At 43.6% G+C, this 144,179-nt stretch overlaps 1 long non-coding RNA gene across 1 annotated transcript; it reads left to right on the top strand.

Moving 5' to 3' along the window:
* The first annotated feature begins 94,722 nt into the window (after positions 1-94,722).
* Positions 94,723-142,831, top strand: LOC310758803. Its single transcript, XR_014545930.1, has 5 exons — positions 94,723-94,879; positions 96,695-96,765; positions 98,451-98,941; positions 138,079-138,219; positions 142,693-142,831. It is a non-coding gene; the product is annotated as an uncharacterized lncRNA (long non-coding RNA).
* The last annotated feature ends 1,348 nt before the right edge of the window (positions 142,832-144,179 follow it).

Genomic DNA, 144,179 nt, shown 5'->3' with positions numbered 1-144,179 from the left:
GGAGTGTCTCTACCCCCATTGTTCAACCCAGACACTGAGGTCCAGCACCGAGGGCCTTCTGGCGGTTCCCTCGCTGTGAGAAGCCAAGTTACAGGGAACCAGGCAGAGGGCCTTCTCGGTAGTGGCACCCGCGCTGTGGAATGCCCTCCCACCAGATGTCAAAGAGAAGAACAACTACCAGACTTTTAGAAGACATCTGAAGGGAGCCCTGTTTAGGGAAGCTTTTAATGTTTGATGCATTATTGCTGGAAGCTGCCCAGAGTGGCTGGAGAAGCCCAGCCAGATGGGCAGGGTATAAATAAATTATTATTATTATTATTATTATTATTATTATTATTATTATTACTATTATTACTACTACTACTATTATTATTATTTTATTTTACATCTGTCAGCTTCAGGCAGGCTTAGCCACCAGTAGCCTCACTCCTGAAAGGAGTAATGTTCCATGGTGCAAAATATGCTGGCTCCCTATAGTTTGGATGGCTTTGCCCATCAAATCAGGACAGCGGTTGTTCTTCAGCTGTTGGACTTTCATTAGCCCCAGGCAAGCCCTCTCAGAGATCCAAATAGGTCCAGGCCGCATTTGAGCCCTATTCTTTTTGATGGCACTCAAAAACAAAATAAAGCACAAGAAAAGAAAGAAGGAGACATAATGTGAATATCTGATTAATATCCATGAACATTTGAGCCCTTCAATAAGACTAGTAGCCACCGATAGCCTTCTCCTCCATAAATTTGTCTAATCTTCTTTTAATGCCATTCAAGTTGGTGGCCGTCACTGTCTGCTATGGGAATGAGTTCCATGGTTTAATTATGCTCTGCATGAAAAAGTACCTAAAGATGTAACCTGAGTCTCCTGTCTCTCCTGGAATCCAAGTGCACAAACCACAGGCATCGTTCCAGTAGGTTTGATGCCAGGAGCGAAGGCTGATGCTTAAATCATTTCCAGTAAAGTAGTTTCTGAAATTGTCTCCTGGGACATGAAGGCTTCACCACTGATGACTGACAAGATCATACGACTTGGAAGGAGGATGTAATACATAACAAGGGAAGCAGCGGTAGCATTCATGTCTCATATGGCAACTGATCCCTGACATGTGCTGCAGCGGTACTCAGCATTGCTAATGAACATATCCCCATTTTCCTTCCATGCGCTTTTATGAAAGGTACCAGTCTGGTTAAGTTTGATTAGGGGGAAAGATAAAGATCTGTGATTTTAATCTCAGAAAATGCTGAGCAGTTGAAATGGTCATCAACGTAGGCTGTTGTTTTTTTAATATGAAAATGAAAGAATTTGATTAACTGAAATGTGGTGTAATTGATCAATGTACAATCCAACTTAGATATATTCTAAGGCAGGGGTGGGCAATGGTCAACCTACAGTCTGGATGTGACATACAATATATATTATTATTATTATTATTATTATTATTATTATTATTATTAATAATAATAATACTTTTCTTTGTACCCTGCCCATCTGACTGGGTTGCCCCGGCTACTCTGGGCAGCTTTCAACATATACAAAAAGATAATAAAACATCAAACATTTGATGACTTTTGGGGTCTCTTCCAATCTATAATTCTATGAAAAACTTCCCTATACAGGGCTGCCTTCTAGTGTTGCCTTACCGAATTTCAAAATGTGGCAAACAGTTTGCCCACAGTTTCTTTTCATAAGTAAAAGAAGAATTTTTTTCTGGTTGCAGATGCTCTTTGACAATATATGCTGGCGCTTAGATGCAACAGGTAAAAAAAAAAAAAAAAAAGTAAAGGGACCCCTGACAATTAAGTCCAGTCGCGAACGACTCTGGGGTTGCTGCGCTCATCTTGCTTTACCGGCTGAGAGAGCTGGCATTTGTCCGCAGACAGCTTCCGGGTCATGTAGCCGGCATGACTAAGCCGCTTTTGGCAAAACCAGAGCAGCGCATGGAAACGTCGTTTACCTTCCCGCTGGAGAAGGTAAACCTATTTATCTACTTGCACTTTGACGTGCTTTCGAACTGTTAGGTTGGCAGGAGCTGGGACCGAACAACGGGAGCTCACTCCATTGTGGGGATTCGAACTGCCAACCTTCTGATCAGCAAGCCCTAGGCTCTGTGGTTTAGACCACAGAGCCACCCGCATCCTGCTGCAACATGTACTTGTTATTTATTGTGTATTTTAAGGATTTAACAAGAGCCCTGCTGGATCAGGCCAAAGGCCTGTTCAAAAACCAACATCCAGCAGTCAACTCACTTAGAGAGCCTTTTCAGTTGTGGTATCCCATTTGTGAAATGCTCTTCCCAGTGAGATCTGCCTAACACCTTACGCTGATTTAATTTTGGCACCAGGTAAAACCTCCTCTCTCCCACAGGTTTCAATGGACTCTGACAGAGATGGGAATCCTTTGACCCTCCGTCCATTATTGGACTCCAACTCCCATCAGCCCCAGGCAGCATGGCCAATGGTCAGGGATGATGGGAGTTGAAGACCAACAACATCTGGGGGGCCACAGGGTTGCCAACCCTGGACTACAGTGATGCTGTTGGCTGTTAGTAGTTGCTGCTGTAGCTTTCTGCTGCTGTTAGGGAGGGCTGCTGTGTGTGTGTTCTCTATTAATTGAATGTGTCTTTGTGCAAATATTTTTCATATAGATGTGTTTATATTATCATGTATTCTTAAAGGTAAAGGTAAAGAGACCCCTGACCATTAGGTCCAGTCGTGGCCGACTCTGGGGTTGCGGCGCTCATCTGGCTTTACTGGCCGAGGGAGCCGACGTACAGCTTCCGGGTCATGTGGCCAGCAGGACTAAGCTGCTTCTGGCGAACCAGAGCAGTGCATGGAAATGCCGTTTACCTTCCCGCTAGAGTGGTACCTATTTATCTACTTGCACTTTGATGTGCTTTCGAACTGCTAGGTTGGCAGGAGCAGGGACCGAGCAACGGGAGCTCACCCCGTCATGGGGATTCGAACCCATGTATTCTTACTTATGCTTAATATTTTAAAAACTGTTGTAAGTCACTTGGAGACCTTTTGTGTAACAAGTGACTAACTACTTCTCCTCCTCCTCCTCCTCCTTTAAATGTCCAGAACTGGACAACAACAACAAAACAGGGAAATCAATTATATCAGAATAAATGACTACTCCAATTTTAAAAGATACATCCATATATATAAGTAAATATGTGCTACTGAGGGGGGGCACATATTATCTCTATCTACAAGGACATACATTGATTTTTTACCCAGTGTCAAAGTAGCAATGGTATTTCCTGATAAATAATGCATCTTTAATTAAGAAATTTATTACCCAAAATCTAATTGAGTCTAGGACTATTTATTTCCTCATAAAACCTTCAGCCTCTTTCCTGTTTGTGCAGCCCCAGCTTCGTATCAGTCCTTTTACTTTGATAGCAAATCAAGGCCCCATTTAATACAGTCAGCAGTTTCAGACATCTCTGAGGATGGTATATCCTTCCACATCCATTAGAGAACAAAGACCTCGGGACGGTGGTGGATTGTTGGAAGTTGAGTATGTGTGGCCTGGAAAAGAGGAGACTGAGAGGAGTTATGATGGCCATCTGCAGATATCTGAAGAGCTGTCACAAGGAAGAAGAAACAAGCTTGTTTTCTCCTGCTCTGGAGGGTAGGACTCAAACCAATGGTTTCAAGTTGCAAGAAAGGAGATTCTGACTAAACATTGGGAAGAACTTTCTGACTGTAAGAGTTATTTGACAGTGGAAAGGACTCCCTTGGAAGGTGATGGACTCTCCTTCCTTGGAGGTTTTTAAGTAGAGGTTGGATGGCCATCTGTCATGTTTGATCTAGTTGAGCTTCCTGCAGAGTCCCTTTCAGCTGTACAATTCCAGACCCTGCAAGTGTCCCTATTTTCCATGGATGTCCTTGATTTAGAGGAGCCATCCCAGTTTCTGATTTGAACCTAGAATGTCCCAATTTTCCCTATTTTAATTAGAGAAATGTTGGAGGGGATGGAGTTATCCGACCCTTGAGCCGTCTGAAGGCAGTCCTGTATAGGGAAGGTTTTCTTTTCAAATGTTTTATTATGTTTTTATATATATTGGAAGCTGTCCAGAGTGGCTGGGGCAACCCAGTCGGATGTGTGGGGTATAAATAGTAAAATTATCATTATGGAATGGGACCTCCCTATTTTCCTAGGAGAAATGATGAAGGGTATGCAGTTCTATGATTCTATGTGTATAGAATAGAGAAGAATGGAATGGAATGGAATAAGTTCACTTCAAACCATTCAAATCATTCCAATTATTGGGGGCACGGGCTGTATAACAAAATGGCAGAAGGATATCTCTAAGTTTATTTTCCAGGGATGCAAACCGAGGATAAGACATACTCTACTTATTGATATCAAGAAATGGGGGGGGGGGGGGATTCGGCCTTCCTGATTTAAAATTATATTATGAAACCACATGCCTCTCTTGGATAAAAGATTGGTGTCAACTCAAGAATACAGATGTACTGGATCTCGAGGGCCATGATCTCCATTTCAGTTGGCATGCCTATTTAAATTAAGGCAAGTCAAAAGTACCTAAGAGCTTTACCAACCACATAATAAGAAATTTGTTGTTTAAAGTATGGACAAAATATAAAGCCCTGTTGGAACCAATACCCCCACGTTGTATTTCTCCCTTAGAGGCTAAGGCAGTTAAAAAGAAAAAATGAAAGGAAATTGGCTGACTTATAACTCGTTATTAATACAAGATGGTAATCAAATAAAATTAAAGAGATATGAAGAAATAAAAGGTCAATTATCAGGATGGCTAGAATACTACCAGCTCTTTGAGACATTTAAGCAAGACAAAAGAAAAAATGGATTTAACGAGCCCTCAAAATTAGAAAAAAAAGTTAAATAACAATACCAAAATTATTTCCAGAATGTACCGACTCCTCCTTGACAATGTCAAGGAGTCCTAGTCAAAGGTGACTATGGGGTTGTGGCGCTCATCTCGCTTTCAGCCCGAGGGAGCCAGCGTTTGTCCACAGGCAGCTTTCCGGGTCATGTGTCCAACATGACTAAACCGCTTCTGGCGCAACAGAACACCGTGACAGAAACCAGAGCACAAGGAAACGCAGTTTACCTTCCTGCCACAGTGGTACCTATTTATCCACTTGCACTAGTGTGCTTTCGAACTGCTGGAGCTGGGACAAAACAACGGGAGCTCACCCCGTTGTAGGGATTTGAACCACCAACCTTCTGATTGGCAAGCCCAAGAGGCTCAGTGGTTTAGACCACAGCGCCACCCGCATCCCTTTACCTTACCTTGTGAAAATTATACCATGTCGTGCACCTCTGTCATGTTGTTATCATTAAAAACCTGCTCTTCATCCTTTCCCCCCTAAATGATATAAGTCCCATTTTCTCATAGGAGAGTTGCTTAGCCCCTTGATCATTTTGCTTCCCCTTTTCTGAACCCTTTCCAGCTCTCTGAGTAAACAATAGGATGGGGAGGAGTCACTGGTGGAAGCCTGGCATAGACAAGGCTCTGGTTTGTAGATGTGATGCATAGATTTAGCAGAGCATCTTTTTCATGGACAATGTAAATATTGCCACTAATACCCTCCTAAATTTGCAATACATGATGGGCTATCTTACAATCAAATCGATTTGCCTCCCGGAGGTCTGGGAACGGAGTGGGTAATAAGGCAAATTCTTAATAGATGTACGGTGTAATGTAGACTCACGTCCTAATTGAGGCGCATAAAATGGATTCCCAGCGAAAGCACATGAGTGTCAACATACATTTAATCTCCCTGCTTTACTGGAAATTATAAAAGCCATTCGCCATCTGAAACAAGGCGCGCCAGACATCATTCACTTCTCCAGAGCACACTGAACAATCCATAAACTTCGAAGCACATATTGTAATCGCTCTCAGAAGAATGATAGGGAGAGCTCAGTCAGTGAGGATCGGAATTAGGTAAAGAATCAATTAAGTTGTTTGTTTTTATCTTCCCTGCACATTATGATATAGCGAAGGCGCAATAATGTAAAACATTCGCTTTTATTAATTTCAACCTGGAGACAGCGGCAGACACCAGGACCAGAGCTTCCTCTTTCTCCCTGTCTCTCTCTAGCAGCTGTTAAAATTAAGTATTTCAAAATGGTTTTTAAAGCACTGCTGTACGCTTGGCATCTTTCATTAGCAATTGTATTTCCCTGAGACCTTGACACACTGACAAGAACATTTCACCACACAAATAACCATTAAAATAAAAAAGACACCCCAAAACTTTGTTTTGGTTTTGTCCATATCTTTTCAGTCCAAGAGTCCTTGTTCCTTTCATGGCAACCTTTCTGAGATTCACATAGAATCATGTGATTGTAGAGCTGGAAGGGACCAGAGGGTCATCTAGTCCAACCCCCCTGCAATGAAGAAATATCAGCTAACGCATCCATCGCATGCCCAGTGGTGGGTGTGGCCAGAGGCAAAAGTGGGTGGGGCAAATTTTTACCTTTGTAAAGGTAAAGGGACCCCTGACCATTAGGTCCAGTAATGACCGACTCTGGGGTTGCGCCGTTCATCTCGCTTTATTGGCCGAGGGAGCCGGCGTACAGCTTCCGGGTCATGTGGCCAACATGACTAAGCCGCTTCTGGCAAACCAGAGCAGTGCACGAAAACGCCGTTTACCTTCCCGCCGGAGCGGTACCTATTTATCTACTTGCACTTTGATGTGCTTTCGAACTGCTAGGTTGGCAGGAGCAGGGACCGAGCAATGGGAGCTCACCCCGTCGCAGGGATTCGAACCGCCGATCTTCTGATTGGCAAGTCCTAGGCTCTGTGGTTTAACCCACAGTGCCACCCGTGTCCCTTTTACCTTTGTACAGCAGAGCAATTTCTACACACACTCCTACGCCCCTCTCTCGCTTCCATCCAGGCAGGCAAGAGGGGAAATCAGAGTTCAAGGGCTCTCAGCACACTAAATAATAATAATAATAATAATAATAATAATAATAATAATAAAATAAAAATAAATTATTTATACCCCACCCATCTGACTGGGCTTCCAACCAAATATTAAAAACAATACAGCATCAGACATTAAAAACTTCCCTAAACAGGGCCGCCCTCAGTTGTCTTTTAAAAGTAAAATACAGTGGTACCTAGGGTTAAGTACTTAATTCGTTCTGGAGGTCCGTACTTAACCTGAAACTGTTCTTAACCTGAAGCACCACTTTAGCTAATGGGGCCTCCTGCTGCTGCCACACCGCCGGAGCACAATTTCTGTTCTCATCCTGAAGCAAAGTTCTTAACCTGAAGCACTATTACTGGGTTAACAGAGTCTGTAACCTGAAGCGTATGTAATCTGAAGCGTATGTAACCTGAAGCATATGTAACCTGAGGTACCACTGTAGTTGTTTATGGCCTTGACATCTGCTGGGAGGGCGTTCCACAGGGTGGGTGCCACTACCAAGAAAGCCCTCTGCCTGGTTCCCTGTAACCTCACTTTTCGCAGCGAGGGAACCACCAGAAGGGCCTCGGCGCTGGACCTCAGTATCCGGGCTGGATATATGATTTGTATACCGCCCTATACCCTCAGGTCTCAGGGGGGTTCCCAAGATAAAAAATGCATAATCATGTTTTTAAAAAATGGAATAACTCCGCCCAGACACATTTTTAAAGGGCATTGGATGTCAGCCAGCCAAAGAACTGGTTAAAGAGGAATGTTTTTGCCTGGTGCCTAAAGGCGTACATCAAAGGCACTAGGTGAACTTCCCTGGGGAGAGCACTCCACAGATGGGGAGCCACTGCAGAAAAGGCCCTGTTCTCATGTTTCCACCCTCAGGACCTCTCAAGGAGGAGGCACACAAAGAAGGGCCTCAGAGGATGATTTCAGGGTCTGGGTGGGTTCATATGGAAAGACGTGGTCCTTGAGGTATTGCGGTCCTGAGCCAATTAAGGCTTTATAGGTCAAAACCAGCACTTTACTTCCCAGGATTCTTTGGGGGGAGGAGCCATGAGTGTTTGAAGCAATATGATACTGCTTTAAATGAACAGTGCAGACTGGGCCCTCAGTTAGTGTAATAATAATAATAATGATGATAATTTATTATTTATACCCCGCCCATCTGGCTGGGCTTCCAGTGTGGTGTAGTGGTTAAGAGCGGTAGACTCCTAATCTGGGGAACCGGGTTCGCGTCTCCGCTCCTCCACATGCAGCTGCTGGGTGACCTTGGGCCAGTCACACTTCTCTGAAGTCTCTCAGCCCCACTCACCTCACAGAGTGTTTGTTGTGGGGGAGGAAGGGAAAGGAGAATGTTAGCCGCTTTGAGACTCCTTAAAGGGAGTGAAAGGCGGGATATCAAATCCAAACTCTTCTTCTTCTTCTTCTTCTTCCCCAGCCACTCTGGGCGGCTTCAAAAAAAAAAATATTAAAATACTGTACTACATCAAACATTAAAAGCCTCCCTAAACAGGGCCGCCTTCAGATGTCTTCTAAAAGTCTGGTAGTTGTTGTTCTCTTTGACATCTGGTGGGAGGGCATTCCACAGGGAGGGCGCCACTACCGAGAAGGCCCTCTGCCTGGTTCCCTGTAACTTGGCTTCTCGCAGTGAGGGAACCGCCAGAAGGCCCTCGGCGCTGAACCTCAGTGTCCGGGCAGAACGATAGGGGTGGAGACACTCCTTCATATATACTGGACCAAGGCCATTTAGGGCTTTAAAGGTCAGCACCGACACTTTGAATTGTGCTCGGAAATGTGTAAGGCCGGTTCCTATGTTCCCCATATGTAATTGAAAACAGCGGGGTCAGATGTTGACAGTGCCCTCTTCCATTGCTGCTTGTGGTGTCTTTCACACAGTTGCTAACCAATTCCGCCAGGCTTGCCAAGTATTATTGGGTCCAAAAGGGCAAATCAATGAGTGGTGCGAGAACAACCGTTATTTGAAAGAAAAGACCTTGGCATTAGCAACCTTTATTAAGGCCTCGTTCTGTTCTCAGCAGGGAGAGACATTTGGTCAGACAATGGAAATGCAAGGAGGCTGGCTGGGCTTTGGAAGGAGCCAAAATAAGAACAGGTGTATGGCATGCGACCAACACCTGCCCTGAGTAAGCAATGAATTATCCACAGCAACCTTCAAGCCAGGGTGACAGAGTTGCCTCTGGGTATAGCGAGGGCAGGCGTGGAGGCAATGATGAAAAAGGAAGGGTTAGAAACCATGCATAAGCAGGAAAAGAAAAGAAAGACGAAGAAGAAGTGTGCTTACAAAACCAGATTCACCATAAAAAACCAAGGAAATTTCCTCCAGTGAAATCAGAGGATGCAGATATCTGGCTGGTGGCCCATCTAATCCAGCTTCCTGTTCTCACAATGTCCAGTGAGATGATGATGATGATAATAATAATAATAATAATAATAATAATAATAATAATAATAATTTATTTATTTAAACCCTGCCCATCTGGCTGAGTTTCCCCAGCCACTCTGGGCTGAGAGAAGTTTGAAAGCAGGACCTGAGCACAAAAGCATTCTGCCCACTATGATGCCTGGCATTCAGAAGCATACTGCCCCAGTAAAGCTGTGTGTTTAAACACCCCCTCTACACTCACAATTGTTGGGGTGCAGATCCCAGTTGCATGAGCAATCAGGAGCACCTCTGCAAAGTCAGCCATAGATGCTTCCAGGCAGATGATGATGATGATGATGATGATGATGATGATAATAATAATAATAATAATAATAATAATAATAATTATTTATTATTTATACTCCGCCCTTCCCGCTTCAGAAAACCGGGCTCAGGGCGGCTAACAACAAATTGAAAACACTTAATTGATGCAACAAAAAACAGCATAAAATACAGTACAAAACATGAATAACAATAAATTCAGAATTCAAAAATCAATTTAGGGGGAAAAGCCATCCAATAAACATTAGATGATCACCAGGGCTAGTTGGCTAAATTAGTCCTATTTGGGCAGTGAGGAGACCAGGGGAGAATTAGCTGTGGGATCCCAGAGTGGGTAATCTTCATAAAAAGGGGAGGGGGAGGGAAGGAAGGGGAATAAAAGATCAGGCTAAGTTCAAATTGAAAGCCAGGTGGAATAGCTCTGTCTTACAGGCCCTGCGGAAGGAAGTTAAATCCCACAGGGCCCTGGTCTCATGGGACAGAGCATTCCACCAGGTCGGCGCCATCACTGAGAAGGCCCCGGCCCTGGTAGAGGATAATCTGACTTCCTTAGGGCCCGGGACCTCTAAACTATGATTATTCACAGACCTTAAGGTCCTCTGCGGGGTATACCAGGAGAGGTGGTCCCGTAAATGTGAGGGCCTTAAGCCACAAAGGTAGATATAGCAGGGAATCTTGTGAGAAAGGGCAACTGATGGTCAGATGTGTAGAAGACAGCCCAAGGATGACCCACTCACCTATCTTATCCGGGATCAATCTTCCTTAAAAAAAAATAAAAATGTTAGTGTAGGAGTTTAATGATAACTATAGCTGGCGGGTAGTTAACTTCTAGTGAATGCCAAAGAATGTAGAACACGATGTCCTGTTACTTTCTGAAAAGAATTATCTTCCTCTGAAGCTCCAGAATGTAATGCAAAATCGAAAACCTGCTATGATTGTAAAAATAGGTCCATAGAGAAGAGTTTATTCTAGATGATTTAATCCAGATTTCCTTAAATAAGAAAGGAGGGAAGCTTTTCTCTGTATCTGCTAGGGATGGAATTACTACAATTTTCAATAAAACACTTTCTTTTGACATCTCTGTGGCTTTTCTCATGTTTTTGGGTGCTTCTGGTTTCTAAAGACTCCCCCCCTTTCCCCCCAGCTTTCTCTACATTTTTGGAAGAATAAATGCAAAAGATTCTTAGGGAAGAAAGCTAAGTAGAAATGCTGATGTCTCGGAGTCATTCCTGGTTTTAAAAGAGTGGAGATTAGTTTTATCTGTGCCTTCAGATATTTTACTTCACCTGCATACCAATGGGCAGTCAAATCGTGTTAGTGGCTGACTGCTTCAGAGCTATTTAACTGGCAGGAATTCTTGTTTTAATTTAATACTTCTTACTGCCGATGTTTATCTTCAGTCTGGTTGGAAATAAAAGGTTTTTCTTTGGCGAAGGGGGAAAAAAAGCCCTCCTTTCATCCTGTCTAATTTAGAGCAATGTGCAGTGACAAAAACTCAACACATCCAAGAGATCACATGTTCCTTTATGTCTTGCTAGACTCTGGTGTGCGGCCAGTGTGGTGGTGGCGCAGAGCTGCAGGGTCGCCCTCCTGGTAACCAGCATCAGTGTAGCTTATTGGGCAGGGCTGGGCACAGGGGCATCTAGCCCCAACTTCACTCTTGCTCTGCCTCACGTCAGCCCCATCCAGGTAAACTGCTGTGATGCTGGCATCAGGCAGGTAGCCCCATCAAGCCCCACATCCCCACCATAGCTGTCAAGTTACAGATTTGAAAATAAGGGATCAGTAGCCTCGAAAATAAGGGATCAGCAGCCAAAATAAGGGATTTTCAGAGCACAGCTATGTTCAACTTCTGAGCCCCTCCCAGCCAAAGGCAGAAAGCCCAGCCAGCAGCCAAACAAAGCCTCAAGCGGTGGTTCCCACAGCGCAGCAACCCGGCAAAGGGGATGCAGCAAGGAAAACCACCGTCATCTCTCCGCTGGGAAGCGCTGAGCAAAGGCGAGTCCCCAGGCAATGCGGCCGATTTGATTGGCACAAGGCATGCAAGCTCCACCCCCTGTTGTTCTTAGACTCCTTATTGAGTGAGCAACGCAGCCAAGCAACACAGTTGGAGCCTCCCTCCTCCCTGGCTGGCAGGGAGGGAGGGAGAGGAGCTGCTTCCTTTGAAACCCAGGAAATTTAAGGGACATCATCAATAAGGGACAGCAGCGGGACACGGCGCTGGGATAAGGGACTTTCCCGCCAAATAAGGGACGGTTGACAGCTATGATCCCCACCTGTGAGTCATTATTATTTCTTTATTTCATAAAATTTATATGCCACTTGATTGCAAAAACCAACCAACCAACCAACCTCAAAGCAGTTTACAAATATATATATTTGGTGGTGTACTGAACTGAAGATTGGAAGAGTTAGGAAATGGAGAAACCCCCCAACTGAGAGATTTGTCCATCCATAAGGCCACTCTGGATCTCTTCTGGGAGGAATCATGGTCCATCAGACGTCTCCTGTCAACACTCCCCTCGACAGAGATACGGTGATGAATGAGAGACAAACCGTAAAACTACTCAGTTATTGAATGATCTCTGAAGAACCGAGATAAACTTCCAATGCACTGAAAGGACTGCTATGGATTATTGCCTCAGTATATGACCCTAGTGAAGAGACTCCTGGGGGAATAAAGATCAAGGATTTATTGTTTCTTAATATTGGGGGTATAGTTGCTATGCTGGACTGGAGGATAGACGATTGCTGACTTATTGATAATAGAATTTGGAAAACCTCTTTTAGACTTGTGTGGAAGGAAAAATGAATGAACTTGAGATGCCTGGACCTGGAGACTTGAAAAGACATCTCCTAGCAGAAGGGGAATCAGCTAGAGACCATCTTAGAGTGTACATTTGAATATTCTTGTATATACAACTGACAGACAGAAAGTTGGAGGTCCTTTTTACTTATTTCTTTTTCCTTATCTCTCTTTCTTTATTTTTATTCATTTATACTTTTCTCATTCCTTTATTCCTTTTATCTTCTGTTACTTTCCCTTTTTTGTTTTTTCCCTTTTGCTCTTGCTTCTGGTTTTTTTTGTTTGTTTTTGTTTTGCTCTCTACTGTGGGTTAATGAGGGGACGGCATGCAGATGAAAGTGATAGATGGTTGACGAAGGACCCTTTGTGAGAGACCAGGAAGGGAAGATCTCCCAGGGTGGGAAGCTGGGAAGAGAAAGGGAAGCTCCCAGGTGAGAGCTGGGAGGGTTCCCTTCTTTCTGTGTTAAGATCTACCCATGGGAGAGGACTTTTTAATGCATAGTCATCATGACTAGCAGCCATCATGGATGGCCTCCATGAATTTGTTTACCCTCTTTTCAAGCCACTCACAATGGTGTCCATCACTACATGTTGTGGAAGCAGTACTTTAACCATACAGTGTGTAAGAATGTACTTTCTGTTGCCTACCTTGAATTTTCCAACATTTAGCATTTCTGGGTGGCCCTGAGCTGCAGGATTGCGAAACAAAAGCTACTCCTGATCCACTTGCTCTATGTGCACACCCCCTCTTGTCTCTGCTCATTCACCATTTCTCTAAACAAAATAGCTCCAAACCTTGTACAGTGGTACCTCTGGATCCGTTCCGGAGCCCCGTTCGCATCCTTAAGCGAACGCAACCCACGTCTGTGCGTCTGCGTGTGCGCGGGTTGTGATTTGCCACTTCTGTGCATACGCGTGACATCATTTTGAGCCTCTGCGCATGCGTGAGCGGTGAAACCTGGAAGTAACGCATTCCGTTACTTCCGGGTCGCCATGGAGTGCTACCCCAAAACGCTCAACCCGAAGCTACTTTAACCCGAGGTATGGCTGTAATCTTCCCTCACAGGGGAGTTGCTCCATAAATTTTGTTGTCTTTTCTGCACTTTCCCCCACTCTACAATATCCTGTTTCAACATGGTGACCCAAACTGTATTTTCTACTCCTTTTATAGACCACCCTTTATGGCAGAATTCACAGGGTGTGTGGTTTCCTGTGAATTTGGGAAGCATGCCCTGAGGGGTGAGAAAACCTTGCAGTGGGTCTGCCCTGAAACCAGGAAGCAGCAGAAGTCAGGAGAACTTCAGTGACTGTAGTTATTGAAAAACAGTCGATCAACGGCTCAGCGTAACTGCTAGGATTTGCTAGACCAGCAGGAGTACATTTCCAACTACTCCCCACTAAACGATGGAGGTAATCTCCCAGGGAGAGGAGAGGAGTTTCCATGACAGACTAGGCATGTTGATAAAAGTCACCAGCCTCACTCACTACAGGGTGGCTCAGAATACACTAAAGAAAACAGAACTTGACACAAATTCAGCAATAAAATACAGCAATACATTAAAACCATTTCCCAAACCATCATAACCAATAAATCTGGCATATTTAGGGTTGCCATATGTCCAGGAATTCCCAGACATGTTGTCAGGGACTGGACAGAGGAGGAATGGCCGAGACTGCCTCCCCATCCTAACTCTTCCAGGGAGGACGAAGAGGAAGACACTACAGATTTACAATAGCGGTTTGAGGGCGGTCACAGCTCAGAGGCAGATGAGGGGGAAAGTTGGGAAGTCATGGGAGAACCAGAGCAACACTCGGCTGACACGTTGTCATTAGAAAGCATTCCAGACCTTCCATCTCCCAAACCTGGCGGGCCTTAAAAGTAGAAGAGCAAAGAGCTCAAAGACAGGGCACTTAGTGGCACCTGTAGAGGAGGTGATGGTGATAACGAATGAGGAAGTGGGAGAGAAGGGGAGTGGAGATTCACTCAGGACAATGCCATTATCCAAGAGGCTGGGTTCTGTAGCCTCTCTCTGTAAAGTTTGAAATAAAAAAGGGTTATAAGAAACTTTTCATTGTCTTTATACTTTCCTGGGCAACCAGCCAGGAGCTGCTGACACATGTCCTCTTTTGGGGGTCCTACATGCCCATTCAAGGGGAATTTTACATTTTAAAGCAAATGTCCTGGATTTTGGGTTGTTGTTTTTTTTTAAAGTGTGTGGGTGGCTCTGTTTCAGGCTCTGGCGTGGACAACCCTGGGCTCTGGTACAGGCTCGGCGGCAGCGGAGGGGCTATTGAGAGATTGCCCTTAAAAACCTGCACAACTTTTTGTGTCTGGATTTTTACCTCTTGAAATATGGCAGCCCTATCATTGTTGTTGTTTAGTCGTTTAGTCGTGTCCGACTCTTCGTGACCCCATGGACCAGGACACGCCAGGCACTTCTGTCTTCCACTGCCTCCCGCAGTTTGGTCAGACTCATGTTTGTAGCTTCAAAAACACTGTCCAACCATCTCGTCCTCTGTTGTCCCCTTCTCCTTGTGCCCTCAATCTTTCCCAACATCAGGGTCTTTTCCAGGGAGTCTTCTCTTCTCATGAGGTGGCCAAAGTATTGGAGTCTCAGCTTCAGGATCTGTCCTTCCAGTGAGCACTCAGGGCTAATTTCCTTAAGAATGGATAGGTTTGATCTTCTTGCAGCCCATGGGACTCTCAAGAGTCCCCTCCAGCACCATAATTCAAAAGCATCAATTCTTTGGCAATCATCCCTATCATATTTTACTGCAAATGTAAACATATTTTATTGCACACTACCCTGATTGTTCTCAGTGAGCTGGTGATTTAGAAATTTAAAGGAATAAATAACGTATGGCTATAAGCACAAGGCAATTAAGGTGGCCGGAATATCTGCATGAGGAAATGTGGTGTGACATTGTGGACCTCCTTTGCTTTCTCACATATACACTGTATCACTTTTCACAGATCATGTAGGGCATCTTTGTGATAGATGGCACTTCCCTTGACACTTGTGGGAGATGCACTTTGTTGATAATTCTTTTTTTAAAAAACAAACCAAAACACCCAGACATTTGCATTCGGTCTTGTATATTTTAGCAAACAATTATCCAAAGTGACAATCCACAATTTGCTGCGGCTGTAACGTGCGGAAATACCTCCCAGGGTGCAATTCAGAACTAGGAATTATCTGTGATAAGATAATCATGACTGAACCAGAGAGAAGACGTTGTGGCAGTAACCATAAGTGGCAGGCGTCAGGCAAATCTGCTTAAGTGAATTTTAATTGAGAAGGTTGATCTTCCATAACCACGGCAGGGTAGACTGCCAAATTGTAAACTCAGCCCCTAATAAAGCCATCACTGTGATCTCATACATGCATGAGATTGGTGTGTAGCCAGAGAGACGTAAGCAGATGGGACAGTAATAGTTTTCTCCCTTTGTCTTTTGATATGGGTAGTTAAAAGGGCGTAGAAGTCAGAAAACGGAATGGAATCAAACAGGATGAGCAACTGATTTCAAAACCATGAGATCGTCTAGAGATGCTTCTGAAGATGTCAGATCCTATTTTTAGAATGTGTGGGAGAAAACTAAAGTGGTTACTTTTGTAACGTGCTTAGAGGGGCTTTGCCGCTACAGCAGGGGTCAGCAAACTTTTTCAGCAGGGGGTCGGTCCAACTGTCCCTCAGACCTTGTGGGGGTGGGACTGGACTATATTTTGAAAAAATAATAATGAATGAATTCCTATGCCCCACAAGTAACCCAGAGATGCATTTTAAATAAAAGCACACATTCTACTCATGTAAAAACACGCTGATTCCCGGACCGTCCATGGGCTGAATTAGAAGGCGATTGGGCCGGATCCAGCCGCCGGGCCTTAGTTTGTCTACCCATGCTCTACAGCCACAGCAGATGCTATAACTCTCCAACTGTTTTACTTCACCCCGAAAGACACACACTTCCATTATCCCCTGAGACAGAAAGGTGCCAACAAGTGGTAAATTTTGTAAAATAATTTAAATGAATACATAAGAGCAATATATTACCAAAACACCCTCTCTCCGGCTTCTCTTCCTTACTTCCCTTTTCTTTTCCGGATACCCATTTTGAAAAAGGCTACAAAATCATAAGATGCTAGCTTTTGTAGGGTAGGTTGAACATTGGTCAAGGAATATGGTTGGCAAGATTCCCAGCAATTAGTACTGAGAGGCAATTGTCTTATCCTCCATGGATCTGTCTCAAAACGTAGCACTGGCTACCAACTTTGGACTTAAAAGTGGGTTAGACAAATTCATGGGACAGAAGGCTATCACTGACTACTGGTCACAATTTCCAGAATGCACTGTTGCATTCTGGACCTCCTTGCAGCCTTTCTTAGGCATCTGATGCCCCAATGAGATTTAGAAAAGGGCACAAGAGCAGTCTGCTCCCTGTAATTTGTCACCTGGGAGTCACGTATATGCACTGAAGTGCTGAACTTGAGGGTTCAGACATCTTGAACTATTATTATCTATTAAATTTGCAAGCCACCTGTTATGTACTGAGTTGAATAGGATCCAAAATGCAGCAGTCTGATTGGTCCTAGAACAATAGGATTCAGAATGCAGCAGTCTGATTGGTCCTAGAAGAATAGGATCCAGAATGCAGCAGTCTGATTAGTCCACAGGAGCCACCCAATCAAGCTCCAGGTGGAAGTGAATCTGCAACCTGATTGGCCTACAGGTGAATCCCGGAATTAGCCAATCACGTGGGGCCCACATGGGGCAGACATTCTGGGGGAACTTCCATTCCTCCTCACCACTATGAGCTGAATAAAGAGCATGAAATCCACTCTCGACTCCAAGTATATTTCACCACCCTTCATCCTAAGGCTGCAGGGCGGTTCACAACATGGCGAACCCTTCCCCCAAATATTAATTAAATATATATGCATCCATCCATTCGATCTTCAAAAATATCTTAAGGTGCCATCAGAGTAAAGGTAAAGGGTATCCTGTGCCAATTAGTTCCATCAGTTGACTGTGCATACAAATTGAAACGAATGCTCCTGAGAGCTGTGCCTTTATTGCTGATTTATTCTATAGCAGTTTACGTTATTGCATGGCTCTTGTATAACATCTCCTTATCTTAAACTTAACACATTCCACCCTCTTTACCGTTTTTTCCTGTTTAATCTCTTAGTACAGTATTATGCTTTCCTTCTTTAAAACGTTATTTGTCTTAAATCCTGTGTCTGCCTGCTTTGCCACTCTTATTGCAGAGCCCCAAGCCGTTTAGGCACGTTAATACGTAATAAATATTATTTCATTGTTTCTACAAACCTTATCTCTGACATCTGTAGCATCTTTGGAAGCAGCTCCACTTTCTGAAAAAGTCCCCTCTTTGATGGGCGGGGTGCCTGCGTGCAGAAACACCCATGAAATTGACACCATGGTTTGTCTTTTTAAAAACACACTCCTTTCACCTAAGCCAGGGCAACCGCTGCTAGGATTACAATAGAATTCATATGCAGAGAAATTCCTTTCTGATATTGCAACTCCTCATCTTGAACAGGCATTATACACAGTTCTCACGGCTGGCGGTTCGACATTATATATCAGCACCGGGAGCAGCTGCAGTATTTTCTGGATGAAGAATCTCCAGGCTTGCCTTTTAATAAGAGAGCCAGCTTGGTGACATCCCCGGCACTTGGAGCTGCTCATGTGTTGGTAACAATAAAACAGCTGCTGATGAAAATGCATGATGAATAAATGAGGGAGGGTGGGAAGGTTCAGTGTAGGAGCATCGGGAAAACTTCAGTAGGCCCACACTCAGGGTTCACCCACACTTCTGCTGCTTTCCCCCTGGGAAACCTGATCTTTACCTCTGAATCGGAACAAACGTCAGTTGGGTTTTCTCTATACTGACGCAGGGCTGTCTTAAGCATATGTGGCGCCGGGGTGCAAAGATCTGCCCGGCACCCTCGCCCCCAGTTGCCCAGTCCCAGGCGCGCAAGAGGGCGGAGCCAGCTGGCCGCCTCAGCATCTCGCTGGCTCAGTCACCCCTGAACTCGTGGCACAGAGCTGCCCGCAGCAGAAGAGTCCACCGTGGCACTCCAACCAATGGGTGGGCTCTTCCTCGGACTCAACTCTCGGGCCCCGGACTCTTGACCTAGCACCCCTGAGAGCCATAGCTGTCAACTTTTCCCTTTTCTTGCGAGGAATCCTATTTGGAATAAGAAAATTTCCCTTTACTTTGTGAAGAAACCAGAGGCCTTTCTCTTGGGCATGGTCGGCCATTTGGTGTTAAAAAAGGATAGAACTTTCTTTATGTATGCTACAACAGCAGCAAGAATACTCATCGCAAAGTATTGGAAGACGCAAGATCTACCCACTCTGGAAGAATGGCAGACGAAGTTGATTGACTTTATGGGACTGGCAGAATTGACTGGCAGAATCCGTGACCAGGGAGAAGAATCGGCAGAAGAAGAATGGAAGAAATTGAAAGACTATTTGCAAAAATATTGTAATATTAAGGAATATTGAGTGATGTTGGATTGAAATTAAGGGGTTATCAGCTGTAATGGTACAAAAGAATATGGAAAAATAGTTCTTTTTTTTGTATATAAGTAAAAGTATATGTTACAATAATTTAAGAAGATGGATAGAAAATAAGGTTTTTAGCTGTAATGCTATGAGATAAGGATTTGCTGGATGAACAATTTGAACTGGAATACAAGAAGGGGAGGCATGAGGAGGTCAGGGAAATATGTTATTGAAAAATAAGTTATGAAATTTATGTGTTTTTAATATTTTTTCTTTTCAACTTTCTTCTTTTTTTCTTTGTTTGTATAAAATGGAAAACCCTAATAAATATTTTTTTTTAAAGAAAATTTCCCGGGTGCCCTGAACCCCTAGCACCTATTGGTAAGACGGCCCTGTATTGACGTTTGTTCCGATTTAGCACCAAAGAGCAGGTGTTCTGGGGGAAAGCTAAAACCGGTCAGACCCATGAGTACACGATGAGCAGAAAACCACTCAGACCTGTGCTTTCTGGACATGGGACAAGCAGAAGTATGGACAAGCCCTTCAAAGATAAGCAAGTAAATAATTGTATTAGGGGTCGAAGGAACCAACATAATATTAAGATGACAGATTGAGATATTAAGATATTATTATAATATTAAGATGACAGACTGTGGAAGAATGGGATGAAATTTACAGCCTGTACCTTACTTAAAGAGAATTATAGGGAAATGATGTACAGGTGGTATTTAACTCTGGAATAATAATAATAATAATAATAATAATAATAATAATAATAATAATAATTTATTACTTATTCCCCGCCCATCTGGCTGGGTTTCCCAAGCCACTCTGGGGAATCTCCAACAGGAGATTAAATTGGCAAAAATGTGTAAAACAAGAGAAAATAAGTGTTGGAAATGTAAAGAAGTAGAAGGTACGTTTTATCATATGTGGTAGCAATGTAGGGTTATTAAAAAATTCTGGGAAATAATATATAATGAATTGCAAAAAAAATTACAAATGTTAAAAATAACCTTTGCTAAAAAAAACCAGAAGCCTTTATATTAAGTATTACAGGAATGGATCTACCTAGAGAATATAAGAATTTGTTTATGTATGCAACAACAGCTGCCCGGATATTGCTAGCCCAACATTGGAAAGAAGAAAAAGTCCCCACCCAGGAAGACTTGCAAATTAAGTTAACGGAGTGTGCTAAAATGGCTAAATTAACTGGGAAACTTAGAAATCAAGATGACAACAAATATAAAAAAGAATAGGAAATGTTTATTGCATATTTACAAAAGCAATGTACACAAGTTAATAAATTAGCAGGATTTTTTTTTTAAAAAAACCCAATTATAATGTTATAGACAATGTTTAAAATTGGAGATAATCAGAGATAAAGACTTTAATCCTATAATGTAGATTCAACACTGTGTATATAGTTGTTTTAAATGTTTTATTTTATGCTTCTTTCTTTAATGCAAGGTTTTTGTGAAAATTAATAAAAATATTATAAAAGAGGCCATCAAGAAATTTCTCCTTTCAAAAGAATGCCATCTATCCAAACGTCCCACCTAGATATTTCTCTGCAGTACAGTGTTCCATATATACCGCTGTTACATTCAGGTTCTATATATGGGCTCCCCATGGATATCTGTTGGCTGCTGTGAGAACAGAGTGCTGGACCAGATATGCCTTTGACCAGGGGAAGAGTCAGAGCTCAATGGTAGTTCCATAGAGTCACACCAACCACCTTGAATGCAACTCTTTATTCCCATGATTCTGGTCCATGGGAGTTTTAATTGCTTTAATTCATACTGAATGGGAATGGTCGAATGTGTATTGGTGAAAAGGTTTAATATGGAGAGATTCCACTGAAGCTAAAGAACAAGCTTTAACTAGTTGATAATTAACTACTGTTGTTTCCAGCTAGCTAACATGTGAGTAATCTTAGATCAGATGACAAAGGTATTTGGTTGCAAATCTCCATTTTGAAAGGAGTTGCCTTTGAGTTTTTTTGTCCCAAGCATCTGTGGCATGAAAATGTAAAGGAAGCTCTCAGGGAAAGCAGCTCCTCGAGAAATGGGTGATGCTAAAGAGAGAGATATACATTTGCTTATAGGTCTGTTTGGATTATCTTATATTTCTAAGATACTTAATAGCAAAAAATATTGCAGGAATATATTTTTTTTGTACATTTGATGTTTTAATTCAGTTATGAAGAAAGTTCTGCAAGTAAAAGTTTGAATAACATTTTCATGGGTCTGGACAATGATTTCTTCCCAAAAGGAGTCAGTTCTTATGCTTCCAGTTGCTTTAAACTGCACAATCTTAATATTTGCAATAAAGAGAACCACTAATTGTGCTCCCCTAGACGATATCATCACTGGCATACAAAGGGGGGGCGGTGGAGTGTACCGCACTGGGTACCATTTGGGGAAAGGGTCCATTGCCGCCCCCCCAGGATGCACGCTGTGCACCGCTTCCTCCCTGGACATGCACCACACCACCGCAAGTGACGCGCCATGCCCCCAGGATGTGCGCCACGCCCCCGCGGGTGACGTGCCCTGCCCAGGCATGTGCGCCAGCCACAACCCTGCCTGTTCTCTGCTCTGGGGGCTGCGGCATGTTGCTCTGCCACTGGATATCATGGATTGACTTGGGAAATAGGGATCAGTCAGTTCTTTAGGTATCCTGGACCCAAATTGTTTGTACATCAGAACAACTTTGAACCAGACAGGAAGCCAGTGCGGGTTTTCTAACACTGATGTCATGTTAGACTGATGTCACTCGACCTGGCCACAGTGATCCATGCGACGGTCACCTCCAGGCTTGACTACTGTAATTCGCTCTACGCGGGGCTGCCCTTGAGGCTGTCCCAGAAACTCCAGCGGATGCAGAATGCAGCAGCGAGGCTCCTCACGGGGTCTCTGCCATGGGAGCATATTCACCCAGTGCTTTTCCAGCTGCACTGGCTCCCGGTGGAGTACAGGGTCAGATTTAAGGTGCTGCTCTTGACCTTTGAAGCCCTTCACGGCCTAGGACCCTTGTACCTACGGGACCGCCTCTCCTGGTATGCCCCACGGAGAGCCTCAAGGTCCATAAATAGCAACACCCTAGTGGTCCCGGGCCCAAAGGAAGTTAGATTGGCTTCAACCAGAGCCAGGGCCTTTTCAACACTGGCTCCGGCCTGGTGGAACGCTCTGTCTCATGAGACCAGGGCCCTGCAGGATCTGATTTCTTTCTGTAGGGCCTGTAAGACAGAGTTGTTCCGCCTGGCCTTTGGCTTGAAGCCAATTTGATTCCCTCCCTCTCTTTCTTTTTTCTTTCCTTACTCCTCCTGCAATGAGGCTACATTTTAATATTTTAATGTTTCAATATTTTAATGTTGTATTTTAATTTTGTTTTTAAGTTGTAATCATTCAACTTGTTTTTATTAGCTTGTTAGCCGCCCTGAGCCCGGCCTTGGCTGGGGAGGGCAGGGTATAAATAAAAATTATTATTATTATTATTATTATTATTATTATTATTATTATGTGTTGGCAAACAACTAGTTACTGGACAAAAGGATTTCGCTGTGAGGATGAAACTAAATGTCTATGCTATTTGGTGGGTTCAGTTATGAGGAGTCGTAATTTGAGAACCGAACACATTGCAGAGCCCAGCTAGGGGGAGGGCATAAAGTAGGATGGGTTAAAAGATCAGTTGTATGAGATTAGAGGATGATCTTGGTAAGGCAGAGAATGGTGTCTGCTGGATTCTAATGCCTATGATAAATTGCTAGTCTCTGGGTCCAGCCGGAAGCCCATAGCAATGCAGCAATACAGGACATATTGTGTCATTTATAATACTTAACCCCATAAGCCAGATATTGTTTTCCTCTATGGTTGTTTTGGGAACATAAAAAGAGCACATAGGGATTGTGATGATTCAGCTTTAAGTGATTATAAGCGTAAATTTAGAGCAGCTAGCACTTTACATTATAGGGCAGTTTCAAAAAGAGACACTAATTAAAAATATAAGAAAATTAAATACTTCATTGAAAACAAATCCAATTTTTAATTTAAAACATTACAGGTTTTTGTCCACCCTGTTTTAGTTAAGCTGGCCATGGCTCTTCCTGCAAAAGAAACTTTGGAACCATACTTTGGTGGGATGGTATCATATCCATCCTGGGCCTGATCTATACATGTTGGCATTGCCTGTGATTCATAACCCTGATCATGCATGGTTCTAACCATGGGGGAATTTGATATAGACAGTGGTACCTCGGGTTACATACACTTCAGGTTACAGACGCTTCAGGTTACAGACTCCGCTAACCCAGAAGTAGTACCTCAGGTTAAGAACTTTGCTTCAAGATGAGAACAGAAATCGTGCTCCGGAGGCATGGCGGCAGGGGGAGGCCCCATTAGTTAAGTGGTGCTTCAGGTTAAGAACAGTTTCAGGTTAAGTACAGACCTCCGGAATGAATTAAGTACTTAACCCGAGGTACCACTGTATACAGAACTGGCTACTCTATCCAAACCCTGTCCCCCCCCAAAATAAATAAATAAATAAATGTGAGGATGTTGTGGGATGCCAGGAGAGACACAATAATAGCGGCAAGGCCAGCATGCAAAATCCTGGTTATGATTACACAGAGGAGAATACCTGAAGCAAGGCAAAGAGGAAGACAGAACATGGTATTATACAGTTGCGGGGGGCCGGATGATCATGCTTCCACATCACAAAGCCATTATTCAGCTCCTTTTCAGGAATAATGTACTGAAAAACACCTGCTTTTTCTTTCAACATTTTTGAAATATCCTGGATGGATCCTCAATATATTTTCCTTTGTGTGGGATATATTAGAGAGTTATTTCGCTTTTTTAAATAGAGGGGGTGGGCACATTTTGGGAAACATCCGTTTCACACCACTTCCCTCTGACTAGTGTGTGCCGGCCACTTTTATAAAAAGACCATGGCAGATAACAATGGGAGTTGCTCAGGGACGAGGCATAGCTCAGATAGACACATGTGGTTCCTCTCTTCCAACCCCTTCTTCTCATCTCCTATACTTCCACAAGCTTAGAATTCCAGAATACTTGCCATTATATACAAGACGACAAGGCAGAAACAAATCTGCGCAAGGGCTATCCCTGTGCACAAGCTCCTAATGCCTTATATTTCCTGGCTGAAGGAACACAAGGGTTTGTAGGTGTGGTGTAATGGTTAGAGGGTTGGACTATGACTTGGGAGACCAGGGTTTGACTCACCACTCATCCATGAAGCTCACTGGGTGACCTTGGGCCAGCCGCAATCTCTCAGCCTAACCTACCTCACATGGTAGGTTAGGTCATGTACACCACCTGTCAGGGACTGGGAAGAGGAGGAATGGTGGAGACCACATCCTCAACCTGACCCTTCCAGAGAAGAAGGCAGTTTAGAATTACAACAGGGGTTTGAGGGAGGTCATAGCTCAGAGGCAGATGAGGGGGAAAGTTAGGAAATCAAGGGAGAGGAGGAGGAGAAGGTAGCACCAGGAGGGCAACAGCTGATGGACACAGTGTCTTTAGAAAGAATTCCAGACCCCACATCTCCCAGAACCCTGCAACTGTTGAAAGTAGGAGAGCAAAGAGCTCAAAGACAGAGAGCACTTCTCAGGATCCTTAGGAGAGACGTTGTCATGGTCCTGTCTATGGGCAATTGAAGTCCCGGCTGAAGACATCGGGACCGGGGGCAAGATGGCGGGGTGGGAGCAGGGACGAGAGTCCAGAAGCCAGGGGTCCGAGGGTCAGGAAGCAAGAAGCCAAACGCAGCAAGGCAGGAAACATGTTGCTGTGGCAAAGAGGCAAAGGGAAATGCTGACCTTATATCCCTTCCCGGCTCTTGCCACCAGGTACAGTGAGTTACCAAGTGGCCTCACCTGTGCCTCTCCAGAACTAACTTAGGAAGGCCCCAGTCCTGCAAAGCCCTACTGGTCACAGGGCCTGGCTCCTGCATGCACTCCTGACAGATGTTGAGGTTGACGAATGAGGAAGTGGAAGTGGAAGATATGGTGGGTGGGTGTGTTTGTGTGGAGATTCACTCGAGACAATGCTGTTATCCAAGAGGCTGGGTTCTTTAGCCTCTCTCTGTAAATACTGAATAAAAAGCAGACAGTAAGAACATTCCTTGTCTTTGTAAGTTCCTGGGCAACCGGCCGCGGGAATTGCTAGCAGCAGACTGACACCACCTTGTGCTCATTGGAGGAAAAATGGCATTTAAATGTAATAAATGTAATGTAAGGATTCTGACTACAGCCATGAACTTTTCTCAGTTTGAGCACAGTGTGACATTAGTGTGGAAAGGGGGGAAAAATGCATTGACTCTCCAATGACAGTGACATGTGGCCAAAGATGCAGCCAGCCAGCTCCAAAATCCCTCTTTAAAACATCCAATGAAACAGCAACTAAGCCATTCTAAAAGTTAAGCTCACCAGAAAGGGAATTCCTTCCTAAAAAGTCACTTTCCCATGACCTTGAATGGGCCACTGTTAGGAATTTCAACACCATTGCTTTTCAGGGAGTTGAACTAGACGACCCTTGCAGTTCCTTCCAATTCTACAATTCAATGCTTCTATGGTTCTTTATCTACATCACAAGTATAATTGCCATGAAAAGCTGAAGTGTTCTCAACTGCCTGATTTGTGTTTTATTCCTAGGCTGTTTTATGGCACATGCAAAATTATCTGCTCCTGCCATGAACTATGAATTATTCTGCTAACATATGCACTAAAGGGAGGCTGTTTCTCATAAGTGGCATGCACATGGATCATTCTCCAGAGACATTTATCTGCCAAAAGTAAGAGGTTCGATGATCAGGGCACCTGGAAGCAGGCACCAGTTTGCTTCTCCCATTGCATATTTCACCTGGTGACATGATCTCTTTACTGATGTTAAATACAACATCACTACGCAAGTGAATGAAAGTAAGATATAAAACTTTGGTGCCATTCACCGGGAGGGTTTTGATGGTCTGATTTAATTCCTCCAAACATTTTCCTCCTTTGGAGATCGTTCAGGGGGGAAAATAGCAAATGTTCAATTTTGGCACCAGAAAAGTTGCTAAAATTGTTTATGTGTGATGAATGTGCACTGAGAGGTAATAGGAAGCTTGATAGCCTCTGATATACCATACAGAAGAAGTCAGGTTTTACATTTTGTAGCCTTGTGCAAAGATTACCATCGGCTCTAAACTAAAGGTCGCTCTGCTGGGCATTTTCTGATCCATTAGTGTACTAACAAGTTGGTTTTCGAAGTTTGTACCTTCAGAGAATGCTTTCCACATCAGCTTGTCTGGAGAAATGCCCTTGTATAAGTTTCTAAGTTAAGATTCAGAGAACCATACAACAAATTCTGTTTATGGAAGGAGTGATGATATTACTGAAATCTGTAATTACTTGGCTGAGCAAATGAATTTGCCCGACTCAAACTTTAGAGCCATAGGGACCAAATGTTATTGCTCTCTAAGTCCTCCCATACTTTGGAAGAGGAGATGAGATTCTGCTCATGGGCAAATTACTTCAGAAGAGCCATGCTGGATAAGCCCAAAGGTCTAACTCAGGGTTGGGAAACCACCAACCAGTGGGCCAACTGAGGCCTCCCAGTCTTCCCCATTTAGCTAAGTCACACCCACCTGTCCTAGACCTGACATCATAGATGAAGTCAAGTGTAGGGATAATATGTGTACATATTATGGCAACAATGTACACAAAGCAGTGTGAATACTCTGGTACAATGCTGATAGCAACAGTACCAGACCCTCTAAGTGTCCTTATTTTTCAGGGACAGTCCCATCTCGGTTTCTGATTTGATCCTGGAATGTCCTGCTTTTCTTTAGGACATCCCTGCTTTCATTATAGAAATGTTGGAGGGTATGGCTAGGTAAAGGTAAAGGAAAAGGGATCCCTGACCGTTAGGTCCAGCCGCAGACAACTCTGGGGTTGCGGTGCTCATCTTGCTTTACTGGCCGAGGGAGCCGGCGTACAGCTTCCGGGTCACGTGGCCAGCATGACTAAGCCACTTCTGGCGAACCAGAGCAGTGCATGGAAATGCCATTTACCTTCCCGCTGGAGCGGTACCTATTTATCTACTTGCACTACATGCTTTCGAACTGCTAGGTGGGCAGGAGGACGGTATGGCTAGGATGATGCCCCTATTTTCATCGGAGAAATGTTGGAGAGTATAGAGTTATATGACCCCTGAGCCAAGGTGATACATAACTATACAACCTCTAGAAGACATCTGAAGGCAGCCTTGTATACGGAAGTTTTTAAAATGCTTAATTATGTTTTTATGTATGTTGGAAACCATCCAGAGTGGCTGGGCAACCCAGTCCAATGGATGGAGAATGATGATGATGATGATAATGATGATGATGGAAGGGCCATCCCTATTTTCATCGGAGAAATGTTGGAGGGTATGCAATACTAATTCATTTCTATTTGAATTGATTTTTCCAGCAATACTGCAGAAACATGAGGTTGGGCCGAGTACATTGTCTAACATGCCATTTTAAGTTTTGAGAGCATCAGTTTGAGTTTCCAGACACTGCTGACTATAGAGAAGCCAGGCTTGTGGCTTTGAAAAGCTGTGATCCCAAGAGTGCTTATTTGTGGGAGAAGAGGCTTCATGGCTTCAGCCTGCGTACACAGGCCTTGATCCATCCATTCCTTGTTCGCATTTATGATAGTGCTGCCACTCCACTGCATAACAGAAGAGCCCTTGAAGGAAATTTTCGGAAGGAAGGATGCAATGCCAATCTCTTCTCAGAAACAAAAAAGTGTGTGTGTGTGTGTGTGTGTGTGTGTGTGTGAATGTGTAGGCTCATGGAGAATTGGCCTCCACAGTCACTTACAAACTGACTGTTAAAACCGTGTTTATGGAAGACAATCTTACTCAGCTACGAGTGATTGCCAAAGAAGAAGAAGATGGAAAGAGAATTGTCAAAGAAGCAGACCAAGGTCTGTTCTGCAATTCTCTCCCCCTTTTGGTGGGAGAGGGAAAACATTCTAAGAAATATTAGAGTGGTATTGTTGTTGTTTAGTCGTTTAGTCATGTCCGACTCTTCATGACCCCATGGACCAGAGCACGCCAGGCACTCCTGTCTTCCACTGCCTCCCGCAGTTTGGTCAGACTCATGTTTGTAGCTTCGAGAACACTGTCCAACCATCTCATCCTCTGTCGTCCCCTTCTCCTTGTGCCCTCAATCTTTCCCAGCATGAGGGTCTTTTCCAGGGAGTCTTCTCTTCTCATGAGGTGGCCAAAGTATTGGAGCCTCAGCTTCATGATATGTCCTTCCAGTGAGCACTCAGGGCTAATTTCCTTAAGAATGGATGCATTTGATCTTCTTGCAGTCCATTGGACTCTCAAGAGTCTCCTCCAGCACCATAATTCAAAAGCACCAATTCTTCGGCGATCAGCCTTCTTTACGGTCCAGCTCTCACTTCCATACATCACTACTGGGAAAACCATGGCTTTAACTATACGGACCTTTGTTGGCAAGGTGATGTCTCTGCTTTTTAAGACGCTGTCTAGGTTTGCCATCACCTTTCTCCCAAAGTGGTATTGACTTACCTTAATTTTAGGAAACTTCCAAACAACCTGATCATTGAGCATGCACCCACAGCTTTTTAAACACATACTTATTTTGTATACAAGAACTTTTTTATCAGATGAATGAAGCAAAAACAAAAGGGTGTTGGTTATTACCTACGCACGCATTCAGTACAGAGGGGTTTGCATGTGTCTGTGTGCGGAATGTGTTTTACAAGATAATATTAAAAGAGAAAGGTGCGCTGCTTGAAAACAGAGATACTATATTTGAATCAATCATCTAGGAATGATCTCCTGCTGTTTCCACTTGAAGGTGATTTTTTTCTCTCTGCTTAAATATTTTGTGCAGTTGTCAGTTTTAAAGGCACTGTATCAAATAATAAGCAGGGTAATTAAATTGCAATGTTTGACTGTGTCTCAGGATAGCCTGCTCTTGAAATCCAAAATTGGGATACCTAGGCAGGGCCTGTTTGGGAATTCCTTGGGGGGTCAGGGGGGTGAAGCTGTGAGCTAGTCCACAGTTGCACCCAGAAGTGGGGCAACAATTTGGGATGGGTCTGGAATAAAGTTGGATAGGTTTGGGCAAATCTGGAGTAGAGTCCAGTGTCAATGTTTTCTATTTATATCAGCTGTATAGCCTAGCACTAGGGGCATGGATAGATCTTAGGATTCACCTTGTATCTGTATCTGTGTGTCTTACAACATTCTGATCTGTTTCTGAGGCACTCTGGGCACTCTCCCATCTGAAATTTGACTCCGGAGCTGCTCTGCATATAATGAAGACCTGTGTTTTCCCCATTCACTATAATGGCTGGAGAGTGGGCTCTAACTTTCCCCACTTTGGGCCAAACTTGGTGAAAGCTTAATACACAATATGGTGTTGAGTCTTCAGGTATTGCAATCAATACCTACAAATCCCTACAAATTGAGATGTGCAAAATATTCCCAGTATTTGCCTTGCTTGAAAAGCAACATTGATGGCTCAGGCTATCTATCTGTTTATCATCTATCTATCATCTATCTATCTATCTATCTATCTATCTATCTATCTATCTATCTATCTCTATCTATCTATCTATCTATCTATCTATCTATCAATCATCTATCTATCATCTATCTATCTATCTATCTATCTATCTATCTATCTATCTATCATCTATCTATCTATCATCTATCTATCATCTATCTATCATCTATCTATCTATCTATCTATCTATCTATCTATCTATCTAGATCAGCCTTCAGCAACTTGGTGCTCTCCAGAGGTTTTAGACTACAACTTTCATCTGCCCTCCCATCCCAGTGTGGATGACTGGACTATTGAGCATTCTGTAAAATGGGATCAACACATCTTGTTTAAGAAGCATTTTCTTTCTTGGAATCCAAATGGTGCTTTTGTACTCATGGTGGGGTTTTTGATTCCGCAGAGGTGTTTGGTAATTGAAGAGGAGGGGAGGCATTTTTTTTTTTGCTGATTCTCTTTGCCCCCTGAAGCCCCAGGTGGCCCTTCAAATAAACTCTGGAAAACTGGAGGATCTTTCAGAACATTGTGGGAAAGTATGAGATTGTGGTACGCAGGGGATGTCTCCTTTGCTGGATCAAAAGCCATTTGGCGAGTACAAAGAACATCCATTAGATTCTATCCTTTATTTATTTCCTTCCCTCTCTCTCATAGAGCTACAATAACTGTTCAGAAAGCTGTTGGTGCATAAGCATCTACACTTGGGTTTTCATTTCTTTCTGCAGCAAAGCTCCTTTTACAGAAAAGTTTTCCTTCTTTACAGCAGCAGCATTCCAGCTATCTCTTAGTGAAATTCCCACAACAGGAATAAACACCATTTGGTTCTGTACCTCAGGTTACAGACGCTTCAGGATACATACGCTTCAGGTTACAGACTCCGCGAACCCAGAAATAGTACCTCGGGTTAAGAACTTTGCTTCAGGATGAGAACAGAAATCACGTGGCAGCGGCACGGCGGCAGCGGGAAGCCCCATTAGCTAAAGTGGTGCTTCAGTTTAAGAACAGTTTTAGGTTAAGAACGGACCTCCGGAACGAATTAAGTACTTAACCCGAGGTACCACTGTATTTACAAAACTTTACACTGGCCATTGCAAAGTAAAGTAAAGTAACATCACTTTTTTCTCTTTTAGCCATCCGGCCAGAGACCTAATGCTGACTCATTCACATAAGCATTTACACTGACCCAGACATGGTTGAACACATGCCCTAATAAGGACACCTGTTGCTGGGGAAATTTTCCATTGCCTAGCAACTTGTTCAAGACTATTTTCAAGTTTCTTGTACAATATTCCAAAGGGGTGTATGTGTGAGGGGAATTACCCATGTTTGAAAAAAAACCCTTTTGCTTGCAAATGCATTGCAAATGATCATCATCATGAATATTAGTTATGTTTCTTGCTGCTGCTACAAGCTAAGAAGGCTGCCATTCTGGAATTTGTTCTTCTAGCACCCCACAACAATGAGTTCCAAAGGCAAAGTCTTTAGTTTTCTTTCAAAAATCGGGCAGGGGGAATTCTCTGAAAAGCACTTAAATAACCAGCTGTGTAATTCTCAATCTAACCCACCAGTTATGAAGAGTCTGTTAACGTTCTCTACGTACAATTCATGACTTTAGAGATCTCTCTCATATCTCTTATCCCCAGCACACACAGAAACACATACACACTTTAAAATCCAACACCAGACTGATGGTACTACTGGGATCTTTTGTTTCCATGTTGCATCGTATTTTCCAGTGGTGTGTTCTCTAGCTCAGCTGCTAATGTAAATGCATGCAAAGCAATCAGATATTGATTCTAAGTGAATGATCTGGTAGCATTATGGAGAGCAAAGCCTTCACGACCCATGCTTCAATATGACAGAAAACCTTTTCAGCCTTCCTCCCCCCTTACAGTAGAAGGATTGTTTCTACTTGATGATATGAGAAATCCAGATCAAGCCTAACAAAAGACAGCGATATTTAGGTATTGCTTAGTATTAGTGCTGTACTTTAAGATAATCTTGGACTAACGCAGTGACTTTCATTCCGTACGTTTCCAAATCACCTTATGGCCAAATTTCGTTTCACTGCACACACGGTCAAGGGAATGCAAGGATCAAACTTAAGACTTCAGTCCTAATCACACTTACTAAGGAGCAAGTCCCACTGAATTTATTGAGATGCATTCCTGGAAAAATATGCTGAGCTTGCACAGCTCTGTTCATCCTTTCAGGCAATCACTGGGGAGCTTGGGTTAGGCTGAAGAAATGGAGCAGTAAACTGCTAACTATAATTTATTATTATGTTATTTGCACTTAAGCATTTTTACCCTGATTTTCTATGAAATTGAGAGAGGTGGATATTCTCCATAGGAGAATGGCATCATTTTCTGTTCTGCTCTGCGTTCATTGCATGCAGCTCTGTTTCTCTTCTGCTGCAGTTCACTTTCTGGCAAAAGCTACTTCATTCATCTCACTAACCACATGTGAGAAATTTATATAGATGATTACATAATTCATTACATATATTACAGTACGTTTCCAAGCACAATTCAAAGTGTTGGTGCTGACCTTTGAAGCCCTAAATGGCCTCGGTCCTGTATACCTGAAGGAGCTTCTCCACCCCATCATCCACTGAGATCCAGTGCCGAGGGCCTTCTGGCGGTTCCCTCACTGTGAGAAGTGAAGCTACAGGGAACCAGGCAGAGGGCCTTCTTGGTAGTGGCACCTGCCCTGTGGAACGCCCTCCCATCAGATGTCAAGGCAATAAACAACTATTTGACTTTAAAAGACAACTGAAGGCGGCCCTGTTTGGGAAATTTTTTTATGTCTGATACTGTATTGTTTTTAATATTTGGTTGGAAGCCGCTCAGAGTGGCTGGGGAAACCCAGGCAGATGGGCGGGGTTTAAATTAATAATAATAATAATAATAATAATAATAATAATAATAATAATGTTATTCTATTGTCATTCCGTCATTCCATTCCATTCATTTGAATGCAAAGGGGAGGGAGAACACAATCTATTATTACATATTGTTTGCAGGCAAAGCAACAGCAATACCCATCATATTCACTGCATTGATTTCTGTTCTGGATAGGGAACAAGTAAGTCAACATGGGCAATTTCTGATCCTATTCTTTGGCCTCCCTGGATGTAGCTTAGTGGTAGAATACTTGCCCTGTATCCAAAGGAGTCACCGACATCTCTAGACAGGGCGCTAGGAAAGATTCCTGCCTGGAGAGTCAGCTGAAATAAACAACTATCTGACTTTTAGAAGACTTCTGAAGGCAGCCATGTTTTAGGGAAGTTTTTAATGGTTGATGTTCTGCTGTGTTTTTAATATTTTGTTGGGAGCTGCCCAGAGTGGCTGGGGAAACTCAGCCAGATGGGCGGGGTATAAATAAATAAATAAATAAATTATTATTATTATTATTATTATTATTATTATTATTATTAGTCAGTTATACAAGCAATACCAAGCTAGATAGCCACAGACCCACAGTTTATTGGCAAGTTCCTGTGTTCCTAAAATACAGGTAGTCAACATGGTGCTTTTGGGATGTTGTACTACAAATATTGTTGTTGTACCACCCGTGTTGGGACGCGGGTGGTGCTGTGAGCTCCCGTTGCTCAGTCCCTGCTCCTGCCAACCTAGCAGTTTGAAAGCCCATCAAAGTGCAAGTAGATAAATAGGTATCGCTCCGGCGGGAAGGTAAACGGCGTTTCCGTGCGCTGCTCTGGTTTGCCAGAAGCGGCTTAGTCATGCTGGCCACATGACCCGGAAGCTGTATGCCGGCTCCCTCGGCCAATAAAGCGAGATGAGTGCCGCAACCCCAGAATCGCTCACGACTGGACCTAATGGTCAGGGGTCCCTTTACCTTTACCTTACTACAAATATCACCAACCCCAGCCTGCATGATCAATGCTGGGGGGATGAGGATATTTGTAGCGCAACAGGATCTGGAGGGTACCGCATTGTCTACCCCTGCCCTAAAATATGAAAACACACAATGAAAAACATACAACCACTAAACAGAGTTTAGAGCAACACCACCATTTAAAGAAGCAACATCCAGTGAGCATGAAAATTCACCACCCCATTCATTGGTGGCAAATATGGGAGTCCATTTCTGTGATTTAAAAACATTCTTTTGCAGGGTGTTAAATCCTCCATGGTTGAGCCAAGCAGTGTTTCCACTTTGTTTCCTTGCTTGGTTTTTACATTTGGAGTATAAATCTGGGCTGCACAGCCTTCAGAACCAATGTGATGTAGTGGTTAAAGTCTTGGATAGAGACCTGGGAGACCCAAGTTCAAATCAACAGCCATGTTGTGGGTGACCTTGGGCTTCTCAACAGCCTGGGTGACCTTGGGTTTCTCACTCTGTCTCAGCCTAACCTACACCACAAGGTTGTTGTGGGGATTATATAGGGCATGGAAAACCATGTGGGCTGGTGTGGAAGAGTCCCAACTGTGAGATAGAGAGGTCTGGAGAGCCACATTTCACCTCTGGGCCTGAATTTCCTTGCCCTAATCAAATGCATTCCGAAGCTATGGGGCCACCACTGTAAAAGCCCTTCCTCTTATCATAACACTCCCCGGTTATGATTCTGTGTCTGAATATATAGTCATCCCAGTATAATGCTGCCTCTCTTATTACGGGAAAAAGTAAGGCCAGCTCTGGTCAGCCCAGAGGAAACTATTACACTAAATAATATACATTTTGGGGCATCAACTAAGCAACTGAATGCAGAAAGAAGGGAAAATAGAAATCCTGGAGATAATGTTTTATTGAATAGAGTCTCGAGTGCTGAAAAATAGCCTTGACACTTCCCAAGTCTTGCTAAAATCCCAATCTTGAGAAACTTGGAAAATAAGAGGTTGCCTTGAGCAAGGGCTATTGTTCAGAATATAAGGTTAACCAAGACAAAATAGAGGTCAGAGTAATGGCCTCACACTTAATGACAGAAGCTTTCAATCCCACCAAAAACCTTTCAGACAAGAAATTAATAGCTGGAGGGACAATGCATTGGGAGGAATGTTAAAATTTTTGGGTCCAAGCAAATACGTTCTTTTAAAATGCCTGCTTTTGACCTGCAGCTAAGAAAGTGAGGATTTCTGAGCAGAGATTGCAGTGTAATTATTTGTGAAAGGCTTCAATGAGGGAGAGTGGGTGGCTATCTGAGATTAATAAGGTGGCCAACCAATCAATACTTTTCTGATAAGACCACTAAAAATCATGGTCTGCTGCATAAGCCCCACCTAGTTCAGCACTCTCCTCTCACGATCCTCAAACAGATGCCCATTGGAAACTCCCCTTCACCTTCTGACCTATTCTTCATGCTAGGGACGACCATCTTGGCTGTCACTCCTGGAAGACCTGCTCTGTGCGTTAAAGGCCTTTTTTCTAACTTGCCTGGGAAGGTGGGGCCCTGACTGACTCCAGCTACAAAAGCTGAGACTCTTTGGGTTGGGGTATTGTTTTGGGTTTTTGTTGCTATTCTTGATATTAATATTATGCATCTTTATTATAATTTATGTGGATATTGTTCAGTTTGGTAGTGTCCTTTTTGATGTGTTTATGATTGCTTTTGTTACATTTGTAATTATGTATTTTTTAGGTTGTAAGCTGCCTTGAGAGAGAGCCAGTGTGGTGTAGTGGTTAAGAGCGGTAGTCTCGTAATCTGGGGAACCGGGTTCGTGTCTCCGCTCCTCCACATGCAGCTGCTGGGTGACCTTGGGCCAGTCACACTTCTCTGAAGTCTCTCAGCCCCACTCACCTCACAAAGTGTTTGTTGTGGGGGAGGAAGGGAAAGGAGAATGTTAGCCGCTTTGAGACTCCTTAAAGGGAGTGAAAGGCGGGATATCAAATCCAAACTCTTCTTCTTCTTGAGCATGGCTTTAACTATGGAAAAGTGGCATACAAATAATTGTTATCATTATTATTTATTTAATGAATATATCGCCTTATACCCGCAGGTCTCATGATGTACCGTATGTATCCATGACGTAGCATCCAGCCAGGTAAGGTAGGAAAAGACACACCCATTTGTCTCTATGGCAACAGAGTTCATTCTTCAGACATGTAAATGGAAGTACAGTGGTACCTCGGGTTACATACTCTTCAGGTTACATACGCTTCAGGTTACAGACTCTGCTAACCCAGAAATATTACCTCGGGTTAAGAACTTTGCTTCAGGATGAGAACAGAAATTGTGCTCCGGTGGCGCGGCTGCAGCAGGAGGCCCCATTAGCTAAAGTGGTGCTTCAGGTTAAGAACAGTTTCAGGTTAAGAACAGACCTCTGGAATGAATTAAGTACTTAACCCGAGGTACCACTGTGTTTAACTGGCTAGCTAAGCCCATTGCCTTAACAAAGGAACTGGTTTGGCTGGTTCAGCCAATTTCCTCTTATAGATTCTAACCTAACAGAGACAGGATTACAGGTTTGGGAGGGACCCACAAATATAGGAGTATGATCTTGGCTTGATGCAGAGTAGAAAACTCAACATTAAACTCTATATCTATGTTCTGGTGGGTGCTCAGTGCTGAGGCCAGTGTGCCACATGCTGTGCTGACCCTGGAGAGATCCCAGTCCTATACTGGGCTGGTGAGTCCAGTTCACCATCTAGCTGTGCTGTAGACCTCTGCCTTGATGTCCCCAAGGCACCAGCAAGGTTGATACCCTGTGAGTTCCTCCTGCCTTCACCACCCATCAGCCATTGGGCCTCTGTCGATCTCTGGCCTCCATGGTCCTCTTCCCCACAACTCTCACATCAAGCAAGCATCCACTCTGGGAAGTTGTGGCAACCAGGAATGCCTCAGCTCCCCTTCTTACAAAGCCCTTGGCTGCTGCAAGGAGACTCACCAGCTGGATCTTAGCTTTATTGGTCACAGGTGGTGAGTCAGGTGCTCTTAGCCTTGCACTCACCCACACAGGCCTGCCCAGCTGTTCTGCTCTCTTAATCATCCTCCTGGCCCTCAGAGACAGCAGGGGTCCTGTTCCTTCAGGGTCCTAGCTCCCACTGTGTTGAAGGGCTGTGCGACCTCCAGGTATTGTATGATGACTTGTGGCTCTCCTGCTGGCCTTTTGTCCACCAGCTCCTCCCGGTGTTCCATGGGATTGCTGAGGTATCCTGAGGTCTCCTTTTTTAAAAAAAGATATTTATTGAAGTTTTACAAAAACGTAAGTTTACAAAATGAAAAAAGGTCATATAAAAAGAAAAAGATACAAAAAAAAGAACATAGAAAAATACATGAAAAAGAAAAAAAGGAATAAAAATACAAAATACAAAAGACAAATAGCTAAAAAAGAATTAAAAACAAATCCGTTTTTTGTAACTTTGAACTCATTAACTTATTTCCTTGGCCTCCTCACACCTCCCCTTTTTGTATTCCCATTTAAATAATCGAATCAGCAAATCCTTACCCTCTTTCGTTTAACTTAACTCTGTATCTTAACATATTATAACTCTATATTTTCATCCATTATCAATTCATTTTTGCATATTCTTATTAACTTTGTTGTTAATGCCACTTATTTTCAATCCAACATCATTTTAACATTCATTAATTTTACAGTATTTCTGAAGATAGTCTTTAAATTTCTTCCAGTCTTCTTCCACCAACTCTTCTCCCAGGTCTCGGATTCTGCCAGTCATTTCCGCCAATTCCATATAGTCCATCACCTTCATCTGCCACTCTTCCAGGGTGGGTAGCTCTTGTGTCTTCCAATACTTTGCAATAAGTATTCTTGCTGCTGTTGTTGCATACATAAAGAAAGTAGGTATCCTGAGGTCTCCTGACTCCCAGTAGCCACTGGTGTCCTCTACCAGGGCATTCTCCTCCTGCCACTCTTGATGCCCCTGCTACCCTGTGACCCTCTATCAACCTTATTCTGCATTCTGGAGCTTATTCCAAAGGATTCTAGGCTCTTTGACTACAACACAGACCTACTGAAATATTTGAATGGGTGTTCAGAAATAGTCTGAAATGTCTGGATTATTTCCAGGTCGCCTTTGTTAAACCTCGGCCAGTGCCTTTGATTTATTTGTTTGAAATCTGGTATACACCCCTACCCAAAGTCTTCATCTAAATCTCCAGCAACGAATCCAGTTATTCTGGAGTGCCAGCAACAGTGATAGGATAGAGGGGCTTTTTTATATATTAAAAAAACCCATTCGTTTCATATTTACCCGTTTGCAAAGCTGAGAGCAACTGAACTGACCCCAGCTTTAACATTCAATCTTGGCTGTTTAAAAGTGGTTTTGGAAACCTTTTGTTACATTGCATATGAAGACTGTTATGACTCCTGTACAAAGCATTTCATGGGGTGTATATTCTAAGAGGCTATTGATCTAGAGCTGTGGCTAAGGAGAGGGAAATATTATGGTGATTTAAAATATAGGATTTTTAATAATAAGGTTTTCATGGCTGTCTTCAAAGCTATTATTATCCCAGCCAGTCTTTTACGTCACAACCCAATTTCTGCCCTTAGATTGCTCTTTTGCTCTATTCATGGGAGCTACTATGTGAGTGAGTAAACCAATATTATAGCTTTTTCACGAATGTTTTCAGAAGTGCCTCTCCTTTTTGAAAGTCTGTTGACTCATCTGTTCTGTCCTACTTGCCCTTGCTCTCCATCTCACTTGCCCTCACTGGTTCTGACATAATGTGGAATGATAGATCCCATGAACTTCGCTGTTGCCTGTGTGACATTGCTGATGAAAGCACAGACCTGTTATTTCTGAATTCCTCTTTTTTATCATGATGTTTTTACTGTTTTATTATCTTTAACGTTGTCTCTGTGGACCGCATAGAAAATTCTAAGGTGAGGATGGTGGGGGTGGGGAGAGAAAAAGGGGAGCTGGCAAAATCACCTCCTTTCCATTTCCAGTAGCAGATACCTGCACTAGATCAAAAACTCTTCTGTGTATCTAATATAGCTGTCCGCTTAGAAGTTGGACAACTACCCGTTAACGCGCGGTTGTGGATTCTAAAGATACACTACTGGTTAAAACTTATTTTTTCCCCGACCGGTTTGGCTCCTTTAACACTCTTAGGCACCTTTCATTCTACCTGGAAAGCTTCCCTGTTTGAAAAGATAAGAAGCTTGGGATTCTCCCCGCAGATCTTGATAGCGGCAGGATATGAGAAAGCCAGAAGTCAAGTGCTTCAACGCATTAGGGACATAGAGCTGCAATGTCATATGGGCAAAATGGATAAACATGCCACAATTAGAGACTTTGGGAGAGGGTTCTCACCCGCAAATTATCTGGCTGATTTACAAATACCTAAGTACAGACACTCCTTTACCCTGGCCAGATTTAACGTTCTGCCCTCTGCCCTGCTGCTAGGCAGATACGAGGGCAAACCATATGAGTCACGTGTTTGCCCATGTGGCTCATCGGAAGTGGAAACAAGTCTGCATGTTTTGCTGCACTGTAGTTACTACGAGGATCTACGCCTGACCTTTATTGCCCCAGTTCTACAAAAGCTTAAAAATGAACCAGAACTCCAACGTATGAGAGCCTTGGTAGAAGATAGGGTTCCTGAAATTACGATCAATGTTGCCAAATTCTGTGTAGCCGCTATTAGGCGCCAGGAAACAAGAGCTTTCCAATGCCAATATGCAGGCGAAGGTAAATACTTAATTTTATTTATGCTGTCTAATTTTAAATTGCTGTTATGGCCTAATCTGTATTGAAATTGTCCTTTGTTTTTTTCCGGTGTTATGCTTTGCTGACTAGCTGTACGAGTTAATCTGGTCTGTGACTGTTTAATAAAATTTGATTTGATTTGACTTCTGTAAGTACAATTGCATCAGTTGGATCCCACCCTCTGTGATGGAATGAAGGTGTGGTGAGAATTTACTTCTGCTCCACTTTGTTCATTACCCAGGTGAGGGAACACCTTTTAAATATACCACAGAACTACAAAAATTCCCATATACAGGAGGAACCCAGCATTTATTGTAGCTGTTGCAATAGGAAGGAGCTCAGCCTAACGTGGTTGGGTTCTAGCTGAGAAGAAATCTGCCACAAGGAGAATTGGAACAAGGGTATTATAGGCAACACAAAGAGTCGTAAAACATCTAACCATTCTTAAAACATAAACATCCCTCTACATACAGTGGTACCTCAGGTTAAGTACATAATTTGTTCCAGAGGTCCATTCTTAACCTGAAACTGTTCTGAACCTGAAGCACCACTTTAGCTAATGGGGCCTCCTGCTGCCGCCGCACCGCCGGAGCACGTTTTCTGTTCTCATCCTGAAGCAAAGTTCTTAACCTGAGATACTATTTCTGGGTTAGCGGAGTCTGTAACCTGAAGCATATGTAACCTGAAGCGTATGTAACCCAAGGTACCACTGTACATCAAGAAAGATCATGGGGTGTTAAATACGCATGGCTTCATACTGATATCAGCTTCCTTGCAGTGTCCCAGAACAACTGGTCTGAAATGTCGCAATTGTATCACCATTCCCCTGGCATCCAGGCCTTCAGTCAGGCTGTTGACATTCGTTCCTCTATCTTACTTCCCTTGCGTCTCCCATCTCCCAGGAATCTTCAGGAATAGCTGACTTTACCCTCTGGTGCTAACTCAAAATAACATCCTAGAGGGCCATTTGTGGCATTTTCAAGTTTAGATAGGATCTCTTGTTTACGGCCCACAGGAACCTCACACAGAAATCAAACCTTTCCCACTCTGTCTAAAAAGTTAAAGGCTATTAAAAGTGAAATACTGAAACATTGTTAAAATAAAAAAAATATACGGCTTGGGTCTCTAATTCGCATATCAAAGGGATGCCCACAATGCTCTTTCATCATTCAAAGCCCATTGCTGGCCCAGGCCTGTATGAATGAAGCCAGTTGTCTGAAATCTGTTCTCTGGCAGTTATCGCTTTGCTCAGTTCTTTGTTTGTTTCAAACAGGGATACTGAATGGATTCCGGGTCTTCTCTGGATGCACCCCAAGGATGGAACTGTTTCTAAGCTAAACCCAAGCCTATGTACATGTCACCATAATCTTTCCTATGGAATGTGGACATCCATCATAATTTCTAATCACCCATGCAAATTGCCTTCCCAGCTAAGTAAGTGAAAATTATATTCACCTCATGTTTTCAGCACAACAACAACCTACTCCACTGTTCCAAGCTATGACAAGCAATTTAATCATGGTAGTTATAAATGGACTTAACTCCACTTCGGCGGAAAGAGGCTATTAATGCAAGTTATTACTGCCCCAAAGCATTAGAGTGCGAAGGTTAGTCAAAACAAGTGTCAAATCAAGCTTTTCACCCAGAGACAAAATAATGACCTATATTCAGATTTCTTCCTTTTCTTTTTTAAAATGACTTCGGTGGAAAGAGTAAAACCCTAGGTTCGAATGACATCTAATCATGATAGACTGGAGAAGAGACAGTGAATTAACCAAAGAGACATGTTGTTTCAGCCATGATCGAATTAGATAATAGACCAACTAGTGTACAAATTCCTAATGAAATATTTTCTCCCCAGCAAATTGGTAAGCAACTGATTTTGTTCAAAGGGAAGTTTAAAGGAAAAAGTTGGCATTTTTTGGATGGGATTCTATCGCATCCCAGCAGATGCAGGTTGCAGAATGATAGCTGGTTGGAAGGCGTTGCACAACAGAACGGCTTCCCTGAGAGAAGGAAAGCGCTATGGAAATGCATTGGAAAGTGTGGGATAACTTTTTAGCTTAGAGAAAAGGTCAGTGACACGGCAGAAGTTTATACAATTATTGTTATGTACTGAGTTGAATAGGATCCAAAATGCAGCAGTCTGATTGGTCCTAGAACAATAGGATTCAGAATACAGCAGTCTGATTGGTCCTAGAACAATAGGATCCAGAATGCAGCAGTCTGATTGGTCCACAGGAGCCACCCAATCCAGCTCCAGGTGGAAGTGAATCTACAACCTGATTGGCCTACAGGAGAATCCTGGAAATAGCCAATCACATGAGGCCCATTGTGTAAATAATGTATATAAAGCAGACATTCTGGGGGAACTTCCACTCCTCCTCACCACTATGAGCTGAATAAAGAGCATGAAATCCACTCTCGACTCTGAGTATATTTCAATTATAAAGGACCAGGTGCGCAGTCTGGGAGTTATTTTGGACTCACATCTGTCCATGGAGGCTCGGAAATTCAAAGTGTTGGTCAGTTCTTTGTCCAGGGCAGCTGTCTATCAGCTCCATCTGGATCACCAGCTGAGACCCTACCTGCCTGCACATTATCTCACCAGGGTGGCACATGCTCTGGTTATCTCCTGCTTGGACCACTGCAATGCACTCTGTGTGGGACTACAGTTTCCGGTGACTGAGGACGGAAACTGCAACCAATCCAGAATGCAGCAGCTAGACTGGCGAGTGGAAGCAGCCACCAGGACCATATGACACCGGTCCTAAAGGATCTACACTGGCTCCCAGTCCATTTCCGAACACAATTCAAAGTGTTGGTGTTGACATTTAAAGCCCTCAATGGCCTGGGCCCTGTATACCTGAAGGAGCATCTCCACCAGGCAGAGGCCTTCTCGGGAGTGGCGCCCGCCCTGTGGAACACCCTCCCATCAGATGTCAAATGGATAGAGAGCTTTGTGAATTTTAAAAGACATCTGAAGGCCGCTCTGTTCAGGGAAGTTATTAGTGTGTGATGTTGTGTTGTATTTTTATTATTTTTTGTTGGGAGCTGCCCAGAGTGGCTAGGGCAACCCAGTCAGATGGGTGGCATATAAACAACAACAACAACAACAACAACAACAAACAACAACCTAATTATTTGTATTATTCATGGCATGGAGAAAGGGGACAGAGAATAGTTTTCCTCCTTCTCTCCTCACACGTGAATTTGTGAACATTCAATGTAGCTGAATGTTGGAAGATTCAGGACTATTGAAATAAAATACTTCTTTGCTCAGCCCATAGTTAAACTATGGAACTATGACTTCCAACTTTTATTGCTTTAAGGAATATTGGAGAAATCCATGGAGGATAAAGCTAACACAAAGCAATAAATGGTAAAAGCAACACCCCCTCTCCACTGCCAATCATGGTTTGTTTTTCTCAATGGTGAAATTTCCTCCAAACAACTGGGCCAGGATGATGATGATGATGTCAGATGAAAATTCTGGAGATTGTATATAGATGAGGATGCATATTCATGAAATGTTTAATTAATAAAAAAATTATCAAGCTGCTCTCAATATATTTATGTTATTTTATTTTATTTTAAAATCTGAACATCGTAAACAGAAGTAAGGCTCAGCTGGAATTCCGACCAGCAGTCAAGGAGGAAATGTGTTGTGTTTGCCTCCAACAACCTTAATTCAATAATATTCCGAGAGCTTGAAATTCCCAAAGGGGGCCTGCTGCATGAAAAATAATAATAATTCATTAATTTTGCAGCTCAAAAATCAATACAGGAAACCCAACTGAACTAGAAAGCATATACCATAAGTCAAATTATCATCATTATGGATTACTCATTTTCATTTATTTTATTTTATGAGAATTCAAATAAGCCACTTTGAGGCAAATGCCTTTTGTTTTGTGTGAGGCTGAAATACGATTGGAAAGGATATCAGAAACAAAATGATTTTTATTATTATTATTATTATTATTATTATTATTATTATTTCAGGGGTTGAGAACTGGGGTTGATTTCTCCTCCTTTTTCCCTTCACTTGAATATTTTTGGGGCCTTGATAAATAAGAGGCAGTTGAAGCCATAACTGGGCATGATTGATAAGCAGGGATGGCAGCAACAGGCTAGGGAGAAGACATGGAGGACGATGGGTCCCGCCTTGTTATTTCCCAATGGAGGCTTTATGTAGAAAAGGCCACATTCAGACTACAGTGGTACCTCAGGTTACATACACTTCAGGTTAAAGGTGCTTCAGTTTACAGACTTCGCTAACCCAGAAATAGTACCTCGGGTTAAGAACTTTGCTTCAGGATGAGAACAGAAATTGCACAGCGGTGGTGTGGCGGCAGCGGGAGGCCCCATTAGCTAAAGTGGTGCTTCGGGTTAAGAACAGTTTCAGGTTAAGAACGGACCTCCGGAACGAATTAAGTACTTAACCCGAGGTACCACTGTATAGGTTTTAAGCATCATCATGCCACTTTAAACCACCATGGCTTCCTCCACAGAATCCTGGGAGCTGAAGTTTGTTAAGAGTGCTGGGAGCTGTTAGGAGGCCCCTGTTTGCCTCGTAGAGTTCCCTGGGAAGAGGGGTCGATTGTTACACCACTCTGGGAACTGTAGTTCTGTGAGGGAGGTTTGAGTCTCCTGACAACTCTCAGCACCCTTAACAAACTACAGCTCCCAGAAGCTGTTAGCAACTGCAGAGCGCTCTCCTCGCTCAGCCTGTTAACCTCAGGGTTTGAGAAAGGTTACATGTCCACCTTGGGAAGATGTGTCTCTATTGCAGCGATGGCAAACAATGAAATTTGCAAAAAAAAAAGCTTGCTTTTCCTTCGCATATCAAAAGATAATTGGACAGTGCATTATCAAGCTTTATATCTCTGCTCTGTGTTCCTGTACTTATTACGCAGGGCCCACTTCACAGCCTTTATGAAGAGATTGCCTGTTTTAACAATACGGAAGGCTTTGGATCAACAATTTAAAAATGTTTCCAGACCCTTGTTGTCCTGCTCTGCACTCATTCCAGATGGCAACATCCTTCTTAAATTGTGGTGCCCAGAACTGGGCACAGTATTCCAGGTGTGGTCTCCTAGAACTGTAGAGTTGGAAGGGATCCTGGGGGGAATCCAGTCCAGCCCCCTGCAATGCAGGAATCTCAACTTGATCATACATGACAGATGGCTACCCAACCTCTGCTTAACAGACTCTGCTTAACCTCTGCTTAGTTTAGTCCTGTGACTAAAGCTTACTGTTATGATCTTCAATCATTAGCATGCTGTTGTCAGAGGCAGTATGCTTTTGAATTCCAGTTGCGTGTCGAGGTCCCCAAACCACCCCTCAAATAAATCACAACTCACACATAATTTTTGTTTAAGGTTTTTGGCATAATTTTGGCCACAACTTTATTAAAATACATAGCTCTGAGTGGTTGCTTAGGCATTGGTTAAGACTATCTGTCTCCCGCCCCCCTCACCTGGGGACAGAACTGACATCTGAACTCCATCGAATGCCAGTAAGAGAAAACAAATATTGGGGAGCAAAGGAGCTGAGTCACAGGCCCTCAGCGCTCACCCGCATGCTTCCTGGGGCTTGTCCAGGGATTCGGACGAAATCGTGGCAAGCCCCTGGATTCCTTTAACGGAATTCCCTTCTGCAGCAGCATTGGAGGGGCAGGCACAGCCAATCCTTACTCCTCCTCCAACCAATTGATAACCAATGCCTAACTGCCAACCTTTCAAGTTGCGACGATTTACTACGCAGTAGGCAAAAACCAAATGGCCCAGCCAATCGGCCAGATGGACAAAATTCCTACCAGGCCCCTGCCCCAACGGCAGACGACCCCATGACAGGCATAGCAAGGTCAAGCAAACTGAGGGCGGGTGGGCGGGTGATCCGGCTCATGCAGCGAAAGAGAAAGCACCAAGCTGCGTTCTGAGAATTTAAACCATTCGGTCCCTCCCACCAAATTTGCAGCAAGTATATTCCCCCAGCAACACATCCAACCAATTAAATGCCAGGGTGATATTTTATCACCCTACCAAGCAACAGAGGGGTGACTCAGCAGACCCCACCGCAACACGTGCTCTCATTTAAGGAGAACACGCTTTGCTCAAAACTACAAGGGGGGGGGTTACTGTTGCATCCAGGTGTTGGTGTCTAGGGAGCCAAAGAAAAATGCTTGAGGTTCCAGACCTGGCCTATGGGCCAGTGATTCGCCAATTTTTCCTCTAAAACATCGGGTTGTGTCCTTAAATTCTAAGACACAAGATTCTAAGACACAAGTTTTATTTACATAGCTTGCTGCTGATACAGTGCAATGGAACCTCACTGTTACATGTTGCTGTACCTTGTCTGAAGAGGAAAAAAAGCTCCTGTGGTCTTTTTATTGCTTGTAATTAAAGCAGACACACAAACACACACATACACCCGGCAGCAAACATCTCCTTATCTAGTTTTTGAAATTAACTTCTATACACTTGTCAAGTCCATATGGTGATAAAAAGAAGCATTTTGTATAATTAGAACTAGGGATGAGTTGAAACAGTTTTTCAGGAATGTTTTTTTGACAGTGTCAAAAACCACCTGCTTTTAAAAACAGCTTTGTGACATTCCTTGAGAAATCTTTGCCTATTTGTTTGTATTATTCCGGCTTCCTTTCTGTCTCAGTTTGGTAGCACATGCCTTCAGTGATGCTCTCATATTTGTAGCACTGTGAGTTCATCATGTTCAGTTTGCGATTCCTGATTGGCCAGGATCGCACAGAAACTTGAGATTCCAATATGTTCACTCTGTGATTCTTTATTGGCTGGGTCCCAGGGATCGGCAAACTTTTTCAGCAGGGGGCCAGTCCACTGTCCCTCAGACCTTGTGGGGGGCTGGGCTATACTTTGGAAAGAAAGAAAAAAGGAATGAATTCCTATGCCCCACAAATAACCCAGAGATGCATTTTAAATAAAAGGACACATTCTACTCATAACAAAATAAAAAAATCCTTCCAGTAGCACCTTAGAGACCAACTAAGCTTCCAACATATATATATATATATATATATATATATATATATATATATATATATATATATATAAAATAACACATAATAAAACTTTTTTATTTTTTTTAACTTCCCTATACTGAAGGATTGCCTTCAGATGGCTCAAGGGTCGGATAACTCCACACCCTCCAACATTTCTCCAATGAAAATAGGAACATCCTAAAGAAAAGCTGGACATTCCAGAATCAAATCAGAAACCAGGACAGCTTCTCTTAATCAGGGTTGTCCCTGGAAAATAGGGACACTTGGAGGGTCTGCCCTTAAAGATTACCCAGACCAGACTCTGAAGCCATGGATATACAGTGGTACCTCGGGTTACATTCGCTTCAAGTTACACAGGCTTCAGGTTACAGACTCCACTAACCCAGAGATAGTACCTCAGGTTAAGAACTTTGCTTCAGGATGACAGAAATCGTGCTCCGGCGGCCCGGTAGCAGCAGAAGACCCCATTAGCTAAAGTGGTGCTTCACTTTAAGAACAGTTTCAGCTTAAGAACGGACCTCCGGAACAAATTAAGTACTTAACCAGAGGTACCACTGTATAGAGAGTTTCTCTGATAGGAGCCAGAGACTTTGCTTAGTGTGCCAAAATGCAACGTTATAGAGAAGACGGGAAATGTTAGAAACTGTGATGGTGGCAGGTGATCGCTTAATGCCCTCTTTGTCTCCTTTTCAGCAGCTTGTTGTGCATTTAACATTGCACAAGCGATGCAACCTTTGATCTCTACCAGCCAGCCTGAGCTTAAGGCAATATGCACAAAATGAGCCTTATGCTTTGCCAATGCGAATCTGCATGAAGAAACTGCAGCAGGAAGAACCCGCCACCCAGGGATTGATGGACAGGAAGCTTGTTTTCCTATGGAGCAGCGCCAGTTGCGTCTGTGTACAACAAACAAGACTGTCGATCAGAAGCGGTCCGGGCTGGATGACATGACAAATAGTTAAGGCAAAGCTTTCATTATTCATAACGCGATGGTGAATTATTAATTGTGTCTCGGCGAGTGGACCGCGGAGAGGACTGGAAATCGTGCCGTAAAAGGTTTCAGAGAAGGACAAAAAAAAGAGAGGAGAAATAACTATTGTTATCTTTTGGACGCGTGTATTTTAAGATGGCTTGCTGCTTGCTGCGAGTTGATCCAAGGCCACTTTGCAACATATATTTAAAGCGCTTTAAAAAGTCATGGCTCTCCACCGCAAGAATTGTGGGAGCTGTAGTGTGTTGACGGTCTATTCTCTTTTCTCCACCCCAAGCCAAAATTCTCAGACTAGTTTAACTATTACTCCCTCTTTGCAAGTAACTCTGGGAATTGTAGCTCTGTGAAAGGGGCCAGGGGTCTCCTTTGACCTTCCAGATATTGTTCTTTTTCTTTTTCAACACTTTTTATTTGTGTTTTTAAAATGTTTTTGTTTCAACGTGGTATAATTTTAATTCATTTACAAATGAGGAAGCACATGGTCAGGCAGCTCCACAGTCTGTGAAAATATACTCAGCCAGGTGTATGATATATATATATATATAATCACACACCTGACTGAATATATCTTCACATTTATTAAGACAAACTGGGAAAAGTAATGGAAAGTAATGTTATTATCTTTCTTTCTATTCCTCTGTGAAGCCTGCACATGGACATGGACATTTAAGTTTGACGGTTTAATTGTTTGCACAAGGAAGTATTGTAATAATTTTCTTTTCCTGCCTGCAATGATGCTGCATATTATTGATGTTTCTTCTTTTTCCCTCTTTATATGTTATCCCTTTTCTTTATACAGTGGTACCTTAGGTTACATACACTTCAGGTTACATACACTTCAGGTCACATACGCTTCAGGTTACAGACTCCGCTAACCCAGAAATAGTGCTTCAGGTTAAGAACTTTGCTTCAGGATAAGAACAGAAATTGGGCTCCCGCGGCGCGGCGGCAGCAGGAGGCCCCATTAGCTAAAGTGGTGCTTCAGGTTAAGAACAGTTTCAGGTTACGTACGGACCTCCGGAATGAATTAAATACTTAACCTGAGGTACCACTGTGATGTGAAAACTTAATAAAAATAATTTGTAAAGAAGACAAACACATACATTAAACGGTAACATGTCAACAAGGGTCTTTGGGGTATTGGGAAGCTACAAGTCTCATCATCCCTGACATTTGGTCATGCTTTCTGGGGCCGATGGGAGTTATAGTTCAGCAGTGTCTGGAGGGTCAAAGGTACCTGGCACCTGACATACAAGAAACATGCCAATTTCTAGTGTGTGTTAGGAGGGCAATGGCAGATTTGTGATGGGGGAAGCCCCCTATTCAACAAATGCTGTGGTGGGTTTGCTGTCCAGTACAGGAGGGGTTAAAAGGGACGTGGGTGGCGCTGTGGGTTAAACCACAGAGCCTAGGACTTGCCAATCAGAAGGTCGGCGGTTCGAATCCCCATGACGGGGTGAGCTCCCATTGCTCAGTCCCTGCTCCTGCCAACCTAGCAGTTCGAAAGCACATCAAGTGCAAGAAGATAAATAGGTACCGCTCCGGTGGGAAGGTAAACAATGTTTCCGTGCACTGCTCTGCTTCACCAGAAGCGGCTTATTCATGCTGGCCACATGACCCGGAAGCTGTACGCCGGCTCCCTCGGCCAATAAAGCGAGATGAGCGTGCAACCCCAGAGTCGGTCATGACTGGACCTAATGGTCAGGGGTCCCTTTACCTTTACCTTACAGGAGGGGTTTAGCAAACACCATTCATGGGAATCAGGGAAAGAGAGCTGCGAACTAAGGAGGACCTCCCTGCCTTTCTTTTCAGCCTGAGCTAACACATCCTCAGGTGTATTCAGCAAAACCTGCGGCCTCTACCTGCATTGTCTGCTTTGCTCTCGTGGATGGAGAGTCTTTAGGAGGTACAATGTCCTTAAAGAGACAGAGAGTCGGGTCTTTGTTCTGTCGTCAGAGATGCTGGCAGGAGATGAAAGACCCAGTTGGTCTGAGAGATGAGTGGATTGCATTAAATAGCTGGGCAGGTAGTGAGTGGGCAGGGATCAATTTCCAGAGCCAGCTGGAAACATGAAAAGAGGCTCCATCGGTGGAGGATGTCTGGAGTGTGAAATGCTTTGTGACTAATTCCATATATGGATACTGACAGGAGAAGAAAGACTCTGCGGGTCTGAGGGATGAGCAAACCTCCCCCTGTCCGTTCCTTTACTATTCTGAGCCTTCGCTCTCTGCTCGGCTCCTCCTAAACGCCAGTTGAACCAGGAGCAATTTCTCAAATTGATTGTGGGATTGGAGCATGCTCAGTTTGCCACAGCTTTCCTTCATCAACATCTTTGCTCCCTCCTCCTGAGGCTCCATATGCTTTTTAAAAGAAGAAGCAATATTTATGCTTAAATGACTGCATGAATGATTCTCTCTCTCTCTCTCTCTCTCTCTGTGTGTGTGTGTTTGTGTATGAATCTAAGAATTTCAGTTTTCATCAGTTTCTCCTTTCCCCAGTCAAGTTGAGTTTGCCACACATCCACATGACTTTGAGACTTTAAAAAGACAAACAAAGCTCCCCTTAAATTCCTAATTTTTAATTTTTTAATTGGAATTTTATTTACAACATAACATAAACCCTCACCCCAATACACAAATCCACCCTCATTAAACGTGAACATAACATACAATGAGCATAACATACAATACAACCAAATAAGAGACTTCCTTTATCCTGTCTCTAGCCTCCTTATTTACTTCTTATAAACTGTTTCCTTTATGAATAATTATTAAGATTTTTCTAATTATAACTTAAATATCCACAAAGTCTCCTGAAATTCCATCCGTCTCTTAGCACACCTTTCTCCTGATTGCAAATATTTTTGCAAGCAATTTCTCCTGACCGAATGCATTTCTGAATGTTATTTTCACCAACATATTTATACACAACTCCTAGTACTTGCATCGTTCTACACATTCTTTTTGTCAAAGAATTAAATACAGAATTTGGAGAAGTGCAAATTCCCAAGGGCAGCTGTGCTTCAGTTCAGGCACTGTTTCAAGTATTGAGTTACTTAAGTCCGTTGGTTTCAATTGGGTCTGCTCTATGAACAATATTGGATATCCCCCATTATAGCTATGTGTCAATTTAAATGATCATTAAAATCAGTGTGTAGCACAACTTCAAAAGGTGTTTTTTTTTTTAAGGAATCAGAGCATCAGAAACATGCATGCATATGCCTGAACATTTCTTTGCTGAAATGAGAATGAATATATATATATATATTACAATGTCTGTGAAGCCTATGAGTTTAAAAAGCAGAGCTCCAGAGAGAAGTACACCGTTCTGAATTCTTTCCATTGCAGTACCAGTATATTGAAAAAAAATGATTATGAAAGGTTTTCCATGACAGAAAGCTTTGTATGTAGAATTTGCTAGCCCATTGCACGTTATCGGGGATTCAAGATATAAGTGAAAATCACGGGTCTATTTCCTTCTGAAATAGTAAATCCTTCAAAAACTATACTTTTGCCGCAGAAAAATATCTTATTAAACTGCACATATATTGCTGACATTAACAGTATCTGCTCCCAGTTAAAGTGATACTCAAAGCCACTTTTTTTGCATTTATATGATACATAATGTCAGGCAGAATGAATGTTTTCCATCCATGAACTGCCAATTTCCCCCTATCAGTGGGGAAAATCCTAATGGAAAATTTCCCTTTCTCTCTCTTGAAATGCAGGTGGGATGGATGGATGGATGGATGGATAAATAAATAAATAAATAAATAATAAACAAATAAACAAACCCATCCCTTTCTGATCAACTCAAATTATTTCTCTCCTTTCCATAACTCTTTGTACACGATGCTAGAGGACTTTCTATTGAAATGGCTGTCGATTTCACTTGTGAATTACAACTAGTCTCATACACTATGTTATATACTATTGTGTGTGTGTGTGTACATGAGTAGAATCAAGACTATGTATAAAACTTGACCATTGTATCCTTTCACCAGACATAATGGAGAGTGTGCACAGATGAACATCATCATCGGACAACTTTATATACTGTGTGGTCCATGTGTAGAGCTTCCAAACGATGCAAGTGAACATGCAGAATAGCTGCTTGTTGATAGGCATTAAAGGAATTGCACGGTCAGTATGCATATATATTAGAGCTGAGCACTGGCTACATGGTTCAACCTGTATCTATAGCTTTGGAAACATCTCAGTCTGTTTCAGAGCTGTGTGCTTTTCCTGTTCATCTTGTTATTTGGTGCTGAATTAGATATGTTAAGAAGGTGTTCCCTTCCCCCATTTCCTATAACAAAGGATAAAAAACGATTATATAGATTTTCCCTTTTCACAGAAGTGGATGGAATTTGCAGGCACAGAAGACCTTCCAGAATGGATTAAGCTGACCAAATTGAATGAAGTGGTTTTCATGCAGGACAACCTTTCAATTTAGATTTTCTTACATTTTGGTTTTAAAGAAAACGTCTCTTTTATTTTCTACCAGACTTGTGTCGCTTCTGAGGGGACAAAGCCACCCAATTCCAGAATGCTACTTTCAGTTGAAACTTTGCTATTTTGGGGTGGGTACAATAAGAGTCACGCAGTGGTGATGGGAAAAGGATCAAGGATTCCCAGGAAAGACTGGGGTTTGGAAAAGGTCACATGTACCCTCAGAAAGGACTCTGCTACTGTCAATGTGGGTGGGCGGGGTCCTTAATAGAAAACACATACTGTCTTGAAAAAGACCCCCCCCCAATATGGCAGACATACTTCCAGGGCTGGCCCAGATATTTGTTACCTTTTCATTTCACATGTGCAAATTGATCAGACTTGCTGTTGAAGATATTTTTCAGCACTGGTGATGGGGCAGCATCATTTTGAGCACAGTAGTCTAGTTTAGAAGGACAAGGATAGACTGCATAGCCTGTCCAGTTTTGTCATCCAACACGTCACTGACACTTCCAGCTTACCAGCATTTGCCTCCTGAGGCACCTGCTTCACTCTGTCCAATTATAGGGCCGGCCCTACATGGGCCCAGCATTCTTGGAAACTCAGCCAACTCCCCAATCAGGAGCCTAACTCATGACAATGCCCAAATGCCATGTGACATGGATGGAGCCAATCCATTTAGCAGCCGTGCTCTGGGGGGTTTCAGTGAATTACATTTGGGTAGTGGCATCTGTCTATCTCAAGAGTCAATGGAGTGCGCCTCTGGGGCACACGTCTGGGCAGTGAATATGGAGATCCTGGGCTGCCCAGATAACAAGACCCCTCCCTTGGCCTGCCTAATGTGGTCCAGCTGGGATCTTCTTCTGTTATTAAGGACAACTTGCTCAAGGACCCCTCTCCTCCTTCCAAAAGAGATGGCGCCAACACAGCAGGACAAGGGGGTGCTTGCATTTGGCTACCTAATGCACCTGGGCATTTTGTTTTGAGACAGCTTCTCTGCTCAAAGCATTGACCATTGCTATGCTGTCCATCCCAGCTTTGCAGAAGACTGCAGCCCTAAATCAAACGTGGAGCTTTCCATTTTAAGTATCCTTCCCTGCCGAAAAGAAAAAGAAGGGGAAAAGGACAATTGCTCCTCCACCCCCTCGGTCTTACAATCCTCCTGGACATCTGTGCGAGATGCATCCACCCCCATGTCAGAGGAATGAGTGCCATCTGGACAACAGAGTCCAAGGCAATCTGTGAGTAATGAGGTCATGCCTCAGGAGTGAAATGTGGCACGCAAAGCATGCCATTTTTATAATTTACTTATTTACTGTTTGGTCTAGTTCTCACCGAGGTGTGTAGGCCGGCCTGAACCACATCACCCAGCTGAAAGCCCTTTCACACAGGAAGAAAAAAGCCCCTCCAAATAGAAAACGAGATGTCAGCGAGACCTCTGGTTTCTGCTTCAAAAGGCCAAATAAGAGTCTAAGCACCTGACAGGCAGGGACGGGGGTCTAAAGAATATTCCCTCGCTGGAGGAAAACGTCACTAAATAAGGCAAAGAGTGTAAGATGAACGTTCTATTTAAGCAGTTCATTGCATAGTCAGGCTCATTGCACCATCGGGCAGGTGCTGATTCCACAGTAGAGACCACTGCTGCAAACTCCACGGGGCCAGCCTGACTGTGTGACATACTGAGCCATGTGCCTCAAGAGGAGGATGAGGGAGAGGTGCATATCCACTCCACTAATTGCCTACAGGGCTGCCCACTGCCATGCCTGTGCCTGGCTGACTCACTGATGGGATGGTCACCACTATACCTGATTGAGAAGCAGGGACCACTGCCTAACCCAGGCATAGGCAAACTCAGCCCTCCAGATGCTTTGGGACTACAACCCCCATCATCCCTAGCTAACAGGACCAGTGGTCAGGGATGATGGGAATTGTAGTCTCAAAACGTCTGGAGGGCCGAGTTTGCCTATGCATGGCCTAACCTGCTGCCAGCTGCACTCACCCATCCATTGCCTACAGGGTGACCAATTGCAACCATGGAACTATGGAACTCTCTCTTCCAGGAGGCAGTGATGTCCACCGACGTGGATGGCTTTTGAAGAGGATTGGACAGATTCATGGAGGAGAACGCCATCGATAGCTACTTGCCATTGTGGATGTGCTCTGTCTCCACAGTTGGAGGCAGTCATGGTTCCAAATGTCAGTTGCTGGAAACCACAGAGGGGTTCTCTTATGCTCACATTCTGCTCCTTGGTTTCCCACAGGCGTCTGCTTGGCCCCTTTAAGAATGCTGGACTAGAGGAGTCATTGGCCTGATCTACAACGCCTTCAGATCTACATCTGAAGACATCTGAAGGCAGCCCTGTTTAGGGAAGTTTTTAATGTTTGATGTTTTATTCTGCTTTTAATGCTCTGTTGAAAGCCACTCAGAGTGGCTGGGGAAACCCAGAAAGATGGGTGGGGTATAAATAAATTATTATTATTATTATTATTATTATTATTATTATTATTATTATTAGGCAATTCTAATGTTCTTATATGGCCTGACAGGCTTCCCTCCTACAAAGGAATGGAACAGGGGGCCACTAGGTGGCGCATCGGAAGATGGCTGACAATAACATCTCTCAGACCCACACGAGGTAATTTGGAGGCTATGATGGGGGTAATTAGCCTCCTTAACCCCCCCAGGATTGTGGGGGGGACAGCCCTTGCCTGCTGTGCCCTATACCACCCCCGAATTTGTGGGGGTGGGGGCACTAGGCACAAAGCCCTCCTGTGGGATTCCGGCACTCCTGGACGCCGTCCCTGATTCACACCGCTAGTTGCAAGCATCTTCAAAAGAAACAATTTGGATGAGATAAATTGCACATGCTTCAAGGAAAAAGGGGAGTAAAGACTGCTGACAGAAGAGATCTCTGATAACAAGACAAGAATAAAATATGAGAAGATACGTCAAGATACGGTATGACTGAGGGGGGAGGGGGGAAAAAACCTGCCTTCCTTTTTCTTATGTGATTTAACAAGAATCCCCTCCCCTAATGAGTCAGAAACTAAGGACTTAAGCTGTGGATTTAAGGCTGTGTGGAGATAAACTTTCGAACCAAAGCAATGTTTCAAGATGAAGCTGGAAAGCTAAGAGTTTTGGAATGACGCAGTTAAAAATGCCGTCACCATTTCGGGAGGCATTGTTGGAGCTCTTGGGTCTGGGAGGAGAAAGAGAGAAATAGAGTTGTTTACATATCGTGGATCAACTTCTCGGTGGGACTTAAGAGCGACAAATGCCAAATTTATGATGGAAAGAGCGATGTTATCTACGAAGGAGATATATGGAAACCATCTGGACTTAGTGGAGGAACGGGAAATCCACACAGGATTATTATTTTGCTTATCGGCTTAAGGAGACTAACTGAAGAGATCGTAAAGGAAAAATAGAAATTATATGAACAAGATATGATGTGGAAACACCAAGATAAGACTGGATAGAATTATGAATTTTGTTTGGACTGATTGGGACTGATTTGGACATTAACGCAGTAATAAGAAGATGATCTGAATCCCCCTTTGGATCTTGAAGTATGGGTTCCCCCAACAAAATTTAAAAATTTGGCTTTGTAATTTGGAATTTATGTGATGTGATTTAATTTGATGTGATTGGCCAGTTAATAAAAATTATTTAAAAAAAAATATACAAAGGAATGGAACAAGCACTCCACGCCTGATTCTGAGACAGGGTTCCTTGCTTAAAGAAGGGGCTATGGGCGAGGGTCACCCAGAGAGTGCCTGCCCTAAATTTGTTTTACAATTTAAAATACTCATTTTACATCCTTAAGATATCAATGACTTCCCTTTTCTCTTTCCATGGTTCATTTTACATATCGTAAATCCCTGCATATTTTACAAAAACTGTACCATTCAGTATTCTATTGTTTGCATCCCTCAAAACTTGTTTACACTGTTGAATTTATCTTAATGCTGCCAGCATTTTCAGCTGCAAACAATTATTTCCCATCTATTCAATAAACATTTTCCAATCTTCTTTAAACATATGTTCTTCTTGTTCTCTTATTCTGTATGTTAGGTCTGCAAGCTGCGCATATTCTGTCAACTTAAGTTGCCATTCTTCTTTAGTCGGGACCTCGCTCGTTTTCCATTTTGGGGCTAACAAAACACGGGCCACAAAACACATAAACAACCTTTTTTTTTTGAAACCTGGGAATTTCACTCTGAATTATCCCCAACAGAAAGGACTCTGATTTTTTTTTGGAAAGTACTTTGAAACATTATTTTCAATTCATTATGGATCATTTCCCAGAGAGCAGCAAATTTCTGTTTAATATCACTTGAACAAATAAGGGAAAGTTAGCCTAAAATATGGGAGTCACTTGCCTTATTCATTTAAACGGCTTTTAAACTTTTGCTCTCGCAGCCATTGGTGACAGCACAGGCCCTATCTGGGTGAACTGTTCCTAGGTGCTTAACTTTGGTGGTTTCATCAGGCAGCAGTTGTTGATGGTGTAGACATTTAACACAAGTCCCAGAAGACCAATCAGTACAGTCGTACCTTGGATCCCAAACGCCCTGGTTCTTGGACATTTTGGCCCCTGAACACCGCAAACCCGGAAGTGAGTGTTCTGGTTTGCAAATGTTCTTTGGAACCCGAATGTCTGACAGGGATTCTGTGCTTCCGATTGGCTGCAGGAGCTTCCTGCAGCCAATCAGAAGCCATGCTTTGGTTTCTGAACATTTAGAAAGTCAAACAGAGTTCTGGAACAGATTCCGTTCAACTTCCAAGGTATGACTGTAGTCCCTCAGACCACCTTCTGGGTAGGAACTGAGACCAAACCACTAGAGTGTTCTGCCCCCAATTCTCAGCCTGGATTGTCTATACAGAGCGATTCTGTGGCTGATATACTCTCAAAACTTACTGGAAGATCCAGGAAGTGTAACAGTCCCTGTCTCCATCACCCAGGATCATCCATCAGAGATTCCAGTGCAGTTTCTGTTACAAAATCAGACCTGATAGCATATTTAGATGGCTCCAGATACACAAAATATGCATTATTTTTTTCATATCAGTCCTGTCTGGCATGCTTCACACCTGCAGAGAGGGTTGTACAACAACTTCTATTTCTTCTTGCACCAATTGCATTTTTCTTCATTCATAAAATTGACCCAGGATTCTAAAAATATGGCTGGAGGCAATTCCTCCTCCATCCAGAATGAGTAGTTAGTCCTTTGTGCTGCCTGAAGTGAAGGCACTGGTGGGGTGGGGCTTGGATGTTTTTAATAATGTGCTATCTGATGGGACGTGGGTGGCGCTGTGGGTTAAACCACAGAGCCTAGGACTTGCCGATCAGAAGGTGGGCGGTTTGAATCCCCGCGACGGGGTGAGCTCCCGTTGCTCGGTCCCTGCTCCTGCCGACCTAGCAGTTCAAAAGCACGTCAAAGTGCAAGTAGATAAATAGGTATCTATTTACCTTCCGGCGGGAAGGTAAACAGCATTTCTGTGCGCTGCTCTGGTTCACCAGAAGCGGCTTAATCATGCTGGCCACGTGACCCGGAAGCTGTACGTCGGCTCCCTCAGCCAGTAAAGCGAGATGAGTGCCGCAACCCCAGAGTCGGCCATGACTGGACCTAATGGTCAGGGGTCCCTTTACCTTTTTATGTGGTGGAACCTGCCCGTTTTTCTAAAAGAAAAAAAAACAAACCATGGGAAAAGGTTTGCTCAATAAAATATCCAACCAACTATCAATATGATTGCAAGGGGAATTGATTCATGACTCAGGCATGTCTTCAGCGGCACAAGAATCATGTCATTCACCAAGGATAATCATGCCGTCAACACATCCTACCTTACAGTAGTTCCATAAAATAATAAGAATGGGAAAAACCCTCTTTGCATTAAAAACAGATACAGGTTTTATTTATTTTTGTCCTGATGCAAAATGAATCAATTTCAACGTATCAAAATTCTTGAGGAATAGATAGACAGACAGATAGAAGCTTGGAGTTTTGGTTCATCGTGCCTCCATTTAAGCAAGATTTGTAGTTTACACTTATTTCAAGCACAGCAAGACTGACATTTTTTTGTGGGGAAGTTTTTAAAGGACTCTGAGATTCAAGGTTAGGTGGAGAGAAACCATTTATCATGTTTTATCACAAACAGAAAAGAGCACCCAGGAGACAGGAAGGGTGTGTATATTATATACTCCCAGCATAAAAGCAGAGGGGAAATTCTAGTCCGTCATGATTAGAAAAGAAGGAGATGGCACAAAATAAAAATAGACATTCGCACCACCATCTTTTCTGCAGCTTCCACACCCCTTGCATGTTTATATCAGCAAACACTGTAACCCTTTAGATCAGCGACAACCAATGTTGTGCCTGCCAGATGCTGCTGAACTACAAATCCCATCATTCCTGATCACTGTTCATGCTGGCTAGGGATGATGGGAACTGTAGCCTAAAGACACCTGTAAGGGCATCTGTATGTTGGCTAACTCTGCTTTAGACCATAGGGAGAAACCAATGATAGAACCCTGATTTGGTGTTACACAGTGGCTTGGCTTTACCCACGTCCAAGATTGTGTTGTTGTTGTTTAGTCGTTTAGTCGTGTCAGACTCTTTGTGAAGGCACAAGGATAGACTGCATATCCCGTCCAGTTTTGTCATCCAACACTTCACTGACACTTCCAGCTTAACAGCATTTGCCTCCTGAGGCACCTGCTTCAATCTGGCCAATTATAGGGCCGGCCCTACATGGGCGCAGCATCCTTGGAAACTCAGCCAACTCCCCAACCAGGAACCTAACTCATGACAATGCCCAAATCCCATGTGACATGGATGGAGCCAATCCATTTAGCAGTACAGCAGTGCTCTGGGGGGTTTCAGTGACTTACATTTGGGTGGTGGCATCTGTCTATCTCAAGAGTCAATGGAGTGTGCCTCTGGGGCACATGTCTGGACAGTGAATATGGAGATCCTGGGCTGCCTAACAAGACCCCTCTCTTGGCCTGCCTGATGTGGTCCAGCTGGGATGTTGTTGTTGTTTAGTCATTTAGTCGTGTCCGACTCTTCATGACCCCATGGACCAGAGCACGCCAGGCACTTCTGTCTTCCACTGCCTCCCGCAGTTTGGTCAAACTCATGTTAGTAGCTTCAAGAACACCATCCAACCATCTCGTCCTCTGTCACCCCCTTCTCCTTGTGCCCTCCATCTTTCCCAACATCAGGGTCTTTTCCAGGGAGTCTTCTCTTCTCATGAGGTGGCCAAAGTATTGGAGCCTCAGCTTCACGATCTGTCCTTCAAGTGAGCACTCAGGGCTGATTTCCTTAAGAATGGAATGTCCAAGATTGTTTCCATCTTTTTTGTCCCACTGTGATCTGCTGGATCATTATGTCATGCAGAAGTCAGTGGCAGAGTTGAAGCTTCATATAAGGTGTCTCTAGAATCGAAGGGGAAGGGTCATTTAGCAACAAAATAAACCTTTGAGGTCCATGGCCCAAAGAGCTGCATATACAGGTATTTGCTGGTCCCATCACATTTTTTGTAGGTGTACAAAGAGTATCACTTCCTGGTATCAATGTCAGCCCATCTGAAGCTGTACATCCTGGGTGCCAAGCTATGGTGAGGGCCTGCCCTTTCTCCTTTGTTGGTCTAGGTTTCTCACATAGCCATGCCCCAAGATGGGGTTACCAACCCTTTTGGATCAGTGGGCAAGTATAATTCAATTTAATGTAATTATTTATTACATTTATATCTCACCTCTCCTCCAAGGAGCTCAAGGTGGTGTAGACACTTCTCCTTCTCTGCAGCATTTTATCCTTACAACAAACCTGTGAGGTAGATAAGGCTGGTCCTGTAGCCTTCTTAGACTTTACCGACTGGTGGGGTCTGCGTTGCTCCCAGGAGGGAGAAAGGAAGTCAAATGACACCGAGGTTGACTCAGAGAAAGAGTTTATTCTGCTCTCCAGATAGCAGAAGGCACTTGTGTGATCAGTTCACAGCAAGTCCAAAGAAATGAGAGATTCCATGCAGTATATATACCCTCCAGGCACCCTCTCCCCCCTTCCCCAGGAATCCAGCCACGTAAGCTTATACATGTAAGTTGACATCACAGATGTTCCTGCTCCTGTACTCTTAACCATAAAAGGGTGTTCCTGTTCCTGTACTCTTGACCATAAAAGGGTGTTCCTGTTCCTGTATTCCTTATCTTGGGGTAAGAAGGTCACCAACTCTAAGAGTACTCCTGGCGCCGTTCCCGAGGGGCTGACAAGGTCTGTGCCTCATTGTGGTCAGGATGTAAGATAAGACCCAGATGTCTCATCCCTTCTTCACTTTGGAACTGGCAAGGCCATTCATTAGGCGTCATGGACTGATAAAGGAGAGAGCTTTGTTTATACAGCTGTGTTCTTGTTATGCATTTGCTCAAGTGCTCAAGTTAATGGTTTTTAGCTAATGCACCCTTGCAGAAGGAAAAAATATGGATTTTGGGGCCTGTTTCAGACTGCCTGCACAGTCAGATTTTAGATTGTGGAAACCCATTCCTTCAGTCCAAGGTCACATCCATAGCTCAGGGGGGACTTGAACACTGGTCTCCTGGGTCCCTAGCCTGACGGTCTAACCCTAACACCATCCTGTGGTGTAATTTGAAATCTGAAAGGGTGTTGTGGGCTCCAGTCACAAAGCGGCTGCCTTGGGCCCATGGCATAGCATGAAATGGCTGCCGTAGGGTTGGGTGGGGCACAACACAAACTTAGAGAGAGTCCTAATGGTGCCATCTCCCTGCTGAAAGGGTTGGGCTCTGAGAGTCTTTGCTGCTTCTCTCCCATAGAATTTCTCATGCTTACCATGGAAAATCAGCTCTGTCCTGCCGGTCCTGATTGTGGAAATAGAACAGTTAAAAGATCCCCAAACCCTGTGTTATGTACTGAGTTGAACTGGATCCAGAATGCAGCAGTCTGATTGGTCCTAGAACAATAAGATTGAGAATGCAGCAGTCTGATTGGTCCTAGAACAATAGGATCCAGAATGCAGCAGTCTGATTGGTCCACAGGAGCCACCCAATCCAGCTCCAGGTGGAAGGGAATCTGCAACCTGATTGGCCTATAGGAGAATCCCGGAATTAGCCAATCACGTGGGGCCCATTGTGTAAATAATGTATATAAGGCAGACATTCTGGGGGAAAATTCCATTCCTCCTCACCACTATGAGCTGAATAAAGAGCATGAAATCCACTCTCGACTCCGAGTATATTTCACCCTGTTTTTTCCTGATGCCACCGCAACTGGTTCTCTTTTGGTTTCCTGATGAACCTGATGGGATTCTACAGCAGTCACCTCTCTCTGCTGATCCCTCCCAGGCTCAATATTGCTAACCTTTGTTGAGTTGTCTCCAGGCCATCTAAGCTGGTGAAATCGAACTGGACCAAAAAACAGACTTACCAGAATCTAGTTGGTTCCACTCAAGTTTGGAAGGTTTGCGTTCTCATTTTAGATCATGCCAGGTCAGCCTTGATTTATGTGCCACAATTGGGATGAAAATTATTTGAAGTTGACTGCAAGATGATCCTAGAATCTGGACATCTAGGCTCTTCTCAGGAGTCCAGTGGCCATTTGGACCAATGGCAAGGTCCTCCTCATCACCTGCCTCTGAAGAGCATGTTTGGGACTTCTAAAAGATTAATTTCACACCAATGAAGCAAAAGCGCTGGAGACTGATACCCACAACCTTGTGTTTTCCGAAGACATTCCCACCAAATGCAATTGATTTTTCCTGACAGTGAGGCTAGATGTTCACTTGCCCTTAAATATCTGTGCTTTTGGAAGAAATAAATATGTGACTTTGCCCAGAATGCTGAATGAAATGCGAGCCTCATTTCTCACCTAAATGGTAATAACAGTGTCTGCTCCCTTCTGCGAGGGCTGGGGCTCTGACAGAGGTGGATTGACAATGTTCTCTCAGCGGAAGCAATAAACAGATCAATAAGGAAATGTCGCCTAGGGTGATGGAGGTGTGACAAGTCAACCATGTTTGCAGAGTCTTGCTGGGACCCTTATTAAATTCATTTATCGGAGTGAAAACAATGGACACTTCATTGCGTTGAGTTAGAGGGAACTTGCCAACTTTCCAAGAGAAAGTAAGGGAGCAGGGTACCATGTGAAGCAACTTGATTTGGTTTTGTGATGGAAACAATAGCAGGTACGGAACGCAGGCTAAAATGCTACGGCTAGGTGTGTGTGTGTGTGTGTGTGTGTGTGTGTGTGTAGGAAAAGGTCCCTATTATTTATTTATTATTAATTATTAATTTATTAATTTATTAATTTATTTATTAAATTTGTATAGTGCCCTATACCCATAGATCTCAGGGCAGTTCACAACATAAAAAGCACTCCAAAAGCATCCCAAAACAATTTGCAATATTAAAATATGTCAAACAATTGTACATATGAAAACAAAACAGTTACAACATTTGCATACACACAGACACAGTGGCGGAACTTCATGCTCTGGCAAGGGCGGGGCGGAGAGCAGGCAGGGGCGTGGCGTGCGTCCTGGAGGTGTGACACACACACACACGTTATATAAAGAGAGAAAAACAAAAAAAATCAGCATCAAGAACAGCACATTTAAAATTAATTCTAGCAGATACATGCTGCAGGTCAGTAAAGGTAAAAGTAAAGGGACCCCTGACCATTAGGTCCAGTCGTAGCCAACTCTGGAGTTGCGGCGCTCATCTCGCTTTATTGGCTGAGGGAGCCGGCGTACAGCTTCCGGGTCATGTGGCCAGCATGACTAAGCGGCTTCTGGGGAACCAGAGCAGCGCACGGAAACGCCGTTTACCTTCCCGCCGGAGCAGGACCTATTTATCTACTTGCACTTTGATGTGCTTTCAAACTGCTAGGTTGGCAGGAGCAGGGGCCGAGCAACGGGAGCTCACCCTGTCGCGGGGATTTGAAAAGCCAACCTTCTGATCAGCAAGTCTAGGCTCTGTGGTTTAACCCACAGGCACCACCCGTGTCTGTATACTGACAATATACTGTGTGTTGTGAGACGTTAGTGTGTTGGCTGCAGTGTGTAGGTGTGTCTCACAAATGCTCCCAGTGTTCATCCCAGGGCTGGAAAGGGGTTAGTTTAACCTCTGGCTTGCTAGTAAAACTGAATTATTGTGTCACGAAATGATGCACATCTAAAAAGTGTGTCACCAACATGAAAAGTTTGGAAAGCTCTGTTGAAGGTACTGACGGTTACACTAAACACCCTGCTTCTCATAGATATCATATTACATTGAGAAATACAGAACCTGGACTGGGGTATAAGAAGCCAGGTCATCCCTTAAGAAATCTCCCCAACATTTGCCTTTTGTGGTTCCCAGCCTCCTCTGGAATAAGGATATGGGAGTCAGCTGTATATTATCTAGCCTGGTAAGAGAACTCCTTGTATCTGAACTGTACTTAAGCCAGATTACTTTGAATTTATGTACTTAAACACACACACACAAACTCAATTCAATTCATTCTGTGTATGTTAAATTGTTGAGATTATTTCTGAATTCACTGACATGCTCTGTGATTCATATATTTATATTTTGATGTTTTCAATGTTTCCTGTAAGCCGCTTTGGGCACAACTCATTGTGGGAAAGCAGCATATAAGTAAAAGTGTTCATTCATTCATTCATTCCTAGCCGTCTTGTTCCTCTGGCTTTTCAGCGACCTGCTTCTGTTCTCTTTGAGCTGCAAAGCAGCTGAATCCAGCATATACAGTTCAGTGCTGAAATGAAAGATTGTGGTGAACAGTGATGAGTTATATTCATTGATCCCTTCTCCTTCCCCAAAGAATTAGGCAATCAGTCCAATGGCTTTTATTAAGCTAAGGGCTGTCTTCCTCCTGGTAGTTTATCACTAGGCTTTTCTTTCTTTCTTTCTTTCTTTCTTTCTTTCTTTCTTTCTTTCTTTCTTTCTCTCTCTCTCTCTCTCTCTCTCTTTCTTTCTCTCTTTCCTTCTTTCTTAATGCTGTGATGTCATTTTTCAAAGTTGTCTTCAGCAATTAGATAGTTGTTCCTCTGGTAGTTTAATGACCCCATGCAGGAGGAGGGGCAAATATTACCTTTGTTTTGGGTACGAAGAACATATGGTGGGAAGAGAGGTTAATTTGCTGCTCAGGTTGATGCCTCCTTATTACTTATGGTTCACAACAGTAATTAGCTTTCAAAATAACGTCAACATGATGGATATGCTAACAAGGAGGAACAATTTGCCCCAAGCCTTTTCCCGTATTTGGTTGATTTGTATCTTATCGCCGAATATAATGTTGTGTTAGATGAAGCATAACTTAAGTGGCACAGAAACATGATGGAGCAAAACTGAAGATCATTCCTCTCCCCCCCCACCTTTGTTGCAAATTACAACGATAAAGCTGTAATAAAAATATCCTGGGTTTTGTTTTGTTGCATTTTGAAGAGGCAAAATGGCTGTGATCCAAAATCAAATAAGATTTAAGGTAGTGTGGTATCATTGCTTCAAAGTGTTATAGTTCCACTGATGGGTTTGAAGTGGTTCAGTTCCATTGTTGGGTTTGAGGTGATGTTGTTCCACCGACTGCAGTCAGGAGAAGAAAATGGCAACATTGTGAATTCATGCGGACTCAGTCTGTGATGGGCTTTCATTTTCAGAATGAAACCAGTTTCTCAAGTAGCATTTTTCAGTGGCAAATATGTGCCATGGATCCCTATTGTGTGTCGACTTTGTAGAAAAATCAAATACAGTGGTACCTCGGGTTAAGTACTTAATTTGTTCCGGAGGTCCGTTCTTAACCTGAAACTGTTCTTAACCTGAAGCGCCACTTTACTAATGGGGCCTCCTGCTGCCGCTGTGCTGCCGGAGCACGATTTCTGTTCTCATCCTGAAGCAAAGTTCTTAACCCAAGGTACTATTTCTGGGTTAGCGGAGTCTGTAACCTGAAGCGTCTGTAACCTGAAGCGCATGTAACCCAAGGTACCACTGTATTTGGTCTCCCTTGATACTGGAATAAAATGCTGCATGTACACAGCCTTAGTTCCTCCAGATAACTGAATCTCTAACCAGAGGTGTCATGAGAATGTACAGAGGAAAGGGAAAGCCCATGTTAATTCTGCTCCCAACATCTTTACCCCCTGTTAGACATAGCCTTGGGACTTTGCATGCTGAGCAGGAAGCTCTGAAGGGGAAATCTTTGTGCATTCAGTTGAATGTGCTGTGTATCTTCCATAAGATCTGGAATTTTGCCTAGATGGCATTCCAAACTACACATGCAGAGTTCTAAACATGCTCTCACACATTTGAAGATTCTGCCTTTGGACCCTTCTGTTCAATGTGTGAAGCTTAGGAAAGGAGCCAGTGTTGAAAATGGGGCTCTCCTCCCTCCATGAATTCTGAGAATACATGAGGAAAGGGCTTCAGCATATGTCAAAACCAGCCATGATTTCTTCTCTGTTTTCTCTTTGCACAGCCAAGCTAAAGACACAACAATACCCATGCTCCACATTAAATAATAATCAAGGTACTAATAATAAAATCAATGCAGAGTGTCAAACTCAATGCAAGGTGCTCTGACCTTGTGGTGTCCTGGCCTGTCTCTCCGTCCCCATAAATATTTGATGTGTGAGCATGAGATCAATAAGACATAAAAGGTTCATATATGAAAGCTACGCTAATGGGAATAAATGCTGGGGAACAGAGATTACGAGAGGTTACAAGTGTCACCTGCTCCAACCAAGTGTTGTAATGTGAGTGCTCCTGTTTACGGTTTCAGCCAGCCATGCCCTGCTTCTGAATACTCTGATCATTGCCTTGCCATGACCAAGGGGCTTGAATAACTCAGAGAAGCTATGAGCTATGCCGTGCAGGGCCACCCAAGATGGACAGGTCATAGTGGAGAGTTTCGACCAAACGTGATCCACCTGGAGCAGGAACCGGCAAGCCACTCCAGTATCCCTGCGAAGAAAACTCCATGGACAAATTTTGAACTATGGTGCTGGAGGAGACTCTTGAGAGTCCCATGGACTGCAAGAAGATCAAACCTCTCCATTCTTAAGGAAATCAGCCCTGAGTGCTTACTGGAAGGACAGATCCTGAAGCTGAGGCTCCAATACTTTGGCCACCTCGTGAGAAGAGAAGACTCCCTGGAAAAGACCCTGATGTTGGGAAAGATGGAGGGCACAAGGAGAAGGGGACGACAGAGGGCGTGATGGTTGGACAGTGTTCTCGAAGCTACCAGCATGAGTTTGACCAAACTGCAGGAGGCAGTGGAAGACAGGAGTGCCTGGCGTGCTCTGATCTATGGGGTCACGAAGAGTCGGACAAGACTAAACGACTAAACAACAACACGACACCAAAAAGTCACCCAGAAATCCACATTTTTTGGGTTTCTTCCAGGCTCCCCCCCAAAGTACTTTTTTCCTGGGTTTATGCAAACCTTAACTGAGTTCGCTATTATTTTAGTAGAACTGTTCCAAAATTTCTCAGATGGTGATGGAGTTCTACAAAATCCTCTGGTCTCTGAAATGCCCTCCTACGGGTTTGCACCCTAAATGTGCTAAAATAAAAATAAAATCTTAATTGAAAAGCCTGGGGTGATAACACTGCTTCGCTTGGAATGGAAAAGGTAGCAAAATGCGCACCTGATAAGTCTCTCTGGGGAGGACCTTCTACAACAGAGGAGCCACCACTGAAAAGGTCCTCTCTCCTGTGAACCCCACACAAAGAAAAAGGATGATCAAAGGCGAAGGATGGATAGCATCAGTAGTGTTGGGGGAGGACAGTTTAGTCTCCAGTCAGAGGTCCAAAGGCATAAAGGGTGTTCTCCCTGAAATGAGAGCACATGTTGCGGTGGGGTCTGCCAAGCCAACCCTCTGTTGCCAGGCAGGTAAAAGTGAGTTGGCCTGGGGCAACAATTGGATGGCCGGGTTGCTGGGGCAAATTGCATGTTGCAATGTGGTGGGTGGGACCAAAGGCTTTAAATATTGGGGCACTCAGCTTTTGCTTTCTCTTTTGCTGAGTGCATCGGATCACCCGCCCGACCGCCCTGTGTTCCGGTTGACCTTGCTATGCCTGTCATGGGGTCATCTGCCGTTGGGGCAGGGGCCTAGTAGGAATTTTGTCCATTTGGCTGATTGGCTGGTGCCATTTGGTTTTTGCCTACTACTTAGCAATTCGTCACAACTTGTAAGGTTGCGGTTAGGCATTGGATATAAAAATTGGTGGAGGAGGGGTTAGGATAGGCTGGGCCTGCCCCTCCAATGGTGGTGTGGAAGGGAATTCCGTTAAAGGAATCCAGGGGCTTGCCAAGATTTCATCCAATCCCTGAAATGGGACCAGGGCCGGCAAGCCTTGGGGAGCAGGTTGGGTGAGCTGTGAGGGGCTGTCACTCAGCTCAACTGATCCCCAATATTGTTTTCCCTTCACTGGCTTCCGAGGGAGTTCAGAAAGTCAGTTCTGTCCCAGGCGGGGGGACAGATAGTCTTAACCAATGCCTAGGCAACCACTCACAGATTTTGTATTTTAATAAAGTTGTGGCCAAAATTATGCCAAAAACCTTAAACAAAATTATGTGTGAATTGTGAATTTATTTTGAGGGGTGGCTTGGGGACCTTGACATGCAAAGTCTATATTGCTATCCAATCCATCTCTGCAGCTGGCCAAAAAATTATATACAAGACTGAAATGGCAATACACAGCTTCTACCTGTCATGAATTTAGAAAACTTTCCCCCTGCTCTTGAGAGTGAAACTGTGGGCACATTTCCACACCTTGATTAAAATTTAGTAGGGCAACAAGGGGGGGTGGGTAGATAAACTGCTTCAGGAACCACACATCTGAGGCAGCAAAAAGTTGCTGTTAACTCTGGGGTTCTGTACACTTCACAGATGAGACTACATACTCTGTTTCCATTTTCACTTCCTTTGCCATTTTAACAGCTATTGGCCATAAATAGTTTCACTCGTCTGCAGCTATCTCACCCCTTCAATTCTTTTGCCACCTGTTAGACAGCTCATCTATATTTGATTTACGACTATCATAACCTTAAAAATGGGCGGAAAGAAGTGCAAATCTACCTGAAGAAAACAGATACTGAGTGTGTGTGTGTGAAAGAGAGAGAATCTAGGAGGAAAATACAAGAGTTGAGTGAACACAGGGAGAGAACGACAGGCAGGATTACGGCAGGAAAGGTCACGTGATCCAAGTACTTATTAACAAAATGGCCTCCTGACAAAAGCTGTGAACTTCTCTCCCAAAAGAAATTATCTTTGTCTGCCAAAGAAATTCCACTTGTCCTTAGACGCTCTCTTAACTCCTGACAGATTTCAAATGGGTGAGTGGGTGGGGTTCCAACTGAACAAATTTTCAGAGAGGTCCCCTCTCTACTGAATACTTATTTTATTCCAGCAGCTGTTTTAACTGATATTAGATTTTATAGTTTTAACTGATTTTTTGGGGGTATCTTTGTAATCTGCTTAGAGACTATTGTAGTCAAGCAGTATATAAATTGCTTATATAAATAAACAACCGATTTTCGTTGGCTTTCCTTTTTTTTGCAATTTTAATCAGCAGCTTTTTATTCTGCCAATTGTATTTCGTGCTTTTATTGCATCTTAAAATGTTTGTAATGTCATCCACCTTGGGGATCTTTTATGAAAGGCGGGGGGGGGGGGGAGAGAGACTTTGTCTCTGGCCCCACTCAGCGCTGGCATGTGGCCAGCCAGAAAGTTGCCCAGGTGGGAATGTAGTGCTTGGCTTGAAAAATTTCCTCACCCCATAACATTTATTTGCAAAATGAAAAAAATGAAAAAATAAATAAAAAATGAGGGAAGCAATCAGCGTCAGCATGCAGTGGTTAATGACACACAATGTCCCTAGGAAAATGCATTGCATGTTGCTGTTGTGTTAAACTCATCTTGGAAGGTTCCTGAAATTATATCTGCATCGAGCTATCCAAATGAGTAATATGGAGAACGGCTGGTTTGATTAAACACCATGGTGTCTTATGGCTGTAAAGTTCCAACTTGGAGTACAGCACAGAGGAGCTAGACTGGAATTAATCTCTCATATTTCTTCCCCCAAGATATTCTGGGGGCTGGGAGGGAAAAAAAGTATAAATCATCAATGCTGCTTGAAATTTCTGGCATTTGGAGCTCCCCCCCTCGAAAACAGTGAGAGGAAAAGTGTCTTACCTGGAAGTGGGAGAAAGAAGAGCGCGAGGCTGAAATCCTGCGCTCTGAAGACTGAAATTAGAGGAGACAAAGATGCCCTTTAGATATCATAGGAGTGGAGTGGAAATCCTGTTTCTCATCTCAGAGTGCTACTCTTTTAAGGTTTAGCAGCAAGAATGGCGGGACTAGTTGCACAGCCACCTCCTGGGCAATTGGTGCTACACTGGGTTTGGGGGCAATGATTTGGTTGGAAGGACCCACACACATTAGCATGCACACCCAGGAAATGTGACCTTTGTAGAAGAGGGGGCAGGAGCGGTCAGAGGGAAATGACCTACGCTGTGCCCTTGAGGCCAAACATGACTTTAACCTTAAAGAACCACCTCTTGGAGGGGCCTGTGGTGAGCTGACAGCGCAGGACCACCACATGCACGTGCCATATAAGCAGCCCTTTAACCCCAATGATCTTTCTCCACAAAAGGTGGCGTGTGCTAAGCTCACTCCAACCCTTTTTTGGATGTATGCACCAAAGATGCCCATGGCTTGGGCAGAGGTGGGCACCTTCTGTGTCTGGAACTCCTACTTCAGTCTTATATATCAGGGGTTGCTAACCTTTTTTGGACCAGTGGGCACATTTAGAATTTTGAGAAGGGTGCTGGTGGCACCCGTCACAAAATAGCCGCTATGGGAATGTGGCTAACACAAAATGAGAAAGAGCCAGCCAGTCCCAACAACCTTGTGTTTACCATGGGACACCAGGTTTGTCCTGATGGTCCTGATTGTGGAGATCACAAATAGGCATAAACAAAGGTTTGGTTGGTTTCTGTACAAGACTTGCAGCCTCTTGCTCGGCAGTGTTCATTTGGCTTGCTTCATAGCCTGAAGCTTCCCAGAAGACCACTTGAGCTCCACAGTGCCAGACAGGACACTTGGCAGTGATTGTGTCAACTGCCACCTTCATCTTGCCATTCCATAATGAGACCAGGACTTCGAAAGGATCATCAGCTTTCTTGTGGGAAATCCCCCAGAGCATTCAGGAACACATCAGTTCCCATCAGTCTCTGTGCAAGGACCATCTAAATGGGTTCACCACCTTCGAGGTGTGAATTGCTACTACCAGGTCAAATTCCACCAGGTAATGGTGTGACCATCACAAAAAATACATTTCACCTTCCCTACCTTTGGTCAGCCCTGAGTGCTCACTGGAAGGAAGGATCCTGAAGCTGAGACTCCAATACTTTGGCCACCTCATGAGAAGAGAAGACTCCCTGGAAAAGACCCTGGAGTTGGGAAAGATGGAGGGCACAAGGAGAAGGGGACGACAGAGGATGAGATGGTTGGATAGTGTTCTCGAAGCTACCAGCATGAGTTTGACCAAACTGCGGAAGGCAGTGGAAGACAGAAGTGCCTGGCGTGCTCTGGTCCATGGGGTCACGAAGAGTTGGACATGACTAAACGACTAAACAACAACAACCTTTGATCAATCCCTCCTATCAAGCCCTCACCCAACCTTGTTCTTGTAGTGCAGCACATCTGTGTGGTAAAAGCTAAACTAGAGCTTAACTTTATGTTGAAACTGGAGCTTGATGTAACAAAGCAGAATGACTTTATACCACTATATTTTAAGTTGGGGAAATAACATATTGGTGAAATAACATAACACATATTGACTTGAGTATAATCAAGTTTAAACACTATATGCTTCACTTTTAATTATCGGCACTCTAATTAAACAATTCTCTGAGGCCATCTACAGATGTTACTTTACATTTCTGTGGTTACTGTTGGGTAAGAAATTACTTAGTTTTAATCAACTCCTTATCTACTGGCCCATTCACAACCATGGGGGTTATTCAATATGCAGTCCCATTTAAATCAATGGACCTAAGCGGGAAATTTATGATGTCACTGAGTATCACCCTACAAGAAGTAGGAGCACAAGACAGAACAACATTATGCTGACCAATGGCCTTCATGGTGTTGTTGAACTTCAGCTCCCATCAGCTCTAACAAACATGGTCCATGGTCAGGAATGATTGGAGCAGTAGTCCAGCAACATCTGAAGCCCCACAGATTTCCTATCCTTGATATAGAGGAGTGTTGGAGAAGAGCTGTAATGCAGCAATAGAACATAGCCTCCCAGGTATAGCTGGGAGTGACCCTGGTCTGCACTCTGCAGAGACACTGCCAGCCACCATAGACGATATTGAGGTAGATGAGCCCATGGTCTGACTCAATATGAAGCCACTGTCTGTGTTTCTTATATCTTTTGGATACTGAGAGTGTGACATGGAGCTGTGCTTGCTGGCTAATTATCTGGAGGTTGCTGCTCTGCAGTTACTTTTCCTGAGATAGGGATGCATGATTCCCATTTTGCTCCCTTCCAAAATTAATTGGACTTTTCAAGTGCTCCTGTCAAATGCAAGGGCTTTTATTTTTAAGCATTAAAAAAACCCCACCATGCTTGAAAACCCAATTATTATTTTTTTCCTGTTGCTTTCTCCTTCCCTGCCAGACTTTCCCAAACCAACCAACTCCATTGCTTTTATTTTTGTGCACAGTACCCTTTAAACCCAAGGGATTGTGGGGGTTGTGGCTTGCTAACTACAAGCGCATGATCTCTCAGGAAAGAAATGTTGTTCTGAACATCATTTGTGGCTCAGGATATGTATGCCAGGAAAGGTATCTCTACCACATATTATCCTTTCAAACGCTGAATTTAAGAGTGGGTTTTTGGGGAGTGTAGTGAAAATAATGAGGCCATCCAGCCACATTCTGTTCCAGGATTCTTCATCCTGTTCATTTATATGCTGCTTTCCCAATAATTCTCCAAGTGGCTGATGAGAAGAGTAAGCAGATTAGAACATAGGTATACAAGGGAGCGTGTGGCGCTGTGGTCTAAACCACTGAGCCTCTTGGGCTTGCCGATAGGAAGGTTGGCGGTTCAAATCCATGTGACGGTGAACTCTCGTTGCTCTGTCCCAGCTTCTGCCAACCTAGCAGTTCGAAAGCGCACCAGTGCAAGTAGATAAATAGGTACCACTGCGTCAGGAAGGTAAATGGCATTTATGAGCTCTCTGGCACTCATCACGGTGTCCCATTGCACCAGAAGCAGTTTAGTCATGCTGGCCACATAACCCAGAAAGCTGTCTGTGGACAAACGCCGGCTCTCTCGGCCTGAAAAGCGAGATGAGCGCCACAACGTCATAGTCGCCTTTGACTGGACTTAACCATCCAGGGGTCGTTTATCTTACCTTTTGCACAGGTACAACAAAAGCACAGTCAAATACAAAAGCAGGTCTCTTAGTGGGTTGGAGCAACCGTGCTAGCATCAGAGCAGCTGGGTCACTCTTGCTTACCAGTAGGGAGACAGAAAGGAGCAGAAGATAATGGAAATGTAGCTGAAATTAATAAGATTAAGAAACACAGTGACATAAGATCAGAAATGCATCTAATACATCATGTGGGGGAAAATAATTTATTAATTTATTAATTAATAAATTAATACTAAAATGTATTAACTGGAAGGTGACTGGCATTTGAATAACTGTATAACTGTACTTTTGACCAAACTGCGGGAGGCAGTGGAAGACAGGAGTGCCTGGCGTGCTCTGGTCCATGGGGTCACGAAGAGTCGGACACGACTAAACGACTAAACAACAACAACATAACTGTACTAATTGGGGACTAATTGGTATTGTTATATTCTGGTTATTATTGGGGGAATATTGGAAAACCAATAAAAAATTATTTACCAAAAAGAATAAAAGAGCAGCCGAGTCACTGCAGTGGTAAAAAACGCAGCAATAGGAATGCATCTCTGCTGCCTCATCCGTCTCCCTCTTGATAAACAGCAGCAACTCACTTGTCTAGCAGGTGAAGCTAGCAAAATGATTCGATTCCACCTGGTGAGCAGCTTCTGCTCAAACATATCAAACACGTTTCATAATGTAACATTGAAATCCACATTAGCAAGCTAACAAAAAAAGGAGCGCTTTTTATTTACCGTATTTTTTGCTCTATAAGACTCACTTTTTCCCTCCTAAAAAGTAAGGGGAAATGTGTGTGCGTCTTATGGAGTGAATGCAGGCTGCGCAGCTATCCCTCTTGCTGTTCTGGCTTCTAGGATTCAGAATTTTTTCTCTCTTGTTTTCCTTCTCCAAAAACTAGGTGCGTCTTATGGTCTGGTGCGTCTTATAGAGCGAAAAATACGATATTTTGTTTATTAAATTTCTATACTTCCCTTCATCCAAGGATACAGAGCAGTTTGCAATATATATTTTTAAAAAAACATAAAATAGTAAAACAAATAGTGGACTTCTTTTTTAGCCAGAGTGAGACGGAGAGCAGCTCCAGCACCTCTAAGATGGGTGTCATTGTAGGCCAACGCTTCTCCTTTTTGCTTCTTGCTTTTATGTACACCTGGGAAGCCCCAAATGAACATTTCAAGTCAAAATGGAAACTGGCCAGTGTGTGCGAGCCTACACTTTTTTAGAACCATGATTCTACCTAGCTCCCAGCCACTCCTGGCTGCAATCGGTCAAGCTATGGGGCAGGGCCAATTTGTATTTCCTTTTCTTCAATCCATCTCCCATGTAGCAGCAACAGACTTTTAGCTTTCCAGTCAGGCATCTACCATTTCACACACACATGTCTGCCCAAGGGCCCTTCCAAGCTGCCCTAGCCATTTGCCTGAATCTCAGAGCAAAGATTTGGAGCTGTATTGTGAAAGCCATATATCTGCTTTACCACATCGCTGGCCAGAACTTGTGATTTCTGTGTGGGGAAGGTGGAAATAACTGGAGAAATGAAGAGATGGATTTCACATCTCTCTTCTGTGTAGCCATCTCATGAGACGGTGTGGCGACTGTATCTGCTCCATCCTTGGTTTCTTTAGCAACTGAAAGGTGCCTTTGATCCCGCAGCCATGCCTTTGTTTCTGCATTTTGATGATTTTATCATGAGTTAATGTTTAATTCATGTCAAATTGATGTGCTAAATGGCAACACTCAAAGATAGATACACTTTCCCCCCTGCAAAATCAAACCACATTCATTTTGAACTCCATATGAACCACTTCATCCCTTTGTAGCTGAAAAATATTAATGAGAATATTAATACTAAGAAAATGACACTCTTAGTCACATTCATTATCTCATGTGAAGCTTTAATAGGGGTAGGCAACCCTAATGAAACACTGATTGTCTTGTCAGGAAATGTTGCCTTGATATCAGACCTTGCCTAATTGTTTTGGTGTTTTCGATAGGGAAGCAAATGACTAATTGTTGTCTTGGGTTCAGATTTTCAATATTTGGTCTTTGCCTCCATCCTTTATTCACATTTTTCCTCTCTGGAAACAGACAGCTTTGATGCACACTAATGCATGCATAACTAATTTTGTAATTAGACCAACGTAGGCAAAGAGAGAAGGGAAAAGAATCAGTAAATATGTTGGCTATTAGCCATGATAACTAAATGGAAGCCATTTAAATGGGGTTTATAGAGCAGGGGTTGATAGCAAGCAACCCAGTAAGGTAAAAGGTAAAGGTAAAGTACCCCTGGACAGTTACGTCCAGCCAAAGGCGACTATAGGGTTGTGGCGCTCATCTCGCTTTCAGGCCAAGGGAGCCCACATTTGTCCACAGACAGCTTTCCAGGTCATGTGGCCAGCATGGCTAAACCGCTTTTGGTGCAACGGGACACTGCGACAGAAATCAGAGCGCATGGAAATGCTGTTTACCTTCCTGCCACACTGATACCTATTTATCTACTTGCACTGGCGTGCTTTCGAACTACTAGGTTGGTAAGAGCTGGGACAGAGACACGGGAGCTCACCCCATCGCGGGGATTCGAACCACCAACCTTCCGATCGGCAAGCCCAAGAAGATTCGAACCACCAACCTTCCGATCGGCAAGCCCAAGAGGCTCAGTGGTTTAGGCCACAGCGCCACCTGTGTCCCTGCATCCCAATGCATTGGAATGATGAAGGGAGGCTGACCCAAGCCTAGTTCTCACAGCATATTGGTCCAAGGGAACCCAGGTATTGATGACCTCATTGACAATGAGGTTCACCCACTGGTGGGTGACCATACTGTCAAGAGCCTCGTTGGAACAGCTTTTAATGTGCATTTTATTTTATTTTATTTTATTATAATCTTGTTTTATTCAGTTTTACACTACACTACACTACAAATTTAAATGCAAACATTAAATGCAAATCATCAACATTTAGGATTCCCTGAACCCCAAGACTTCCCTCCACCCTTTCCATGGTTTCCATTTTCAAACTTTTTCAACTGTATCATATATTTTCTCTATTTTTCTTCAAATAATCCATTTTCACCTTAGCTTTTAGAACATTACAAGCATTACTCAAATCCTGCCAATATTTTTAGCTGTTTACAGTGTTCTCTTAGGTCAATTGTAAAAAAAACAAAAAAAACAAACCCATTCCTTATTAAAGTCTCTCTCTTCCTGGTTTCTGATTTTCCCGGTCATTTTCGCCATAGTCCATCATCTTCATCAGCCATTCGTCTCTGGTTGGGATTTTATCTTCTTTCCATCTTTGGGCCAGTAGTATCCTTGCTGCTGCCATCGCATACATAAATAATGGTTTCTGTCCCTTCGGTATCTCTGCACCTGGTAAAAACGCTTCTGGTTTTTCCACAAATGTCATTTTAAACATTTTTTCCAACTCATTATATATCATTTCCCATAATATTTTTGTTATCTTGCACATCCACCACAGCTTTTAATGTGCATTTGATACAAGAAGCAAGTAGAAACCTTTTTTTTAAAAAAATGAAAGCTAACAATCCACCCCTCTTGCTGGCCTTAGACAGCACCAAAACCCAATCCCTTCTACCTGGTGCCCATTGGCAGGCCTACCAATGGGCACCAGCTACCACTGGGTGGGGAACCTGTGTCTTTCGGGATGTTTTTGAACTACTTCTCCCATCATCCCTGACCATTGAGCATAGTGACTGAGACTCTGGGAGTTGTAGTCCAACAGTACTGAAGGATGTCAGGAACCCCCTTCTTCTTCTTTGGCAATCACTCGTAGCCGAGTAAGATTGTCTTTCATAAACACAGTTTTAACAATGAGTCCGTAAGTGCCTGTGGAGGCCAATTCTGGATCCACACATCCTTCCACAGTGGGGACATAGGTTTCCAGGCGGGGGTTGATCACGGTGTGGATTTGCCAAGTGTGCCTTCCTCTTAGCAAGTTTCTCCCTTGTGTCCTGAGTTTCAGTGTCTTCAAAGCCCATGACACCTTTGGTAAAGGATATTCTCCAATTGGAGTGCTCAGAATCAAGTGTTTCCCAGTTGTTGGTGTTTATACTACATTTTTTTAGATTTGCCTTGAGACAGTCTTTAAACCTCTTTTGTTGACCACCAGCTTTACGCTTTCCATTTTTAAGTTCAGAATAGAGTGTTGCTTTGGAGGACGATAATCAGGCGTCCGCACAACATGACCAGTCCAACAAAGTTGATGTTGAAGAATCATTGCTTCAACACTGGTGATCTTTGCTTCTTCCAGTACACTGGTATTAGTTCGCCTGTCTTCCCACCCATGTCTAGACCATCTGCCTTATTTTGTAGGAAGTCAGTAGATAATAGAGGATCCTTAAGTATTCCCAATCGAAAAGTAGTTGTTTCTTGTAGACTGTTGCAATCTCCTCCTTCTCATTGAGAGGTCAGAGCTGGGTAAATGCTGCATGGCAGGTTTCCAATGACAAAGAAGGATGGTGTTAAATGCCTCACAATGCAGCTATTTTTAAAAGCAAATTAAAAGGGGGTCCATCACACAGCAATTACAACTTAAAGAGAAGAAAATAATTGCGAGTATATAATAGCTAAATTGGATTATATTTAAATATATGTAAATTTGATTGAACTTGAAATTTAATCTCCAGGACTGCATTTTAATTTAGTCACATACAGCCAGTTCTCCTTTTCAGTCAAAAACAAATTAGTTATTTGGAGATTGCAGGTGATTGATCTTGTTTGAAATTTCAGGAGTGGGCTATAGAGTTTCGGGATTTCTTTTTTTAGCTCTCAAGAAAGAAAAAGGGTTGTGAGAAAGCTCTAGGCTGATCTTGTTGGCATAAATGCACAATTATTGCCTAGGAATAGCCTGGGCTGAAAACCACATTCCAGGCGGGTCCCAGTTTCATTTGGGACCGGGTTCAAGCTTCTCCTGTTCCAGCTCCATGCATTTCATTTGGTGGGGATATCTACACAAATCATTCGTGTGTGTGTGTGTTAAATGCAATGATTTTTTTAAAATATAAAAATAATCTAGATGATAATGATGATGATAATGATGGTGATGATGATGATGATGATGATGATAATAATAATAATTGCCTTCATTCATTCATTCATTCATTCATTCTCTGCCCATCTGGCTGGGTTTCCCCAGCCACTCTGGGCGGCTCCCAACAGAATATTAAAAATGAAACATCAGACTTTAAAAAACCTCCCAGTACAGGGCTGCCTTCAGATGTCTTCTAAAAGTCAGATAGTTGCTTATTTCCTTGACATCTGATGGGAGGGCGTTCCACAGGGCGGGGCGGCACTACCACTAATCTAACTGAAGCACTAAATCAGACCACCCCACCAAGCTCCTTGTGAAAAGTATCATCTCAGGTTGGGCACATTTTCTTGTTAGTATTTTGTAAACCTTTTAATATGGTGGTTCTCCCCCATCATCATACGTATACTAGCCATGGACCAATATCTAACCGCATGTAGCAGTCACACCATCCATATAAAATGCTATGGTACCACTGTAAGCAGTCCTGGCTTCCCCCAAATAATTCTGGGAGCTGCAGTTTTTTAAGGGTGCTGGGAGTTGCTAGGAGAACCCTATTCCCCTCACAGAACTACCATTTGCAGAATTACCCAGGAATTGATTGGCAACCCACTCTGGAAATGGTAGCCAACAACAGCAGCAACATCATGTTTTGGGAATTAGTTTTTATGAATGGTCTGCAATGTGGAAATTCTCATAGCTAAGCTGCAAGTTTAGAGGAGTGGAAAACAAACGAGAGCAAACCAGAAGGACAATAAAGAGGCAGAATGGGAGAAACCATTGGATACCTTCCTTAATAAACAGTCTACATATCTAGGCTTCCAGTTCCCCCCACTAAATCAGTGCAACTTGTATCTATGTAGATGTGTTTGTGACTGGAGTGCAAGATGTAACCTGTTGGATCTGGAGCCTTTCATCTTAACTGGTATGCAGATTGTTAATCTATGCAAAATTGACTTTAAAAGATATTCCAGTTATTTTTCTGCATGCAAAGGCATGTTTCCGTAGTCCAAAGTACATTACTAATTGGCTGCTGTCAGGGAACTGCCATCGGAGCTAGAGGAGGAGGCAAGGCTCCACAGTGATGCTGGAGAAGGGCCCAGCAGGGAGAGAGGCAGCTCTTCGGCTGGGGAAGGAAATCAGCGTAACACTAGGGATAAAGGGGGGCCGATGGGGGAAGCGGAGAGGGGGCTCCAGGACTCCTCGCAGGAGACCAGCGAGGAGAGCACGGGTCCTCCGCTGCCCACACCCACCCTGCGCAGAAGACTTCCGCGCAGTGAGAGTAGGCGGCGACTTGGCGTCAAAGAACTTCTTTGCTGGAAGTTCAAGAAACGCCCACTGACGGATTCTGCTAGCGACTGAACAGCCACAAAGTGAATGGCTGTCCAGACAGAAAAGGTTTAACCAGGCAACCTAGCCTAGAGTGGCGGTAACTTACGCACGAGCAACCCCTAAAACCATCACAGCTGCCTGAGCTTGTTAAAATATAGTGTTCCTTTTTAAAAAATAACTTAAAAAATCAAATATTCTAGTTGCAGTTCCAGCCAAGCCCTCCCAATTAGATCAAACTGAACTGTTGATCGCTTGACCTAAGAATTACATCCACTCTCTAGATAGCTATCCTAGTTTAGGGCTTTTCAGTGCAACAGGCTGATCAGTGAACCATCCTCTAAACAGTCTGGAATCCCTCTTCCTTGCCCTCTGACCTCCTTTTCCTTGTAATTGTTAGGATATTTCCGTTCCACCTTAAAAGGGAGCAGGATGTTTGTATAACAGCCTGCGTAAGTTCCTGTCTCACAGGATGTTTATGCTATATGTTCCTTTCGTTTTCTTTCTGTTGTGCCTGAGCAGTCGGAGCAGACGGTCATGTTTTCTTTGTTCTGACCAACGCCAAATAAACTGTAAATATGCTCTCATGCTTGTGCAACTTTTGCTGTGTGAATTCTGCTGCTAAGAGTGTGCACTAAGCCTGAGGCTTAGTGTCGCTAAATTGCTGGTACTGCGTGACTACGGGAGGTCGATGGATCGTCCGGCACCGAGCTTCGGGCCTCAGATGGACCTTATCTCCCTGGCAGTATCCCAACAACAGGTTATGGGCCCAGATTCACGGCACTTGCAGGAGAGTAAGACTGCGACAGACTGCTGAGGTATGTGTTGGAAAAGCGAAAGCAGAGGCTTTTCTGTTTGCCGCGGCAAGAGCTTTTGATGTCCGGCTGGCCTAATTGGCCTGGGAGCCGAGCCAAGCAGGCTTCGTGATTTATGGGTGCCAAGATAAGGAGTCTCTGAAGTGAAGAAGACTCACGGCTGATGTTAAGAGCTGGAATGGAGTTTTTCCAAGCCTCTGAAGCTGCTGAGTGCCCAAAATTAAATCAGGACAATTATGAGACCTGGGCAAAATGGTGTGAGAGTTTGCTGCGTCAGTTTGGAGTCTGGCAAACTGTCAGTGAAGCCCCTCCAGTTCCTCTGACAGGGAGATGGGAGGCTCAGAATTCGAGAGCCATAGACGTAATAGTCTTGTCCGTCTCTCTGGAGGAAATTGCTACGCTAGCTGGCAACACGACTGCACGTCAGATGTGGAATGCTTTGAAGATAGCCCATCTGCCAGTCATCCCAGCCCAGAGTTTGATTGCATCGGAGGTCCTGGCTGTTTCCCAGAATGCGAGTGAATGCAAGGATGCCGAGGGCACCGGTTGCAAGCTGCAGGGGGAGCTGACTGTGATGTCATCCCAGGCAGCATTCCAGCCTCCAGGGGGAGCCAAGGAGTCGGCAGCTGAGAGCTCTGTTTCCCATGGGAGCCAAGGTCAACTTTGCAGAGGCCGGAAGGCCAGAAGTAAACAAAGGAAAAAGCCTGCAGATGGCCCGAAGCAGAAGGGGGGTGAAAGGCCCACGCCAGTGGAAAACAAGGCTTTGTTTGCTGGCACAGCTTCACCAAAGGCTAAAGGCACGTCTGATGGCCAGGAGCAGGGGGGCAAGCAGCAAAAGCCCACGCCAGTGGAAAACAAGGTTTTGTTTGCTGGCACAGCTCCACCAAAGGCTAAAGGCACGTCTGATGGCCAGGAGCAGGGGGGCAAGCAGCAAAAGCCCACGCCAGTGGAAAACAAGGTTTTGTTTGCTGGCACTGCTTCACCGAAGGCCAAGGCGAGGTTTATTGTGGATTCAGGATGCACGCGCCATATCGCCAAAGACCGCCATCTGTTCATCTCCTTCACACCTCAAGATGGAGAGATCCACCTGGCTGATGGAAGGACTTTGCAAGCTGCAGGAGTTGGGACTGTGAAACTTGCAAGTCTGCATACTACCATCAGAGATGTACTTTTTGTTCCAGGAGCTGCGGACAATTTGCTTAGTGTCCCACAGCTCAATGGGCGTGGTTTTGAAATTACATTCAAGAGGACTGTCTGTGTCATCAGAAAAGGCAAAGAGGACTTTTTGCATGCAAAGTTGTTGGATGGTTTGTTCTGTCTAACTTATGATGACAATGCTGTTGTATCTAATGCTGATTCTTGTTGTGTTGCACAAACTAACAAGGTTCTTCATGCAGGATGCATTCACGATGCACATAGAAGATTTTGTCACCTCTCTTGGCAAGCGCTAGCCAAGATGCCTGAGTTGGTTGAAGGTTTGGACATCAAACCTTGTAAATTTCACATGAAATGTGTATCTTGTGCAGAGAACAAGGTGAAGGTTGCTCCAAAAGGCAAGGAGTCTAGCAGGCAGGCTTCCAAACCCTACCAGCTAGTTCACGCAGACCTGGTTGGGCCTCTAGCGCCCTCTTTGGGAGGAGCAAGGTACTTCATGGTTCTAATTGATTCTTTTTCCAGGTACATTCATGTGTCTGTGCTCGAGCAGAAGTCGCAAGCATTTCCTAGGTTCAAGGCATTCTGTGCTTGGTTGGAGAATGCTCATGGTAAACATATTGGCTGTCTGTTTACTGATCGGGGCGGGGAGTTCACTTCTCAGCAGTTTGAAGCTTTCCTGACTGAGAAGGGAATCCAGCATGACTTGTCAATGCCTGGATCGCCATGGATGAATGGGCTTGCGGAGAGAGCAAATCAAACGTTGCTGCAAGGAATAAAAACCTTGTTGCATGATGCCAACCTCCCTGAGAAGTTTTGGGGGGAGGCTCTCTCGAATTTTGTTTACACTTTTAATCGCAGACTGTCATCACCTATTGGCTGCACTCCCTATGAGAAAATGTTTGGTAAGAAACCTAACACCAAGCACTTGAGAATCTTTGGTTCTGACATGTGGGTACACACCCCACAAAGCATCAAGCTTGGGAAGCGTGGGGCACATGGTTTGTTCATGGGGTACGATAAAGGTGCATACAGAGTATGGATGACTAACTCTAAATCCATAAAGTTCACAAGGAGTATTGAGTACAATCCTAAGTGGGGGGGAAATGTGGGAATTTTCCAGAGTTACCCAGAGGAGGATGAAGGTGATGTGAAGAAAGCAGATCATGCTGAGAAAGCTGAGGAAACTGAGGATGATGATGATGATCAGAGTTCGGATTCCAGTTCAGTGGGCGGCGCTGCTGCTGCTGTCAGTGACAGTGATGACACAGCAGACTACAAGAGCGCAAAGGCCTCAGTCAGACCATCTGATGCGTCTGACAATGAACTGGAAGAACCACTGTTCACCATTGGTCACTTTTCTCCTAAGAAGGAGGAGATGAGTCCAGAAGACTTGCGTCTAGTTCGCAGGTCTGAAAGGGCGACCAAAGGCAGACCTCCAAAGAGATTTGCTGATGAGTTTGCTAAGACGGCAACTGCTGTTCTTAGTAGCTCAGAGAAGGTGTGGGAACCTTCAAGCTTCAAAGAGGTCCAGGAGTTAACCTCTAAAGATGCTGAGCCTTGGCTTAATGCCATGAAGGCTGAAGTTGATTCCTTGAACAGGAACCAGACTTGGGAGCTGGTACCGGTAGTCCCAGGGATGAGACTGGTTGGCAGCAAATGGGTCTTCAAGGCCAAGACAGACCAGAATGGCAAGGTTGTCAGACACAAAGCCAGATTGGTTGCCAGAGGTTTTTCACAGGTACCAGGGCAGGATTACCACGAGACCTACTCACCCACGGTCAAATATGAGAGTATTCGGCTGATGCTCAAGATCGCTGCGGAGGAGAAACTGCATGTTTCCCATCATGACATAAATACAGCTTTTTTGTACGGGATTTTGGGGGAGGAGCTGTACATGCTTCCACCTGACGGGATGCAGATACAGAAGGGAATGGTCTGTAAACTGCGGAAATCCTTATATGGTCTCAAGCAGAGTGCCAGGTGTTGGAACACAAAACTCACTGAAACGTTGCTTTCTCTAGGTTTTCACCAGGGCAAAGCTGATCCGTGTGTGTTTGTCAAGGAGGAGGGGCAAAACAAACTGTATTGTTTATGTTTTGTTGATGATCTTCTGATGTTTTGGAAGAATCAGGCTTTCTACCAAAGCACCCTAGCTCAGCTGAAGGAGCACTTTGACATGAAGGATCTTGGTGAGGTATCCAACTATCTTTCTCTGCAGGTGGAGAGGGACCAAGCAGGTAATTTTCTGGTACACCAAACACAGAAAATTGCTGATGTATTAACCAGGTTGAATTTGGTTGATGCAAACCCAGCAGACACACCGATGGTGACAGGTTACCAGGTAGACAGTACTGTTGAAGCGTTTTCTGACACAACGCTGTACAGATGCATTCTAGGCAAGTTGAATTTCATTGCTAGATGTTCAAGACCTGACATTGCTGTAAGCACTAACCTGCTTAGCAGACATGCTAACAATCCTACTGTTCAGGATTGGAAAGCTCTGAAGCGCATAGCCCGGTATTTGAAAGGGACTATGCACTACAGGCTGAGGTTCACCAGTCAGAAGACTGGAGGTCTTGAAATCTTTGCAGATGCAAGTTTTGGAAGTGACACCACGGATGGTACAAGCACTTCTGGAGTATGCTACATGTACAACCACTGCCTGTTTGACTGGTTGTGCAAAAAGCAGACGACAGTTAGCCTAAGTTCCTGTGAAGCAGAACTCAATGCTCTGTCATTTTCACTCATGGATTGTGAATGGTTGATGCAACTGTTTAAGGACATTGGGGTTTCTGTGAAATGTCCTATACAAGTGTATCAAGACAATAGATCTTGTTTGGCTTTGCTGAACTCGGAGAGTTGCAAGCAAAGGACCAAGTACTTGCAGATTAAGCTACATCGTGCAAGAGAGTGTATTCAGAAAGGACTCATTCAGGTGTCCTACATGCCAGGAAATGAAATTCCTGCTGATCTGTTGTCTAAGGTTGTTAACAGAGAACAACTTAAGGTTTACATACAAAGGTTGCAATTGGGTTGAACCACAGGTACTACAGGTTACACGGAAAGGGGGAGGATGTTAGGATATTTCCGTTCCACCTTAAAAGGGAGCAGGATGTTTGTATAACAGCCTGCGTAAGTTCCTGTCTCACAGGATGTTTATGCTATATGTTCCTTTCGTTTTCTTTCTGTTGTGCCTGAGCAGTCGGAGCAGACGGTCATGTTTTCTTTGTTCTGACCAACGCCAAATAAACTGTAAATATGCTCTCATGCTTGTGCAACTTTTGCTGTGTGAATTCTGCTGCTAAGAGTGTGCACTAAGCCTGAGGCTTAGTGTCGCTAAATTGCTGGTACTGCGTGACTACGGGAGGTCGATGGATCGTCCGGCACCGAGCTTCGGGCCTCAGATGGACCTTATCTCCCTGGCAGTATCCCAACAGTAATATCTATGTGGGGCTCTGATCTCTCAGTGCTTCTGGGTATCAGATGTCATTGGTCCTCTTCTCTTGTTGCCTTGTCTTTTTTTTTTTGTTAAAATAATTCAGCTTTAATACACACATATTGCAAATATACAAGCATACAAACATACATTTTATACAATCCTTAAAAATGTTCAAACATACCTACACTCAATCCCACAGATACTGTAATTCCTTTCCCCATCACCATCCACCACCCCTCACCCTTTGTGTTAGACTTCCAATCTACTCAATTGCAATTTCTTTCCACTTCTATTACTTTCTTTCACACACCTTTAACCTACTTTCATGCTTCTTTTTCTATTATACATTGTTATCCATCTTATTTAGCATTTCAGTATTTAAAACGGAACTTGTTTATGCTAATAGGAGTTCTAATAGGAGTTCTGATTTTTCGATATGGTTTTGCAAGTATCCTTTAAACACCTTCCAGTCCCTGTCTATCTTCTCTTTTGAGATCCTTCCAATTTCTCCCATTGTTTTGGATATATTGTAGTACTCCAATAATTTGGCAAGCCACTCTATTTTTTTTGGTATAATACCACTTTTCCAATTTTTCGCAATCAATAGCCTTGCGGCTACTGTTGCATATAAATATAATGTCTTGTCTTCTTCCTTTAGACTTCCTTTAGAATAGTACCAGGAAGTTCTCTGGTTGCCTTGCTTGTGATGCAACTTGACGTGTCATACCGCCTTTTGCTGCCTTGGATTCAACAGCCATGATGTCACAGACAGGCTTGCTAGTCTAGAGGCAAGCACAACTGATCACATAGGGAAACCTGGGAAGCATCAAGATGTTCTTTTGCTAAAGCAAACAGCATCACTTGGCATGTCTAAGATTTCACCTTAAATGGTGGATGGGGGCAGGAGTGCACCCCTGCCATCAAGAATCTGAGGCATGTGGGCTCCTGTTTGCACCTTTGTGCACCAGTGCCAAGGTCTGAAGGTGGTTTCTGTTGAATGCTTACTGTAGCTATCTTTCCATGATCAGGGACCTTGATAAGGCTCCTGATCCCAGAGAGGATTCAACATGTTGAAGTAAACGGCCTAAACGGCCTCAGCCCAGTATACCTGAAGGAGCATCTCCACCCCCATCGTTCTGCCCGGATGCTGAGGTCCAGTGCCGAGGGCCTTCTGGCGGTTCCCTCATTGCAAGAAGCAAAGCTACAGGGAACCAGGCAGAGGGCCTTCTCGGTAGTGGCGCCCGCCCTGTGGAATACCATCCCATCAGATGTCAAAGAGATAAACAACTACCTGACATTCAGAAGACATCTTAAGGCAGCCCTGTTCAGGGAAGTTTTTAATGTATGATGTATTAGTGTATTTTTGGTCTTTGTGGAAGTCACCCAGAGTGGCTGGGGAAACCCAGCCAGATGGACGGGGTACAAATAATAAATAATTATTATATATTATATAAACACACTAAAAAAACCCTTCATGCTTAGGACTCATCCCTGTGGATATTGCAGGTGGCAATTGCATGGGAATTCCTGCCCTGTCCATGACTTGAACATTCCTGCTATTGTATATACATCATGAGCTGTACATATGTACGGTTCTGTTAGTCTTGTAATCACTAAGTAAACTTGAGCATCAAATTAAGGAGGTCTTGGAATACTTGTTCATATGAAAGACTCATAAGATCAGAACTTTTAAACGAGAATTGGGGAGCCTTATGGGGGACGACAATGACAACGACCAAACAGGGAAGAAGAGGAGTTATGGAAGAGGACACCTAATAGGAGGAAGAGCCCGCTGGAAATGAGGAAGAGGACTTTGAGCCAGAGTCCATCCATCTGTGGATTCAGCAGTTGCGTTTCCACATTGTGCCTTGGCCATTTCCAAACCCATGGCTGCCATTTTGCAATCCCCACTCCTTTTAAATGAGTGAGGTGGCTTACAGATAAAACAGAAACAGCTAAAAAAAACCACAGGAAAAAACCCACCATTAAAATTCAATTAAACATTAATAGAATTTAAACTCACTCTCTCCTTTCCATCCCCAGTCTAATTTTCTAGGAAGGGAATTCCAAAGTCTTGGAGCAACCTCCACGAAGACCCTCTTCCCTTTCATGTCATTATAAAGCATGTCTGTGAGAGTGGCAAGATCAAGAGATGGGTCTCCTCCAAAGATATTATACCCCAGGCAGGTTCATATGAATCGCCTTTGAGATATCCTGCATCTAAGCTGTATGGGGCATTTTGAACAATGCCCAGAAACAAACTGGTAGCCAGTGCAGTTTTTGTTATCAAGGGAATTGTATGCTCCATATAACCAGCCCCAGTCAACAATCTGCAGCTCCCTGAGTCAGCTGAAGTTTCTGAGTACTTTTCAAAGGCAGCCCCATATAGAGCATGTTACAATAATTCAAATGGAGATGTAGATAAGGCATGTGCCACTGTGGCCACACAAAACAAGGAGTACATTGTGGAATTTTAAGAAAGTGATGTTTTATGTGTGTTAGGTGAGTGCTTTACCCAAAGGCCCCCAAATTCTGGAGCTGTCACTGATCCCCAGCTTTATCATCCTATCTGTACATAGGCAGACCAAGCCTTGATTAAAATCATTGAAATGTTCCAATGATGCCGTAAGGTGGCTTCATACAGAATAGATCTATTTCTGGATGGTTGTCACCCAATTCTCCTCTAGTTCTATAAGCTACACATATATCACTGGTGAGGTGCCCTAATCCCCTCTCTGTCTGGAGGTAACCTATTTGATTTTCTGTCTCAATCCCATGCCTTATTTTTCTCCCATTTCCCATTATGCCTTGCATTATGTTTTTCAAAGCCATGAAAGAAATGCAGTTCAATGACAGCCTCTGGTGATTTTGCTGATATACAAAATCCACATCTTTCTAAAACAGGTGTGTGTTGGTGTGTGTGTGTGCACAGATTTATGCATCTAGCTATCTTGTTTGTTTGTTTGGCCCCACATTGATTCAGAGAAATAATTATCAAGGTGACCAAGGATCAATTTAATTTTTTTCCCACTGCTTCCTGACATTTGATTCATTTTCTCCCAACTTCATGATGTCAACAGTGTGCTGGTTTAACAGGATAACTGAGAAGGAAAACCTGCTGTTTGTTGACATCATTATCCTGCCTGGATAATCGAGATGTGGTTTGTAGCCCTAGTATAGCTAAGGGCAAAAGACTGGAGAGCATCTCTTGTTGCTCTTGATGGTTCTGCCTTGCTGGTGAATATGAGATCTGGTGTCTAGAGGAAACACTCAAACCATAAACATGATCAGGTTTTGCAGATGCAATAGTTAACTTCAGCCCTAACTGTTGCCTACGTTGATCATAGCACTTCAGCCCCAACTATTCTGAGTGAAGGCCTCTGAAGCAGTGGGGCTAGCCAGGTACCTTGGACAGCTCCACGAATGACAGGCTGGAAACTCCATCAAACAGAAGTACCCAAACCTTTTGGACCTGGGACATATTTGGAAATCCAGAGAGCTGTCAGACACAGCAAAATATTTATTTCACAAGAGGAAACTGACAATGTTCAACCTCTCCTCTAAAAAAGCAACAACAAAAAAATCTCAGGTAGAACATTGACACAGTTGCCCCCCCCCCCCCAGCAAATAAAATGAGGAGAAAATTGCAGGCAACATCATGTAAAGCAACCCACTTAAAATCAAGAAAAAGGAAGGGAGGAAAGGGAAAGGGAAAAAAGAGCCTCAAAAATTATTTTATTAAAAATCAGGAGGGGCCAGAGACCTTGGCTGATACCTTATCAGCCTTAGAGAGCCAGTGTGGTATAGTGGTTAAGAGCTGCAGACTCGTAATCTGGGGAACCGGGTTTGCGTCTCCGCTCCTCCACATGCAGCTGCTGGGTGACCTTGGGGTAGTCACACTTCTTTGAAGTCTCTCAGTCCCACTCACCTCACAGAGTGTTTGTTGTGGGGGAGGAAGGGAAAGGAGAATGTTAGCCGCTTTGGGACTCCTTCGGGTAGTGATAAAGCAGGATATCAAATCCAAACTACTACTACTACTACTACTACTATTCTTATTCTTCTTCTTCTTCTTCTTCTTCTTCTTCTTCTTCTTCTTCTTCTTCTTCTTCTATAATGCATAGCTAAACTATGGAATTTGCAATTTGCTTCCATAAGAGGTAAAGATAAAGATAAGGGACCCCCAGTCGTGGACGACTCTGGGGTTGCGGCACTCATCTTGCTCTACTGGCCAAGGGAGCTGGCATTTGTCCGCAGACAGTTTTTTCGGGTCATGTGGCCAGCATGACTAAGCCACTTCTGGTGAAACCAGAGCAGTGCATGGAAACGCCGTTTACCTTCCCGCCAGAGCGGTACCTATTTATCTACTTGCACTTTGACGTGCTTTCGAACTGCTAGGTTGGCAGGAGCTGGGACCAAGCAATGGGAGCTCACCTCATCTCAGGGATTCGAACCACGACCTTCCAATCAGCAAGCCCAAGGCTCAGTGGTTTAGACCACAGCGCCACCCGTGTCCCTATCCATAAGAGGTAGTGATGGTCATTAACTTGGATGGCTTGAAAAGAGGATTACACAAATTTGTGGAGGGGAGAAGGCTACCCAAGGCTACTAGCCACAATGGCTGTGTTCCACCTCTGCCTTCTGAGGCTATATGCCTCTGGATATCAGTTGATGGGAATCACAAGTGGGGAGGGTGCTGGTCACCTGTGTCTCCACCTGTGCTTCCCAGCAGGTGGTATTCAGAGGCATCCTAATCTGGTTACGCTGAGATTAGCTTGCTATTTGGAACACTGGCAGTGATGGGGATTTGAGACTCTCTCTATCATTTCCTGCCACAGATGAATTCCGTGAAAGAGTTTTCAGGGTGGCCGGGAATGAGTTTAATGATCCCTGACATGGGAGTCGTTTTCTCATAAGTAGATGTCATCAGCAATATACAGGTTCTCCAGTGTTACATTTCTTTCTTTATTTTTGTTTAAGAAATGTTTCTATCCTTCCCTTCCATACCGAAAAAAAATCACAAGGCATCTATCAATAAGATAAAACCATCACTAGGAAATTGGCAAATGGAAGCAGTCAGTGAATCCAATTCCACAGCACGTATCATATCCAGCAAAATGGCTAAATTAAAAAGTGGGGTGCAGGGTACCATTGTGTTGCATCCTGTCTCTTAGCCCTTCCCCAATATTCTCTGACCTTTGATTCAAATTTCCATTGTAAGTAGTTCCCATTCCCTTGTCATGTATGGCATATCCAATAAAGTGTGTGTGTGTGTGTGTGTGTATTTAATCTGGTAGTTAAGGAAATTATATGGAAATCCACAATATTCCTCTGCTTTTCACAGAACTCCTGGACAGTCAGGACAGCTCAAAAAAGAGCTGGGCAAAACCTCACAAAGGCTGGTTTTTAAGGGCTCAGTGAAGTATGAAATCCTTGAGCACTTGGGTGCACAAAGCATGGCAAGGAGCTCTGTGATTCTTGAGTTTTTCTGACCACGCTTAGGGAGTTCCTCCACACAGATAAGCAAAGGCAGAGGCAGAGTGATAAACAAATGAATGGAAATAAACACATCAGTCTGTACTTCATTTGCAACGATGGTCCACTCGTTTTTCATAACCATGAGGGATATGAAGGGGGGGGGGGGAGCCGAACAGGAAAGCTTTGTTCCAAAGTAAGTGTTCAGATAAAGTATTTTGGGGAAAATAAATTTTGAGGAAGCACATTGAGGCCTGAAGCCTTATTTCCAATTTCTGTTACAGTTCTACTTTGAATTTTGAAAGTGTCTGCCCCCCGCCCCACCAACCCAGGAATCATGTGTGCTCAGCGATGTGAGAGTCATGATCTTTAACAAAATGGTAGAGCATCTCCTTTACATGCAGAAGGTCGTAGCTTCAATCCGTGGTCTCTCTAGGTAGGGCTGGGAAAACTAGGTCTGAAACCATGGGCAGCTGCTGCCATTTTGTGTAGGTAATACTGAGCGAAATGGATCAGTGGTCTGACTCAGTATAAAGCAGCATGCTATGCTCCTGTGGACAGGGAGGTGCTTGCCAATGAAGGGGTTGATTGCAACCAACTATTCATATCTAGAAGGATTAGCCAAAAAGGATGCAGAAAAAGTTATAAGATATGGCACCATAAAAGGGATGAGAAGGAAAAAGGAAATTAAGCTACCTCAGACACCCATTCTTAAAGTTGCAGCCACTATGGAACAGTTCTGGGAGATGACAAGCCAGATAGAGCTTGCCTGCTAGCAAAGACAATAAAATGACTGTTTTTCATCTCTCCCTCTACTATGGCCGCATGCCAGTTAATGGGAGGAGGAGCCTGATGGAACTGATCTTCCAGCAGAGCTGATAGAAAGGCCCTGATCTCTCCCACGGCTTCAGCCTGATGGATATGTAATTCATTCAAATGAGTATTCACAGAGTATTCACCCATTCACAGAAGTGTCAGGTGACCCAGTCAACTGACCTTACTCATGGTAGGTGCAGAACTATATGAAGGTTATATCTATATATCTATATATACATTTCCCAAAGCAGACCCATTGGAATCAACGGACTTAGCTCACAGGTACCAGAACATGGTCTGAAGAAACACTCAGCCACCAGCTTGTGGAGTTAAACAGATCTGGGTCTGGTCCACATTTGGATGGGTAACTACCGGCAACTACGTACACTATAACCTGCCTTGGGTTCCATGATGGATGGGAGGTTAAATAGAAATGTAATCAGATTAAATAAAGATCAGGCTGTTTATATAATTTCAGTTGATCTGTGACAGACACAGCCCAATTCTTCAAGTGAGAGATAACATCTGGGAAAGGTTTTCCAGTGGCAAAGCATCCTAAAATTTTCTAGAAGTGTGGCAATGTGCTATTTAACCGTGAACTGGAAACAGAGGCTGATTGGGCTGTAATTACCTTCAAGAAGTGAATTATACATCCCTGCATTTTGCCCGGTGTTTATCAAGATTTGGAGCTGGCTGTTTCCACCGATTGCCTCTATGATTGCGCTATCTCCCGCAACCCCCAAGCCACCCACCCCACTTCTGCTGCCCCAATGAAAGACTCTCCAGTTCTCCTAGGAATATTCTCAGCTGTCTCCCCTTCACAAAGGCTGTGATTTGGGATCTATAAAATGAATTATTTCTTTTGTTAGCTATAGCACAGGCAATGGGGGTGGGGGTTGGGAGTTTGCCTTCCTTGGAAACCAGAGAAGTCTCCAAATAAGGTCAAGCACAGCTGTAGTGCCTCTAAGAAATGAAAGCAATCCAAGTACTTTACTAGCCCTACTGAGTATGATATATGAAAGCATAACCCTCTGTAGCATGGCAATCAATTGAGCCACTGGTATAATAGATGATTGCCCCAGCCAACATAATTGGCATCTATATAATAAAATAGCGAACACCGAGGGAACTGTTTCTTATTGTTATGAATCATTGCTATGCTTATTATAAAAGATTGGCATATGCCGGTAGAAAGGCAATTAGACGATTGAGTCCCCTGAGCTACTCTTACAGTGGCTTTGTTTAATCACCTCTTAAGTTATGTTAACCATTAACTAACACAAAAGAACTCCAGCTATCCACACCCCAATTATCCGAATCGCTCCGTTCACTCTGTGCTGAATTCCTATGCAGCATCCTCACATCTTTGTAACGAAATGAAGATTAGCACATTCTAGTGAGCTGGGAAGCAGCAATAATCATCCGCGTGTAGAAAATGGCTGGATGAATCGCATTCTGTAGTTTTGTGTCTTCTCTTATATAATCTTTCCATGATTTAGTAGGCTCTGTGCGGTGACCAAAAGGCAAGGCAAATTTTGGGTGATTCAGGGCCTCAGCACCCCTCCCAAGTTGTAGCATAATGTTAATAACCCTCCCTCGAGTCAGAACACAGCCCCCACATGCAAACACAGAGGGTTCTGTTACTCTGTTCTTCTGCACAGAATAGCTGGATGTTTGTGTACAGCCTGGTGTTTCCCTAGTCCACAGGCTTTGTCCAAAGTGAAGCTGTCTAAAATGTTGCCCGTGGAGAACTGAAGGGATCTGGATTGGTTGCTGCTGCTGTAGTTGGTAAACACAGCAGTGGATGATTTTTTTAAAAAAATAAATAAATAAGGAAGCTGAAAGCTGAAGAAGCAAAAACACAATCCTACATTGCTCTCCATTAACAAAAACAAATAAAAACAGAGCTCTTCAGGATGCCACAGGCGGTGTTCTAGAATTATTTATTGAAGGCTTGTGTGGTCTATCAGAGGGCACAGGAAATTAAGGCCAGGGTGAAGTGGCAAAGTTTGTAAACATATACAAGCTAGGTTGCACGCTAGCTCAGTAAGAAAGAGCAAGAGGCAAACCCCACTTCACCCCCCCCAAAAATGAAAAAGGCAACCACACCCCAAACTTCCTGCCCAGTAGGGGATTATGGAGGAAAGTGAACCCCGTTTACTTCCCCCATAAAAAGGTCCCTGGCCTTCCTTTCATTTGCAATTTGGTGGGCTTAATCCACTCTAGAGGGACTCCCATTCCTGTGAATTTCATCCTCTTGGGCCAAAATGGGGAAAAGGTTTTAGCCATTTTAAGATTCCCCATTATAGTGAATGGGGAGCACACAGAGACACTTTCATTTTATATAAAGCAGGTCAGGTGCTAAATTACATATTTTTAATAGTGATGATGATGATGATGATGATGATAGTGTTTAGTCCATTCGGTCCCATTTCCTTAATGTTGTTGTTGTTGTTGTTGTGTGCAGGTTGTGTTTAATGAGTGTGCATTAAAAATGCTTTGCAAAAATAGCATTTAAATACAGTGGTACCTCAAGTTAAAGACGCTTCAGGTTACAGACGCTTCAGGTTACAGACTCCGCTAACCCAGAAATAGTACCTTGAGTTAAGAACTTTGCTTCAGGATGAGAACAGAAATTGCGCCGCAGTGGTGCGGAGGCAGCAGGAGGTGGTGCTTCAGGTTAAGAACAGTTTCAGGTTAAGAATGGACCTCCAGAACGAATTAAGTTCTTAGCCAGAGGCTCTTTGATTCTATGTTCAAAATGCACATTTCTTGGGGGTACTGAAACTTTTCTTTTTTAAAGGCACACCTCAACTCTTGCCGCCTGACCCATGAATTGCAAAGACTGGTTCCATCTTTAACGGTGGGACATAAATGAAGGATATGATCGTTTACATATGTTCCAAAGTCAGAGTAGATCTCATGGTCCCCTCCAGAGCTTGAGATCTACAAACACCCATCATCTCTGACCATTAGTCATGCTGGCCGAGGTTGATACGTTTTGTAGTCTGCAACATCTGAAGGGGTCTATGCTCATCACCTTTGTTCTAAGCATGGTCAAAGACACATCTAAGTGATACCTGTACAATATGTGTGACTTAGCAGAATTGCTCTTGCTGTCTTATCTTAACCATGCAAGATTATTCCCTTTCCATTGCTGAGTCTATACTAAGCTGAAAATGCCCTGTGGCTTGTGTTCCCCATCCCCGGGGACAGTCCAAATATAACTCCCAGTTTTATTACTGTTTCATCTTTATCTTCAATTTCTCTTACTTTTTTCATGTGAAGGGTCAGCCTAAGTCAAAGTTTTATGAGGTATCTATTTCACTATAAAAATTACCCCTCTGTGACTGACACCTGCTATCAATCACATTCATTTCCATGATGTTGTAGCTCTGCCTAGCAATTCAGTATTATGGGATAGTGCTTTGGTACGGATATAAGATTTCTTTCTCGCTTCCTGCTTGGGAGAATTTGAATCCTACAAGTTTGGCTTCATTTACCATCTCTTCCCTCCCACCCCACTCCACCCCACCCCCCGGATGTTAGTGGTGTCAGATGAGTTCTCCACACTGAAAATTGAGATATAAAGGGATAGTTCAGTTATGTCAAGAACGGTGCTAAACAAAATGACAAGTGCATATGCATATATTGTGTGTGTCAATGTGCATATATATCTCAATTAGAATTGTTGGCGGACTGCCAGATTTGAGTAGGGAAATGGTCCATGGGAGCTGGTTTGCCTCAAAGAAGATATGGACATCGTCCCTAATGCTTTACCCCAACTGAGACAAAAATCTGAGCCAGAGGGGAGTGCCTGCCCCCCAAATGCCCATTCCTAGCATCATCACCAGTGATTTCTACAAGCTCTTTGTTTAGTCGTTTAGTCGTGTCCGACTCTTTGTGACCCCATGGACCAAAGCACGCCAGGCACTCCTGTCTTCCACTGCCTCCCACAGTTTGGTCAAACTCATGCTGGTAGCTTCGAGAACACTGTCCAACCATCTCGTCCTCTGTTGTCCCCTTCTCCTTGTGTCCTCCATCTTTTCCAACATCAGGGTCTTTTCCAGGGAGTCTTCTCTTCTCATGAGGTGGCCAAAGTATTAGAGCCTCACCTTCAGGATCTGTTCTTCCAGTGAGCACTCAGGGCTGATTTCCTTAAGAATGGATAGAGCTGATCTTCTTGCAGTCCATGGGACTCTCAAGAGTCTCCTCCAGCACCAGAATTCAAAAGCATCAATTCTTCGGCGATCAGCCTTCTTTAGCTTTCACTTCTATACATCACTACTGGGAAAACCATAGCTTTTACTATACGGACCTTTGTTGGCAAGGTGATGTTCTACAAGCTCACCCTCCCCCCAAACAGCATTCTCCTCCTTTTCATTTATTTCCCAAGTAGGGAAGCAATAGGAGCATCACTGCCTCCCACAACCTGGTGCGTTATCATGTTGGCTTGGTGTTCTGCCAACGGTTCTGGAAGCCTAAAGCGATTGTTCTTAGAATTCAGCTAGACTATGGAAACCACCAAAGTTTTAACAGGTTTTATTTAAAGGATGCGGGCAATAAAGAAAGAAGAAATGGACAACATCTTATCGCCCATATGTTGCCAGAGAATCGCCTTCCCTTCCTGGGCAGGCAATGGGTCAAACTTCTGACAGGTGAGAGGTACAGTACAGGTGTCAACAGCAAGGTCTGCACTGAGATTCCTGCTTGTCATAGGTGGGCTTGATCTTTGATCTGGGAGTGCTGGTGACACTTGACCACTGGGGCTTAGGGTCACCTTCCCATGACCTTGTCTATGTCTGGCAAGGTCAGGGGAGCAGTCATAACAAGTGGTGGATTGCAAAGGGTGTGGTGGCTGAGATCTTCCCATGCTGAGCCAGTGTCTTGTGGCTAACATGGGGACCCAGTTGTCCTTATCTCTAATGGGCACATGACCCCTCATACCAACTGCACTGGCTCCCAGTGGAGTACAGGGTCAAGTTTAAGGTGCTGGTTTTGACCTTTAAAGCCCTATGCGGCCTAGGACCCATGTACCCACGGGACCGCCTCTCCTGGTATGCCCCGTGGAGGACCTTAAGGTCCACAAATGACAACATTTTGGAGGTCCCAAGTCGCAAGGTGGTTAGATTGGTCTCAACTAGGGCCAGGGCCTTTTCAGTACTGGCCACGACTTGGTGGAATGCTCTGTCACAAGAGACTAGGGCCCTGCAGGATTTGACATCTTTCCACAGGGCCTGCAAGACAGTCCTGTTCCACCTGGCCTTTGGTTTGGACTTGATCTGACCCTTATGTTTCCCTCCCCTTATGGTTTTGATCTATGGGCTACTATTAAAATGAGGCTGCATTTTAAATTGTATTTTAACCCTTATTTTAATAAATAGGTTCCCCCCCCCCCATCATGTTTTTATTGTAATTTTCCTGGTGTTAGCCACCCTGAGCCCGGCTGTGGCCGGGGAGGGCGGGGTATAAATAATAATAATAATAATAATAATAATAATAATAATAATAATAAATCTCATTTCTCCATTCAGCTGGTCTTTCTGTAACAAGTGCTGATTCTAGCAAGCTGTCATGAACTCCTATGAAGCTCTGCTCTCTAAGCTGACTGACTGCACCTCTCCAGGATTTCAGACAGATTTCAAATGTCATTGAGATGGCCTTACCATGTCATGGATAAATACAAGCGAATGGACTCAAAAACCAGCTTCAGGAAAAAAAAGTGTATGATTTATTATCTTGGATTTTAAAGATCAGATGCTAATTTCCAAAGATGATTACTATACACACATATTAAAATGTGTTTTTTTAAAGTTGCACTTCAGCAGTTTAGGCAACTGACAGCAATCAAACAGCACATTAATTTGTACTGTTGGCTCTAGGGTGAGACGATGCCATTTGTTTGGGGCTTTTGGGCGCAACACAACAGTCATTATTACTCTATGAGCTAAGCTACTCAACACTTCTACATAGGGAGAAGAAGCGGCTTCCTTATCCTATCAAAGCAGCAGGGGATTCTAGGTACATTAAGCAGAATGCAATTACCCAACTTGGACTGAGGCCAGGGCACAGGAGATAATATCTTGCTTCTTTGGGAGAACCACACGGGACCCATAATGATGATGTTTTATCAAGATCATGGATTTGTGCTTTTTGTGCATGCAAAAGTCAGGACTTCACAGCTAAGGAAGTTTTCTCTCTCCAGATAAGAGGATCACTGTGCATAAGAAAAGGCACGTATTTCTTTTAATAAAGGAGAAATTAATTTGTTTGCATTGTGTTTCTGGTTGCATCGATGCCACCTATATGCTACAAAACCAGGCTTGCAAATGAGGCAGATGTTGAAGACACCCCGTGTTCTTCAGAGATGAATAAATTGTTTCCCTAGCAACAGAAACTTATGCAAACTCTGGAAATATCTTTCCTCTGCTTCAGGTTCCCGTTTTTCATTTAATGCTTCATGTGCTTATTAGCCTCTTAGGTGGAACAGCCACAGAGCAAGATTCGAAAACGGAAGCTCAACAGAACGGAATAAACAAAGCAGGTGTGTTTCTGGAACTTCAGTCTATCAACATCAATTATGTATTGAAAAAATTAACTCACTGAAAAGTATCTTTTCCCTTTCAAGAATTCTTCACAGTTCTGTCAAAACAGTGAAGCCGATGATTTAGCAAAGTGGCTTTGTATGTTTATAAGCAAATGCATTTCATAGAATCATTGAATTGCAGAGGGCCATCTTCCTGGTGTTTGGTCGGAATCTCCTTTCTTATAACTTGAAGACATTGCTTTAGATCCTACCCTCTGGAGAAAAAGAAAACAAGCTTGCTCCATCCTCCATGTGACAGCCCTTAAGATATTTGAAGATGGCTGTCATAACGCCTCTCAGTTTCCTCTTTACCAGACTAAACATACCCAACTCCTTTAACCATTCCTCATAAGGCTTGGTTTCCAGACCCTTAATCATCTTGGTTGCACTCCTCTTCACACATTTCTGTTTATCAATATCCTTGATAAATTGTGTTGCCCAGAACTGGACACAGTATTCCAGGTGTAGTCTGGCCAAGGCAGAATAGAGAGGTGCTATGACTTCCCTTGAACAGGACAGTAGACTTGCTAAGACCCCTAGATCCTTTTCACATGTACTACTGGCAATCTGGATGTCTCCCATCTTATATTTCTGCAGCTATTCTTCCTGCCAAAGTGCAGAACCTTACATTTGTCCCCAATGAAATCTGTTTTGTTAGTTTTGGGCCAATTCTCCAATCTGTTAAGGTAATCTTGAATCCTGATTCTGTCTTCAGCCACGTTAGCTAACCCTCCTAAATTTGGTGTTATCTGCAAATTTGATACCCCCTCAATACTTTTATCCAAGTCATTTATAAAGACATTAGCAAAAACAGAACCCTGTGACACCCTACTTGTCACTTTTCCTCAGGATGATGAGTAATCATTAGTGAGCACTTTTGCGCCTTGGTCAGTCTACCAGCTACAAATCCAGATCAAGATACACTACATTCAAAGCATTCCTATTATCTACCAAGCTTGTACCTGTTAAAAAATGAGATTCATCTAGCATGACTTACTCATAAAGGGAGTCAAAACAAAAACAAAAAAATTTCCTTCCAGTAGCACCTTAAAGACCAACTAAGTTAGTTCTTGGTATGAGCTTTCGTGTGCATACACACTTCTTCAGATACACTGAAACAGAAGTTGCCAGATCCTTCTATATAGTGAGAAGGTGGGGAGGGGTATTACTCAGAAGGGTGGTGGGAATGGGTGATAGGCAGATAGCTGTGATGAGCCTGTTGACGACTCTTAACGACTGCAATAGGTCTTACAGGAAAAAGCAAGGGGTGAAAAGGTGAGTGTGTGAAAGGGAGTGTGTGAAAGGGAGTGTGTGTGAAAGGGAGTGTGTGTGTGTGTGTGTACCTGAGAAGAGAGGGTAGGAGAAGCATTGTAGGCAATTAAGGAGCACTCCAGCTTAATGGTGAGGAGATTGTGTTGAGTTTACAGCACAATGGACATCTGTTGCATTCCAGCTTGAGAGAAACAAAGCAAGATGGTTAAGGAAAGCTGTTTCCAGCCATACAAGTGTCATGATCCCTGATAAGATATGACATTTTTCAAGGACCATTTCCAGCTGTGGAAAGTGCTTACATGTCTTCTCATGTCATGTCCATGACCAGCTCCAATGCAAGGCTCTCCCCTCCCTTTTTTTTCTTTTTTCAGGAGAGACTGGCAGGAAGACCGGGGTAGCTGCAGACAGAGAGGAGCAAATCCTGTTCTGAGTTGAGTCCAAACAAATCTCACATCTTCCCTGCCTATGATTGCCCCTTCAGACTTGCTCAACGCCCTCCATGGTGCAATCACATCATTCTGAATGGCCATGCATCCCCTTCTGCTTTGTCTCTGCAAACCCTGAGCTATTGTACAGAAGACAGTGGAACTGATATATTGGTTTTGCTGTGTGGGGATCCCAATTAAATTTTTTTAAAGCCCCAGTAAAGCAGGGGGCGTCTGGGAGAGTAAGAGCAAAGGTCTATTAATTGTACTAGCTACATTGCCATTTGGCACCCTTTTCTTTGTGATGTAGAAGGCATTCAGAGATGACTTGGACAGGAGGCAGGAGAAAAGCTTCGAGCGAGGTGCACCTTGAAGTTGATAATGCAGGAATCCATGGCCAAAATTTCCCATCTTTCTTCAGGCAAAGCTCCTATTGAGTAAGTGCGCAGTAATTGAATGAAAGCTGAATTCCTGCTGTACTGAACAGAGTTGATAGAGGACTTCCAGATTACACAGCTCAATTTTTGGCGTCTTTTTGCAAAGGCCCGCTGTGAAGCAATTAGTGGGGACCCTTCGGTGCCGTGGTGCAAAGGAGGAGCAATGTGCATCTGGTCTCCCTCTAATCTGATCATGCTCTTTTCGGGGGGGGTGGGGATAAAGCAATGCTGCTTTGTCACATTCCTTTCTATTTTGATATACAGTGGTACCTCGGGTTACAGACACTTCAGGTTACAGACTCCGCTAACCCAGAAATAGTACCTTGGGTTAAGAACTTTGCTTCAGGATGAGAACAGAAATTGCGCTCCGGCGGTGCGGCAGCAGCGGGAGGCCCCATTAGCTAAAGTGGTGCTTCAGGTTAAGGACAGTTTCAGGTTAAGAACGGACCTCCGGAACGAATTAAGTTCTTAACCCAAGGTACCACTGTATATGCTCAAAGTCGCTCAGGGGGCAGATTTGCTGTCATCATCTCAAGCATTCAACAAACCCAATATGCGCTTGAGGCATGGTTTTTATGTGCTGGCCCCACACTCTCTACTTCACTCTGATCTTTATGCATTTAGTGCAGGTGAGGGGAACTTCATATAGCCAGTGAGCAGGATCCCAATCACCCACATGGGTCAGGTTCTACAAATGGGTGGAGATTGTCACTTGTCAATCACTTAACATCACAGGACCTGCTTTTGCCTCTTTGGACCTGGGTGAAAAAGGCTGAAATGTTCAGCTAAATGGCCTTTGATGTCTTCTTGCCATTGGAAGTTCTTCATTTTCAGGGTTCCTATTGTGTGGGTGGTGCTGTGGGTTAAACCGCAGAGCCTAGGACTTGCTGATCAGAAGGTCGGTGGTTCGAATCCCCGCGAAGGGGTGAGCTCCCATTGCTTGGTCCCTGCTCCTGCCAACCAAGCAGTTTGAAAGCACGTCAAAGTGCAAGTAGATAAATAGGTACCACTCCGGCGGGAAGGTTCTCCAGAAGCGGCTTAGTCATGCTGGCCACATGACCCGGAAGCTGTACGTCGGCTCCCTCAGCCAATAAAGCGAGATGAGCGCTGCAACCCCAGAGTCGGCCATGACTGGACCTAATGGTCAGGGGTCCCTTTACCTTTACTATTGTGCAGAGGCTTCGGAAGTTGTTCAGCTCAGGTGATGCAGGGGACATTGTGGGTGAAGCCCGCACATGCACCCCTTGGCTCTTAACACATGATCAGGCTGACCACCTGAAAAGAGCTCATAGCTCCAAGTGCAATGCTGTACTTTCTGCCAATGCCCTCCTATTCCAGAGGAGTAAATGGCAAATGTTGTGAAGTGTCTCCCCGCAATCTGCCTCCTCTAATTTGCTGGCGGGTGAGTTTTCACCCCTAGATCTACCAGTTAATTCTGATCTACCTTCTGACTACCACTGATGTATTAAAAAGCCGACAAGAGCAAAGGCCAGGCAAGTGGGTGGGTGCTGGTGGTAATGGGGATTGACTTCCATATCAGTCTTTGACCAGTGCTAACTCTGCCTTTGAGAAGCTTGTCACCAGCAATGTAACATGAACATGTGAGACTAAATTCAGATTGCCCCCAATGCACAGCTTGTTCCGCCCCAAAAGGTGGATGATAACAAGAATGCTGACTGCCTGATTAAACTGAGCAAACATGACATGGGAGTCATAACAGAGCCGTATCTATGCACCATCAAGCTGTCACTTTGATAAAATGACTTCTTCCCCAACACCTCCATGTGCCTGAGCACCATTATGATTAGCCGCACTAAATCTCTATCATGGTGCCTGTGCTGGTCTAAGTGGAGCATTTTCATATTTCCACAACTACGGCCCTTGCTTTTAACTTGGCCGTCGGGGTGACGAACCATTCAAATCCCGGAGAGCTCTAAAACCCATGGGGGTTTCTTATGTATCTGTCTGAAACCATAGGTTTTTGTTATTGTAGCATGGCAAAAAATAAAAATATTTTGATGCAACATCAGGCTCAGCCAGATGAAACTAAACCCTTTAGATGCAGCGGTTCTCAACCTGTGGGTCCCCAGATGTTGTTGGACTACAACTCCCATCATCCCTGAGCTCTGGCCTTGCTAGCTAGGGGTGATGGGAGCTGTAGTTCAACAACATCTGGGGACCCACAGGTTGAGAAAGGCTGCTTTAGAGCAAGGTCACAGTCTAGAACAAGCCACCTCCTGACCCATTATGAACTGGTACAGCAGCAAAGTCAGAGAGACAGACAATTTTCAGTTACCTCTTTAAGGTGCTACTGGAAAGAAAAATTTTTTTTTTGTTTAGACAATTTTCAAATGATCTTCTCTTACAAAGGAGCGAACAGCTACTTGGGTCTCATCAGAAGCCTTTGCACCAAGGGTCTTTTCATAAGGGATATTCCAAACCTCTTGAATGGTTGATTGGCTGTTTCCATGCACAGGAAATAAGGTGTTTCAGCCTTTTCCAAGACAATGTGTATACACATCCTGTGATCACAGATTGGGGGTGGGGTGGAGTTGTAATACAACAACATCTGGAGGTTACCAGGTTGGGGAAGGCCAAAGCAGATGCAGCATGGCGAACAAAACCCATCAAATTGGGTAGCTTTTGTGTGGAAATAATCATTTGTGCACATGCATGGATGCACATGTGTAAGAGAGAGCTTATCGCCACTTATCTAAAACGAAGTAAGAATTACATTCTGTACCCGGTGTTGCCCAGGAATTCTTAGAACCCCCTAAATGCTGAGATTATATACAGATAATGTGATTCGTTCCTAGGGCTGTGCAGACTGCAGGTATCACCTGCAGACTGTAAGTATCATTCTCTGCTCACCCCTTTGCTGGGAACAGGCTCTCACAGTCAAAGCGCATCGAGGGGCTGTCTGAAAGCCCAGGTGGGACAACGGATGTGACTCTTAGCTTTGTACAGCAAGCTACATCCCAATCCGTGCAAGACAGCAGAAGTTTCTGCGCTCTTTCTTCCTTTCCAATGATTCCGACTCATCATCAGGAAGAACTTTCTGGAGCTAAGAGCTGTTTGATGTTGGAACAGTCACCCTCAGGAGGTTGTGGACTCTCCTTCCCTGAAAGATTTTAAGCAGAGGTTGGATGGCCATCTGTCATGGATGCTTTAGCTGAGATTCCTGCATTGCAGGGGGCATTGCAGATGTCCCCCGGAGTCATCTATTACGGGTCTATCATTTCATTCATAGTCAGTCTTCACTTCACCTAGGGTTGAAGACCTTCACAAACTGTGCACAGAATGGAAAGGAATTGGTTTAAAATACATGTCTTTTTGTAATTGATTAATGTTTTTTAAAATACAAATCACTGTTTTCATTAACTTCTTGTTATTAAAACCAATCGGCTGCATATTCCATTTTTATTTTTTGTTTTGGCAGAAATGAGTTATGGAACCTTATTTTTTTTCCCTGTGCAGCAGCTGAAAAAAAAAATGCCGTTTTCCAAAAGCTGCAGTGATTAATTGTCATTCAATTATTTCCTGACTATGTTCAAATTAGAAAATAGGCTGGCTTAGATCAATGAGTATAAAATTCATCCAGCTATGTCTTCAAGCCAGGAACATTCCTGATGATGATAAAGAGGAGAAGATCAATGACATCAACTGGTCCATCTTCCTGCAACAGGCAGCCTGTAGGCCAGAAGTGACCCGTGAAGCAATTTAATCTGTTCCCTCCCTGCAGCCCTATTACATTTAAATCTCTTTTAAGGAAAAGGATATCTTGCTGATATGCAGCACCAACTACTACAGAGTCTGGTGATATTTAAAAGGAGATTGGCTATACAGCAGCATTCTCTTTTGGCCCATAGGCCACCGCTGATGAAAAGCGGAGGGGAACAGTTCTATAATTCAGACATATTGTTGGTTTCGCTCCCCTTCAATTCTGGTAGGAAATCTGGATTTAAAATTTGCTGATTTGTTTTGAACTGGTGAGAAATGAGATCTGAGAAATGAGAAATGATGGTGATTTGAAATAATATTTTGACGTCAAGTTTGAGTCTGCCTTTAGCATTTTTAGTCCTAGACATCAGTATTAATTTGTGAGGAGGTCTCCATGGTGCAAATGCACCAGCAGAAGCTCTGGATTGGCTCCACTGGTAGCTTTGCACTGCACTGACATCCCTGCTGGCTTGCCCATCCCTGTAAGCTACAACAACCCACCTTCCAAGAAGATAGTGTAGTGGCTCCATCCCAGCTGGTGACCCACTTCGGATGCATCTACTGTTGAAGGTGATGCTTTTCAAGTCTGTAGCCCAATGACACCATTGGGGATGTGATGTTCCACTTATTCAGACTGAGTCCAGTTTGAAAGCAGATTAACTTCAAATGTCATTTTGGAAATGTATGAATTCCAAATACCTGGGGGCGGGGTGCATCATATCAATCTGTTTTAAATGAAACCATTCAGAACCAGATGTTCAAGTCTATTATTTCAGTAGCCATCATGTGCTGAGGACTTTTTCAGAGGACCTAATTCTTAGACAACCAGGCCTTCATTTGTCCATTGAAGTTCTGAGGTAATGATTGCTGTGATCAGCATCGGGTGGCAAATTTCCTGGGTAGGCTGGCATGAATATTCTAATTCCAGTTAATTGCCATCAGTCATAATTGGGAAAGAAAATGGCTGTCTGAATCCCGTATTGAAAAATGATGTCAGGTGATGACTATGGAATGCATGGGAGGTAAACGAGATGAGCCATTTCAGGTGATGATAATTGAACAGAAACGAGCAACTGAAGATGAGTGACAGAGGATGATGTATGCTGAGTAGGCAGAAGAAGATAAATAATGTGCAGTGAACTTTGCTAATCAGCTGGGAATCAGAAAAGAAAACTATTCTAGGGCATATTTGTAGGGAGTGTATCTGCACTATGAATAACTCTGCCCGGGAAATACAATGATAGACAGATACATATTCCACAAAGGAAATGAATGTGCTATTCTACTCTTGGTGACTATAGTCACTCTAAGGGACGAGGAAGGAGATTGTAGGAATCATTGGAGGCTTATGCAATGTGTGATCGGCTGAGTCTCCTAGACCAATCCGTGCACTTTGGCTTATTTTACAGAAGAAATGGAAATAGGCCTGTATGTATGGGTTTGTGCAGGGTCGCAAAATTAGCAGTGTGCACCAAGCACAATATTCAGATTGAACATGGGTTCAGCACTTTGAAACGGAGTCTGCCTCAATCCAGAGTGCTCTGTAAGGTGTCCAAACTGGCAGGGGGTCCATCTGAGCCCCTCTTCCCCTCAGTCTCTTGGCTATTACAGACTCCTCCAATTCACTGATCCCTTATTCCAAGTCATTCTCCAACCCTGCTTCTTCTAGTGCCCACTCAGCACTTGATCCAGCCACCACTCCTCAGTGTTCAGCCGGTCCCTGGCAGTAAGTAGGGGAAGTTGGTGACTCTAGGTAATGGAACATGTTGGAACACAGCTATAATCCTTATTATTCTTATTTATTTATTTCTTGCCCTTCACCTTAAGGTTCCAGGGTGGATTACAGCATTAAGCCGCAATATATTCTTATTCTTCTTATTATATTCTTCTTCTTCTTCTTCTTCTTCTTCTTCTTCTTCTTCTTCTTCTTCTTCTTCTTCTTCTTCATTCAATTTATACACTGCCCTATACCTGAAGGAGTGTCTCTACTCCCATCGTTCAGCCCAGACACTGAGGCCCAGCTCCGAGGGCCTTCTGGCAGTTCCCTCACTGAGAGAAGTGAGGTTACAGGGAACCAGGCAGAGGGCCTTCTTGATAGTAGTGTCTGCCCTGTGGAATGCCCGCCCACCCTGGGTGTCACCACTGAGAGGGGTGACAAAATGTTGGGTGGCACTTACCATGGGGCCTGCAGTGCGCCCGAGCCATGCGTTTCTCCTGGGAGTGACGTGGTGGCTTGGGCACCAGCAGGCTCCACGCTGCCCCCAATGGTCTGTCCACTGCCTCCCCCTCAACTGTAGGGCAGTTGAGTGGGAGGAGGTAGGCAGACTCCTCAGAGGCCCCACAGAGCATCCTGCCCTGGCTTGCCCCACCCCATGTGCAGCTGGCCCCTCCTCTGGGCATGTGATGGCCTGGGATTCGGACTCGGATGCTGAACCTGAGGGATCCCAGCCTGCACAGGATTCCCCGCCTCCAGAACCAGCTGAGCCGGGGCTGGGGCCTGAGCCTCAAGGGTCCTCACCTGTGCTGGATCCTTAGGTGCAGGCATCAGCTGAGTCTGCTCTGGCTCCTGAGGTGATGGAGGACCCATTTCCTGCAGGTGCTCCACTCTCAGCCCCGTCAGAGGAAGCTGAGGTTGCCTCTGGGTCTGGTAACCCTCCAGCCTCTCCTGAGCTGCAGAGGCTCAGGGCAGAGAGGCAGAGGGAACTAAGTTCCCACAGGAGGAGTGCTCGCCTCCAGGGCAGGAGAGACGAGTTACCAGAGGATTGGGGCCGCCCTATGCCTCGGGGCAGATAAAAGCTGGCCAGCCCCAGTCCCAAGTTGCGGGTACAATATTGTTGGTTGCTAGTTCCTGTCTGAATCCTGCCCTGCTTTCCTGCTTGAGCTCCTGACCCACCCTGGCTCCCTGCTTGCAAGCCTGTTCCTGACTTCACCCGACTCCCTGCCCTGCACCCAGCTTCAGCTACTATGGACTGCCTCCACGTTACACCTTTGACCAGACTTGGACCTCGCCTCTCAGGTAACCCATGGGACCAGCACAGGACACACGTGCCGCCCCAGGCTCCTGATCGGCTTGCTCCGCCGCTGGCCCCACATAGAACACATTGCAGTAATCAAGTCTGAAAACCAGAACATGGAGTACAGTGGCCAAGTCATGTCTGTCCCCCAAAGGGCTTATAGTTGGAGAACCAACTGGTAAAAAGGCACTGCTAGCCACCATGAACCCCTGAGCTTCCAACGACAGGAACTACAAAGCCATTTTGCATTTCCAAGCTATATCCGTGGGTTGTGGGATGAGCGCTGAGGATGAAGCCTTAGGCACGCATATTACACAAATATGATGTAACAGACTGAGGATTCCAGTGGCTCAGTTACTGTTGAGCATTGGCTGCAGCGCAGCTAATCAGGAAGTTTCACGATGTTGTCAGCCCAACCTTGTGATTGGTTGCCTATCCACAGTTGGCGATGCAGCTGTAAAATACAATACGACTAAGCAAAGTGAAGTGATTAAAAAGTTTTGGGGATTAAATGAAAAGTAAAAACCTCAGCGCTTTGGCTTTGTGATTTGCTGCCTAAAAGGCGTGTTGGAAATGAATGCCTCTCTCACATTCTCTATGAAATTGACTGAAATGGAACATGATTCTAGCGAGTTCTGAAGTGATTAAAATGTTCTCTCTCATAGCGATTGATTAAATACAAAGTAAACCTCAGCTTTGTAATTTGCTGCATCTGTGTGCATCTCTGGCCCAGAAGAGATCAGCTAACAGCCCCTCACAGCCCACAGTGTGAGGCAGAGGCATTTGCATTAGAATCCGCGTTCCATTTCATATTCCTCTCTAGGAGAGATTGCAATAATTGGAATGCCATTGCACATCCCGGTGCTTGCTAGTTAATTAACATCCCCTGGGGCTTCCTTGCACTGCAAGCTCATTGCCACATAGCATCTCAGAGACTGCAGTATACTTCCTGCTGTGCATGCAGTGTGGTAGATACAGTGGTACCTCGGGTTAAGTACTTAATTCATTCCAGAGGTCCGTTCTTAACCTGAAACTGTTCTTAACCTGAAGAACCACTTTAGCTAATGGGGCCTCCCGCTGCTGCCGCACCACTGGAGCACGATTTCTGTTCTCATCCTGAAGCAAAGTTCTTAACCCGAGGTACTATTTCTGGGTTAGCGGAGTCTGTAACCTGAAGCGTCTGTAACCCGAGGTACTACTGTACAATGCAACGATGCCCGTGAGTTCATGGGGCTGGATCCATGTTTTGTGCTTTATATGTTTTGTGCTGTTCGACAGTGGAATTTGCTGCCAAGGAGTGTGGTGGAGTCTCCTTCTTTGGAGGTCTTTAAGCAGAGGCTTGACAACCATATGTCAGGAGTGCTCTGATGGTGTTTCCTGCTTGGCAGGGGGTTGGACTCGATGGCCCTTGTGGTCTCTTCCAACCCTATGATTCTATGATTCTATAAAGGCAGCTTAATAATAATAAAAATAATAATAATAACAATAATTTATTATTTATACCCCGCCCATCTGGCTGGGCTTCCCCAGCCACTCTGGGTGGCTTCCAACAAAGTATTAAAATACAGTGGTCTGTTAAACATTAAAAGCTTCCCTGAACAGGGCTGCCTTCAGATGTCTTCTAAAAGTCTGGTAGTTGTTTTTCTCTTTGACATCTGGTGGGACAGTGTTCCACAGGACGGGTGCCACCACCGAGAAGGCCCTCTGCCTGGTTCCCTGTAACTTGGCTTCTCGCAGTGAGGGAACTGCCAGAAGGCCATCTTTGCTGGATCTCAGTGTCTGGGCAGAACGATGGAAGTGGAGACGCTCCTTCAGGTATACTGGACCGAGGCCGTTTAGGGCTTTAAAGGTCAGCACCAACACTTTGAATTGTGCTCGGAAACGTACTGGGAGCCAATGTAGATCTTTCAAGACTGGTGTTATGTGGTCTCGGCGGCTGCTCCCAGTCACCAGTCTAGGTGCTGCATTCTGGATTAGTTGTAGTTTCTGGGTCACCTTCAAAGGTAGCCCCACATAGAGCGCATTGAAGTAATCCAAGCGAGAGATAACTAGAAGGAGCTTATACCATTGGTCCACCTCACTCAATATTTTCTACACTGGCTAGCAGTGGTCCCCTAGGGAGACATGAAGAATTTTATGTAGGCATTTCTGCTGGCAAATCAGATGCTCTACCACGGAGCTGTGGCCTTTCCTAGTTTAGCAGAACAAAGGAGTGTAATAGTTTGGTGCCTAGAGGAAGGTTCTAGGGAGGGCTGCCTACTGCATAACAATGGCAATACAGAAGGACCATGGCTCACTAGTAGAATCCATGCTCTGGATGAACAATTTTCATCCCAGTATGTTTCCGAGCACAATTCAAAGTGTTGGTGCTGACCTTTAAAGCCCTAAATGGCCTCGGTCCAGTATATCTGAAGGAGAGTCTCCACCCCCATCATTCTGCCCAGACACTGAGGTCCAGCGCCGAGGGCCTTCTGGTGGTTCCCTCACTGCGAGAAGCCAAGTTACAGGGATCCAGGCAGAGGGACTTCTCAGTAGTGGCACCCTCCCTGTGGAACACCCTCCCATCAGATGTCAAAGAGAAAAACAACTATCTGATGTTTAGAAGGCATCTGAAGGCAGCCCTGTTTAGGGAAGTTTTTAATGACTGATATTTTAATGTATTTTTAATCTTTGTTTGAAGCCACCCAGAGTGACTGGGGAAATCCAGCCAGATGGGTGGGGTATAAATAAATAAATGTACATGACTATTGTTGGAGTAAAGGTTTCCATATCAAATATACACTGCGCTTCTTGAGACGTCTTTACCAGAGCTGAACGCTATCCTCCAAGAAAAAAAGTTCTCACTAACATCTCTGGCAGGATGGCCAAATGACCTCCCATGGCTAACTCATAATAAGATCCCATTAATGGAGCCCAGCATGGCATTGGCATCCTTTGCAATGAGACCATAATGCTGACTCATATTCAGCTCATCATCTGCTGTCTTGTTACCTCCAGACAGATGGCTGCAAATTGTGCCCAGTTTTTGCATGCATTTTCTCCTTTAGGTTTACCATCTTTCCAACTTCCTGTGTTTTTTCTCCCCCCTTCCCCCCGCTTTAACAGAGTGCATTTATTAGGCTGAATGGTTCTGCTATCTGCGGGGCTGTGATTAATTCTACCTTGTGGTTCACCTGGGGATGGAGCAGAAGGGAGGTTTTTAACAAAGCTCCTTGGTTTCCAGTGAAAGGCAAAATTCCACCACCACAAAAAAGCCTGACTTCGACAGATTTTCACCCCACTATGATTTCCCTTCAGATGGCTGCTTTCCTTTCCTTCAGATTACAAGACAGATCTGACAATATTTATCCCAGCACCATTTGTTTACAAAGATGGGTGCCTGGAGCTTATGATTTGCAGTCTCCTGACAGGTGCAAGAATGTGTGTGTGTGTCAACTTTTCTTTCTGGACCTCTGCAATTATTATTTTTATCTGAAGGCTCTTTTGCAGGAGAAATAAAACAGCTCACATCAAGCAACACATCTTTTAACTTTAGTCAGGTTATACCTAGGTATTTGGAGAACACTGGTGTCTGTCTGGGTTTTTGATGGAGTTTATCCTGCATGGTGTATATTTTGCGGTGTTTTTGATGACATTTGTTTTGGACTCAGACTTTGAGGAGTCTATTTTTTATTGATATATTGAATTTCTTAGGTCTTCTGCTATTGTAACTCACTCTGGGAGATGGATGGATGTGTGAAGTGATGAGTATTCAGTGATACCTTGGTTTAAGAACAGCTTAGTTTAAGAACAACTTGGACTAAGAACGCTGAAAACCCAGAAGTAGGTGTTTTGGTTTGTGAACTTTGCCTTGGAAGCAGAACATGTTCCGCTTTCTGTTGAGTGTGTTCCATTTGTAAATTGAGTCCCCCACTGCTATGGGAAAGCACGCCTTGGTTTAAGAATGCTTTGGTTTAAGAATGGACTTCCAGAACAGATTGAGTTCATAAACCAAGGTACCACTGTATATTATAACCCAAGGCAAGGTTAGATAAGAGACTGCTCTGTCCCACACACCCCTGGCCATCACCTTGAAGGAGATGTCATGAAATATTCCATATGATGCAGTGGTACACCTTACATGACCTAGAAACTGAGCCTTGAGTGAAGGGCTAAAGTTCAGTGGTTAGAGCATCTGCTTTATAGGCAAAGATTTCTCCAGGACTTTAAACAGTAACATGAGCACCTTTAAAAACTCTTATTGGCATATATTTATTTCTAACATAATAAAGTATAATAACGGATGCCAAATAACGTAAACTAAATTAAAAGTAGAAAGGGAGATCTAGAACTAAAAATACAGGATGAAATTTTTGTACCAAAATTGAACATAATTCAGTGGTACCTCGGGTTAAGAACTTAATTCGTTCTGGAGGTCTGTTCTTAACCTGAAGCTGTTCTTCACCTGAAGCACCACTTTAGCTAATGGGGCCTCCTGCTGCCGCAGCACCGCCAGAGCACGATTTCTGTTCTCATCCTGAAGCAAAGTTCTTAACCTGAGGTACTATTTCTGGGTTAGCGGAGTCTGTAACCTGAAGCATCTGTAACCTGAAGCATCTGTAACCTGAAGCATATGTAACCTGAGGTGCCACTGTAAATTAACATCACAAGATTCCAAGTAAACACAGGCACAAGGTTAAAATCATCTTTTACCTTATTACTCCTGTACATTATAAAAAAGACATAATGTCTTTATCGAGAAATGATGAGCACATTTAATTGGGCCCTGAAATTAAATTGATGCCTAATTCAGCTGTTTTAGAAAATGGGTTATAATAGTTCTAAAGGCAACCACAGATGCATTTTGGACCAGTTGAAGTTTCCAATGTCAGGTAATGATAACATGTTTTCTAGTTCATGAGATTTGAAGCTCTGCGCTCCACCCTGGCACTTCCAAAGCACGGCGCGTTACACTGTGCAATCTAAATTAGAGTTCAGAGCATGCTCAGAAACACCATTTCAAGTTCTGAAATAGGTTGGGACCACACAACTGTAGCAGTGAGTACAGTGGTACCTCGGGTTAAGTACTTAATTCGTTCTGGAGGTCCGTTCTTAACCTGAAACTGTTGTTAACCTGAAGCACCACTTTAGCTAATGGGGCCTCCTGCTGCCGCCGCACTGCCGGAGCATGATTTCTGTTCTCATGCTGAAGCAAAGTTCTTAGCCCGAGGTACTATTTCTGGGTTAGCGGAGTCTGTAACCTGAAGCGTTTGTAACCTGAAGCGTTTGTAACCTGAAGCGTATGTAACCCGAGGTACCACTGTATTTGTGTATTAGTTAACAGATATAACAGATATAAAAAGTGCTATGGAAAAAAACATTATGGGGGTGGGGGAAGCCCCCAATGCAATCTGCCATTAATTTCTGAGGCCTTCCTTCATGTGCCTCCTCCTTGAGAGGTCCGAAGGGTAGCAACATGAGAACGGGGCCTTCTCTGCAGTGGCTCCCCGTCTCTCCCCAGGGAAGTTCGCCTGGTGCCTTCATTACACACCTTTAGGCACCAGTCAAAAACTTTCCTTTTTAACCATGCCTTTGATTGATCTTATGGACATCCAACACCCTTTTATAATGTGGCTTTGTGGGGGGGGGTATTGGGTTACTGCTTTTGGTTTGATTTTATATGTTGTGGTCTTGTTGTGAACCTCCCTGAGACCTCTGGGTATAGGGCGGTGTATAAGTTGAATAAATAAATGAAATAAATCATTTTTGGATGTTGCTATACAGCGCCATATGCTGCCACATTTTTATAACGCATTTTTAACGTTATAAATTGACCTGTGTAGCTGAGTCCTTCTGGTTTCTCCTTTTCCCAATCTGAAGTTCAGTTCTCTACATCCCCACATCCATTTGCGATTATTAGTCTTATAATTTAGTCCCCATTTAAAAAAATATCTTTTTTGTGAGGGGGCATGGATTACTTTGCTGGAAAACTGTATTGTAAAATTGAGAGGGTTGGCTGTGTTTCAGTTTGCATGTTGTTGGGGAAGTGCAAATTATGTTGGTTCTCCTTGAATGCCAACTGAACCAAATCTCGGTGTTTGAAGCAAGCCACACTCATCTGCATGAGCTGGGCCAGTTGGCACAAAACTACTGAAAACTGCAGTGAACAGGAAGCCATTTACAACACACATGAAAAGGAACAGAAAACAAGGTTTTCTCCATTTCTGGCTCAAGCCTGCACAAGACCAGTGTTCTGGGGAGAAGCTGAGACATAGAAAATGCCAAGCACATTTAGCTTTCAGTAAGTTAGTGACTGTGGCGTAGAGTAGAAATTTTATAGCACCCTAGGAGGATTATTTTTCATTTTGGTAACTAGCCTTCATTGGGTTAGATTGCCCCTCTTGGCTGTCATTCTGAGGATATGATAGCTAATTAGGAAGGAAATAGACAGTGTCTCCTCTGCTGCTTCTTTTTCTACTTCATATTTTGAAAAGTTGTTTGTCGGTTTGCTATACATTAAAATAGCTGTACATTAAAATAGCTCCTAGTGTGTTTCCGAGCACAATTCAAAGTGTTGGTGTTGACCTTTAAAGCCCTAAACGGCCTTGGCCCAGTAGACCTGAAGGAGTGTCTCCACCCCCATCGTTCTGCCCGGACACTGAGGTCCAGCTCCAAGGGCCTTCTGGCGGTTCCCTCACTGCAAGAGGCCAAGTTACAGGGAACCATGCAGAGGGCCTTCTCGGTAGTGGCACCCACCCTGTGGAATGCCCTCCCATCAGATGTCAAAGAGATAAACAGCTACCTGACATTTAGAAGACATCTGAAGGCAGCCCTGTTCAGGGAAGTTTTTAATGTGTGACATTTTAATGTATTTTTAATCTTTGTTGGAAGCCACCCAGAGCGGCTGGGGAAACCCAGCCTGATGGGTGGGGTACAAATAATATATTATTATTATTATTATTATTATTATTATTATTATTATTATTATTATTGATGATGGCTCCTGACATCAAGGAGCAAGTTTTCATCTGCATTTGGATGCAATTGGACACCGTTTTGAGTCAAGATCGCAGACAGAACCTTTCAAAACTGTGTTAATTTCAACCAAATTTTGTGTAATTGTTCCTGAGATCAAGGAGCAGGGTTTTTTGTCTATGTTTGGATGCAGTTGGATGCCATTTTGAATCAAGATGGTGAGGTTTTGGCCAGTGTGGTGTAGTGGTTAAGAGCGGTAGTCTCGTAATCTGGGGAACCGGGTTTGAGCCTCCGCTCCTCCACATGCAGCTGCTGGGTGACCTTGGGCCAGTCACACTTCTCTGAAGTCTCTCAGCCCCACTCACCTCACAGAGTGTTTGTTGTGGGGGAGGAAGGGAAAGGAGATTGTTAGCCGCTTTGAGACTCCTTACAAGGGAGTGAAAGGCGGGATATCAAATCCAAACTCTTTCAGAATTGTTTCACCCACTGATTACAACAATGATGATTTTTGTTTCTTTGTTTCTTCGAGCTCCTGAGCAATAAGACTGCTACTATATCATGGAATAAGAAATGAGGGTTTGTTGTATTGCAGATGCTCCTGATTCCACTGGCAGTATGGTTCCTAGGATCAAGAGCAGGCCCTGGTACAAGAAGACACTATTATGACAAGTATCATTCACAAATCCTTGCCGGACCTTTAAAATACATTAAAACATTAAAATCCAGCCTCATTTCAGTGGAAACTCAATCAAAAACTTTGGGGGGGACAGCGCCATCGGCGAAATGGCGGAGTTCCTCCGATTGGAGGAACTGGCTCCGTGGAAACTGGGTCTACCCGCCACGGCGAAGGTGGGGACCCGCTAGAAATCCCAGGTGGAAGAAGCCTGGGAACGTGGGGTTGGGCAGAGCACCAGGAGCGCCCCCCTACTCGCGGGGGACCCCTTTTTGGGGCTCCGGAGTGAAGTAGGGTGATCGGCGTGGTGCTGCGAACTGACTGCTATTTTCACGGAGGGAAGCCGCATTGCCATTGCCGGAGAGCGCTGACTTTTTCCTGTTGACAATTGGACTCTAAACAAGTACCCGTGAGTAGAAACGAAAAATTGGATCAAGAAATATCTTAATTTGGCACCGAAGCGGGAAGGTTCAAAACAAGAAGTCCGCCTTTCGCTTTCTGTAAATAGACTGAAGCAAAAATCTTGTAAGCTAATAGCCTGGAAAATCGCTTTACAAAGGTCAAAATTTCCTTCATTTATAACCATTAAAACCCCCTTGGAAGCAGGAGAAAGGGGGGGGGGGGGGAATTAAACTGTTCAAGCCTGCTGGAGAGGGAGTAAAGGAAAATAAGTTTCCACCGTCTCAAACCTGGGAACGGGGTGTCAGAGACAGAAATTATCGGAGACGTCCATTGACTGTGAATGGAACATTTTGACAGATAGCAAGAAAAAAGAGAAACAAATTGATTCCAATGTTGCCTGTTGCATTTTAAAGAAACAAAATATTCGAAAATTGAAAGTAACTTTCTTTTGTTGGACATGATTTAAAAAGATGGACACAAATAGAAATTGTATCCTCTAGAGGGAGCTTGTCAAATTGTTGCTGCAGTTCACTTGGGGATTTCACAGCTGCGAGATTAACATCGTGGGACCAGACTGTGACCTTGAATAAAAATGTGTTTGGAAGAAGTCCTGGTGCTTGCTTTTTGCAAGACAAGTGCTTTGTTGGAGCAGTTGCATGAGAAGGTGGATTTGATGAACGAGAAGTTGGATTTGATGACTGTTGTAATCAGTGAATGTGGACAAATAGGGAATACTGACATAGAAATCATACAGGGACCAATCCAGGAAACTGGTTCGACTGGGCAAATGCAAGGGCAGTCAATAATGAAGGAAGCTACGGTGCTACCTCAAGCAACACAAATGGAGAGACCCGAGGCCCTGCAGGAGCATAAGCCGCTGTTTTGGAAGAATGAACTTGAATTAGGCCAGAGGGAGTTTGGAGCTGAGGAGGCTCTTAACTTTGGAGAGATTTTGAAATATGCTGTTAAAGATCTTTTGGATTATATTGATGACTGTGGGGAGTGGGACTGTGGGGAATGGGCTGGTCTGATGTGGGGAGATGGACATGAGTATGGGTGGAAATTCCCCGGAGACCTACTCCCTAAGGAGAAAGGAAAGAAACTAAGAAAGAGACCAACAAAAGACAAGGAAAAGTGCAAATATAAACAAGAAGAAAAAGATCTGCAGAAGGGGCATGGAAGAGACTTAAGAGCCTCGGATATCAGACTACCAGGTTGATGGACTAGATGGAATGGATAGCAAGGACTGACATAACCCGAGACCAGGAAGAAGGGACGTTGGATGAAAATTGGAAGAGTCTATAAAGAAAATTTTTTATTTTGGGAATTAGTGTAAAATTAATGAATATTAGGGAGAATGTTGGAATGAAATTGTCTGGCTTTAGCAGAAATGATATAAGGATAAATAAGTATTAAGTTTTTAAGTTTTAAGGTATTTTATGGTATTTTATGGTAAGATAAGGTTAAGGTATTTTATGGTAAGATAAGGTTAAATAAAGTAAGGTAAATTGAATAACAGAATATGGTGAAAGATGGATAGGATGTATAGAGTTAATTAATTGGTTATAAGCTAAAATATAGAAAGGATTTGCTGAAACAATGACTGAATCAGGATACAAAAAGAGGGAGGTGTGAGGAAGTCGGGGAAATAGGCAGATGAAAGATAGGATATGGAATGACTGATTTGTTTTTAACTATTTTTATTTTTTTGTATTTTGTATCTTTTTGTCTCTTTTTTCTTCATTCTTTTTTCTTCTTCTTTTTTTTCTTTTTTTCTTTTTCATATTTTTGTATTTCCTCTGAAATTTTAATAAATATTATTATAAAAAAACAAACAAAAACTTTGGGGGGGGGGGATAAAAGCGTCAAGTCTTCACCAAGGCTAACTATCCAGACTGGTCCTACATGGGCCAGAAAAAAGCCAGGGAAGTCCCCAAATAGAAGTTCCAACACAGAAGGAGAAAGGAAAAAAGAAAGAGGGGGAGGGAATCAAACTGTTTCCAAGCCAAAGGCCGGGCAGATTCCAAGCCAAAGGCCAGCAATGCAGACTGTTGGCCATATGAGCAGGGCTATGCAGGTCAAGAATTATTATTATTATTTATTGAATTTATATACCGCCCTATACCTGGGGGCCTCAGGGCGGTTCACAGAATAAAATCAAGATATAAAACCACAAAATATGTCGTAAAAACAAAAACAAAAACCCAATAGCTGAAACCCCTGAAAACACATTTTAAAAGGGCATAGAATGTAGATCAGATCAACCAAAGGCCTAGTTAAAAAGAAATGTTTTTGCCTGGCAGCTAAAGGTATATAATGAAGGCACCAGGAGAACTTCCCTGGGGAGAGCATTCCACAGACTGGGAGCCACTGCAGAAAAGACCCTGTTCTCGTGTTGCCACCCTCCGGACCTCTTGAGGAGGAGGCACACGAAGAAGGGCCTCAGAAGGTGATCTCAAGGTCTAGATAGGTTCATATGGAAAGAGGTGGTCTTTGAGGTACTGTGGTTCTGAGCCATTTAAGGCTTTATAAGTCAAAACCAGCACTTTGAATAGTATACCTGTATACCTGTATATCTGAAGGAGTGTCTCCACCCCCATCGTTCAGCCCGGACACTGAGATCCAGAAGTGAGGTTACACGGAACCAGGCAGAGGGCCTTTTAGGTAGTGGCGCCCACCCTGTGGAACACCCTCCCTTCAGATGTCAAGGAAATAAGCAGCTATCTTCTCTTTAAAAGACATCTGAAGGCAGCTCTGTTTAGGGAAGTTTTTAGTATTTAATGCTGTATTGTTTTTAACACTTGATTGGAAGCTGCCCAGAGTGGCTGGGGAAACTCAGCCAGATGGGCGGGGTGTAAATAATAAATTATTATTATTATTATTATTATTATTTGAATTGGGCCCAGAAACTAATTGGAAGCCAGTGAAGTCAGACCAGGATTGGTGTAATATGCTCAAACGGTCTTGCTCCGGTAAGCAACCTGGCCTCTGAATTCTGCACCAGCTGAAGTTTCTGAACTGTCTTCAGAGGCAACCCTTCATATAACACATCGCAGTAATCTAGCCTTGAGGTTACCAGAGCATAGACAACAGTAGTTTGGCTATCCCTGTCCAGATAGGGGCATAGCTGGGCCACCAGCTGAAGCTGATGGAAGGCACTCTGGGCCACTGAGAATAAAGGCTATTGCCCTGTCCAGAGGCACCAACTTATGAGGGAGAAGGGTGGGGGGTATAATTATAATTATTCCCATCAGAACACTGTTCTGGGCTATATGTGTTTAAACATCTCTGCCCACCCTGTTCAGTGCCTTCTTAATTTTTGCTACTGTGATTGGTGGGGCCTTGGAGTGGGCAGAAAATTTTGCTGGGTGGGTTGAGGGTTACCCATCTCGGTTTTATGGCACCAGCACCAAGCCAACTGTTTCTCTCTGCACTCCCTCTGTTTTGCTTAATGTCTAGTCTGATAAAGAGTTTTGGAAGTGTCAAAGCTTGCTCACATTTTTGTGACATTTTGGTGCATCCTAACAGAGGGTTCACTGTTATCTTGAGTATTTTGCATTTGTCATTGAGCCCTAGCCAATGAATACAGATACACAGTTCTGAATATGAACTCTTATTTTCTTATGTTCATTGGAAATACTTGCTCAGCTACAAGTGCATTGATTGTATGGTTCTCTAGCAGGCAATTAGCAGTACTTTAATTACAAAGAAGCAATGTATTTGAAGTTGGCAATCTTATTTTTTGCACTTTGTTCTCTCCTCTAGTAGTCTACCAACCCCCAGTTAATGAGTTTCTCGAAACCTTCCCTTAATAAGTTCCTGTTTAGTTTGCCCTCAGAGATCCGACACTAATTTCGACTTTTCAAAATGCAAAAATTGTCATGTCTGTTCCTTGCAAGCTAACTGACCTGCTGATTACAGATGAAAAGAAATGTGGACCCAGTGCATTCATCACCTTAATTAATTTAATTGCTTCATTAAGATGGCCTGCGCCAGCATACTGGATGGAAAGAAACACCACTTGCGGCAGAACGTCTTGCCGAAATCATAACACAGCCATTGTATATTAATTTATGAACTTCCAAATTAAAAGGAATGATTAGACAAATACAAATATTATTATGCGGAGAGCTTCAGGGCTCTCTGAATTCTGAGAGAATTTGGGGACTCTAATAATTGGATCATTATAAAGTGGCTGCAATTCAGTGCACAAACACAGCTCATGGGCTGACCGGAATAGGAAACTCCATCGATCCCATTCCTTATCCTTGGAACTGGGCTCTGATGCTGTTGAAACCGCAAGTAAGGACAAACTCCAAGTTTGACAGGATCCCTTTGCAATGTTCCTTGTACAGTGATACCTCGGGTTACATACGCTTCAGGTTACATACACTTCAGGTTACAGACTCCACTAACCCAGAAATATTACCTCGGGTTAAGAACTTTGCTTCAGGATGAGAACAGAAATCATGTGGTGGTGGCGCAGCAGTAGCAGGAGGCCCCATTAGCTAAAGTGATGCTTCAGGTTCAGAACAGTTTCAGGTTAAGAACAGACCTCCAGAACGAATTAAGTTCTTAACCTGAGGTACCACTGTACATCGTTGGGCTCCCAATGAGTGGCATCAATAACTGGCTGCTATTTTAAATTCCCCACAATGTCCCAGAATACCTGGAATGGACCACATTTGCACCATACATTTCATTGTCGTCACCATTTTATTTGGATGCCACCTTTCCATATTTTAAATCACGCTCAAGGAGGCTTAAACAAGAAAGGATTTGAATGATTACAAAAGTAGCCATAAACAATAATTACATATAAAAGTTTAAAAAAAACACATAAACCATGAGCTCTGAAAATGAAGAGACAGAAAATTAATATCAGTAACAGCAGCAAAATAACCCATCAAAATTTCACAGCCCATGAGTCTGTTCAGCAGTCTCAGCTTTCGTAGCTGGAGTCAGTCACCCATTCAAAGCATGACAATACTACTTCAAACAGTCATGGCTTCCCTCAAAGAATTATGGGAACTGTAGCATGTTAAGTGTGCTGAAAGTTGTTAGGAGAGCCCACTTTCCTCCCATAGAGCTACAATTCCTAGAGTCCTCTGGGAAGAGGGATTGCTTGCTTTGTCAAAATAAAAGAAAAAGAAAGAAAAAAGAGTTACAGATAGGTAGCCGTGTTGGTCTGCCATAGTCAAAACAAAAAAAAAAAATTTCCTTCCAGTAGCACCTTAAAGACCAACTAAGTTAGTTCTTGGTATGAGCTTTCATGTGCATGTGTATCTGAAGAAGTGTGCATGCACACGAAAGCTCATACCAAGAACTAACTTAGTTGGTCTTTAAGGTGCTACTGGAAGGAATTTTTTTTTTTTTTTGTAAAGAAAAAAGAGGGATTGCCACTCTGGGAATTGTAGCTCTGTGAGGGTAATACAGGCCTCCTAATATCCATGTCTTGTTCTGGGTTTTTTCCTCCCCCCCCCCCCGGTGAATTTCCAAGGTTGCAGAATGAACACAATATTGTGCTAGCAGATGTCCTTGTTTGGACTTCAGCTCGTGGACATAGTTAGCTGAATCCTTCCCCATCTTTTTTCCTCATGGTGTATATTAGCCTTGCCATATATCAGGAAAATTCCCGACCTGTCCTGGTTGTTGGGTGTAAAAATGGCGTGCGGGGGGATTTTGCTGAACTGGCAAAATGTCAGGGAAAACCCAGGTGTATGGCAAGGCGATGAGCAGAGCAGTGGAAGCAGCTCAAAATGCTTAAAACCACTATTTTAGGGTTAGGTCCCCCCTCCAAAAAAATAGCTCAACAATTTGGGTTTGTTCCCCAAAACAGCTCGACAACTTTGTGGGTGTCAGGAATTTTGCTTTTTGAAATATGGCACCACTAGATGTATGTAAATTTCTTAACGTTGTTATTTTGTTTTGTTCTGTTGCTGTTTGTCGATTTGCTTTGTTTATAGTTGGCATTTTTAATTACTGCTTTTTTTAAAAAAGGAAGAAGTTGTGCTTTTTATCTTTGCATACTGATTCACGAAAAGCTCTCCAATTTGCACACCTCTAAATTCAACCTACCAATCAGCCCTCAGTCTCCAGCATTGCAAATTACTACTCACTTTTGTCATATAATGGTATCATTTTCTCACTGGATACTAGAAGCACTTGAAATGATGGCATGTTTCCAAAAATGGAGGGAGGGGAGGATTTGTATTAAATTTTTTTTAAAAAAAAGAGAAGAAATTTGAATGTCTTTGGCAAAGAAAGAGAAGACTGTAATTTTACTTTCTACCTCAGCAGAATACTCACGAAGCGGTGTCAGGAAATTTCACTCTCCTTCTCTATAAAGTTCTATTATCTAAAGAATAATAATCAGAGGCAATGAGAAATATATGCACGGAAGAGCCCTGAAAATTCATATGGACTGGCTTCAGGAAATTACTGATGGAAGATTTTCTTCCTGGCAGAGCAGCACACTATGGCCAAACTTCAGCGGGGCCAAAAGAAGTTCACTAATTGCTAAAATGCAAGAAAAAAACTTATGTGAGTTTGGATGGTCATCTGTTATGGAGGCTTTCCATTGAGATTCCTTCCTTGGACTACATGACCCTCGGAGTCCCTTCCACCTCCACAGTTCTATGATCCCATGAATCCATGAACATCTATAAACTGGGCAACAGATAAGGGCATAAGATGAGTGCTGGATTAGGCCAATGGCCCATCAAGTCCAACATCCTGCCCTCATTGTGGCCAACAAGATGCCTGTGGGAACCCTGAAAGCAGGGTCTGAGCGCAGCAGAATTCTACCCACTTTTGATTCCCAGCAACTGGAATTCAGCGCAGGGCTGGATTTAGGTCTGATGAGGCCCTAAGCTACTGAATGAGGCCCTTTATATGTCCAGCTGTCCTTCATCAACAACAAATTGTCGCTGGTTTTTTGTGTTGGTTATATGCTAGATGGTAATTTATGGACCTAACTGTCACACAGAGGTAAATGAATAAAAGCAGAGTCTTCTTCATAAACAGAATAAAACTTTTACTTGAGGAAAATAAAGTGGTTGATAAACAGCATAGTTAAAGAGCATACACAAAGTGCTCATAGCAGCTATCTAACTCACCACAGAGGCAAGTCATAGTTACAGTCTTACCTCTTTTTGCGTCCGGGATCCGTTCCGGAGACGTTCCGGGAAGGAAGTCAAACTTTGAAATGTTAAAATAATTGTAAAGTTAATGAAATGTATAAATTTGAAAAGTATAACTAAACAATAAAAAAGAAGAAAAAAGTTCTATTTTGCAACAAAATTGGTAAAAAAAAAGAGATGTATTGAGAGATAAGTATATGAATATGTCTGTATGTCACGGGCTTCTAAACAAGATGGTAAATGCACAGCTTATATTCACTTCAGTTCTTTAAACTAGTTGCGGAGGTGTTACAGCTTAGGTCTTAAAACTTGGGTTCTGAAAAAAGGTGGCACTTTCAGCTTCCCAACTTTCTATACATCTCAGTCCTGAGGCTCCTCTACTGATCTACCAGACCAGGTGATCACCACACCCCTCTCTGACTGGTTTGGGATTATTCTTCTCTCTTCAGAAGATCAATCCAAATGGAGAACCAAGTAGAGAGTTCCCTCACAACTCTACTTCTTTCTCAACTTCAGCTTCCCAGGTCTTGCTTGTCTGTGCACTCTCAAAATACACTAACCACTGTCTTTCTATCTAAGTTCAGAGACTTCTTTCTCTGGCTGTTGTAGATGGGTTTCCTCAGGGCAAATTTTGCACACACAGCTCAGAGGCTATCCTCCTACCCAGCAGAATGCCAGGAACTCAAGTTCTCAACTTTCCCTACCAAAGTGCTGTCTCCACCCTGCTCTGGCTAGCTGTAAAAGGTAAAGGTAAAGGGACCCCTGACAATTAGGTCCAGTCTTAACCGACTCTGGGGTTGCTGAGCTCATCTCGCTTTATTGGCCGAGGGAGCCGGCGTACAGCTTCCAGGTTATGTGGCCAGCATGACTAAGCTGCTTCTGGCGAACCAGAGCAGTGCACGGAAACACTGTTTACCTTCCCGCTGGAGCGGTACCTATTTATCTACTTGCACTTTGACATCCTTTCAAACTGCTAGGTTGGCAGGAGCAGGGACCGAGCAATGGGAGCTTACACCGTTGTGGGGATTCGAACTGCCGACCTTCTAATCGGCAAGTCCTAGGCTCTATGATTTAACCCACAGCGCCACCCGTGTCCCCTGGCTAGCTGTACCTATGGCCAAAAAGAGTGAGCCTCCAGCCCAGCACTCTAGTGGAAATCCATGGCACAGCATTACCAAACCTCTGATCACAATAGCCTTTTCCTCCACTAATTTGTCTAATCCTGTTTTAAACCTTCCAGGTCGGCAGCAAGTTGGGGGATCAAATTCCATTGTTTAACTCTGCACTTTGCAAAGAAGAACTTTGTTTTGTCTGTCCGGAATCTCTCAGCATTCAGATTCATGTCCATGAAGTTCTAGTGTTATGAGAGAGGGAGAAAAACTTATCTTTGTCCAATTTCTCGGCACCATGCCTAATTTTATACACCTGTATCATGTTTCCTCTTGCTCGTCTTTTTTCTTCTAAAAAAACCTAGATCTTGTAACCCTTCCTCATAGAGGAGTTGCCCCATCCCATTTTCCACACAGCAGGCAAAAGTGATTTAACACACATTGTTCATGCTTATATGAATCATTTATACAGGGATGAAACATTAGCTGTGATATTTCCCTGCAATTCACACACACACACAAACAGAGACATTTTTCACTACAATCTTTTTAAAGATTCCTTTGTCTCCTTAAGGGCTTCAGCAGGTGCAACGTTTCCAGAATATTCTAAAGGGAGGGGGCGGGAATAGCAGAGGGTTGGAAGGACTTTGTAAACCTTGCCTGGACAGTAGTGTGAGAGTTTTGCTGAATTGTACAGTCATCCCAGCCAGATGACAGGTGCTGTTATTTTACACGCTTCTCTGGCTCTGCGGTGCATTAAGTAGTTTTGCCTGTTCATGCAAGGTATGAAAAGGATGGGTTTTTCTCTCCACGCCTTCCCCAGTAGTGTCTCATTAGCAAAAATCATTGGAGTGCAATGCGAATTTGGGACAAATTTTCCCAGTGTTTTTCTATCCGGCAAAATCAGGCAAAACTGTGAAACAATAGTTAACGTGCACAAGCAGCCTCTTGCTCTTGCCTTGGCAGGGGAAATCAGCACGTTACAGATGTGAAAAAAGCTGCAACAGTTGTTGTTTCCCTGGTCCTGAATGGGGTAACTGTGCCCCTGAAGGACCAGGTGCACAGCCTGGGAGTCATTTTGGACTCTCAGCTGTCCATGGAGCCGCAGGTCAATTCTGTGTCCAGGGCAGCTGTCTACCAGCTCCTTCTGGTATGCAGGCTGAAACCCTACCTGCCTGCAGACTGTCTCCTCAGAATGGTACATGCTCTAGTTATCTCCCGCTTGGACTACTGCAATGCGCTCTATGTGGGGCTACCTTTGAAGGTGACTCAGAAATTGCAATTAATCCAGAATGCGGCAGCTAGACTGGTGACTGGAAGCGGCCGCTGAGACCACATAACACCAGTCTTGAAAGACCTACATTGGCTCCCAGTACGTTTCCAAACACAATTCAAAGTGTTGGTGCTGACCTTTAAATCCCTAAATGGCCTCGGCCCAGTATACCTGAAGGAGCGTCTCCACCCCCATCGTTCAGCTGGACAGAGGTCCAGCGCTGAGAGTCTCCTGGCAGTTCCCTCACTGCGAGAAGTGAGGTTACAGAGAACAAGGCAGAGAGCCTTCTCGGTAGTGGCACCCGCCCTGTGGAATGCCCTCCCATCAGATGTCAAAGAAATAAACAACTATCTGATGTTTAGAAGACATCTGAAGGCAGCCCTGTTTAATGGAAGTTTTTAATGATATTTTTTATCTTTTGTTGGAAGCCGCCCAGAGTGCCTGGGAAAACCCAGAAAGATGGGCGGGGTATAAATAATAATAATAATAATAATAATAATAATAATAATAATATAGTAGACATTTGGGTTGCGAACATGATCCATGTGGGAGGCACGTTCACAACCCGCAGCACCGTGCCTGCACACGCGCGGGTCGCAATTGGTGTTTCTGCGCATGTGCAAAGTGCAATTTAGAGTTTCTGTGCATGCGCGAGCGCTGAAACCCGGAACTAACCCGTTCCGGTACTTCCAGGTTTTGGCGCATCCATAACCCAAAAATGCGCAGCCTGAAGCGCCTGTAACCTGAGGTATGACTGTATTCTCTCCTTACTCCTCAAGTAGCCCGAAGCAGCAATCACCAAAATGCTATTAAAAATAATAACATCTAGAGTTGGAAGAGACCCCAAGAGCCATTTTGTCCAACCCAGTGCAAGGCAACAATTGCAACTAAAGAATCCTTGGCAGATGGCTTTAAAATCCTCCAAGGAGGGTCTTCCCACCCCTTCCAAGGTAGTCTGTTCCACTGTCAAACAGCTCTTACCATCAGGAAGTGTTTCCTAATGTTGAATCGGACTCTCCTTTCTTGTAATTTGAATCTATTGGTTCAGTTCCTACCCTCTGGAGCCAGAGAAAAGAAGCTTGCCCCACCTTCCATGTGAAAGCCCTTAAGATATTTGAAGATGGCTATCATACCTCCTCTCTGTCTCATCTTTTCCAGGCTAAACATGCCCAACTCCATCAACTGTTTCTCATAAGGCTTGGTTTCCAGATAGATGAAACATAGATGAAAACCTGCCCCTTGATTTCAGGAACCGCAATGCAAAATTTTGTTGTGCTATCTTAAGAGGTGTCCAAGTGCATAGTTGGTCTTTAAGGTGCTACTGGAAGGAAAATTTTTGTTTTGTTTTGACTATGGCAGACCAACACGGCTACCTATCTGTAACAAGTGCATACTAAAAAGACAAACTTTTAAAATACAGTGGTACCTCAGGTTAAGAAGTTAATTCGTTCTGGAGGTCCGTTCTTAACCTGAAACTGTTCTTAACCTGAGGTACCACTTTAGCTAAAGGGGCCTCCCGCTGCTGCCGTGCAATTTCTGTTCTCATCCTGAAGCAAAGTTCTTAAACCAAGGTACTATTTCTGGGTTAGCGGAGTCTGTAACCTGAAGCGTCTGTAACCCGATGTACTACTGTATATAGAAGAAAACAACAAGAACCTCCCACCACCTGATCATTGGCCATATTGGCTGGGGCTGATGGGAATTGGAGTCTAGCAAATGCCACTCAATTTATGCTGCTGTGAACTATGTGAAGAAGTATCAATTCTAGTAGCTAGGCTCCTTCTATTGCTCACATTAATATGAGAGGTACAGATCAGGACATACCATATGGGACTTGGCAAACATCAAAATTCCTCAAGCATCCCCCATTGCAAAATCGTATCAGTCGCCCCCATTGTGGTTATCTACCCTGGATCAAGCTTCTTAATCCCTTTCCTCCAAGAATGGGAGCCGAGCTGTGAAGTGATGAGAAGCAAATCTGTGAGAGCCATTGTATGAAAAAGGAAAATACAGCGATATTATTTTAAGATCTCTGTCATCTTGTGCTTTTTTTGTGCGGTGTGTGTGTGTGGGGGGGAAGCAGGAGTCTTTTTCAAATGCCGCAGAAGAATGAAGATTCACAGCTGCCTCGGTGCTGAGAACCATGACTGCCACCCTCTTTCCTGAAACTGTACATTCAGTTCTAGCCGGAGTGCATTGACCCTATGGCTTGTCATTCAACAAGCTGATTCATAGTTTGCCTGAGTGGTGTGGTTATATATGAATTTGGTATGATGAGGGTCAAAAATGAGCTGACCTTGTCTCTATGGGAAGTCCTGACTCACATTTCAAGTGCCTTGGCTAGAGAGTGTTTCCATCAAGCCCTGCTGTGAATGTTCTGTTTTCTCGTCTCAGAATAAGCCTGCCCATCTGAACTCCAGCTCACTTTAGCTGAGTCATGTTCAGCTCTCCCTCGGCTATTATGTTGAAGTCCTCCCCCCACCTTTTTTTGCTGTGTGGCTGCCTATCATGTTATTACCCCCTGCTTTCCTACCTGTGATTCACTCCTTTCCCCTCTGTGTCTCATCATTTCTTGTGTCTAATCTCATGTTCTGAGCAGAAAAAATCAGGAGACATTGTTTAGTACAGACTTAGCAGGTGAAAGTTTAGTTGCCGTTTCTTAGGGAAACCATGCAAGCATATAGGATGAACGAGGGAACCATTGTTACAAAAACACAAAAGCTACCAGAAATAAAAGTACTATATACTCAAATTAAAAACAACAACTGTCTTATAGAAGCAGGGAGTTTCCAGTCCCCTCTGCTTAGGAATACACCCTCCCCTTCATTTTGGTAATTGTTTCATAGGTCAGAATAGGTATGGAGTGAAATTTCACTTTACAATCATTGTTCTATTTTGTTGGTAAAGAAAGAAAATTGTATGTATGTATATTGTTGGGATGATATACCCTTGCCTGCTTTGCTGTTAATCTTTTTAATAATAATAATAATAATAATAATAATAATAATAATAATAATAATAAATAATAATAATGGTAAAATTTTATTTATATCCCACCCTCCCCAGCCAAAGCCGGGCTCAGAGCGGCTAACAACAGTAAAAATAGCACAGTTTGCATAAAATCGCAGTCAATTAATTGAAATACATTCTAAAATCAGTTCAGAATCAAATTAATGGCAACCGTTAGCTAGAGTTCTATAAGGATTACCAAAGGGGGGAAGGGTCAGATTGTGCCCTGGCCAAAAGCCTGGTGGAACAGCTCTGTCTTGCAGGCCCTGCGGAAAGATGTCAAGTCCCGCAGGGCCCTAGTCTCTTGTGGCAGAACATTCCACCAGATCGGGGCCACAGCCGAAAAAGCCCTGGCTCTGGCCCTGTGGCCCAGGATCTCCAATATGTTTTTATTTGAAGACCGTAAGGTCCTCCGTGGGACATACCAGGAGAAGCGGTCCTGTAGGTATGAGGGTCCTAGGCTGTATAATAAGGTGGGGCAGGACCTGCCCTTTAATGGTATTGCAGGATGAGCACCTTTAGTAAATAAGTAAATAATGTTGCATTATTTTGACGTTGTCTGCAATCTTTGCATTTGTGTGTTGTTGTTGTTTACACTTTGAGACATTTTATGTAGTAAGCGATATGGCTGGCTTCCATCTGTCTTGGGAGGCAATGGAAGAGAGAACCTTTGGGGGTGAAGTCAAACAGTTGGTGAGCTACAGTGTCTGCTATGGCTGTAGAGAGCTGTTTTGTTGCAGCTGGGGCAGATGAAGGCATCTTGTTGTGCTGATGTGGATGCACCACAACATCTCTCCTATCTACCCTCTTCCCAGCGGTCATTCTTTCTCTGGATACTGCTGTTGGTGCACAACCTGACTGTTTGTCTCCAGGTGCTGTGGTCATCTGCATACGGTCTAGGACCCTCGTACCTACAGGACTGCCTCTCCTGGTATGTCCCACAGAGGACCTTACAGTCTTCAAACAAAAACATCTTGGAGATCCCGGGCCACAGGGAGGTTAGGCTGGCCTCAACCAGAGCCAGGGCTTTTTCGGCTGTGGCCCCGATCTGGTGGAACGCTCTGTCACAAGAGACTAGGGCCCTGCGGGACTTGACATCTTTCCGCAGGGCCTGCAAGACAGAGCTGTTCCACCAGGCCTTTGGCCAAGGCACAGTCTGACCCCCTCCTTTGGCAATTCTTCACAGAACTCTAGCCCAATGGTTGCCATTAACCTGATTTGAACTGATTTTATAATGAACTGATTTTAGAATGTTGTATCATTTTACTGTTAGCCGCTCTGAGCCTGGCTTCGGCTGGGGAGGGCAGGATATAAATATAAATATATTATTATTATTATTATTATTATTATTATTATTATTATTATTATTATTATTCCCATACAGCAGGGTCAATGTTGCCTGCCTTCATTTCACATTTTAAGACATCTTTGTAACACAGAGTTGGTCTACCAATGGTCCTGGTGCCTGAAGACATCCTTGTTGATCCTGCCATCTTCCATTCTGTGGACATGACCAGGTCAGCGTAGACGTCACTGAGACAGGAGTGCGAGCATGCTGGGAATGGGGGCTTGGGAGAGCACATCTTTGTTTGAAACTCTGTCCTGTTCAAAATCTTCCTGACACAGCACATGTAAAAGGCATTGAGGCATTGCTCCTGGAGGGCGTAAGTTGCTCACGTCTCTGCCCTTGGCATTTCTCCTGCAGCTGACACAGTGAGAAAATCATGTCAACTGTTGACCTCTGAGCTCTAAAACCATGTTGACCCTGTCAGTGAGTAGCTGTAATCTGCTGAGACTTAAACGGGCAAAGGCTTTCCCCACAGTAGTCAGCAGGGAAATTCTACGGAAGTTGTTACAGTTGTTAAGTGATATAGTAAACACTATTACTACTAATTTATTAGCCTTATTGATTGCCTTATACAAATGGCCTCAAGGTGATTTACATAATGTACTTTACAAAATCGGAGGTTAAAACCAACACATGTAAAACCAAATCCAGTGAAGAATTGGCTGGATGCCTGGATTCTAAAAAGAGGGCTAAACCAAACAGAGACCCCAGTAGCAGAGTTTAAACTCACAAATCAAGCAGTAGTATAATATTATGAATATAGGTTCTTAGATTGTTTTATTCCATTTAGTCCGCTTGCAAACAGTGCTCCTTTCTTGCTACCCCTCTTGAAATGAACAGACCGCACAGTTAAGTAAGTTTAAAATGCTTTACTTACAAAACGTTCCAAAAGTCAGATTCAAGCATTTATCCAAGCAGTATCAAGGAGAACACAGGCAGAATATTATTGGGTAGAGAATACAGAAAAATAGCTTCAGACACATGCTGTGAGCTTGGTGCTTGCTTAGTCATGTCTTTCTTGGTCAGTTACATGGCGCAGAGTGGGGAAAGAAAATAGAAGATTTCACTTCCTATCTCATCGGAGAAGAGAAGGCATAACCTACCGAAGTCTAGGAACGCAGCTCACTTGTCTTAACCCCATCATGTACTAACTAGCACTCATGCATAATTATGTTTGACTGCAATTTCCCACACCCACCTTCCAGCAAACATGAGATGATTAACAACAACCACAACAACAACAACAACAACAGCAGAAATCCCTATAAAGGGTCAAGCATAATTTAAATTATAGTTATGCTATGCTATAGTTATGCTAATCTTGAAGGAAATGCCAACCATACTTAGGGCATATCTTGCCTTTGTGAAATGCTCTCCACAAACATTTTCAGTAGCACAAAAAATACACCCCCTTTTCTGGTACTTTTCAGAGATTGCATTGTAAAGGGGCAAATGTGTTTGCCCATTGAGAATGAGATCTGTCTATACTTTCTGAAGGCTGCCTTGCCTTCTTTCAATGACACTGGCCATTGTCATCCCATGTATTATGTCGTGACTGCTTGAGATCACCTATGTGACTAGTTCAGGCTGCATCGTCCTTTCCCTTCATGGGTTCCACTTGCTCTCAGCGATGCTGTCATGAAACCAGATATGACTGGCATTGTGACATCATCCCAGACATTATGCAATCCCTGATTGGCTGGGTCTGTTGAACTCTGAAGAACATCAATGATACCAAAGCAGCTGCAGCAGAGAGAAAACAAGGGTAATTAATAGGCTAAAAAAAACCCTCCTACATCTCTCAACATTACGGCCACCCCCTCCCTGGAAATCAGTTGCCTCAAAAGCAGCACTTTCCCCTTGAACATCAAAAATGGGTGAACATTGACACAGCCCTAATTCAGACCAAATGAAATGTTGCTCCTAGGCAGGCGTGATGCTGTTCTAATTGAGGTATCTGATGCATAAGACAGAACCATTCTTCAGTGGAGATCAATGCCTCCAAGGACAAGAAAAAGGAAATTATAGGCTCTTTCAGTCATTCTCTTCCCTCTGCCCAGACTCCTTGCTTATTACAAAGCAAGACAGTTTGCCCTGGGCAAAGCAAGTTGCATGCTAGCACCAGTTTGTAAGGAGATGCACTGGATTAACTATTTCAAATGATTTCTTTTTCTCCTCTGTATGCTATAAGGGAAAAACTCAAGACAACATGGTTGCAACTTGGGTGAAAAATCAAAAGCTGCCATATATGTCGTCATCATAAACATATATATCTTCATCATAAACAACCACAAGGTGACTTACAAGAAAAACAATTACATCCAAATTTGTAAAATTATTCAAAATAAAATGCACAGATCAGTAGAAGCTTTAATCTACTGACATATATTATACAGGCAAGATATCTAATATAGTCATTGTGCATCTGGTCCTTGTTTATTTCAGATGTGTTGATTCATAAATCTGTTCTGTCCCTTTTCTGCATTAATATGACATTAGAAAAATGCATATGAAATTTTGCATTTAAATATACTTTGTCCTGAAATATATATTTCAAACACATTTTTGGAGCTGAGAACGCCATCATAAAATTAAGAGAAGTGTGACTTCAAAAGGATATTTTTGTTCCAGCTAGGGGTGAAGGAGAAATTCAATTTAGATTGCATTAAATAATTTGCAATTTCTGAAATGATATGGGAACTAAAACTCAGCCATCCTTCCAAATGTAGTTAACCCAACCAAGCAATGCTTATAAAATTGAATTTATTAGGCAAAAAATAAATATACTAGTGAAAAAAAACATACAAAAGAAATTGCTTGCAAAAATATGTACATTAGTGAAAACTGCATACAAAAATGTGTGTATTAGAATAGATTTGCACTAAAACACTGGAGAATTTTCATGAGGATTTTTATTTTTAAAAAATCACTAATTGCTGCAAAATGTAGAGAACTGAATTTAAGACTGGAAAAACGGGGAACTGAGAGAATAAAAATTCTTAATTGGGAGGATACCTAGGATAATAGAGAGCTAAAGCAGCCACAAGAGATGACTGTCCAATGTGAGCCTCTGCTTTATTTTTATTTTTAAAAAATGCAAATTTCTGCAGAAAGGTAGAAAACTAAATTTAATATTAGAAAACCAGAAACCAAGGGAGTTGAAACTGACAAATCCTAATTACTAATCCACACTTTAATCCAGGAGGTGCAGATCATGACCGTTCACACTGAAATGGACAGAAATCACATTATTCATGCACAATTCTTACTGAATATTGCCAAGGCGGCATGCAACTTTGAGGCAGACTTCAAACAAGTGCATATTAGAGTTCTTGAATATTTGGCCTATCTCATCTCTGCAGTCTCTGAACATGGATGATGGGAGTCAGGGTCCAACAATTGTTGTAGTCCCTTAGGCTCCGTATCTCTGTAAGATAAACGATTCCTGATTAATTTTCCCTTCTTACTGTGGGGAGCCTCAATTGTGCAGGGGATTGTCATGTTGTTGTTGTTTAGTCATTTAGTCGTGTCCGACTCTTCGTGACCCCATGGACCAGAGAACGCCAGGCACCTCTGTCCTCCACTGCCTCCCGCAGTTTGGTCAAACTCATGCTGGTAACCTCAAAAACACTATCCAACCATCTCGTCCTCTGTCGCCCCCTTCTCCTTGTGCCCTCCATCTTTCCCAACATCAGGGTCTTCTCCAGGGAGTCTTCTCTTCTCATGAGGTGGCCAAAGTACTGGAGCCTCAGCTTCACAGTCTGTCCTTCCAGTGAGCACTCAGGGCTGATTTCCTTCAGAATGGAGAGGTTTGATCTTCTTGCAGTCCATGGGACTCTCAAGAGTCTCCTCCAGCACCATAATTCAAAAGCATCAATTCTTCGGCGATCAGCCTTCTTTATGGTCCAGCTCTCACTTCCATACATCACTACTGGGAAAACCATAGCTTTAACTATACGAACCTTTGTTGGCAAGGTGATGTCTCTACTTCTCAAGATGCTGTCTAGGCCTGTCATTGCCCTTCTCCCAAGAAGCAGGCGTCTTTTAATTTCGTGACTGCTGTCACCATCTGCAGTGATCATGGAGCCCAAGAAAGTAAAATCTCTCACTGCCTCCATTTCTTCCCCTTCTATTTGCCAGGAGGTGATGGGACCAGTGGCCATGATCTTCGTTTTTTTGATGTTGAGCTTCAGACCATATTTTGCGCTCTCCTCTTTCACCCTCATTAAAAGGTTCTTTAATTCTTCCTCACTTTCTGTCATCAAGGTTGTGTCATCTGCATATCTGAGGTTGTTGATATTTCTTCCGGCAATCTTAATTCCGGCTAGGAGATTGTCATAGACCTGGTTATTACTGGAGCTATCAAATTTCTCCTCATGTGTCAGAGCTCTGCACTTCAAGGAAGCCTTAAAAAGTACACTCACTGCAGGTTCCAAGTGATCTTAGCTTGGATGGGTAGTTCATTTATCTTCCCACTGTGTAAAATAGCCAACACAATTCCTTCCATAAGCCCAGTTGATCTGAGTCTGTGGCTTGATTTGAGATACTTCCTGCTGGTTCACACAGAAGAAAACTTGAACTTTGACCCTCAGGGGAAGCAGAGCTCTGAGTTAAGTGAATGCTTTCGGACACGGATCAAGAACTTGGTCAAGAAGCAGATATCTTTATCCAGATCCTGTGACAGAATGGCTGATAGGGGTTGGAAGGAAGCAAGGAAAGGCTTCAAGCTCAAGCTCAACAGGTCAAAGTGCTACATAATTCTATTATAGTGTGTAGCAATGCAGCACTACAAGGAAAAAACAGTAAATAAAATTGTTGCACACCTATATTGATGAAAAGTTTGGACCAAGTTTCCATCTGTAGTTTTTGGAACATAGGAAGTGACCTTATAGTCAGGCCACCTCACTAGTTCAGTACAGTGGTACCTCAGGTTACACACGCTTCAGGTTACATACGCTTCAGGTTACACACTCTGCTAACCCAGAAATAGTGCTTCAGGTTAAGAACTTTGCTTCAGGATAAGAACAGAAATCGGGCTCCGGCGGCACGGCGGCAGCAGGAGGCCCCATTAGCTAAAGTGGTGCTTCAGGTTAAGAACTTTGCTTCAGGATAAGAACAGAAATCGGGCTCCGGCGGCACGGCGGCAGCAGGAGGCCCCATTAGCTAAAGTGGTGCTTTAGGTTAAGAACAGTTTCAGGTTAAGAACGAACCTCCGGAACGAATTAAGTACTTAACCCGAGGTACCACTGTACTGTCTACTGCAGGGATCGGCCAATTTGTTTAACTGTCCCTCAGACCTTGTGGCAGGCTGGAGAAGCCGCATCGGGGGGCGGGGAGCTGGAAGAAGAGGCGAGGGGGGCAAGTAGTCCTCCTCCCCACGCCCCAGCCCCAGCCGCTGCGCTTACCTTCCCTGGGGCTGCCACCGCCGCCAACACCACTGCTGCTACTTCTGGTGGGTAGGCAAAGCGAGCTCATCTGTTCCACTTTCTGGCCCACAGGAGCACCAGGGCGGCGGCAGAGGAGGGAAGATGAGTGGCACAAAAGGGCTGGCTCCAGAGAGGGGCTGCTTAAAGTGGCGCTCAGCCAGCTCAGCCCAGCCCCCTTCCTTCTCTAGGCAGGGCTGGGAGAAACCAGGAGGGAGGGAGGAGGCGCCACCGCGGTGTGTGTGAGGGAGAGGGGGGGGAATAGAATGGCGCAGGGGGGAAAATGGTGCAGCCCGAATGAACAGAATCCCCATGCCGATCCACGGACAGTCCGCAGGCCAGATCCTGAAGGCAATTGGGCCTGATCTGGCCCGAGGACCTTAGTTTGGCGACCCCTGGTCTACTAGTTCAGATCTATCTACATCGACTGTCAGCAGAGCCCCAGGGTCCTAGGCAGGGGACTCTCCTAGCCCTACTTGGAGATTCAACCTGGGACCTCCTGCATGCAAGGCAGATGTTCTGCCACTGAGGTACACTCATTCTTCAAAGTGGTGGGGAGAAAAACCAGACCAAGGGACAAACTCTAGAGTCAGGAAGACCTTGAAAGATTCCATCAATGGTGTCTCTGAATTTTTTTACGCATCACTTGGGAAGACAGACGAACTAATGCCAGTGTACTGGAAGAAGCAAAGATCACCAGTGTCGAAGCAATGATTCTTCATTGCCTGATTATTGTCTTCCAAAGCAACTACTCTATTCCAGGCTTGAAAATGGAAAGCATAATGCTGGTGATCAACAAAAGAGGTTTAAAGACTGTCTCAAGGTAAATAAAAAATGGTATAAACGCTGACAATTGGGAAACACTGGCCTGCGAGTGCTCCAACTGGGGAACAGCCTTTACCAAAGGTGTCATGGGCTTTGAAGACACTCAAACTCAGGATGCAAGGGAGAAACATGCTAAGAGGAAGGCACGCTTGACAAATCCACACTGTGATCAACTCCCACCCGGAAACCTATGTCCCCACTGTGGAAGGATGTGTGGATCCAGAATTGGCCTCCACAGGCACTTATGGACCCACTGTTAAAACCGTGTTCATGAAAGACAATCTTACTCGGCTAAAAGTGATCGCCAAAGAAGAAAAGAAAAAGGCCCAGATAGGAAGCCCTTTACAGCCTGTCCTGTCCACAAGGGCCCAATAGCCAACTTGGGTGGGCAGGGCCATTCTAAAACCAGATAATATTTTACCACTAGGAAGATGTTTTATAGCTTGCTTTCCTAGGGCCACCTCTCCACCATATGCCATTGCAATACTAAAACCATTACCCACAAAACCACAAGGTTTCCCATCTCCCAACTTGTTGGTTCCTTAGTCATGGCCTGGAAATCATTTCAATAAAAGATCATTGGCTGCTACAAAGTGGTAAGCTTTGAATCAAAACTGTGGATGATTCATACTTTTGCTCCAGATGGTGTTTTAGATTTCTACTTCCAGTTTACAGGAAGCTGAATTTAGTTGACCACTTCTCATTCAGACATGTTATAGTGTTGCCTCTTGGTCCTGTTCCAGCAAATAGAGACTTCCTCCCCTAATCTGGCACCTTCTCCAACATTTGTTTTTTAAAAAATGTGTGTAAGCTAGGAAATGATGTTGTTGTTGTTTAGTCGTTTAGTTGTGTTCAACTCTTCGTGACCCCATGGACCAGAGCATGGCAGGCACTCCTGTCTTCCACTGCCTCCCACAGTTTGGTCAAACTCATGTTAGTAGCTTCAAGAACACTATCCAACCATCTCGTCCTCTGTCGTCCCCTTCTCCTTGTGCCCTCCATCTTTCCCAACATCAGGGTCTTTTCCAGGGAGTCTTCTCTTCTCATGAGGTGGCCAAAGTATTGGAGCCTCAGCTTCAGGGTCTGACCTTCCAGTGAGCACTCAGGGCTGATTTCCTTCAGAATGGATAGGTTTGATCTTCTTGGGGTCCATGGGACTTTCAAGAGTCTCCTCCAGCACCATAATTCAAAAGCATCAATTTTTATGGCCATCAGCCTTCTTTATGGTCCAGCTCTCACTTCCATACATCACTACTGGGAAAAGGAAATGATAGAGGTGTGTAAAATTGTCTCCCTTTATTGTAAGTAGAGCCCAGGGTTATCCAATCAAGGTGAATGTTGGAAAATTCAAGACATACAAAAGAAAGCACATAGTAATCTATGGAACTCAATATGACAGGATGTAGTGATGGCCGCAAACTTGGATGGCCTTAAAATGGATACACTCATGGGGGATACAGCTATCAACAGCTACTTCTTTCAGGTTCAAAGGCAGCATTCCTCTGAAAACATGTTGCTGGGAGAGGGAGAATACCATTGTACCCATGTCTTTCTTATGGGTTCCTGGGACATAGATTAGACGGGCCTTTGTTCAGATCCAGCAGTGCTCTTAATGCATTTTTATGACCCTGCGGATTCACTTTGGGTTTTATTTTAGGAAGACATTGGGCCATACTGAGCCATCAGGGCCTCAAACATCTACACTAGCTAGAGGAGGGACCACCAAATCCACTTGGAATTTCAATGCCTATTTAGAATCCCTGCATTAGACTGGTCAAATTTCACAACAAGGATGTTAACACATTGATCTTGTATAGCTTCCACATGCAAATTTCCATGGCAAAAGAGAATGTTTCATGAATAATATCTTCCTTAGATCCAAGTATAAGTATTACAATTGTACCTCACGGTACCTCCTGGCCTCTCCTTCTTTCAGACAGACTCTTGCTAAATATCTCATAAATGTTTAATTCCCAACAACAGAGTACTGGAATAATGTTAATGGTCTGGAAATGTTACAATGACCGGAGTGCAAATGCTAATGCGACCCCAATGTCAGTCCTTGAAAGTAAATTGAATACACCAATTCTCTTAGAGGTGGAAATTGGCCTGATTATCAGCTGCAGAGTGCATCGCAATTTCTGTCTTTGCTTATGAAGCTATATTGCACACTGGAGGCCCATGAACTCAAGGCAGGGCTGTACCACTATGTGTTGCATACAGAAAGTTTCAGGTTCGGTCCTTGCCATCTCCACTCAGAGCAGAATGTGAGGTCCCAAGACAATGGAAAGGTGGCCTGATTCATCCAAGCAACCCCTCATGTGTCATACGCAGCGATGCTGCACATGTGACCTATGTAGCGACGCCCCGCCCTGGGTGTCACAGTGCTTCGTTCGCCCCTGCTTCCAGCAAGTGATATTCAGACACATTACTGCCTGCAACCTTAGAGGCAGACAGTACTAGTGTCAGGGACTTGTCCGAGAAGGAGTGGCAGAGACCGCCTCCCAAGCCTGAACCTTCCAGGGAAGAGGAAGACAGTATAGATTTACAACAGTGGTTTGCAGGAGGTCACAACTCAGAGGCAGATGAAGAGCAAAGTTGGGAAATAATGGGAAAGCAGGAGGAGTCATCACTAGAAAGCATTCCAGACCCACCATCTCCCAGAACCCAGTGAGCATTGAAAGTAGGAGAGCAAAGGTCTCAGAGACAAATGGCCCTAAGTGACCACTGTAAGTCGGGTGGTGCTGTTGATGAATGAGGAAGTGAGAGAAAAGGGAGTGGGGTGGAGATTTACTCAGAGCAACACCATTACTCCAAGAGACTGCATTTCTAAGCCTCTCTCTGTGAATATAGAAGAAAAGACATGGGTAAGAACTCTCCTTGTCTCATCCATTCCTGGCAGCCTACCGCTGGGGGGTGGGGTGGGATCTGATTCCCTGGCGCCTTGACAACTGGTAGTCTTCTCCTCCAAGGGTTTGCCCGGTCCTCTTTTGAAGCCGCCCAAGCCACCTTGCGTTTCTGCCTAACGGAAATTCCATGCGCAGGATGCAATCCGTGCAATTTGGAATCAAATGAAACATCACATTTTTCATAAGTTGAATCGACGCCTTGGAAAGCTGCCAAAAGACAGGGGGAAATTTTCCACTTGTGCTACTGCGACAGCCTCTTTCAAACCTACTGTTAAGCAGCAGGAGCACATACGCACTTCATCCCCTTTCCTATTACGAGGAGCTGACACATTAAGCTCTTTGGAATAGTATTCATATTTTATCAGCTGTCCCAACACTGGTTCTTTATTTATAACCTGCTCTGACATTTTATTTTTTATTTTTTTACCCATCTGCATTTGCTGGATTTAGGAAAAGAGACAATGCAAAAACCCTTTTAAAAGAGAGAGAGAGAGAGAGAAAAAGTCAGCCCATAAATTTAACTATTCTTTTTAGCCTCTTCAAGCAGCTTTATAGATCTTGGCAGATCACCAATTATTATTTTTTGAACGTTGCATCAGGTCTGTATGACACGAGAGCCACCAAGCTGGGTGCAGACTACTTGCCATGTTATTTTATTAGGATTATTAAATCTTTTATCTGTACTGCCTTTTTGTCTTCAGAACCCCCATGAGTGGTAAACAATGTATTAGAATAGCAATAGGATTTTTTTTTTTTAAAAGCCACACACACACAAAACAGCAATAAAGCAGTCATTCCAAATAATCAAATAATAAAACCACTATTTAAATATGCAAAATGGAAGAATCAGGGGGTGCAAATAGCCTCTGTTAACACCCCCCCAAAAAAAGGACTCTGGAAAAAGTATAAGTCTTTACTGATCAGGAAAGGGGCCAGTCATTTACAGCGGAAAAGGCACTGTTTGTTAGAGAGTGACCCACAAGAGGATCAGTCAGCATCCTGTTTCCTCCCCCTGTCTTCCACAAAATGGGGGGAGAAAAATCAGGTAGGAGTGTCAGGTTGTGTAGGTCTCTTTGCTTTTAGATCAAACGAGGATCTTGATTAATATGTTAAAATCACAACAATATGAGATTTTAGCTGCTGTTTTCACATGGTGTGCATTTAGCCTGCAGGTGACTTCACTTCTTCCTGCAGATATTTCACAGCTAAAATTCTTGAAGGTGTTGCCACAGCATCAGCAGCACATCTGTCTGAAGTCAGGAAAGATGGAGATGAGACAAAATATGAGCTACAAAATTTGAATGATTGAAACTTGATTTTCTTCTCCCCTCACCAGGTTTCAGGGAAGGCCTGTAGCTTGATGGTAGAGCATCTGCTTTATGTACAGAAGACCCCAGCTTTGATCACCAGCAACTCCAAGGAGAACTGGAGACGTCCTCTGCCTGAAACCATGGAGAGACATTCAATGCAGATCAGGGTGAGGGATCTTTTTGGCCCAGCAGGCCAGGTCTTTAACTCCCACCCCCAAGCCAACTTTGACAATTGGAGGGGATTATCCACCAGCCAACCATCCATTGGTTGATAGAGGGGTAATGCCATTAACCAACCCCATTAATGGGCCCTGCTTGCAACACCTGGCCATTTCAAATAACTATATTATCCCACAAAACTAGATTATTATAAGAGATGGGGAAAATATTCTGCAGTGGTTCCCTGCTAGGAATGCAAGCTGTCTTGAAGCCATTTGAACATCCATGGACAAAAGAAAGCAGGAAGAAGCTGCTAATTGGCTCCTCAGCCAGTTCAGATGCCTAATAGCATAACTGTTAGCAGTATAGTATAGTGTTGGACAAGGCCTGGGACTGGGAGACAGGGGTTCTAATTCCCTAATCCAGGAAACTCATTGGATGACCTTGGCCTAGTCACAGTCTCTTAGCCCAACCAACCTCATCGGGTTGCTGTGAAAATAAAAGAGGGAGGGGCTCCTTCAGCCATCTTGAGCTCCTTAGGGGAAAGTTGTGCTAGAAATGGAACAATGTATTAAATTAATTTATTAAATCAAGCAAAGATTGCAGATTCATGGAGGATAAGGCTAACAAACGCTACAAGCCACAATGTTCTCCCACCAAACCTGGAGGCAGCAGGCCTCTGAATCCCAGTTGCTGGGAATCACAAGTTCTGTTGTGCTCAGGTCCTGCTCTCAGGCATTCGATGGGCATCTGTTTGGCCACTGTGAGAACAAGATGCTGGGATAGATGGGCCATTGGTGTGGTCTTTCAGGGCTTTAGTGTGGTGTAGTGGTTAAGAGCGGTAGTCTCGTAATCTGGGGAACTGGGTTCGCGTCTCCACTCCTCCACATGCAGCTGCTGGGTGACCTTGGGCCAGTCACACTTCTTTGAAGTCTCTCAGCCCCACTCACCTCATAGAGTGTTTGTTGTGGGGGAGGAAGGGAACGGAGATTGTTAGCCGCTTTGAGACTCCTTAAAGGGAGTGAAAGGAGGGATATCAAATCCAAACTCTTCTTCTTCTACTACTGTCTTTCTTATGTCAAGATGCCTTCCTGGGGACAATTACAGGTAGGTAGCCGTGTTGGTCTGCTGTAGTCGAAACAAAATAAAAAAATTCCTTCCAGTAGCACCTTAGAGACCAATTAATAATAATAATATTTTATTTGTATCCCGCCCTCCCCAGCTAAAACTGGGCTCAGAGCAGCTAACAACAATAAAAATAACACAGTTTACATAAAATCACAACCAGCTAATTGAAATACATTCTAAAATCAATTCATTCTAAAATCAATTCGGAGTCAAATTAATGGCAACCATTGGGCTAGAATGCTCTGAGGATTACAGAAGGAGGGGTTCAGACTACGCCTTGGCCAAAGGTCTGGTGGAACAGCTCTGTCTTGCAGGCCCTGCGGAAAGATGTCAAGCTTGTTATTGGTATGAGCTTTCATGTGCATGCACACTTCTTCAGATACCTAGAAGTGTGCATGCAAATGAAAGCTCTTCAGATATCTGGAAGTGTGCATGCACACGAAAGCTGACGCCAATAACAAACTTAGTTGGTCTCTAAGGTGCTACTGGAAGGAATTTTTGTTTGTTTGTTTGTTTTTCCTGGGGACAGTTGAGGTTGATGTCAACCACTCTGAGAGAGGCATACATCATTGAGTTTGAGAATAGTTTTAAGGGACTGAGGCCCATTTTCATATCTAAGTATTGCACTGAGATGTTTTGAAATTAATCAAAAAAACGGAATGGATCCTCCAAGCCCAGCAAATGCACATGGCAATTTTTTGTTGGCTCTAGATAATTGTCCGGAAGCCTGTCCACCCTTGTGAGGAAAAAGAAGGAGAAAGGAAGTGGCTGATGATTGAGTATTATGTTATCACTCAACTTGCTTTGCATTTCCCAAATTAATCCATTAATCTGATTCTCCCCCGCCCTCCCAACTTGACAGCTTTTCTGTATCAAGGGACTAGGGAGAGACAAGAACACTGGAAGGAGGGAGGCTTCAAATTAATTAAAAATCATAGGTGTGCCTTAGCTAATGTTAAATGTTGTGTATCTCCTGGAAAGGTCAAGTTGAATTACACCAGATTTTTTGCTGGTGCAACACAGATTTCTCCCTGGAATATATGAAATGTCAAAGAACAGTTTGAAAAATGATCAATGCTCGGAGATCCTAGGTTCTGTAGGGTAAGCTATTTTACTTGGAGATAAAACTTTTAAAAAGAGGTTTATTCTAGACTCTAGAGAGTTGAAGGAGAAGGCAAAAGAGTGAAAATATCTCTGCAGGAAAAGTAAACATTTGGAAAGTGTTCATTTAAGGATTCTCCCCCCCCCCCATGCTCTTATCCAAAATTTCCCCAGATTTTGGACAGTGGAAGCTGGTAAAATTTTGACTTGGTGGGGATGCAGTTTTTAACCTTGCTGTTTTCCTTACAATACAACTTGTATAGCACTTATTTATGAAATTGTGTCATGATCAGCAGAATGTCACTGTCGCCTCAATAATAATAATAATAATAATAATAATAATAATAATAATCATTTATTCTCTGCACATTTACAGACAGGGGAAGAGCTTCTATGTAAGAAGGCCCAATTATGATTTTCAGACAATATTGACTCCATATGTCTTATTTAAAAATTAAGCCATAACACAATTCATGTATTGTTTACAGCTAAACTTCCACTGCCAAAAAAGTAATCAAACACAGAAAAACTTTTAAAATGTGAGGAACATTTGTTTCTAGTTGAATGCTGTTTTTCTCCCTAAAAAATCAGTTAAACTTTACCATCCAAAACACTAATTTCTCTATATGGAAAGCATGAACTATTGGAAGCAGATCTCTGTGTATGCATACTGCGACACCCAACCCTCCTTTTCTGGAAATGTTCTGGAAAATACTCTGGTACTGCATGGGGCTCAAATAAATCTGCCCTGCCCTATCCAGTCGATGATGTAGCTTTTAATAGGTAAATGGTTAATGCATAGCTTGTCTCAATGCATCACAAGCAATCCACCATTTCTCCTCCCTATCCAATTCACAAAAATAGTTGTAAAATTATTAAGCAAAGAAAAAAGTTAAGCATTATTATAGAAAGACACACTCTGTGTCAACCATTGCTTGTTTGCTCGCATGCTCTCTCTAGGTCACAAAACAAATACTAAACAAAACAAAAAAGTGCCTCAAGGTAGGAAATACAGCATTTGGATTATCCTGGTGAGATGGTGTAGCCTTCAAGGAAACCCCTCTGGGCATGCTCAAAACACATAACTCTTATACAGCTAGGAGTGTATGCTAATTCTTGTGTCCTAATTGACTGGATTTCCCAAATGGCAACAGGAGAGAATGGGAACCTATGAAATTGTTAGAGCTAACAGTGGTGAAATCCTTATTTTAAAATTTTTGATCTTATGCCTAGAGACAAGAGCCTCCCTATGGGACTTGGACATAAGATTCATTTTGCTGCTATGACTATCTTCTACTACCATATGAATTTGTCCAGTACAGTCGTACCTCGGCTCCCAAACGCCTTGGGAGTCAAATGTTCTAGCTCCCGAACGAGCGAAAACCAGAAGTGGTTGTTCTGGTTTTCGGACGTTCTTTCAGAAGCCAAACGTCTGATGGGGCTTCCAATTGGCTGCAGGAGCTTCCTGTAGCCAATCAGAAGCCATGCTTTGGAAGTTGAACATTTCAGAAGTGGAATGGACTTCCGGAACGGATTCTGTTTGACTTCTGAGGTACAACTGTACTTTCAAAGGATAAATAAATTGGAGTCCATCACCACATATTATGGCGGTGAACCTCATTACTTAATTATACATTAATAAGTACGGTACTTCTTTTCATCTGCACTGAACTTACTGCTGAATAATTCCATTGGCTGATCCCAATGATGTTCTCAAACCAAAGGCCAAATGCCCATCTATTCTGGTATTCTGTTCTTACAGTCACCAGCCAAATGTCAATAGGACGCCTGCAAGCAGAACTTGAGAGCAAAGGACTCTTTGCTCATATTCCCCATACTGCCTCTGAAGCTGGGCATAATATATACCAATCCTGGCTACTAGCCACTGATATCTTGCTCTTCCAGGAATTTATTTAACCCCCCTTTAAAGCTGTCCAAGTTGTTAGCCATCACTGCATGTTACAGAAGGGTATCAATTGTTGCAGATATTAATATTGTGCAGTTTGAAGCAACTGGAAGCATAAGAACAGACTCCTTTTGGAGTCAGACCAGGCCCATAAAAATATTATTCAAACTTTGACTGGCATAACTCTTCAAAGCAAAACATAAGCATCAAAGATACAACCAAAATATCCATACAATGTCTTGTGCTGTCCAGCACAGTCTTAGCATCTTAGAAAATCCAAACAGACCTAAAAGCAAAGCTCTCTCTCTCTCTCTCTCTCTCTCTCTCTCTCTCTCTCTCCCCACAGCCTGCATTTCAGCTTCCATTGGGCTTAAGCTGTTTACTCTCCCTTCAGGAGAACTTCATTTACATCCTTACTCTATGGAATATGGGAGACAAAAGACTAAAGGATACTTTGGAGATTTGCAACTCAATACCTTCACCACATGATCAAAGATTCACCCTCAGCACAGAGTAGAAAATAATCAGCATTGGTGTACTATTGGACGGATATTTCCTGACTCTCCCACTCTTCAGTCTCATTGAATTACCCTGGCTTCTAGGGAGAGAAAGGAAGAAGAACAACCCCCCTTTCTCAATTCTACAAGTTTCTCTCATCTCCTTGTATTAATCATCCATCTAAAGGGGTGTGTCTGGGATCAGCCACTTCCCTTTCCCTTCATCCTGCTATTTCAGCTGGTGAGAGTAAAGAAGAGCCCTGTCAATGGCAAAGGATCCAGGTTCAAACCCTTGCATATGAAAGTAGGACTTGGAGGGTCTGAAACCATGGAGAACCTCTACCTAACACTGAGCTAGGTAGACCAGTGCTATGAGTCAATCTATGGTAGCTTCCTGTTTTCCTAAGCAAAACACCTATGCTAGAGCAGTAATTGCATGGCTCTTTTAAGGAACTGATTATGAACCAAGCTCAACTTTGGAAGGGAGTTTGGCTCAACTTATAATTGCTTCAGCATTTCTGAACAGGAGAGAGAGAGAAAAATCCAAAACATGCACACACATTTCTGAAACTCACAGGCCTCCCTGTTTCTCTAGTTCTCCCCTTGCTTTAATTCAAAAAACCAGAAAATGCCACGATCAACTCTCAGCATTTCCCATGGGAAAATAATGCCACCAGAAATTTTGACCTGCTGTAACAAGCCCTTCCATCGCAGGGCTAATAGGAATGTTTCAACATCAGCTCAGAAGAGAGTTTTTAAACATGGCGATCCATATCATTAAGCACAGTTAAGGAAAAGGAAGCGGATAACAGGGCTTCGGGTGTTATAAGCTGTAGAACTGGGTGGAAAACTGGCCATTTGGAATAAAATGAAAAATGTATCACATCTTATCCTTACCATCCTAAAATAAGATAAAACATTGAACAGTGTCTGTGCAGATAAGACAAACATTTTTTTGTGTGTGGGGGGGGAATGGGTGGTTGGCTAATGGTTCAGATGGGATTTCCTTTTATTCTGACAATGATGGACATAAAACATCCTGAAATGGTTGTATTCCTAATTACACATACTCCTAAGGGCAGACAAGCTCATTTCCCTGCACACTTTTGCTAAGGATGGTGATGATAATAATTCATATCCCAGGGCAGCAAATAAAAAAAGAATGCAATTAAAAAATAAAGAAATGAAGCATTAAACACATTTAAAAACAGTCACATCACCCACACAGCTAATAATTTCAAGGTTAACACAAGCCACAGATTTCAGCCATCAAATCCCTGGGTAAACAGGTATTTTTAGAATGCCTCCTGAATGCTAATATTGAGGGAGGAAGATG

This window comes from Podarcis filfolensis (genome assembly GCF_964270895.1).
Source record: "Podarcis filfolensis genome assembly, chromosome: 3".
Classification (NCBI taxonomy): Eukaryota; Metazoa; Chordata; class Lepidosauria; order Squamata; family Lacertidae; genus Podarcis; species Podarcis filfolensis.
Note: the sequence above shows the minus strand (reverse complement) of the source record. Positions and strands in the feature narration are given on the sequence as shown.